Source organism: Salvelinus alpinus, chromosome 17 (assembly GCF_045679555.1).
Source record: "Salvelinus alpinus chromosome 17, SLU_Salpinus.1, whole genome shotgun sequence".
NCBI classification, from domain to species: domain Eukaryota; kingdom Metazoa; phylum Chordata; class Actinopteri; order Salmoniformes; family Salmonidae; genus Salvelinus; species Salvelinus alpinus.
The window spans coordinates 29,931,631-30,075,809 of NC_092102.1; the positions used below are offsets into that span (position 1 = coordinate 29,931,631).

Genomic DNA, 144,179 nt, shown 5'->3' on the forward strand with positions numbered 1-144,179 from the left:
TAACCAACAATGCAGTTCAAGGAATAGAGTTAAGAAAATATTTACTAAATAAACTAAAGTAAAAAATGAAACGTGGCACAATAAAATTACATAACAATAATGAGCCTATTTACAGGGGGTACCGGTACCGAGTCGATGTGCGGGGATACAGGTTAGTTGAGGTAATTTGTACACGTATGTAGGGCTAAAGTGACTATGCATAGATAATAAACAGCGAGTAGCGTCAGTGTAAAAACAAAGGGGGGGTTCAATGTAAATAGTCCGGGTGGCCATTTGATTAATTGTTCAGTAGTCTTATAGTTTGGGGGTAGAAGCTGTTAAGGAACCTTTTGGACCCAGACTTGGCGCTTCGGTACCGCTTGCCGTGCGGTAGCAGAAGGAACAGTCTATGACTTGGGTGACTGGAGTCGGACAATTTTTTGGGTCTTCCTCTGACACCGCCTAGTATATAGATCCTGGATGGCAGGAAGCTTGGCCTCAGTGATGTACTGGGTCGTACGCACTACCCTCTGTAGCGCCTTACGGTCGAATGCCGAGCAGTTGCCATACCAGGCGGTGATGCAACAAGTCAGGATGCTATCGAGGGTATAGCTGTATAACTTTTTGAGGATCTGGGGACCCAAGCCAAATCTTTTCAGTCTCCCGAGGTAGAAAAGCTGTTGTCGTTGCCCTCTTCATGACTGTCTTGGTGTGTTTGGACCATGATAGTTTGTTGGTGATAGGGACACCAAGGAACTTGAAGCTCTCGACTCTCTCCACTACAGCCCCGTCGATGTTAATGGGGGCCTGTTCGGCCCTCCTTTTCCTGTAGTCCACAATCATCTCCTTAGTCTTGATCACGTTGAGGGAGAGGTTGTTGCCCTGGCACCACACTGCCAGGTTTCTGACTTCCTCCCTGTAGGCTGTCTCATCGTTGTCGGTGATCAGGCCTACCACTGTTGTGTCGTCGGCAAACTTAATGATTGTGTTGGAGTCGTAGAATGGTAAATGCAGAATGGATGTCTGTGATGAACACAACATGTAATTCTTATCCAAACCCATCAGTAAGTCTGGCTGTGTCCCCATTATTCCACTGTTTGGTTCTCTTTCAATCAGAATATATCAAACAAACACAGTTCTGTAAAAGGCATCGTGAATAGGCCATACAGTCACTAGAGATCACTGCCAAAATAAAGGAAACACCAACATCTTAGTAGGGCGTTGGGCCACCGCGAGCCAGAACAGCTTCAATGCACCTCGGCATAGATTATATATGTGTTTGGAACTCTATTGGAGGGATGATACACCATTCTTCCACATGGAATTCCACCATTTGGTGTTTTGTTGATGGTGGTGGAAAACACTGTCTCAGGCACCGCTTCAGAATCTCCCATAACTTTTCAATTGGGTTGAGATCTGGTGACCATGGCCATGGCATATGGTTTACATAATTGTCATGCTCCACAAACCATTGAAAAATAGCCTTCCCAGCATTTTCATACATGACCCTAAGGATGATGGAATGTTAATTGTTTAATTAAACTCAGGAACCACACCTGTGTGGAAGCACCTTTCAATATACTTTGTATCCCTCATTTACTCAAGTGTTTCCATTATTTTGGCAGTGACCCATATACACAGACTGATGGAAGGCCTTGTTAAAATGTATTTTATTTTTTTAAGGAGCCAATGGGAGGCGTTCAAAACATCTGGATCTCCCATCGGTCACTGTAAATCTTTCTCAGGCCTGCATCATTTACCCAGTGAAACAAACAGTGTCTCTACCAAGAGATTAACCTCCCCAAGGAGTCAATCATTGTTTTACCATAGAGATGAACCACTAGTTTTATGTAGCTCGTTTTACAGGCCCTGGGGAATATAGTTCAGAACTGGCACTGTTGTAGCATAATCGTATACTCTTCGCTGTGGTACTGTCCACCAGAGGCAGACCCAAGACAAGACTCTCTAGAGATGTTCTTAACACAGTTCTTGCGAGAATGGCCACAAAGAGTCCGTTTGATTTGGCCCATATATATATATGGTGTAAATACCTGTTGGAGCCTTATAAATCAGATAGAGGTAATACAAATACACTGCATTCTTATTGAAATGCATTGACCAAATGTATATTGATCATAATAAAAGTGTGATTCCAATCTGCAATTTGCTTGGTGCTCCACTCATTCAGACAGATGTCACTGATTAACTCAAACTCTATCAAGTTTGCACACGACAACAGGGGTAGGCCTGATCACCAACAACGATGAGACAGCCTACAGAAAATATGTTAGTGCCCCCAGGAGCCTGAAGAAATTAATCAGGGCCCATAAGATCCTCACAAACATCTACAGATGCACCATCGAGAGCATTCTGTCAGGCTGCATCACAGCCTGGTATGGCAACTGCACCGCCCGCAACCACATGGCTTTCCAGAGGGTGGTGCGGTCAGCCCAACGCATTACCAGAGGCACACTGCCTGCCCCCCAGGACATCTACAGTACCCGGTGTCATAGGAAGGCCAAGAAGATCACCAAGAACTTCATCCACTTGAGCCACAGCCTGTTCACCCTGCTGCCAACTAGCAGACCAAGAGCCTGAAAAACAGCTTCTGGGTCATTCCGTGAAATGAGTTCCTTTTGCATGACATATATAGAGAAGGTAACCAGGGAGGTGATGGAGTCCAGGTGAGTCTGATGACGTGCAGGTGCGCATAATGATGGTGACAGGTGTGCGCCATAACAACCAGCCTGGTGACCTAGAGGCCGGAGAGGGAGCACACGTGACAGTACCCCCTCACCGAAGCGCGGCTCCGGCCGCAGGACACCGACCAAAATGACGATCCGGGGGATCAGGAGCGGACACCTCTGCAGAGGCGCGGGAAACCTGTCAATCTGGCTGAGACGCAGGAGCATGGCGACCTAGAGCGCATACCTGACGGTACCCCCTCCCTGGAGCGTCCGGCACCAGCCACAGGACACCAACCCAAGGGACGATCTCGGGGATCAGGAGCGGACCGGTCACCCCTGCTGATGCAGGGTAACCTGTCGCCGTCTGGGACGCGGGAACCCGACGATCCGATGGAGGCAGGGGAGCCGGCTGTACATATTACCTCGACTAACCGGTGCTCCCCCACATTGACTCTGTACCGGTACACCCTTTGTATAGCCTTGCTATTGTCATTTTACTGCTGCTCTTTAATTTCTTTTTGTTGTTGTATTTTTTTTTAAACTGCATTGTTGGTTAGGGCTTGTAAGTAAGCATTTCACTGTAAGGTCTACTACACCTGTTTTATTCGGCGCATGTGACAAATAAGATTTGATTTGATCACAATTTAGTAGCCATATCTAGGAAAATCAAAGTTCCAAAGGCTGGGCCTAATATAGTGTAATGTACATCCCTAGCTAACGTACATCCCTCCTCCCTACTTTACACTCCCTGCTATATTGTGGATAAAGTTATCTGTCTAACAGAACACAGAGGGTGTTATTTAATGGAAGCCTCTCCAACATAATCCAGGTAAAATCAGGAATTACCCAGGGCAGCTGTCTAGGCCCCTTACTTTTTTCAATCTTAACTAATGACATGCCACTGGCATTGAGTAAAGCCAGTGTGTCTATGTATGCGGATGCCTCAATACCATACATGTCAGCTACTACAGCGAGTGAAATCACTGCAACACTTAACAAAAACCTGCAGTTAATTTCAGAATGGGTGGCAAGGAAGAACTTAGACCTAAATATTTCAAAAACTAAAAGCATTGTATTTGGGACAAATCATTCACTAAACCCTAAATCTTGTAATAAATAATGTGTTAATTGAGAAAGTTGAGGTGACTAAACTGCTTGGAGTAACCCTGGATTGTAAACTGTCATGGTCAAAACATGCTGATAAAACAGTAGCTGAGATGGGGAGAAGTCTGTCCATAATAAAGAGCACTCTGCCTTTTTAACAACACTATGAACTAGGCAGGACCTACAGGCCCTAGTTTTGTCGCACCTGGACTACTGTTCAGTTGTGTGTCACAAAGAGGGACCTCGGAAAATTTCAATTGGCTCAGAACAGGTCAGCACAACTGGCCCTTAAATGTACACTGAGAGCTAACATTAATAATATGCATGTAAATCTAAATGGCTCAAAGTGGAGGAGAGATTGACTTCATCACGACTTGTTTTTGTAAGAAGTGTTGACATGCTGAAAGCACCAAGGTGTCTGTTTAAACTACTAGCAGACACCTCGGACACCCATGCATACCCCACAAGACATGCCACCAGAGGTCTCTTCACAATGCCCAAGTCCAGAACAGACTATGGGAGGCACACAGTACTACATAGAGCCATGACTACATGGAACTCTATTCCACATCAGGTAACTGATGCAAGCAGCAGAATTTGATTTTAAAAAATGGAACAGGGAGGACTGTGTAGAGACACACACACCAGGCACAGACACACATACACATGATAAGACACACACTCTAAACACACACACACATACACATGGATTTTCTATTGTAGATATGTGATAGTAGAGTAGTGGCCTGAGGAAACACACTTAATGTGTTGTGAAAGGTGTTATGAAATGTAATGTCATGTAATATTTTCAATTGTATATCACTGCCTTAATGTTTATGGACCCCAGGAAGAGTAGCTGCTGCCGTGGCACCAGCTAATGGGGATCCTTAATAAATACAAATACAAATGAAGCTGCCACGGTTTGAACCAGGCCATTTCCGGTCACGTGACCGGATGAAGCCGTGAGGGAAGCATGGCCTGCTCAAAACAAACAGTAATCTGCAGCACTCGGTCATATTGTCATCCAGGGCCGGTGCTAGCCTTTTGGAGACCCTAAGCGAAAGATAATATGTTTGCAGTGTTACAGCTAATTTCCTGCAATTCCCATTTTGCAATGGGGTAGAGAGACATTATTTCAGTTTTAAACCTAATTTCTGGCAATTCTACACATTTTGCCTAGACGTATGCCATGTTAATGATATCAGAGTGAGCGTGACTAACAAAAAATCAATGTGGGCCCCCTGGAGGTCAGGGCCCCTGGACATGTGCTCTGCATGCCGCCTGGTTGGTATTTAATGATGTCTGAGTGAGTGTGACTAACAAAAAAATCCACGTGGGCCCCGGCATGTGCCCTGCATGCCTATTTGGTATTCGGACATGATTACTACAAGTTTAGATAGCTGGCTAGACTAATTTACCAATCAAAAAATTGTTAGCTGACATGGCTAATTGAGTGACTGTCAGTGACTGACATAACAAGAGAAAAAATGCTGATGCACAACCATGTGCAACCACTTATGCCTGGAGCAGGCCCTGTTGTCAACAATACAGCATGGTGCATCGTTCAGAAACATGCATCTATTTTCATTGGGAAGGCAGATAAAGATGTTTTATTTAAAGCAATCACTTTATCGAAATAATCAAACTCATTACTCCAAGTACTTAATGGTGCAATATGCAGAAATCGCTCAGCCATTTCCTGGATGCAAAAATTCGAATAGTTCGACTAATTTCATTTTGTGACAAAAAAAGCAATGCATAATGTAGAGAATCATGGTACCATCTAAACCGCTGTGAAATATATTTTCAATAACCAAAAATGCTGTCTTTTCAGCTAGTTGAAGATGGTGTACAAATCCGAAAGTAAAAGATGCAAAAACGAAACTTAAGATCTGGAAATTGCACACATAGAACAGATCTTCTTAGACTTGCTTTCAATGAGAATGACAGATCTATAACTCACATTTCTATGTAAATATTACATATTGCAGCTTTTACCTGTCACTTTTCTTTTGAGCCGACTTCCCCGTCTGCCAGAACGGGGCACCCGGCTCACGCCCGGAGGAAGCCCGGTTCAAAATCGAATGTATTCAATGTTAACCCGGTTCACCCGGGGAATTAATCGAATCCCCTAATTGATCCTTGCGTGTCATGAGTCTTAGATTGGATTGGTACATTGGCATGTCAATCAAACGTGTCTACCACTCACCCCGAAGTAACGAAAAGAAGAGCCTCATCTGGAGGTAGAAACAGATTTACCGAAAATCACGAGTAACGTCGTTACCAATATTTATGCCACACATTTTTATTTTAACGTTGTAGAAACACTGGGTAATTCGGATTCAAGGTAACGTTTGGGTTGTTCCTGTCGCTCCTTGTCTACAGGGGCTTGGAATAAGCCGGGCTCGGATTGTCTGCTGCAACTGAACTGTCTGCCTGGACTCAGCAATAAGAAGTCAGCTGTTAGTTATAGCTACCGGCATTTAGCTTAAGGAACGTTATTGGTAGATTTTAGCCGCCATTACTTTATCCGTCTAATACGAAGGCGAAATACTTCGGATATTTAATTAGATGTTTCTTCTTTCCTCGAAACCAACTGGCTAGTTCGGTAGTTAGCTAATCTAGCTAGCTAGCGTAACAAGTCCCAGACCACCCATTAATTATATGCTAACGTTTGCTGGCTGGTGGTGTACTATACATCGCCTGTTCGCTGATCAGCTAAGTTTTTGATCGGATATTGATTGGATATACCACTAGCTGGCGGGGTTTGGTCGCTACCCTGGCAAAGAAACGAGCGAAAAGGAGGAGGCGAAATAAAGAGAACAGGGGGAGGACAGCGAGGGAACAAACTATAGTAACATTACTGTAGCTAACTACTAACGTTATCATTTGTGGCATCCATTTATTAGCCATCGAGCTAATTTGTCAGCTTGGTATAGCAGCAGTTAGCTATCTAGTTACCCAACTTGACAGCTCAGATATCATAAACGAACGTTAACGTCACTGGGGTTATATTGCTTTCTTTACACAACAAGACCGGCCTTCCATCGACAGTGTCACTACGTTACTTGCTTGAACATTTGTGTTAGCTAGCTAAGCAAATTTGCAACCTCCCGCTAACTGTTTATCAATGTCAGCAAGCTAACCCAGTTTTGTGAAGCTGTTGTAAGTGTCAGCTATCTCCCCCCAGTAGGAGCTGTAGCGTGCAACACATGGACGGCTATTGAATTCATATATTTTTTTGTACGAAAAACACAGTATACCTGAACATCTTTCTAGTTAGATAGCACCATCGAAAAACAGTCATGAGTATCGAGATACCGGTGGGATTGACGGAATTGCTGCAAGGCTACACTGTGGAGGTGCTTCGACAAAGGCCAACAGACCTAGTGGAATTCGCCGTGCAATATTTCACGCGCTTGCGGGACACCAGAAGCCAAGATGGGGGCGGTGCTGCTGTCAAGCTCGGGAAGGGAGTGGTGTTCGATGGGGAGCCGATGCAAACAGAGTCAAATGGCGACGATGAAGACGGGTCCGATGAGTCTGATTTCGAGCGTAAGTTGCAGCCTGATGAGGCCGATTCACTTAATCATTCCCCAAACTGAATACAATCATGCGTAGTTGGTTATTTGAAACTGATTTGATAGGGTTGAGTACAGATGGATTGGACTGTCTGCACACCCAGTAGCACTCCAGGACAGGAGTTGGTGAACCCTAACTAAACTAGTAAGACTTATGGCTGCAATCCTGTCTGTGACGTTATATAGGTTAGACATGTTATATCAGATGCCTGCTGATCTTACTGTTTAATGTCCTCAATGATGACATAAGTGCATTCACCACATACCCAAGCCATGAAAACCCTATTTACAGAAACAAGATGTGACCAGCATAACATCTGCCAGCCCAGGCTGTTCCCGGACATAAGATGCCAGGAAGTCCGCTGCTCTCTGCAGGCTGAGAGAGCAACGTGACCCAGATCGCATTGCTTTTCAGGGGCTGTTTTGTTATGAATGGACGTTCTGTTTTTGTCAATGAGCTCCGGTCTGTGATCACAGCAATTCCTAAATGTGTTTTCATTGGCTGGGGAATGACTTGGAATTCAGTTTAATCTCTGGCTGTATTTGGCGGTTGTGAGATTGCAATTACCTCATTGGTTTTATGTGTGGGGTGTGTGCAAACAGATCTGTAATGACAATCACATCTATTTGAATTCCGCTCTTAGTGGGGAAACCATCTCATGCATAACACAACTCCTCTCATACCCCCGAGAGGCAGACACTGACCCACTAGGACATTTCTTAATGTTATTGGTGTATTATAGCAGACTGTTTGTCCTCATGATAGGGTTCCCATCGTCGAACTTGATGTACTGAGGATAATCAAGTTTTGTAGCATGTTTGTGCAAGTGACCGTAGCTGAAGTAATATTCAGCTCCATAGTTGAAAGGGGCTATTCTGCGATTGCTACATAAATTTTCTGACTTAAATTCATACATTCTTGAAGACTAAAACATATAAATGCCTCATTAGATTAGTTAAATTGTGTAACCCCGTCAGAACCCCAAATATAAGCTTGTTTTACTCCTTCGTGAACAAAGTAATTGTAATTAAACATTGTATACTGTAGCCTCAGCACATGGTTAAAACTGTCATTTTGATCTCATGGATGGTCAGTCCTTGTGTTCATAGCTATGTCTGTGCTTACATTTCTCCAGCCCTGTCCCTTAGCTATTTACCAAATCAGTGGAGGTGTGACCGCTTTGTTATTCTTTGAACTGTAGATTTCCCCTTTTAAGCTACTTAAATTAATTAAGGTATAGTTTTGAAAACAAACTGTTGCATCAATCCTATTTCCCTTGAAGTAGAAGTGCCATTAGGGCTCATTTGAACCAATTGCCTATCTTTTGCACATTTCATTTTTTCCTCAGTGACCTTGGACTGGGAGATGAAGAGGAATAGATGAGCTCTAAAGAGGGGGAGGATAGAACTGGGGGGTGTATTGAGAGTAGACGCCGACCAATTATGATTTTTCAACGCCGATACCGATTATTGGAGCACCCAAAAAAGCCGATACCGATTAATCGGCCGATTTTTATATATATTTGTAATAATGACAATTACAACAATACTGAATTAACTTAATTTAACTTAATATAATACATAAATAAAATCAATTTAGTCTCGAATAAATAATGGAACATGTTCAATTTGGTTTAAATAATGCAAAAACAAAGTGTTGGAGAAGAAAGTAAAAGTGCAATATGTGCCATGTAAAAAAGCTAACGTTTAAGTTCCTTGCTCAGAACATATTTATTTCACCTTTATTTAACCAGGTAGGCAAATTGAGAACACGTTCTCATTTACAATTGCGACCTGGCCAAGATAAAGCAAAGCAGTTCGACACATACAACAACACATAGTTACACATGGAGTAAAACAAACATACAGTCAATAATACAGTGAAAAATAAGTCTATATACAATGTGAGCAAGTGAGGTGAGATAAGGGAGGTGAAGGCAAACAAAATATATATATATATATATATAAATAAAAATATAAAAAAGGCCATGGTGGCGAAGTAAATACAATATAGCAAGTAAAAAAAACACTGGAATGGTTGGTTTGCAGTGGAAGAAAGTGTAAAGTAGAGATAGAAATAATGGGGTGCAAAGGAGCAAAATAAATAAATAAATACAGGAGGTAAAGAGGTAGTTGTTTGGGCTAAATTATAGATGGGCTATGTACAGGTGCAGTAATCTATGAGCTGCTCTGACAGCTGGTGCTTAAAGCTAGTGAGGGAGATAAGTGTTTCCAGTTTCAGAGATTTTTGTAGTTCGTTCCAGTCATTGGCAGCAGAGAACTGGAAGGAGAGGCGGCCAAAGGAAGAATTGGTTTTGGGGGTGACCAGAGAGATATACCTGCTGGAGCGCGTGCTACAGGTATGTGCTGCTATGGTGACCAGCGAGCTGAGATAAGGGGGGACTTTACCTAGCAGGGTCTTGTAGATGACCTGGAGCCAGTGGGTTTGGCGACGAGTATGAAGCGAGGGCCAGCCAACGAGAGTGTACAGGTCGCAGTGGTGGGTAGTATATGGGGCTTTGGTGACAAAACGGATGGCACTGTGATAGACTGCATCCAATTTATTGAGTAGGGTTTTGGAGGCTATTTTGTAAATGACATCACCGAAGTCGAGGATTGGTAGGATGGTCAGTTTTACAAGGGTATGTTTGGCAGCATGAGTGAAGGATGCTTTGTTGCGGAATAGGAAGCCAATTCTAGATTTAACTTTGGATTGGAGATGTTTGATGTGAGTCTGGAAGGAGAGTTTACAGTCTAACCAGACACCTAGGTATTTGTAGTTGTCCACATATTCTAAGTCAGAGCCGTCCAGAATAGTGATGTTGGACAGGCGTGCAGGTGCAGGCAGCGATCGGTTGAAGAGCATGCATTTAGTTTTACTTGTATTTAAGAGCAATTGGAGGCCACGGAAGGAGAGTTGTACGGCATTGAAGCTCGCCTGGAGGATTGTTAACACAGTGTCCAAAGAAGGGCCAGAAGTATACAGAATAGTGTCGTCTGCGTAGAGGTGGATCAGAGAATCACCAGCAGCAAGAGCGACATCATTGATGTATACAGAGAAGAGAGTCGGTCCAAGAATTGAACCCTGTGGCACCCCCATAGAGACTGCCAGAGGCCCGGACAACAGACCCTCCGATTTGACACACTGAACTCGATCAGAGAAGTAGTTGGTGAACCAGGCGAGGCAATCATTAGAGAAACCAAGGCTGTCGAGTCTGCCGATGAGGATGTGGTGATTGACAGAGTCAAAAGCCTTGGCCAGGTCAATGAATACGGCTGCACAGTACTGTTTCATATCGATGGCGGTTAAGATATCATTTATGACCTTGAGCGTGGCTGAGGTGCACCCATGACCAGCTCTGAAACCAGATTGCATAGCGGAGAAGGTATGGTGGGATTCGAAATGGTCGGTAATCTGTTTGTTGACTTGGCTTTCGAAGACCTTAGAAAGGCAGGGTAGGATAGATATAGGTCTGTAGCTGTTAGGGTCAAGAGTGTCCCCCCCTTTGAAGAGGGGGATAACCGCAGCTGCTTTCCAATCTTTGGGAATCTCAGACGACACGAAAGAGAGGTTGAAAAGGCTAGTAATAGGGGTGGCAACAATTTCAGCAGATAGTTTTAGAAAGAAAGGGTCCAGATTATCTAGCCCGGCTGATTTGTAAGGGTCCAGATTTTGCAGCTCTTTCAGAACATCAGCTGACTGTATTTGGGAGAAAGAGAAATGGGGAAGGCTTGGGCGAGTAGCAGAGGGGAGGGCAGTGCTGTTGACCGGGGTAGGGGTAGCCAGGTGGAAAGCATGGCCAGCCGTAGAAAAATGCTTATTGAAATTCTCAATTATAGTGGATTTGTCGGTGGTGACAGTGTTTCCTATCTTCAGTGCAGTTGGAAGCTGGGAGGAGGTGTTCTTATTCTCCATGGACTTTACAGTGTCCCAGAACTTTTTTGAATTTGTGTTGCAGGAAGCAAATTTCTGCTTGAAAAAGTTAGAAAAGCTACATATGAAAGCTGGTGGTTCCTTTTAACATGAGCCTTCAATATTCCCAGGTAAGAAGTTTTAGGTTGTAGTTATTATAGGACTATTTCTCTCTATACCATTTGTATTTCATATACCTTTGACTATTGGATGTTCTAATTGGTACTTAGTATTGCCAGCCTAATCTCGGGAGTTGATAGGCTTGAAGTCATAAACAGCGCATTGCTTGAAGCACAAATGCAGGAAAGTGCTGTTTGAATGAATGCTTACGAGCCTGCTGGTGCCTACCACCGCTCAGTCAGACTGCTCTATCAAATCATAGACTTAATTATAACATAATAACACACAGAAATACGAGCCTTAGGTCATTAATATGGTCAAATCCGGAAACTATCATCTCGAAAACAAAACGTTTATACTTTCAGTGAAATACGGAACCGTTCCGTATTTTATCTAACGGGTGGCATCCCTAAGTCTAAATATTGCTGTTATTTTGCACAACCATCAATGTTATGTCACAATTATGTATCATTCTGGCAAATTAATTACGGTCTTTGTTAGGAAGAAATGGTCTTCACCCAGTTCGCAACGAGCCAGGTGGCCCAAACTGCTGCATATACCCTGACTCTGCTTGCACAGAACGCAAGAGAAGTGACACAATTTCCCTAGTTAAAATAAATTAATGTTAGCAGGCAATATTAAGTAAATATGCAGGTTTAAAAATATATACTTGTGTATTGATTTTAAGACAGGCATTGATGTTTATGGTTAGGTACACATTGGTGCAACGACAGTGCTTTTTTCGCGAATGCGCTTGTTAAATCACCCGTTTGGCGAAGTAGGCTGTGATTCAATGGTAAATTAACAGGCACCGCATCGATTATATGCAACGCAGGACAAGTTAGATAAACTAGTAATATCATCAACCATGTGTAGTTAACTAGTGATTATGTTAAGGTTGATTGTTTTTTATAAGATATGTTTAATGCTAGCTAGCACCTTACTGTGGCTCCTTGCTGCACTCGCATAACAGGTAGTCAGCCTGCCACGCAGTCTCCTCGTGGAGTGCAATGTAATCGGCCATAATCGGTGTCCAAAAATGCCGATTACCGATTTGTTATGAAAACTTAATCGGCCCTAATTAATCGGGCCGATTAATTATCGGTCGATCGGTCGACCTCTAATTAAGAGAGGGAGTTTGTATAGGCAGAGAAGGAATGGTTTATACTGGCACTTCATAGCTTGTCTGATAGGGCATTATAAGGCCCTGTGAATAGATGAGTCACCTGAATGAAGACATGACAGACAGCAGACCATTGTGAGGTCACTTTGCTTCAGGTTTGCTGTAAACAGATTTTGGATCCCATGAACAGGCCATACAACTCCCAGCTGCATGATTGCCAGGAACATGCCAAAACATTACATTTTCTTTCTGTCACAGAAGTTTGAAAATACACTCTTGGAAATATCCTAGTATTTCTGCATTACATACAAACTTTGAAAAACCCATTCGGGTGCCATTGAGAAGAGAAATGAACAAATGTCAGGTAGTCTTATGTGGCATGGACAGAGATTGGGCCCATATTGTGATACTTTACTATAGCAATCCCCCCCCCCCCCCCCCCCCCCCCCGGCCATCACTAGGGAAAATGTGGTCCCTGTCAGTTGTGCAACAGGTGACCTAATTACCAGTCCAGACTGTGCATTTAGGCTAATCTAATGGATAGCATCCCTTGAGCCACACTCCATACTGGCTTTAAAGCCGCTCCCCGTCTCTCCCTGTGAGTGTGAATGGGGAGGCAAACTAGGCATGCATGCAGTTTACTGCTTCATTTATTAGTCACGTTTTGAAAAGCATCTGAACTTTGGCACTTCCTCATTCCCTGCCCATTTCCTGTGGCAGAAAAATAAGGAAAATTACATCCTCGCTTTTATATGCATTTCACACGGCCCGCTCTCCCATATGCCATTTTTGCCATATGAAGTCACCACGTTGAAAGACGGGCAGTCACCGTGTTTAGTCACTTGGTCGTGGACCTTATGCGGCTTCCCTACACTGCAGGATGTGGAAACCATCCTTTTGGATCATTCTAATAACATATTGTCATGGAATGCATAATAACCTCAGTCTGATATGGCTAACAGTAAGACTGCAAACATTTTCTCTTGTTGCATGCTTTTCTTAACTATCTCACTTAGATAGTTAATAATCTGTCTTTGTGCATCAATTAACCTTTCAGTTGAGGATGCTACCGGTCCACAGTAATATCAACATTGAAATTGAAATCAAATTGAAAACAGACCGTCATGGCTGTCCGTCCCTGACTGTCTTCCATTTTCTCTCTCTCTCCCCTCTCGAACAGGATAGCTTCTCAATCTGATTAGACAAGGTGGTTTAGGGAGAAGATGTCATTTGTACGATTTAACGGGACAAAGGGGCTGTGAGGGTGGGATCACCAGACAGTCGCTGTAAAGATGCTGGGGGGGCCTTCAGGGCCTGGCTCTCTAACAAATAGATTTGTTGGTATTTATTATAGCATTTTATATATGACATATATTTAAAAACAATTTTATTTTTTATGTATGACCTTCTACTAGCAGACGCCTTTATCCCAAGCAACTACATTTTTGACGTATAGGCTACAATACATAAAAATGGTCATGGAAGATGTCTGACACCCCCCACAGAACAAACATAGAACAAATTTGTTGGCTTGTGGTGACCTTGTCCTGTCAGTGCAGAGGGAATACAGACTGGGCCGGCAACCTTGGCGCTGTCCTCACAAACACATTGGAGTGTGAATAAAGTGGACAGGCAGCGACCTTGCCTAATCACACAGTAGATAAAGCGCAGGGGTTCAGTAATAGTTCAGTCCTCAGCCATCCACAAGTGGCTTTGATACAGGCATCTTTGCATAGCTTCAATAATTTATTATCTGAAAGGGCACCAGGGTGGGAAATTAACACACACCAAATGCTGGTAGATTTTGGCGTTGGCTGGTAGAATGTCTATTGCTACCAGCTACATTGGCAGGTGGTCACACAGAGCATTTGCAAGCATTTATTTTTTCTCTCAATCCAAAACCCATATGCAAAAATCAACATTTGTGTGTGTCAGCTCTGGAAGAGAGAATCTCAACAGTACTGTGGTGAAGCGGGTGGCTGGTAAAATTAGACATCCACCAGCCTGGCACCAGCACCACACTCTGATTTTTCAGGAGCAAGTCTAGTCTACACAGCTCTGTAAAGGCCAATATGTTCATATTTGGTTGCTAGGCATTCTGCCCAATCCCATTACCCATCTAGTATTTATTTGATAGTTTACATGCTTTCAATTGTTACACTTTAAACATATGCCTGATAATGTGGGTTCAGGAAGCCTTTGTTACTTTAAATGGGCACAGATAGTGAGTCAGTGCTCTTTGTTACCACCACTACTGTCTCTCTGACCACACACCCTTCCACTGCTCTTCCTCCTAAAGTCTTTCTCTTGCCTTAGGCTATAGCCTTCCATTGGGGAGTTGTTACGTCTTTGGCCAAGGTCCTAGCTAGCGTGTCCGCCATTAAATTGGCACCCAGACAGCTCTGACATATAGGGGCTAACCCATCACTGACAGTCCAGAAGGGGTTAACAACGCAAGCTCTAAACAGGACAAGGCCACTTCTCCTTTTAAGGACTAGTCTGGAGAATGAGAGGGGGGGAAACGTGGAGAGAGGGGACAAGTGAGTGTTGGGTGTAGTAAAGGAGGCAGATTGACAGGGGAGAGGGAAAGCTGGAAAAGACATGGGGAGAAAATATAGTTAATTTCCATGAGTACGACAGTTGAAAGTCAAGCTGAAAATTCAGAGTAATCTCTTGTACCTCAGCACCTCCTCTTGCAAAGAGCAGAAACACAATGTGTGTGTGTAATGTTAATGTTCTCCATCACACAGTGGTAAACTTGTGGTGGGTGTGGGAAAATTAGACCCGTAAGTACATGTTTTTCCCAGTGTTTGGCCTGCCCTAGCAATTTCACTGACATACAATAAGACAAATTATTTTCAGCGGTCCTTGCTAAGCATGTCTCGTTGTACTGTGTGGCTGGGGCCTCTACAATCTGCTACCAAAACATGACAAAGTTATTAAGTCTCTAAAGCAGAACACTGCATGAACACTTGTATATGCTACCTTGCCACACCATCATCCTCATGTTCAGGGAAAATGGTGGACTGCACTGTGTGTGTGTGTGTGGATTTACTCATTACACAAGCCTAGTGACTAGTCCATACAGTGCTGTCGAAGAGTGCTGAGCACTGCATTTTGGGATGTGCCACATTGACTGGTGACGTCTAGCAATATAAATGCACATTGTTGATTGCATGGCGGTCTAGGAGTGAATGCAGACCATGGCAATGCTCCTTGACCCATCATCAGGGCTTTTTGGAACATGTTTGCATTAACATACGTGTGTGTGAGCAAGACCAGGGCTGAAATTGAACAGGTCTCCCTGGAAAACATTTTCAATTGTTAGACTATCCTGGTGAAATAATTTAAAAAATGAAAGGCCTAGCCTATAATCATACAGGGGAAAAACACACACACCCACACACAGATGGGCCCTCTTGAGACAAGCAGTGAGTAGGCTACATCCATGTGTTTAAATAAAAAATAAAGATGGAACATAGACAAGATTAGCCTTAGTTCATACTTCACTGTCTGTGGTTTGGGCACAGAGTTACTTGAATAAGGTAGTCTGTTACTGATGACAGTTGCTTGAAAAATAAAGTAATCAGTAACGTAATCCTTTTCAATTACTCAGAATGAGTAATGTAATCCTATTACATTTGGAATACTTTTGAATTACTTTCACTTTTAACACCCAGACATACTTAAAACATGAATCTAACAACATTTTAAAAATGCTTAGTAACATGAGCATTTCCAAATGGGGACTAGCGTGAGAGTATATCCTATAATTCACACATTCTATTTGATGTGTAAGAGCATAGTCACAGGGCTCCAAACTAACATTTTAAATTGGTGGCACCAGCCCATGACTTGGTTGCGCCACAATTGCAGTGGGGTCACGCAATTGAACACATTTGTAGTCTTTCAAAGTGTTTCATTCACATGTGTACTAGACTACGAAAACGTAATGTTTTAAGAAATAAAGTTGATTCTAACAACATGTTCAGGCACGAATGCATGACACCAGATATCTTGATGTGCAACCTGAACCAGCGTTTGTCATGAATTCGGTGTATGATAACTAGGCAATAAAGGTTCCAGAATTTTTAGATATATTTTTGGGTTCAATAGACATGAATTATTCTACATCTTTTTGGGCACTAATATCACACAGGCTAATTCATTTGGGGTTAATTCACCAGTTGAGGAAGTAGTTAGCTAGATGGCCAACTCAAAATATAGCCTATTACCATAAGAGGCCATCCACACCTGATGGGCGATCAGCAGAACAATAGAATCTTTGAGAGCATGTGATAAGTCTTGATGGTGTGCAAAATGACAGGAATGACAATTTCCTCTTGTCATGAGATGAAGTAATCCCGACACTAATAAGCTGTTTTTAATAATGTAACTGTAATCAGATTTTAGATTTAGTTAATTTTTGTAATCAGATGATGTAATCCCAGTTACATGTAATCCGTTACTACCCAACCCTGCTTGGGCCTCACTGATTATTGGTTAGGAGGCTGTGTCAAAACAATTAGATTAGCAGAAGAGATGTCCTGTATCAGCACAGAGGAGCATCAACAACAAGCTAGCAGACACTATGGCTGCGTCTGAGTTGGCACCCTGTCCACTATGGCTGCGTCAAGGAATTAGTAGCCAATGGCTCGCCAATAATTAAAATGAATAGAACGGGTGTCCCCATTCAAGTCAATGATGGCATAATGGGTGGACCTTGTTCTATTCATTCCATTTCTATGGACTCGCCTTCCAGCTCATCTCTTGCCGCTGTGCCATCTCATATCTCAGACTATATATTTATTAATGTGGTTCCTGAGTTATGATGATACACTTTTCCAGACATTGTGAGATCTGAGCAGTGTGACAGCCTTGACTGCAATAAAGATTGTTTTCATGGGGAGTCAGGTGTATACAGCTGTGGCAGTATCTAAAAGAGAGAGCTCCCTGCCAGGCTAGCCGCCTCTGTTGTTCTTGCTGCTTCCATGGCTGGCTCTGCCCCGGAGGCAAAGTCAGTCATGTTGGTTTGGAGACACAGACGCCCCTGTCCTGTCCCTGCGGTGCTCTAACCATAACAGTATGCCAACACTGAGCACGTGCTGATTTAACCCCCAGTCTCCCCCTACTCCCCCACCCTCCAGCCACACAACTACACTTCCCTTCTCAATGTCCTTGTGTGTTCCTGCTCTGCCCAAATGGCCATTGACACTGGTTGCTGCTTCACAGCCCTGTCTTTATAAACAGTCACTCTGTCTGTGCATATGAGATGATGCTCTGTCATGTTCATGTGGGGCCAAGAGAAACTCTTCTCCAGGCGTTGAGGTCTGATCAACTGCACGGGGGGCTGTCGAAGGCTGCAAGAACGTAACCAGCGAGCACAAACACTTCATTCCTTTTTGCATTTGTTTCCTTTTCCACTTTATCATGGTTTCTTTCTTTTTTTTACAGGGGTGGGCATGAACAAGGAGGGAAAAAGGGAGGGAATAAGAGAGAGTGAGAGACTGACAGACAATGAGTGAGTGGGGATTGAGAGGAGAGAAAGCCGGAGAGAGCAATAGGCGGAAGGGTGAGGGAAGTCTGTTCAACGAACAAGTACCACTTTGATTGTCTTTAGCTCTAGCTGCAATTAGTAAGGCCAGCAGACAGTGATAACGTCTCGTCGTTATGGGAGTGGGTGTTTGGGTAGAGGGGGGACCTATTACTTAGGAAGAAGTGGTTTCAGGAGGGAGAGGTTGTTATGGCAATGAGGTCTTCTTTGTATTTTGTTGTCATGGCAACTTCAGGCACTTGCTATCCCCCACACGTGATGACGGGCAAGAGCACTTCATACACTCTCCTTACACAGCACATGCAAACACGCATGTCCTTGCACAATGACACACTTAGTCTACACTCATCCCCTGGTTCCCACAAATGCACTTTAGTATAATGACACTGAAACAACCATTATGTTAATGTGACTATAGTGTTTCCCCTAGGATTTGTTTGAGCAGCGGTGGCAAAGGTTGGGGGGGGTTCTCTTTGCTGCGGGGGTCCGTGCACATGCCCCCTGGGAAATGTTTATTTGTAGAACGACTGAGGTGACTTTAAAAAAATATATTCTACTCTAAAAATCCATGAAAATGTAATTATGTTAACACCATCTGAAACGTGACACATGCTTGCCACTGCACTGTAGGGAGATGAGGAGCAAGCGGTGGCTGTGCGCTCGAGGCTCTCATTTGCACCAATGCTCGCTCTGTTGGCTAGAAATATGTTGTAACTTGTCACTGATCTTAAAGCGATAGTGCAAGAGTTTGACAATGATGCACTTTTTCTATACTGAACAAAAATATAAATGCAACATGCAACAATTTCAGCGTTTTGACTGAGTTACAATTCATATAAGGAAATCCGTCAATTCAAATAATTTCGTTAGGCCTTAATCTATGTTTTTCACAACTGGGCAGGGGCGTAGCCACTGGGGAGCCATGACCAGCCAATCAGAATTAGTTTTTCCCCACAAAAGGGCTTTATTACAGACAGAAATACTCCTCAGTTTCATCAGCTGTCCATGTGGCTGGTCTCAGACAACCCCGTAGGTGACGAAGACTCATTTTGGAGGTCCTAGGCTGGCGTGGTTACACGTGGTCTGCGGTTGTGAAGCCGGTTGGACGTACTGCCAAATTCTCTAAAACAACATGGTATATGGAGGTGGTATATGGTACAGAAATTAACTTTTAATTCCCTGGCCCACAGCTCTGGTGGACATTCCCGCAGTCAGCATGCCAATTGCACGCTCCCTCAACTTGAGGTATCTTTGGCATTGTGGTGTTTGACAAAACTGCACATCTTAGTGGCCTTTTATTTTCCCCTGCACAAGGTGCACCTGTGTAATGGTCATGCCATTTTTAATCAGCTTCAAAATCCATAAAAGAGCTGTTAAATTCAACTTTTGTGTATTATTTTGTCTGGCTTTATTGCAGTGTAGAAGATGTGTTTGAGTTGTTTTTCTCTGCCGTTTCAAGAGTGCTAGCGATGTCAGAGGTCGTAACCACAGGCTCTACAGTTGCAGCGAAGTGTGAACTGTGAACAGGAGAGAGTGTTAACCAACTCTCTCCCTCCCTTTCTCCCTCCCTCTCTCCAGCCCCTCCTCCCAGCAGATATAACCGGAGAGTGTCAGGTAAGTCCTGTTTGATGTCACTACTCACTAATGCACTGTTATTCAAACTTTTTCAGCAGGGACCCAGTTTTTTTTTTTTTCGTCCAATTTTCTTGGTACCCCATTTTTCTCGCCAGTATAGCTGGCGTCTCCACCTCAATTCTAATGGCACAACCTTAAAATCTGTAAATTGTTGTTTTCACATCAACAAATAAACTTCAGTTCATTAGGCTACACTTTAATCTCTCTAGAACCAAAACATACATTTACTCAATATTTTTATTTTTCAAATGATCTTTCTCAGGAAAAATGATTCACACCCCTTTACGTTTTCCACATTTTTGTAACTGATCTACACGCAATACCCCATAATGTCAAAGTGGAATTTTGTTTGTAGAAATGTTTTTTAAATTAATAATACATTTTAAAAATCAAATGTTTTGTCAATAAGTATTCAACCCATTTTTTTTTAATGGCAAGCAAGCCTAAATAAATTCACGAGTAGAAATGTTCTTAACAAATCACATAAGTTGCATGTACTCATTCCATCTTTCAATAATAGTTAACATGATTAATCATTAATCATGGCTGTCAAGCTATGATCAACAATCAACTTGACAGCTTGAATTTTTTTAAAGAATAATGGGCAAATATTGTTCAATTCAGGTGTGCAAAGCCCTTAGACTTTCCCAAGAACACTCACAGCTCTAATCGCAGCCAAAGGTGGCGCTTCAAAGTATTGACTCAGGTGTGAATGCTTATGTAAATGAGATGTTTCTGCATTTTCATGTTCAAGAAATTTGACATTTCTACAAATGTGTTTTCACTTTGTCATTATAGGGTATAGTGTGTAGATAGGTGAGAACAAACATCTATTTAATCCATTTTGAATTCCGGCTGTAACAGTGGAATAAGTCAAGGGGTATGAATACTTTCTGAAGGCACTGTATAACTTTTTTTGCCTACCCCACTGCAATTCCGGGGGTCACCCACCCGACTTTGAATAGTACTGCCCCAATATAATCTGCAGCCGCGATGTTTGTTTGCATATTAAGTGTTTGTGCTTTGATCTGGTGTCATCTTACCTGCCCTCTTTATAACTGCTTGGTGTTGACACTAAGTTACTGGTTGTCTTAATGTATCACTGAACACTGATAACTAGTAGGTGTGTGTCACACTGATATTAGTCCCCTGGAGCGTGGTTTACAATGTTTTCCCTCAGTGTCCAGCACACCGAGTAATCCCTTACTATGAGTCTTTAGGTGTGTTGATTCTGGTCCTAATATTGTGCCCCCAGGCCCGTATGTGTTACAGTATAAGTTAGAACTCTTTGCCCCACCATGTTCAAATTTAAGTGTTACGGTAATATTGTTCCCCCAGTATGTGTTAAAGATTACCCCCCAAGCATCTGTTAGTCTAAGTGGTAATAGATGGCAATAGTAATGGCATATTTTTGTAGGCACTAACTCCGCCATGGCTCGTTGGCCAAAGCCTATTGGGAAATGAATGGCGTTTTTGTATGAACGCCGGAAATAAGGTCTCTGTGGTAACACAGGCTTAGGAGATCTTACTTTTTGTACATTTTGAATAATTGATGTAATCAAAACTTTAAGCACATGCAGCACATAAAGGTCATGTTAACTGACTGATATTATCTCATAAAACAAAACATATAACATCTAAGCTTGTGTTAACCTCAGACTTTATTTTCAGCATTTATCCCAAAATCCCATTCTGTCACCATTCATTTCCACCATAGGAATGGCTGAACAAACCAGAGGTAACTCAGTTTTTTAGGACTACAAGCTGGCTATCTCTGTTTACCCCCCAAGTGTTTGTTACAATCTAAGTGTTCTCACGCCAGTGTGCGCGGAGGCCTTTAACCCAGACGACGATGACGAGGTGGAGGAGCCGAGGGTGGTGCATCCTAAAACAGACGTGCAGCGCTGTCGACTGCAGGACGCCTGCAAAGATATTCTACTGTTCAAGACCCTGGAACAGGTAGAAAAGATGAGACAGAAGTTTTAACCACACAGTGACAGGAAACCCCAACAGGCTATTAGAGTGTAACGGGCCACACCGTCGTATGCACTTCTGTTCTAATGGGTTGTAGATCACATTGACTCATAAAAGGTTAAGGTTTCCTGGTCTTTACTGACTGGTACACTCAGTAATACACAAGCTGCCAGACAGGCACAACTCACTCTGTCCATTATTAAGTTGAGTAGTTTTTTCTGTCTTTGTTCTCAATCATCCTCGTTCCCTCCTCCTGCTGCCCTCTCCTCCCTCACAGGAACAGATCTCAGAAGTCCTGGACGCCATGTTTGAACTGCGCGTCCAGCCCCAGGAGCATGTCATCGACCAGGGAGACGATGGAGACAACTTCTACGTGATCGAGAGGTGTGTGTGCGTGCACGGTTTCGTCAGAATCGTTACAATCAAGGCATTCACTAGAAAGCAGCGTTCATACCAAACATACCACAATACAATTGGCCGTCTCACAACAAGTCCCCCCTGAGCCTTATTTTACTAGTTGTTGTTTCCGCCATGTGTCCTGGGCCTAGGCTTCATGGGTGTTTCCCAAATGGCACCCTATTCCCTATATAGTGAACAACTTTTGACCAGAGCCCTGTGGGCCCTGATCAAAAAAAGTGGACTACATGGGGAATAGGGTGCCATTTTGACACAGCGTATCAGTGGGCTTATTCTCTGCACCTTAAGCTCCCTCCTCAGTCATGCTAGTGCCTCACCCTGAGAGGCTTAGGGCTAGATGCACGTCATAAGCATGTTAAAACCTATTCCCTCCCTGTGTGTTGCCTTGCAAAGCCTCATGGGAAACCCCCTGGTCACCTACATAGCCAAGTGATCATCATACTAATCCCCCCAAACAAAGTTAATGCTCACTGGCAACCACAGCACAATGCAACCCAGGCAGCCAATCAGATGGTGTATCATCCAAAAATACCAAATAAATTCCCAGATCTGAGCTCCTCGTGCTGTTAGTCCCTCTCCCCCTGGTTGGTTAATCCCAAGAGTAGAGCCCAATACTCCAATTATTTTTTACAAAGAAATCACTAACTGCAGCAGATTTAGATCAGTGATCAACTTTATTATAGATGAAGATTAGTCTGCAAATATCTCCTATGTTATTACTATACACAATACATTTTGTAGAGCTCAAATATTATTAGAGCATTCTTCATTTCTCTCCCTCCCCCTCTTCTTCTTCTTCCAGAGGAATCTATGACATAGTGGTACTGATTGATGGCGTAGGAAAGTGTGTGGGCCAGTATGACAACAAGGGCAGCTTCGGGGAGTTGGCACTGATGTACAACACCCCCCGTGCTGCCACCATCATTGCCACCCAGGAGGGGGCGCTCTGGGGCCTGGTGAGACTCATGCACACACACACTGGCCTGACCCTCTGACCTCTAGTTCACTGCTGTGCTCTGCCACAGCACCTCCCTGTGGACACTAGGGAGAATGGTAAACATAATGGCATTACAGATACAAGATTTACCACAGAGTTTCTAAACCCAGACATCGCAAGATTTCCGTGAACGCTTGCCAAACAAACCGGGACAGTTTTTGGGGTTTGAAAAGTCAATGAGAGAAGTGAAAAATAGTTCCTTATTTGTACATTTTCTCAATCTAAAGGCACAACCTAGATTTGAGCCAATGTCTTAAGTAGTTGAATATGTTAGTACTCCAACCTCGTGAGAGTGACAAACTGACACCTATTTTTCATTTTTGTCAAACTACTTCATATCGATATAAAAATAGTTTTACTGCTTGCACATGCTCAGTTCAGCGCGAGACGACCGTTAGACCCGATGCCGTGTTTCTACTCATAAGCTTAGCTAGCCAATGTCGCCATGACATCGCCGACAAGTCTGATTGCGATTTCTGTTGGAGAAGCAGTTTTAGCCCATCTTGATTCTGTACTGTCTTTGGATTTCCTGTTTTGTTCTGTGTTTTTAAAGACCCACTCCAGCTATTTCTTTACTTTTCCCATTCAGGTGATACATTGGGTGCCAGGGAGGCTGTTGTGGGTCTTTAATGTGTAGGAGATAGATCTTAGATTTTGTGCTTTGAGATTCTTTGGTCTTTAAGACTCTTTATGTAATGAAAAGTGCTATAAAAGTTTAATAAATGATTTATTATTAAAATTATTAATCATGATGGTAAATATTATAGAAGATTAGTACATCTATCCATACCTTTCGTCTGTTAGATATGTAACCTATAGCAGGAGAATGAAACAGTTTGTTTCGGTGTGATTGTGTTATCCTGTCTGTGTGCACTACCAGGACCGGGCTACGTTCCGTAGGCTCATTGTGAAGAACAACGCCAAAAAGAGGAGGCTGTACGAGCAATTTGTCGAGTCTGTTCCCCTACTGAAGTCTCTGGAGGTGAGGGGGGAGGGGAAAGGGAGGAAGTTGAGGAAGCTCGACAGTGAAAAATGTAGGACTGATATTAATATCTCCCTTTGCTTTTCCTTATCAAACTTCTCTCTCAGTTATCTGAGAGGATGAAGATTGTGGATGTATTAGGAATGAAGACGTTTTCTGATGAAGAACGCATCATCATGCAGGTAGGATGTTCTCCAAGATTCTCTTGGTATTACTGTAAAGCTTACTAGTAATGATGACCATGGACAATTGTAAACGGTTTGTGTTGCTGTGTAGGGGGACAGGGCAGATTGTTTCTACATTGTGGAGTCCGGAGACGTGAAGATAATGATGAAGAGCAAAGTAAGAGTAATTGTTTTCTCCTGTCATTTCTGCCTCATCACCAGAGAATGTGGAAAAAGTGGCTTTATTTTATGTTCATGTCACCCTGTGTTTTTCTCTTTTTCCTCATATGTACTGCTTAACCCTGCACCCAAACACAAAGATGGTATGACTAATAATCTGAATTATAATCATATTATTAATATGAATAGTAATAATAAAAGTTGAGCATGGCGTACCTTAAAAAAAATCTGCAACATTTAGTGATTCGAATCAGAATATTTGTAAAATCTACAATCCACAAAATGTTGTGTCCCCCCCCCCCCCAAAAATCGTATTTAAGCTAGCTAACAAACTATGGTTCCTAACGTTAGCTAGCACTAGACGGCTGTACCTGCATCAGAACTCCTTCTCATCCTAATAGTTTCTCCATCTGATTTCTTAGTAAATGGTGTGGCAGCACTTTGTTTATAAAACCGAACAGTGTAAGACAAAGTTTTACACTGAGGCTTTTTCATTTTTAGAATGCATTGATGTGCTGCTTTAAGTCTGTATTTCCATTCTTGTGCGTTTGTTATTTTTTGCTGTCTTGTGTATTAGCTGGTGCAATTAAATTGATTTAAAAAAGTACTATCTTATATCCATGACAAAGCAAAACTAATTTTCTCATGGCTCTATCCAGACCTGGGTTCAAATAATATTTAGGTTATTTCAATTACTTTCAAATACATTTTGAAGTAGTTTGGATATTTTTTCTCAGAAAATACAAGTAGTTGAATATTGGGATGTATTTTCAAATATTTAATACTCCATGTATTTGAACCCAGGTCTGTTTGTTCCTAGGGGTATTTGAAAAAATGTATTTGGAGAAAAGTATTTGAAAATAGTTTTAGGATAGTTATTTGAAAATACTTCAAATAGAAGTAGCTGATCTGGCCACATTTATTTATTTGAAAATACACCAAGTATTTAAATAACATACTTAAATACGCATGTATTAGTGAACAACATGTTTGGGCTTCCTTGGCACTTCGTGGCTCGTGTGCCATGATAAAACATTTTGTGAATTTTGAAATCAGCAACCAGTCATTTGAATCGGCGGCAAATTATTAAAATCATCGTAAACAAAATCAGCCCCAACCCATCCTGTCCTCTCCTTTTTCTGTACCCTGCTCTCACTCCCCCTCTCTCCCCCAGACAAAGGTGAACCAGGAGGATAATGTGGAGGTGGAGATCACCCGCTGTAGCAGGGGTCAGTACTTTGGGGAGCTGGCACTGGTCACCAACAAGCCCCGCGCTGCATCAGCGTATGCTGTGGGAGAGGTCAAGTGCTTGGGTAAGGCCACTTAAACTGACACACATATGTGTAGATGTATTATTTTAAAGGCCCTGGGCTCTGAGTGGGTGTTCATCAGTGTGACAGAGTGGTATTTTCCCTGAATCTCTTAACTGCAGATTACTGGCTTGTAAGTGTTCTAGATGAGTATCTCTCCTTCACTGTCTCTCAGTACCTAATGCAGAGATGTTTCCCTCAGACAAACAGGTGTTAGTGTGATGCTCTCATAGTGATAGATAGTCATCTCTCTTATGACTTCAAAGTGTACACACATCTAACAATTCTACAGGTGTAGAGTGCAAAAATGTTAATTTGAAAGTAGTGTGCTCTACTGTAGTTTTATCTCAGTGTTTTGACTGGAAGGTCTAAATCCGGCTCAACCCATGTGGTGGTTAAAAGCTAAGCATGGCAAAGAACTTTTGGAAATAAACTATACAGGAGCATAGGCTACAACAGTGCATTTCTATTTCTTTACCAGTACACACTATTCATAAAGCATCTCAGAGTAGGAGTGTCAATCTAGAATCAGTGTTGCTTTTTACATCCTAATGAATAAGATGACATGGACAGGGGGCACCTGATCCTAGATCAGCGCTGTTTCTCCGAGACACCTTATGATTACGGGCCCATCTATCTGTTGTGCAGCTGTGTGAGTGATTCTGTCTGTGTTTTTCAGTAATAGACATTCAGGCGTTTGAGCGTCTGCTGGGTTCCTGTAAGGAGATCATGAAGAGGAACATCACCCACTACGAGGAACAGCTGGTGGCTCTGTTCGGCTCCAGCATGGACCTGAAATGACCACCCTTCTCCGTGCCTTACACACACGCTCACATATGCGCAAATTTACATTGATGAACAGATACATAGACATTGAGACACGCCCACTTACACCCTGACACATTTTCTAGCTTAACACACTCCTTTGTAATCTCACGCATAGGTACACACACTTTCTACTCACCCCTAAATATCACACACACACAGACATTCTCAGTTGCTTGAACCTGCTCCAGCCAATTGAAAAAGCAACGTCCCTGCTGTTACCACTCTAACGCCACCACAGCTCAGCAAGGGCATCACACACACATACAGGCTTGCCCTTTTCTCACACACACACACACAAACCTCAGCCAAGGACACATGCACACACAGACACCTGGTGAAAAAGAAACAAATTAAAAAGTTTAAAATGCCCCCAAAAATGAAAAGGTTTAAAGAGAAGTTTTAGAAACATTTTATGAAGATGAACAGAAGCTTTGATAAAATATTATTTCAATAAAAAGTGTTTCCTCTTTGGGGTTGAGTCCTTTCTGAAAGCTCTCCTACTGTTGATTGATTCAGTGCCGGTGATTACCACAGAATACCCTATGTTTCAGGGCTATTGTTGTTATCATTAACTCCACACATGTATTGATTCATGTATTATTATATATTCATTTTGTTTTACTTTGACCTATTCAGATAAAGTACCATCTCTGACAATGTAAAAGAAAAATATAGTGCTTATTTCTCCTTGATCATTCTGAATGAGTTGTCCTGGATAAGAATAAAGCAAACATTTTGTTAAACTGCCCTGTCTTTATTATATTGCTGTTTATCAGTGTGTTGGTGGTTTTAAGGGATAGTTTGAGGCTGCAGGCAGTTTTCTCACTGGCTTTCCAGTTCTCATTCTCTATCCCTGACTAAAGTTGGGGTGAAAATATACATTTAATTAATGTTATGGTTTCCTGGCTATGGAAGAGTTATTGTTCAATGCAGGGGGGGCATCAACCCCTATTTAACCCTGAATAAGTGAAAGTCATATCCATGAAATACATCCTCCAATGATTTCTGAACGTTTCCTTTTGAAAAACGATATTCCAAGCATGTGTACACACTAAAGGGTAAAAAACGTTGAGCAAAATATATATATATATTTTTTTAGACACAACGGCAAACTTCAAGGAGTTGGTCTGATACTATGTCATCAGTCTCCCCACAGAGCAATAGAGAACAACCCCGTCCCCACAGAGCCGTGGGTGTTGCTGCGATTTTAGCCCGCACTACAGAAGGCTTTATCGGACCGCTAATATAGGATATTTTTGGGGGTATGCTGATTTTTCAGGGTGTGCTGCAGCACCTCAGTATCCCTACTTCCTGCTGCTATGCCCCCCTCCCTCCCCCAATTTGGGACTCGTTACATACCTGGACCACCTATTGAGATGTGCCTTTTAAGTAAATCGTGTTTAAATAAGGAGAAAAGGAGACACGAGTTGGTCTTCAATACCACTGACATATCCATTGAATTAAACATCGTTTTTTAAAAGATGCTATGATACCTCCCATACGCTGGGTGGACGCATTACGTTTCTTGTCCACATAGATCCAGTGATCACAGCCAAAGATTAACCAAGTATATTTCCTGACCAAGTGCGGTAAATCCTGATCGCAGACCAGTGAAGGCTACTGAACCATTACCCTGATTAGTTTGGTTAAGGAAACCAAAACCGATCCAGGAACAGCGCGTGTCTCAGATTCGAGCCAACTTTCGGTGGAAGAAGCGTGAAACCATGAACATGTAGGTATTAGCTGTGGTATTAGGCTTTAACAGCATACATTTGTCACAATTGCTTTCCACTTTAACAAAATACAAATTTAGGCTATTAGGTCTTGGATATTTGGAATATGATATTTAAAGAATGGTTTCTGGAAGTGCTCGAAGTCGAGGCGTCATTTGGATTACTCAATGCACTTCCCGAGCCAGCACGATTTATGTTGCATATTATGTCGTTCACAGTGATTATTTGTTGCATTCTGTACTGTAAACGCAATGCTTTTACGACAAAATGGTTAGGGCGCATTCTGATGTGCTGTCACTCATTTTTGGACCTGCCCTTATTTGGCAGTGGAAGTGAAAAGCCTATCCTGTAATTTTTCAGTAGCTGAGATGTTTGACAGTGTTTCTTATTATTTCACTCAGTATTATGTTGTATTTTTATTTAACCAACACCTAGTTTTAAAGACAATAATTCCATACCTGCAGCTTAAAGGGGCAATTTGCAGTTCAAACATTAACAAAGTCGTGACCCCGCCACTATTTTGGTAAAAGATTGGGGGCGGGAGAAAGACTTTCAAATGAATAGACAGAGCTATGGATGCAAGGACTGACCATCCATTTTTTTAAAAAGTAGTTTTAACCATGTTTTGAGGCTATACAGTGTTTGTTTACAAATGCATTGTTTACAAACAATGGAGAAAAACAAGCTTATATTTGAGTTTGAAAGTTAAACTAAGCTCATGAGGCATTCATTAGTTATATTCTTCAGGAATCAATGGGTTTATATCATTAATTTAAAGTCCAAAAATGGATGTAGCAATTGCAGATTGCCTGTTTAAAAAACACAAAATATTTGAATCAATTGAGAAAGATGGGCTTTAAAATCACTTGACCTGGTGGTTATATAAAAAAGAAAATTGTTGAAAAGATTATTTTTTATTTTAACCTTTATTTAACAAGGCAAGTCAGTTAAGAACAAATTCTTATTTACAATGTTGGCATACCCTGGCCAAACCCGGACGATGCTGGGCCAATTGTGCGCCGCCCTATGGGACTCCCAATCACGGCCAGATGTGATACAGCCTGTATGTGAACCAAGGACTGTAGTTACGCCTCTTACACTGAGATGCAGTGCCTTAGACCGCTGTGCCACTCGGGTTCCCGAGTGTCTTATAAGGCTCTGGTGGTGGTGAGATCCTTTACATAAGAGGAACCAGTGAGTGATATCTTGAGATAAGAACAGTGTTCCTAAGAAAGTACTATTTTACAACTCATGTGTCATACAGAAGATCAATGACAAGCTCCCCTTCATAATGCTGTTATTCAGTAATCTAGGGGCTCTATACTTAATCAATTTGTATCCACATACTGTACGTTTTAGATAGCTGCAGCAGTGGCTGTATTGTAAAATACCATATAGTCTACAAATCATAATGACATCTCCCCACTAAATTCCACGTTATTTGGAAAAGTATAGGCCTACGACCAATGCTTGCATATGCAGTACATCTAATGTGTAACTAAATGATGTATGTATCAGCTAACATTAACACACTTACAATTTAATTTACTGGAATAAACAGCCCTTGCCATGTTTGTCACATCGGAAGTGTGTTATTTAACACTAGATGAGATAATGATTTTGTGGTTGAGTTGCTGTCACAACTGTCATGTAAGTTATTTCCTGGTTTTTGATGTCTATTAGCATTTTCAGTGTCATGTCATTAGACTATTGGCATACTCTCTCCTCTCTGCCTGCCAGTCACTAGTCCACTCTGCAGTAGAACTAGGTAAGATGTCTGCAATTGCAAGGACATTTTGTTTCTTTTGTATTTTGCTTGGTATAGGCCTAGTATCGTACTCTTATCATATGTGTTTCTCTACTGGTTTTAGGAGGCTGTTCTATGTGTAAGCAAATAGAACATTTTACAGTGCAGCAGCATGAGTTTTCTCTGCCTGTGTTGTCTTTATTATACAAAATAATGCTCAGCAAATATTTTCTGCATTTAAGGAATGGTGGCTCTTGTTCACTGCTACCCAGTGTTGTGCGAGGTGCCCCAGATTTTGATAACATACCAGATCATAGATTTAGATCAATTCATGAGTTTGTCTGAGAGTCATTTGCAAAGTTGTAAAGGATGCTGCTCTAATAAATTATAAAACTCTTGTAGAAAATTCTGACAATGATATTAAGATGTAGATCAGGGATTCTTGAAAGTCGGGACAAACCTTGTCCAGCAGGGAAACTTTATTTATAGTAAAAAAAAACATTTTAATGCATTATTTGAGCTTAAATAATGCAACATTTCCATGTCGGCTCTATGCTCGGAAATGCCACCAAAAAAGGTTGAAAATGTTACAAAAACAGGCAATGATTAATATCAACCGAAAAATGATATTTTGCAGTGTCTTGCAATAGCCCTCTTTGAATATTTCTCTCAAAACTGTAATTGCTAAAAAAAAATGTGTCCAGAGATTTGGTCAACTCCGTCAAATTTGTCTGAAATTCTAAATGAGTGAGGAATGAGCAGGGTCAACTACTCCATAAGGATCCCTTCTTCTTGTCTTCATTACCTGTAGTGCAACAAGACTGTTCATGGTCTGGAAAGTTCTCTACTTTTGATAGATTTAAACAAACAATATTGAAATCACCATGGTCACAACCATAAACTGTCAACTCCATTTCCCTGATAGATTAAGATAGGATATACATTTTGGTTCAAATATGTTTATTTTAAGGTGTCTGACATACATCCAGTTAGTTGCATTTTATGAACAAATTGAAGAATTAGGAGAGGTTGTTCCTTTACATGGTGTGATGATAGCTGATACTTTGGTCTATGAAAATATATATTTCAAATGTTGTTAATATTAAGACAAATATTTGTGGGAAAATAATACATACATTAAGAAGTAGGCCACATTATGAGCTTTCTATAATGACAATTATTTTATCTATTTAAGTTGATGTATTGTACCAAAAGAAGTATTACAAACTGAATGAATATATAACCATGAAACCAATTTTTCTCACTTTTATTTGTGTATCTGTATTGGTTTTGGCCATACAACACGACACAGTTAATGTTTGGGGAGAGGGGCAACCGCAGGTCTTGTTGTGTCAGATATTCTCAACTAGTCCAGTCAGCTTATTTCTTCCAATCACCAGGGGGAGGAGAAGAAACATGTTTTCCTCAGTGGTAAATAAGAATAGTAATGATGCAAGACCTTTTTTTTAAACGGTACATTTTCTGTGGAGAACATTATGTACATTACATGTATCCCAAGAATGAGTGGGTTCAGTGTGTCTCTTCCTTGAAGCTGATATTATCAAGAAACGCTGTGAAGTAATTACTTCCCCATTTATGCCTGAGGGAGATAGTGTGTAAACTGGTGTTATAGACGCTCAGCACATCTCAGCACATCTCTTGATCATCTTAAGCCTGTCAGCTTTGACCACACTCTGTGACACAGACTATCTGGAACACTGTACTAAACTTGAGGCCTGCTTTGTATAGCATCTGAGAAATGGAAATGATGATGCTTGATGTACTGTAATACCTTTTGACAAATGTACTGTTGAAATGTTTACAGCTTCTCTCCTGTCCAGGGGCTGCATGTTAATAACTGAGTCTCATCAATGCACTTGGGCATGCATCCTACTTTAGCTGTACAGTAGGTGCAGTGAAACAAGGTATCATTTTACCCTCGGTGTCCCAGACAAGGGTCCAGCAGCGAAGGTCACAGGGGAGGGAGGGGAGGAAGAGAACGAGATTAAAAGTCTCTACTGTTATCCTGGCTGGTGTGGGTCTTATTTCAACCCCCGATGAGCCCATGGATTGTCAGTAAAAACCATGATCATTGCAAGACTGCTTGAATTACACTGAGGTTGCGTCTATAATCTATGTCTATGATGCCTATCTACTGTTTGTTGTCAAATTTGGTGCCTATCTATTAAATGCTGTGTCATAACTATACTTGTGACACACTGGGGAATTTAGTAGTTCCCAGTGCAGTTGTCTGATGATGTGACCAGGGGCATGTGCATGAAGATGGAATCCCCTCCCTCTGTGTGTTCTGACCCTGGCTGTCCCGTGTTGTCTGGGGGGGTCACAGGTTTGACAGTGGGGGAGTGTGGGCAATCCCCCTGCACCAGCGTCCGGACCTGCTGGAGCCTTGCGCCGACTTGGTGAACAGCGAGTGGCAGCGGAGCCACGGTGCCCGGGTTCACGCCCTCCAGAAATCCTGCCAGGAGTTCCCCGTAGCCCTGGTGCTGCTGCAGGGCTCTGGGAACAGGGACGGTGGGGATGGAGAGACGCTCCTGGGGCACGTCCGGCTGTCCCGCGTGGTGTCCCGCCCTGGGAGCCTCTTTGTGGAGTCGGTGGTGGTGTCCAAGGCCCAGAGGGGGAAGGGCTACGGTCGTACACTGATGCAGGAGACGGAGCGCTACTCTAAGGCCCGAGGGTTCCTGAGGCTGTGTCTGACCACCCACGACAAGCAGCACTTCTATGCCCACCTGGGCTACGTTCTGTCCATGCCGGTACAGAATGCTGGTGTCATGGCCTCCTTCATGCCCATGGAGGTGCTGGAGAGGTTCTCCAAGCTCCCAGGGACAGACGACACCCAGGGTGAGGTACAGGGAGGCCCACCACCACCATCACCACCCCAGATCCCTCCTTCCTTTATAGGGCCGGCTCCATCACCTCTGCCTCCTCCTCCACCACCCACTCATCCTTCTAGTCTTCCTACTCCCCCACCTCTTCTCCTTCCTCCCTCTGCTCTATCTCGTCATCCACCTCCCTCTCCTCCCTCTGGTCTTCCACCTCCTCCCTCTATTCCTCCTCCTCCTCCTCCTCCTCCTCCTCCTCCTCCTCCTCCTCCTCCTCCTCCTCCTCCTCCTCCTCCTCAGTGTCCGGACCGACTGGTGTTTCAGACTCTTGAGGAGACGCCCTACAGAGATGCTAAAGGAGTTCCTATCTTCTGGATGCACAAGGACATCTGAGTCTGAGGGCCTGGATGACCACAGACCATGTCACCCATGTCACTCAGCCTCACACACACACATGCTCAGGACATTGAGGAAAAGGACACTGCCTTTGGCCTATTTAGTACCACAGCCTGTAGGGTTTGACAAGAGGTTGACAGACTGAGAAGGAAGGATATTTTTGGGGTCTGGCTGGCGCTCCTTGAGTTCTTGTCAGAGATACTTGGTGCTTTAGACTGAGATAACACTTGAACCAAGAATACCAAATGTTTGTTCTCATGTGCCTTAAGTAAGTTGTTTTTTCTTGTCCTAAAATAAAACATGTATTAAATGAATGGTTAACTTTACCTGATCAAACTAAATAATTATCACTGGGGCTATATTTTGGGCCTAATGTTTCAATCATTTTGATGTTGAAATAAAGGACTGTGTACTAAAGTGTATTGTTATGTGTTTTCTATGGGTCACCGTTTAAGATTGCACATTTCTAAATACCTTTTCATCCAAGCATCTTGTAGACAATCTCCAATGGTCTTGTCTTGAAAGGGATGCAACAGAGGTTTTGTATCATTTCAGCCAGTAGTTTTGAAAGTAGTGCTCGCGAGCTAAAAGGGTTCCCTGAAAATTGCACAGTTGAGTACATGTCATCCATTTCGTGTGATATGTTACATCCTGCAAAAAAATATTCTTTATGTTACGAATTCCAATTTATACAATATGTTAAGAATTTGTAAGTCCTTAAGATCCTGTTTAATCTCTTGAAATATTAACATCAGTCAAAATGAATTTAGTTTGAACAGATATGTGTCTGTCTGTGTGTTCTCTTTAGGCACGACAACACATTAACCAGTGAACAGCCATGCTGCTACAGAGCTTCCCTCTCACCATCCTCCTCCTCTCCACCATCCCTGTCACTCCCCAGTGGGGGGCAGTGGGTGATGAGTCTGGAGGGTCTGTGGCTGCTGCAAGGCCAGTGGTCCAGGGCAGGCCCTTCACCATGGTCTGGAACATGCCCACAGCGAGCTGCCAGGAACACTATGGCATCCACCTGGACCTGGGGGCCTTCGACATCGTGGAGAACCACCACCAGCGCTTCCAGGGCCAGAACATGAGCATCTTCTACCACAATCAGCTAGGCCTCTACCCTTACATCTCCCAGGAAGGTCTGCAGGTTAATGGAGGGGTTCCCCAGAGGGGAGACCTGGAGGCCCACCTGGCCCTGGCCCAGACCCAGATCTCAGCCCTGCTCAGGACAGGGTTCAGCGGCCTGGCCGTCATCGACTGGGAGGAGTGGCGCCCCTTGTGGGTGAGAGACTTCGGCATTAAGCTGGAGTACCGCCGGCTGTCTAAAAAACTAGTGAGAGGGGAGCATCCAGAGCTAACCAAACAGGAAGTGAACTCCCTGGCCCGTAAGGAGTTTGAGAGGGGTGCCAGGGCCTTCATGTCTGAGACACTGCAGTTAGGAGTGTGTCTGCGACCGAGGGGACTCTGGGGCTTCTACAGCTTCCCTGAATGCTTCAACTACCACAGGAAGCAGAAAGGCCACAGCTACACGGGCCACTGCCACTCCAAGACCAGGCAGAAGAATGACCAGCTAGCCTGGCTGTGGCGCCAGTCCACTGCCCTCTACCCTAGCATCTACCTACCCCAACGTCTGGCAGGGTCCTCTGATGCCACCCTCCTGGTCAGACATAGGCTTCTGGAGGCCCTGAGGGTGGCTAATCAGTACCCCACTAGCACCCATGCCACTCCTGTACTGCCCTATGCCAGAGTGGCATTCGCCCACACCCTCCACTTCCTCAACAAGGTAAAATATAACAGTAAAGTTGGAAAATGTTTCCTATCCCATGACTGTGTTATTACAGAGTTATAATCAATTCTTCAAAACATACACTAACAGTGATGCACTTATGTTATGAATATTATAAACTCTTTGATATCATATTTGGCAGGATTTACTATTATTTGGGCTGATATCACATACAAGTAATCAAACTAGTCTCCCATTGACCTTGCCATACAGACAGTGACATATGAGCACACCTGGCAGGAGATGCCAGCAAGCAATGGAAAGATATTCTATCCCTGCATTATTTGTATTTATTTATTTTACCTTTATTTAACTATGCAAGTCAGTTAAGAACAAATTCTTATTTACAATGACGGCCTACCAGAAGGCAAAAGACCTGCGGGGACGGGGTCTGGGATTAAAAATAAAAAATAAAATAAAAATATAGGACAAAACACACATCACGACAAGAGAGACACCACAACACTACATAAAGAGACCTAAGACAACAACATAGCATGGAAACAACACATGAAAACACAGCATGTAGCAACACAACATGACAACAACATGGTAGCAACACAACATGGTAGCAGCACAAAACATGGTACAAACGTTATTGGGCACAGACAACAGCACAAAGGGCAAGAAGGTAGAGACAACAATACATAACGCGAAGCAGACACAACTGTCAGTAAGAGTGTCCATGATTGAGTCTTTGAATGAAGAGATTGAGATAAAATGGGTCCAGTTTGGGTGTTTGTTGCAGCTCGTTCCAGTCTCTTGCTGCAGCGAACTGAAAAGAGGAGTGACCCAGGGATGTGTGTGCTTTGAGGACCTTTAACAGAATGTGAGTGGCAGAACGGGTGTTGTGTGTGGAGGATTAGGGCTGCAGTAGGTATCTCAGATGGGGGGGAGTGAGGCCTAAGAGGGTTTTATAAATAAGAATCAACCAGTGGGTCTTGCGACAGGTATACAGAGATGACCAGTTTACAGAAGAGTATAGAGTGCAGTGATGTGTCCTATAAGGAGCATTGGTGGCAAATCTGATGGCCGAATGGTAAAGAACACCTAGCCGCTCGAGAGCACCCTTACCTGCCAATCTATAAATTATGTCTCTATAATCTAGCATGGGTAGGATGGTCATCTGAATCGGGGTTAGTTTGGCAGCTGTGGTGAAAGAGCGATAGAGGAAACCAAGTCTAGATTTAACCTTAGCCTGCAGCTTTGACATGTGCTGAGAGAAGGACAGTGTACCGTCTAGCCAAACTCCCAAGTACTTGTATGAGGTGACTACCTCAAGCTTTAAACCCTCAGAGGTAGTAATAGCACCGGCGGGAAGAGGGGCATTCTTCTTACCAAACCACATGACCTTTGTTTTGGAGGTGTTCAGAACAAGGTTAAGGGAGAACGCTTGTTGGACACTAAGAAAGCTTTGTTGTAGAGCATTTAACACAAAATCCGGGGAGGGGCCAGCTGAGTATAAGACTGTATCATCTGCATATAAATGGATGAGAGAGCATCCTACTACCTGAGCTATGCTGTTGATATAAATTCGAAGAGCGTGGGGCCTAGGATCGAGCCTTGCTGTACTCCCTTGGTGACAGGCAGTGGCTGAGACAGCAGATTTTCTGACTTTATACACTGCACTCTTTGAGAGAGGTAGTTAGCAAACCAGGCCAAAGACCCCTCAGAGACACCAATACTCCTTAGCCGGCACACAAGAATGGAATGGTCTATCGTATCAAAAGCTTTGGCCAAGTCAATAAAAATAGCAGCACAATATTGCTTAGAATCAAGGGCAATGGTGACATCATTAAGGACCTTTAAGGTTGCAGTGACACATCCATAACCTGAGCGGAAACCAGATTGCATACAGAGAGAATACTATAGACATTAAGAAAGCCAGTCAGTTGATTATTGACAAGATTTTCCAACACTTTTGATAAACAAAGGATCAGCTTGATCTCCCCTTTAAATAAAGGACGGACCGTGGCTGCCTTCTAAGCCATGGGAACCTCCCCAGAGAGGAGAGACATGTTAAAAGGTCAGAGATAGGCTTGGCGATGATAGGGTCAGCAACCTTAAAGAAGAAAGGGTCTAAACCATCTGAACCAGATGTATTTGTTGGGGTCAAGTTTAAGGAGCTCCTTCAGCAGCTCGGACTCAGTGACCGCCTGGAGGGAGAAACTTTGTAGCGGGGCAGGGAAAAAAGAGGGAACAGCATCGGGGATAGTCACATTAGAAGGGGTGGGAGAGCAGGAAATGGATGGGCAAGGCGGCATGGCTGAGTCAAATAAGAATCCTGACCTAATGAAGTGGTGATTAAAGAGCTCAGCCATGTGCTCCTTGTCAGTAACAACCACATCATCAACATTAAGGGACATGGGCGGCTGTGAGGAGCAGGGTTTATTCTCCAGGTGTTTAACCATTAGACTCAATCATCTCACCTCAAGTGTATGCATTTTTGTAGGTGGTTGATACCTGTCTGTTTTTGTGTGTGTGTGTGTTTTCAGACGGATCTGGAGCACACACTGGGAGAGAGTGCAGCGCTGGGGATGGCAGGAGTGGTGCTGTGGGGGGAGCAGGCGTTCGCTAAGTCAAAGGTCAGATCCTGGAGACCTCACAGTTTGTGCATGTACATCCACTATAATATACATACAGTGCCTTCGGAAAGTATTCAAACCACTTGACTTTCTCCACATTTTGTTATGTTAAAGCCTTGTTCTAAAATTGATTAAAGTGTTTTTTCCCCCCTCATCAATCTACACAAAATACCCCATAATGACAAAGCAAAAATAGGTTTTTAGACATTTTTGCTAATGATTTTTTTTAAATTACTGAAAGATTACATTTACATAAGTATTCAGACCCTTTGCTCAGTACTTTGTTGAAGCACCTCCGGCAGCAATTACAGCATTGAGTCTTCTTGGGTATGACGTACATGCTTGCCACACCTGTATTTGGGGAGTTTCTGCCATTCTTCTCTGCAGATCCTCTAAAGCTCTGTCAGGTTGGATGGGGAGCGTTTCAAGTCTCTCCAGAGATATTCGATCGGGTTCAAGTCCGGGCTCTGGCTGGGCCACTCAAGGACATTCAGAGACTTGTCCCGAAGCCACTCCTGCGTTGTTTTGACTGTGTGCTTAGGGACGTTGTCCTGTTGGAAGGTGAACCTTCTCCCCAGTCTGAGGTTCCTGAGCGCTCTGGAGCAGGTTTTCATCAAGGAACTCTCTGTACTTTGCTCCATTTATCTTTACCTAGATCCTGACTAGTCTCCCAGTCCCTGCTGCTGAAAAACATCCCCACAGCATGATGCTGCCACCACCATGCTTCACCGTAGGGATGGTGCCAGGTTTACTCCAGACGTGACGCTTGGCATTCAGGCCAGAGAGTTCAGTCTTGATTTCATCAGTCCAGACAATGTTGTTTCTCATGGTCTGAGAGTCCTTTAGGTGCATTTTGTCAAAGGCACCTTTTGTCATGTGCCTTTTACTGAGGAGTGGCTTCCGTCTGGCCACTCTACCACAAAGACCTGATTGATGGAGTGCTGCAGTGATGGTTGTCCTTCTGGAAGGTTCTCCCATCTCCACAGAGGAACTATAGAGCTCTGTCAGAGTGACCATCAGGTTCTTGGTCACTTCCCTGACCAAGCCCTTCTCCCCTGATTGCTCAGTTTGGCCAGGCGGACAGCTCTAGGAAGAGTCTTGGTGGTTCCAAACATCTTCCATTTAAGAATGATGAAGGCCTTGTGTTGATGTGTTCTTGGGGACCTTCAATGCTGCAGAGATTTTTTGGTACCCTTCCCCAGATCTGTGCCTCGACACAATCCTGTCTCGGAGCTCTACGGACAATGTCAACTGTGGGACCTTATATAGACAGGTGTGTGCCTTTCCAAATCATGTCCAATCATTTGAATTTACCACAGGTGGACTCCATTCAAGTTGTAGAAACATCTCAAGGATGATCAATGGAAACAGGATGCACCTGAGCTCAATTTCGAGTCTCATTGCAAAGGGGCTAAATACTTATGTGAAGAAGGTATTTCTGTTTGTCATTTTTTATACATTTTCAAAAATGTCTAAAACCTGTTTTCACTTGTCATTATGGGGTATTGTGTGTAGATTGCTGAGGATATTTATTTAATACATTTTAGAATAAGGCTGTAATGTAACAAAAGGTGGAAAAAGTCAAGGGGTCTGAATACTTTCCGAATGCACTGTACTTCTACAACCTTGAGTGTGTATGCAGTTTGTTTTTGTTCTGTATTTGTATATGAATATCTCTTTCCCTTCCTCTCTTGGCAGCGTCAGTGTGAGATACTGAGGGACTACATTAATTCTGAACTGGGAGAGTACATCAGCACCCTGAAGAGAGGGGTGCAGCGTTGCAGCGAGGAGCGATGTCAAGGCAACGGTCGCTGTGCCAGAAGGGACCCCTACTCTGACCACATGATCCCACTCTCTGACTCCTTCTCCAACTTCCTCCCTGACCCCTCTCATGACCTCAGCCACCTCCGCACTAACTTCCTGTGCCAGTGCTATCAGGGCTGGGCGGGTGAGAAGTGTCAGGAAAGGATAGCTTCAATCACTAACACTTAGTGTCAGGAAAATATATAGTCTCTATCACCAATATATAATATCACCTCTTTTGTTTATTTGGTTGATGCGCAGCATACAGTAGCATCATTGCAATTCCACCAAGTGTATCAAAGTGAAAACTGTGGCAGTTGCAATGCTAAGGCACGTTCTCAGCGTATTCATTCTATACAATTCAGTTCCACTTGTGACATGTTTAAGTTGTGATAGTCAGAACAAATTTGCACTGTGTTTTGTCAGTAACAAAATGGGTGTGACATTTCATCATACATCGCCTGTCTCATGCATACATGTAAAAGAGTACCGCTTCTAAAAGTTACAGCTGTAACTTGTATGTACAGTATATTTAAGTCACAGATCACATGGACGTCTCGAACCTGAATCATTTCTGTCATCATGCAGTTGTTCAAATACATGAATTGTCAGTTGAAGAGTGTGGTCCTTTATGCTGTGATGTCACTAAAGATGCTATAAAGTGTTCAGTACCCTGCAATCTTACTGAATGAGTCTCTTTCTTTCTCCTTTTTGTCTTGCAAATCAAACAACTCATAAATATACAGTATAGTATATGGAAACATTCTCTGTGGGTTCCAACTCCCGGGCTCTGTTGTGCACACCCGGGCTCTGTTGTGCATATGGCAGTAGGGGTTGTTTCTGGATGGGCCCAAGTTCCAATACCATGTGCAGGGCAGGGATTTGACTTGAGTGGAGATGTTGGGGCAGGTAGTTAACAGTTGGTGTTACATTAGTGTCCAGGGGCCACTAGGACGGGGCTTTCAGGGTCCAGGGGTGAAGGGTGTTCCTCTCTGTGACCTCTGCTCCTCAGGATCCTCCCGTGATGGCTGTGAGGTTGTGGCGCAGCGCCTGCAGCTCCTGGATGAGCTGGGAGACCTCTAGGGCCGCAGCCTGTCTCTCCCTCACTGCTTCAGTTAAGGACCGGAGAGCGCTACCCTGCTGCACTGGAGGGGGAACGCAGAAACACAGTCATAGAAAGGGATGGGCAAAATGTTGAGGCCTGGTTGGATTTCAGATCAAGATTGAGAAAGAGTAAGTGAATATCGTTACCTAAGAAACAGAAGATAAGAAGTAGCGTCAACAGCGTCAATGATGTCACTGCACACCCCATGGTGTATCGGAACGAGGTGGGCATCAACAGGTCTCGGAGCGTGCTCTGCCATCGGCTTCTCATTGGATGCCCTGTCTGATAGACAACTGGTCTGTCCCGGAGATGGAGGTTCCCATTGGTGGAGGGAGCAGGAGGAAGGGGAGGTCGTCTGCTGCCTATAGAGACCATAGAGACAGTGGAGATTCTAGTGACTAAAGGTAATGGAGAGTAATGAGAGTCACATTTCAATGGTGGTTTTGGATGCAATCACTATACACAATACAGCCTGGAAATATCTGGTACCTTTGTGGTTGTGCTCTGGGTGGGTGCGGTGCAGGTCGTTGATGGACTCCACGGAATGTAGCTCGATCTCAGTCAGATCCCGATCACTGATCCGGGTAAAAAATACTGGAGTGGTAGGGGATGGAGGTTGTTTCGCCATAATCCCTGGAGGGAAGGAGGGAGAGAGAAGAGGACACCAGGTCTCTAAATCGTATCACTGATAATCAAAATAAAACTGTTATCAGGAAGTTGGAATTTGGACTCAGGGCCAGGGCCAGGGGAGAGGTGATTGAGAACAGGCCCTTTGTCTGACTGGGAATGTTTCCACAAGTCTAGCCAAAATGTGAAGCCATTTCAGCCATGCAGCCTAGTTTATATAATGTACAAGAATGCTTTAAGCACACTAAGTTGTATATTGGCATATTGGTATGGTGGCATTGACAGGCAAGCACTATTATTTCAATGATATAAGGGAGACATGATATAGTCCTACTCTCTCACACACAAAAACACACGCATGATTCATCAAACCAGACACTCCCACCCCATTTTCTATTCAGGTATCCGGGCTTCACCCAAAAACTTTAGGGACACAATATCCATGAATTTTCTCCTCACAATCAATCAAGTGTCCAGATAGTGCCATTCCACCAAATCAGCCACCTTGAATTCTCCCCTCTCTCTGCTCTTACCTTCTGTTAACATTAAATAGGGGAGAAAGATACACGTATAGTATGTGTATCTGAGGAGAATTCACATACAGTATGTCTCCGTGTGCGTCTCCTCAAGAAAAGAAAGCCGCTGTCAATACGTTCCCAATACGTGTCAACAACAAATGATGGAAAAGGTTATCCAGTGTCATAGGATCAAACAAAATATACATCCACAACTGTATTAATTAGCCTTCTGAATATAGTCCAGGTTGAATAATTGCCTTATCACACGGAAGCGAGTCCAGACCCAGTGTTTTGTGTCTGTGTCTCTGTGCCCCCGATCCCTGCCTTGCTCCCTGCTGCTTGCCCCTACCCTAACAGCCCCCACCCTAACAGCCCCTACCCTAAAATAGAAGCTGGGACGAGGATGGTATTAATAGCTGCTACTGGGCCACAGGATCATTCAATTATCCAACAGAGGCAGAGGAGGTACAGTAAGCAACAGGACCCAGAGCAATGTGAAACGTCCCCGAATATAAAAAAGGCCTGCTTTTTAGTGTGTTCATATTTGATTAATTTACAACAAGTGATCTAATGACAATGTAAAGATAAGAGTTACTGGTTAACTGTTAGTGTAACGTCATTACTGGTGCAGTGTAACACATCGTTAGTGGTTTTCTGAGATGTAGCCACTGTCATCCCAGATCCAGAAATTCCTTGTATATTGACATTTCTTCTTGAGTATAGGATACGTTATGTTATGGTGCTGAGTGTTGTGAATTTCCCCTCAGTCAGACTGTCACATAGCGAGACTTCAGTGTACTATCTGTGCCATGACAGATATTGTTGTGTTTTGAAAGTGTACTCTGACAGTAGGCCTATGGACATTTTCAAATATAGGTAATGACAATAATACATGTTACAGAGCATTGGTGTGAACATTTTGCTTATGTTATTACATCATAAACACTTGCAATAGGCTATGCATAATACACTTGCAATAGGCTATGCATAATATGTATTGTAACGACCCAGGGTCGTTACAGTATGTATAGAAAGAAAGAAAAAATTAAGAATGAAAGAAAGACCGAAAGAAAAAATGTAGAAAAGTGTAGAAACAAATAGTTGAGAATATATTTATTTGTTCATATGACAGCAACATTTAGTATTGACACAGAACATGTGCAACAAACAGGCCTGCCTGTGTAGTGAGTTTTCCTCCAAATGTTTGAAGAATGTGTAATTTCATCAACTACATTTCCCGAAATACATTGCTCTGGCTAGGGTCGCTGTTTTGTAGAGAAAGCACAATTCTGAGTGCGGAGTCCAAACTGTTGACGACAGCGAGGTGTTTATGTTACGTGAACTTTTGGATCTCGTCTGCAAGGAATATACGATGTGGGCTCGGATTCTATCTGGCGGCCGCGGGTTCGGATTCGGTTTCCGAGTTCCGAGGGAGTGTCTACGTGGCGTTGGACTCGGAATCGCGGGGAGGCAGGAGAGGCATGCTTCAAGTTCAGAGGTACTGTTCCATCAACCTCGAGGACAAATGCTGCTCACTAAAACCGACCCAAAATGTAGCAATTCTAAGGGATTTGTCCATGCAGTTGGCCTAGTGCTGAGAAATATCTTTCAGATCTTTCAGAACGTAATTTCTTTATTTTTTCATATGTTTTAGATGTATTTAGTCGTCAAACCTTGATTTTGTTCTTATTTTGATGCATAAGTTATTGCAATATGACCGAACAGCGATCATGTTGCGCTTGCCCATTTGCTCCATGTTTTTTCCCTCTTATTTGTGGCACGCTTGGTCATGCAAATCAAATCTCCATCTGTCCCTGCAGAATGCCCCGAGCCCGCACAGATCACTTCGCTTGACTGGCTGCTGCAGACTATGGTTTTATTAAAAGCATGATAGTGGCTTGTCAGGGTATAGATAGGTCTGCCTCAGATCCCCCATCTCTAGAACTAGTCTATTGAATGAACACTATCTTCCATTCAACTCTTCTCAGTTCTAGTGAGATTTCATTGAATAGTTTAGGCTGCTGAAGCCTGATTTACTGTCAAATGTGAATGTAGTGTAGTGTAATGTCTTGGCCCACTGCAGGTCAGGATTCTTTACAGGAATGGACCATGGATTGTTACTATCCATTTCAAACAGTTCGGGGTTGATGCTAATCAGTTCTGAGAGTGGGATATAGTATTTTATTAAGACCTTGTTTACGCCTCGCGCTGCCATTTACCGTAGGAAAGAATGTACAGTGCCTTCAGGAATTATTCATATCCTTTGACTTTTTCTACATTTTGGTAGGTTACAGCCTTGTTCTAAAATTGATTAAATCACCGTAGTCGTACAGGTGTGCCAATACAAGCTTGACACACCTGTATTTGGGGAGTTTCTCCCATTCTTCTCTGCAGATCCACTCAAGCTCTGTCAGGTTGGATGGGGAGTGTTGCTGCACAGCTATTTTCAAGTCTCTCCAGAGATATTAGATCGGTTTTAAGTCTGGGCTCTGGTTGGCCCACTCAAGGACATTCAGAGACTTGTCCCGAAGCCACTCCTGCGTTGTCTTGTCTGTGTGCTTAGGGTTGTTGTCCTTCGCCCCAGTCTGAGGTCCTGAGCGCTCTGGAGCAGGTTTTCATCAAGGATCTCTCTGTACTTTGCACTGTTCATCTCCCTGACCAAGGCCCTTCTCCCCTGATTGTTCAGTTTGGCCGGGCAGCCAGCTCTAGGAAGAGTCTTGGTGGTTCCAAACTTCTTCCATTTAAGAATGATGGATGCCACTGTGTTCTTGCTGACCTTCAATGCTGCAGACATTTTTTAGTACCCTTCCCCAGATCTGTGCCTCGACTCAATCCTGTCTCGGAGCTCTACGGACAATTCCTTCGACCTCATGGCTTGGTTTTTGTTCTGACATGCACTGTCAACTGTGGGACCTTATATAGACAGGTGTGTGCCCTTTCCAACTCATGTCCAATCGATATAATTTACCACAGGTGGACTTGAATCAGGTTGTAGAAACATTTCAAGGATGATCAATGAAATCATGATGCACCTGAGCTCAATTTCAAGTCTCATAGCAATGGGGCTGAATATTTCTGTAAATAAGGTATTAATCCTGTTTTTGGTTTGTCATTATTTTGTGTAGATTGCAGAGATTTATTAGAATTTTAATCCATTTTAATCCATTTTACATGCTTTCTGGTAAGTTTTGAGTACAATACTGGGTGGGGTGAATATATTTTATATGACACATGATTTTTTGTTAACTAGTAAATAGTAGCCTACAGCAAGGTGTGTTTAAATCATTTCTAACTTGTTAACAATTTCTGCTGGTTAGGTTTTGCTACCATGTGGGTTTGAGCATGCTTGAGCCTGCTAACTGAGGAGTGTTAATTCACCTGTTGCCATACATGTTTTATTTTAAAACATTTATCTTACAAAGGAGTTGTTTAATCTAACTGCTTAACTATTTATCTGTACATAGAATTGTATTTCTTTTTTTACTATTTTTTTCTAGTCTTTCACTGCAGCTAATGTAGAAGGAAAAGCTGTGTACATTTGTGAATACTGTGCCAAATCATATGTGAAGAATGCAACAAAGATGCAGAATCATCTGGGCAAGTGCATAAAGTTCCCTCAGCGCTCACAACAAGCAACCTCTGACAAAAGTCCCTCTACATCTATTCGAGGTGAAAATTATGAATCAGACACCTTATCGATAGCAACAGCTCATGGTCCTCCTGGAATCAGAAGTTTTTTTGACTCACTGGAGGAACGTAGTCAGAGAAATGCTGATGAATGTCTTGCACAAGCTTTGTATGCAACTGGTTCACCTCATACTCACAGGCAATGTGTATTGGAAGAGATTTCTGAATGTTCTTCGCCCAGCATACACCGCTCCAACCAGACATGCTTTATCTACTCATTTGCTGGATGCAGAGTTCAACAGAGTTCAAGTGAATGTCAAGCAAATCATAGAGAAAGCAGACTGTATTGCTGTCATCTCTGATGGGTAGTCGAATGTTTGTGGGCAAGGAATAATTAACTACATCATATCCACCCCTCAACCAGTATTCTACAAGAGCACAGACACAAGGGACAACAGACCCACCGGTCTCTACATTTCAGATGAGCTGAAGGCAGTCATCAATTACCTTGGACCACAGAAGGTATTTGCACCGCACAATGCTGCGAACATGAAGGCTGCTTGGTCTAAAGTGGAGGATTCCTACCCTCACATAACACCCATTGGCTGTGTTGCTCATGCGTTGAATCTGCTCCTTGCTCATGCATTGAATCTGCTCCTCAAGGACATCATGGTACTGAAAACAATGGATACACTCTACAAGAGAGCCAATGAAATGGTTAGGTATGTGAAGGGTCATCAAGTTATAGCCGTAATCTACCTCACCATGCAAAGTGAGAAGAATAAGAGCACCACATTGAAACTGCCCAGCAACACCCGTTGGGGTGGTGTTGTCATGTTTGACAATCTCCTGGAGGGGAAGTAGTCTCTCCAAGAAATGGCCATATCACAGTCTGCCGATATGGACAGCCCCATCAAGAGGATCCTCCTGGATGATGTATTTTGGGAGAGAGTGGTAAGCAGCCTGAAACTCCTGAAACCTGTAGCAGTAGCCATTGCACGGATTGAGGGAGACAATGCAATCCTGTCTGATGTTCAGTCACCTAGTGGAAGGGACTTTGTGGATCTGAGGCTCTTTCCCCTGTTGCCTCCATCATCCTCCAAATCCCACCAACATCAGCCACCTCGGAGCGCAACTGGTCCTTGTTTGGGAACAGACACACCAAAGCACGCAACAGGCTGACCAATACAAGGGTTGAAAAATTGGTGGCTATCCGGGCAAATGTGAGGCTTTTTGAGCCTGACAACGAGCCATCCTCAACAAGGTTGGAAAGTGACAGTGAAGGTGAGGTCTCAGAGTCTGATGTTCAAGAGGTGGACATTGAGGAGGTCCAGGGAGAAGACATGGAAGCCCGAAAGGAAGACAGTCTAGAAACTAAAGCTTTGATTATCATTTTACAGATGTATGTTGAAAACGTTTTTGGGAGATGCAATGGATCATTGGGGATCATTCAGTATTCACTTTCTTTTGTTGTTCAGTGAAATCATCCCATGTGAAGAGTCAACTCATTTAATTAAAGTTCAATTTGTAACTAAATAGTTAAAAAAAAATTATATTGGAAGGATTTAATCATTTGCAATTATGTCTACTTATGATAAGGTAAAAGGTTTATGTTTCTGTCTCTATATGATATGGTAAATATATCCAATGCAAAAACATCTACATTTAAATGGTATTAATATTAATTTGCATATACACTGCTCAAAAAAATAAAGGAACACTTAAACAACACAATGTAACTCCAAGTCAATCACACTTATATGAAATCAAACTGTCCACTTAGGAAGCAACATTGATTGACAATAAATTTCACATGCTGTTGTGCAAATGGAATAGACAAAAGGTGGAAATTATAGGCAATTAGCAAGACACCCCCAAAAAAGGAGTGATTCTGCAGGTGGTGACCACAGCCCACTTCTCAGTTCCTATGCTTCCTGGCTGATGTTTTGGTCACTTTTGAATGCTGGCGGTGCTCTCACTCTAGTGGTAGCATGAGACGGAGTCTACAACCCACACAAGTGGCTCAGGTAGTGCAGTTCATCCAGGATGGCACATCAATGCGAGCTGTGGCAAAAAGGTTTGCTGTGTCTGTCAGCGTAGTGTCCATGCATGGAGGCGCTACCAGGAGACAGGCCAGTACATCAGGAGACGTGGAGGAGGCCGTAGGAGGGCAACAACCCAGCAGCAGGACCGCTACCTCCGCCTTTCTGCAAGGAGGTGCACTGCCAGAGCCCTGCAAAATGACCTCCAGCAGGCCACAAATGTGCATGTGTCAGCATATGGTCTCACAAGGGGTCTGAGGATCTCATCTCAGTACCTAATGGCAGTCAGGCTACCTCTGGCGAGCACATGGAGGGCTGTGCGGCCCCACAAAGAAATGCCACCCCACACCATGACTGACCCACCGCCAAACCGGTCATGCTGGAGGATGTTGCAGGCAGCAGAACGTTCTCCACGGCGTCTCCAGACTCTGTCACGTCTGTCACATGTGCTCATGTGCTCAGTGTGAACCTGCTTTCATCTGTGAAGAGCACAGGGCGCCAGTGGCGAATTTGCCAATCTTGGTGTTCTCTGGCAAATGCCAAACGTCCTGCACGGTACTGGGCTGTAAGCACAACCCCCACCTGTGGACGTCGGGCCCTCATACCACCCTCATGGAGTCTGTTTCTGACCGTTTGAGCAGACACATGCACATTTGTGGCCTGCTGGAGGTCATTTTGCAGGGCTCTGGCAGTGCACCTCCTTGCACAAAGGCGGAGGTAGCGGTCCTGCTGCTGGGTTGTTGCCCTCCTACGGCCTCCTCCACGTCTCCTGATGTACTGGCCTGTCTCCTGGTAGCGCCTCCATGCTCTGGACACTACGCTGACAGACACAGCAAACCTTTTTGCCACAACTCGCATTGATGTGCCATCCTGGATGAACTGCACTACCTGAGCCACTTGTATGGGTTGTAGACTCCGTCTCATGCTACCACTAGAGTGAGAGCACCGCCAGCATTCAAAAGTGACCAAAACATCAGCCAGGAAGCATAGGAACTGAGAAGTTGTCTGTGGTCACCACCTGCAGAATCACTCCTTTTTTGGGGGTGTCTTGCTAATTGCCTATAATTTCCACCTTTTGTCTATTACATTTGCACAACAGCATGTGAAATTTATTGTCAATCAGTGTTGCTTCCTAAGTGGACAGTTTGATTTCACAGAAGTGTGATTGACTTGGAGTTACATTGTGTTGTTTAAGTGTTCCCTTTATTTTTTTGAGCAGTGTATTTACGTTAATTCCCACTGAAAGTTTCCACCTCTGAATATTCCCCAAAATGTGCAACCCTAGCTGTAAACGTAACAAAATGTGCAACCCTAGCTGTAACGTAACAAAATGTGGAAAAGTCAAGGGGTCTGAATACTTTCTGAAGGCACTGTATGTATGCCTATTGTTCACTCTTTACAGTAGATGAATAAGAACAAGTAGGCACCCTGAACACATAGCACATCGTACCCATCAAGCAGTAGAGATTAGTTAGCAGTGTTCGTTTAGACTACACAGAGAGAGAGAGAGAGAGAGATGACTTTGGACTTGTTTCACAAAATACTTGACCTGTAAGCAGGCCAACATCAGCCCCCAAAGTGCATGGCTCACTGATAAGAGCAAGCAGTGGCTGGGTTAAAGGTTAAAAGTGACAATGGTTGAAGTAGAAGAAGTCTGCATAATAACTTGGGTGCATTTTATTAATATCGCGCACCAGACTTATACTGTACACTGCAGCTGTTGAAAGAGGCAAATTTATCACCAACATTAATACTGGTATCTATTATAGGACCTGCATTTGTTATGGTTATGATGAAAACATTAATCTTTCAAGTCAGACCTGCTGTTGCCCTCTTCACACTAATGAGTTCTCATCTACAATGATAGGACAATCAGTTGTATGAATCAGTTACATGAACTTCCATGACTTTACTAGCCTGGTCCCAGGTCTGTTTGTGCTTTTGTCTACTCCATTGTCATTGGCATGACAATACCATAAGAAGTTGGCAGGAGGGCAGAAACAGACTGGCGTCCAGGCTATGACTTTTACATCACTGATACCATTACAGTAATGACGGTACAGCAGTGTGGCAGCATATGTTACAACAATAATGAAAGAGTGTTTTCCAGGCCTGTACGAGGAAGACAGCTCTGTTTGACTTCCATCGGGACCAGGGGGGTAAGATGGTGGAGTTTGCTGGCTGGAGCATGCCTGTCCAATACAAAGACAGCCACATCCACTCCCACATGCACACTCGCCAGCACTGCTCCATCTTTGACGTCAGCCACATGCTACAGGTGAGAGGGATTTCATTTAGCAAATTTGCATGGGTAGATATTGTGTGCTCATTGTATTGGCTATACCATCCATTGTGTGTCTCTCAAACAGAGCAAAGTCCACGGAAGAGACAGAGTCAAGTTTATAGAGTCTATGATCGTTGGAGACATAGCAGAGCTGACGGACAACCAGGTGAGACAAATGCCTGCAAGCAAAGACACACGGACATACACTTAATTTTCCCACACACTCTTCTCACACTTTTATCTCCAGGGCACGCTCACCCTCTTCACCAATGACAAGGGAGGAATAAATGATGATCTTATCGTCACCAAGACAGACCAAGGCTACCTCTACGTGGTGTCCAATGCTGGCTGTGCAGACAAGGACTCTGCCAACATGAAGGTCAGTAGTCCACAAACCTCATGTGTTTGACGACCATCACTCAAAGTTTTGGATGGATTTGTAATGCTTTTATGAAGTGTCATGTCTGTTTGTGTTTCATATATCTGATCCTTTCTGTGTTAATGTAGGCTAGACTAGCCAAGTTCAAAGCAGAAGGTCACGATGTGGAGCTGGAGTTTCTGGAGGAATGTTTGATTGCCGTTCAAGGTAAGTTCTCTTATGGCAACGTCAGTTCTACTCGATATACAGTACCAGTCAAAAGTTTGGACACACCTACTCTTTCAAAAGTTTTCTTTATTTTTACTATTTTCTACATTGTAGAATAATAGTGAAGACATCAAAACTATGAAATAACACATATGGAATCATGTAGTAACCAAAATAGTGTTAAAAAAATGAAAATATATTTTATATTTGAGATCCTTCAAAGTAGCCACCCTTTGCCTTGATGCCTTGATGAAAGTACCCCCGCCTTTTTGTTTTTACACTGCTGCTACTCGCTGTTTATTATCTATGCATGGTCACTTTTAGAGGTCGACCGATTATGATTTTTCAACGCCGACACCGATTATTGGAGGACCAAAAAAAGCCGATACCGATTAATCGGCTGATTTTTAAAAATATATATATATATATATATGTATTTGTAATAATGACAATTACAACAATACTGAATGAACAATTTTATTTTAACTTAATATAATACATTAATAAAATCTATTTAGTCTCAAATAAATAATGAAACATGCTCAATTTGGTTTAAACAATGCAAGAACACAGTGTTGGAGAAGAAAGTAAAAGTGCAATATGTGCCATGTAAAAAAGCTAACGTTTCAGTTCCTTGCTCAGAACATATGAAAGCTGGTGGTTCAATATTCCCAGTTTTTCAATATTCCCAGTTCAGAAGTTTTAGGTTGTAGTTATTATAGGAATTATTACACGTCGACTATTTCTCTCTATACCATTTGTATTTCATATACCTTTGACTATTGGATGTTCTAATAGGCACTTTAGTATTGCCAGCCTAATCTCAGGAGTTGATAGGCTTGAAGTCATAAACAGCGCTGTGGCTCAAGCATTGCTAAGAGCTGCTGGCAAATGCAGTAAAGTTTGAATGAGTGTTTACGAGCCTGCTGCTGCCTACCACAGCTCAGTCAGACTGCTCTATCAAATATCAAATCATAGACTTAATTATAATATAATAACACACAGAAATATGAGCCTTTGGTCATTAATATGGTCAAATCCGTAAACTATAATTTAAAAAACAAATTGTTTATTCTTTCAGTGAAATATGGAACCGTTCCGTATTTTATCAAACGGGTGGCAACCCTAAGTCTAAATATTGCTGTTACATTGCACAACCTTCAATGTTATGTCATAATTATGTAAAATTCGGGCAAATTAGTTCGCAACGAGCCAGGTGGCCCAAACTGTTGCGTATACCCTGACTCTGCGTGCAATGAACGCAAGAGAAGTGACACAATTTCCCTAGTTAATATTGCCTGCTAACATGATTTATTTTTATTTTTTGTGTTTCTTTTTTTCTTTTTAAATTTTTTATCCCCTTTTCTCCCCAATTTTCGTGGTATCCAATCGCTAGTAATTACTATCTTGTCTCATCGCTACAACTCCCGTACGGGCTCGGGAGAGACGAAGGTCGAAAGCCATGCGTCCTCCGAAGCACAACCCAACCAAGCCGCACTGCTTCTTAACACAGCGCGCCTCCAACCCGGAAGCCAGCCGCACCAATGTGTCGGAGGAAACACCGTGCAGCTGGCCCCCTTGGTTAGCGCGCACTGCGCCCGGCCCGCCACAGGAGTCGCTGGAACGCGATGAGACAAGGATATCCCTACCGGCCAAACCCTCCCTAACCCGGACGACGCTAGGCCAATTGTGCGTCGCCCCACGGACCTCCCGGTCGCGGCCGGCTGCGACAGAGCCTGGTCGCGAACCCAGAGACTCTGGTGGCACAGCTAGCACTGCGATGCAGTGCCCTAGACCACTGCGCCACCCGGGAGGCCCATGAATTTCTTTTAACTAAATATGCAGGTTTAAAAAAAATATACTTCTGTGTATTGATTTTAAGAAAGGCATTGATGTTTATGGTTAGGTACATTCGTGCAACGATTGTGCTTTTTTCGCGAATGCGCTTTTGTTAAATCATCCCCCGTTTGGCGAAGTAGGCTGTGATTCGATGATAAATTAACAGGCACCGCATTGATTATATGCAACGCAGGACAAGCTATATAACCTAGTAATATCATCAACTATGTGTAGTTGACTAGTGATTATGTGAAGATTGATTGTTTTTTATAAGATAAGTTTAATGCTAGCCAGCAATTTACCTTGGCTCATTGCTGCACTCGCGTAACAGTTGGTCAGCCTGCTACACAGTTTCCTCGTGGAATGCAATGTAATCAGCCATAATCGGAGTCCAAAAATGCCGATTACCGAATGTTATGAAAACTTGAAATTGGCCCTAATTAATCGGCCGGTCGACCTCTAGTCACTTTACAAATTACCTTGACTAACCTGTACCTCCGCACATTGACTCGGTACCGGTAACCCCTGTATAAAGCCTTGTTATTGTTATGTAATTTTCTTGTTACTATTTGATTATTTGATTTGAGTTTTTTTCCCCTTTAGTTTATTTCATAAATATTTTCTTAACTCTATTTCTTCAACGGCATTGTTGGTTAAGGGCTTGTAAGTATTCGGCGCATGTGACAAATAAATGTTGATTTGACCTTGGTCGTATTCATTAGATACCCAACAGAAACAGGGAGGAACTACCTGAACTTGTCCCATAAGATATTTTTGTTTTCCGTTGCAAATCATTTTGCTACTATGTGTACTAAAGAATATGACCCTGCACATGTCCTCCTCAGGTCCCTCCATGGCCAAGGTGCTCCAGCCGGGATTGACAGATGACCTCAGCAAGTTGGCCTTCATGACCAGCACTCTGGCCACTGTGTTTGGGATCCAGGGCTGCAGGGTGACCCGCTGTGGCTACACTGGAGAAGACGGAGTGGAGGTAGGCCTCTCACTCTCTTTTTCTTTGTACTTCAGTAGAGATGGATATTTTTCTGTGCTCTGTGCATTTCTTTCAAGAATCCTTTGTCTGAAAGCAATTGGCATTTGTAAAAAAAGAATGTGTTTCTTTCGTTGTGTTGCAAAATTGTGTTAGTAATTTCCTCCTCATCCTCCTGTTCAGATCTCAGTGCCTAAATCTGGTGTGGTGGCCCTGACGGAGCGCCTGTTGGCCAACAGTGAGGTCAAGCTGGCCGGACTGGGGGCGCGAGACAGTCTGAGGCTGGAGGCAGGCCTCTGTCTCTATGGTAACGACATCGATGAGACCACCACCCCCGTGGAGGCGACACTGGTGTGGACCATAGGTGACTCCTCATTATTATACACTCCCTTATAGTCTGTCTGTCCTGTCTGTCCTGTCTGTCTGTCTGTCTGTCTGTCTGTCTGTCTGTCTGTCTCTCTGTCTCTCTGTCTGTCTGTCTCTCTGTCTCTCTGTCTCTCTGTCTGTCTGTCTGTCTGTCTGTCTGTCTGTCTGTCTGTCTGTCTGTCTGTCTGTCTGTCTGTCTGTCTGTCTGTCTGTCTGTCTGTCTGTCTGTCAATTGGGTTGTTTGATGGACTTGCAGGAAAGCGGCGGCGTCAGGCAAAGGATTTCCCTGGTGCTGAGATAATTGTCCCCCAGATAAAGGCAAAGACGACGAGGAAGCGTGTGGGCTTGGTGTCCACGGGACCCCCTGTCAGACAGCACACCCCCATTCTCAGCCCAGAGGGAAAGGTCATAGGTCAGTTAGAGGATCTCTACTAGCTATTACAAGATACAAGATCTGAATAATCATACGTAAAAGTTTGATTATGCCTACTTAGGATCAGGACACCAGGCCTGATGATTTTCTGTTATTGTTTGTCATTGTTAGTAGGCCTACACTGTAGTGTTATTTAGGCCCAAATGTGACACTGTTCCATATAAATTTAGCTGTGTGTGGATTGCTGTTGAGATTAGATTCAGCTTTCTTTTTATCAGTTATCATTTTTTTTTTAGGTGAGGTCACCAGTGGTTGCCCCTCCCCCTGCCTGAAGCAGAACGTTGCCATGGGTTACGTGGATGTGGCTTACGCCAAGAATGGAACTCCCATTCAGGTGGAAGTGAGGAAGAAGGCAGTGAAGGCAGTGGTCACCAAGATGCCCTTTGTGCCTACAAACTACTACTCTGGCCATTAGATCTGTCCCTCAATGGACACCTGGCTTATGAGATCAGCCTGCAAACAGTGCCCTGATCGGACAGACTGCCTCCTAATGACAACAAGATATCAGTCTATTAGAACAAATGCTGCCCCCTTGTGTTTACCTTGAGCAGTGACACTCAAACCTGAAGGACTGTAAGGCTTTCTTTAGCAATAGAGAATGGGTTATGAGAGTGTGTGGCCTTGCCTACACCCAAATCTCCACTCAACTACACAAATACAGCTACACTCTTGAGGATGAGGCTTTTCACTCCTGTTATCTGAAGCTTGTTGATGGTATTTAGACCACAGTGAGTTGTGTGAATGAGCCATATGGTTTGAAGGACACTGACTCACTGACCAGTCAGCAAAAGCAGCAACACGTGCTATGTAAACCAAGAGACACAGGAGCAAGTCACGTTTACAGGACTGCTGAGCAAAACATTTTCTCCTGTTTAATAGTATGAATCTAAACTTGCATTTTACAGGCTAAGTGGCACAATGACGTGTTAATGTTTACTAATTGCTAACTTAATACTAAATGTCAGCAGGAACAAACAACTCTTCATATGATTCCAAATTGCTTTTGTGATACTTTGTCTTTAGGCTTGTACCACAATCCTAGTTGTCACATTCCCAACAAACTAAAACTAAACAATATATGCAGTAATGTGTGGCAAAACTCCAATACCTTGCTTGTAACTACTGTGAAGTATCTTATAGATGTGTTCATGGTGTTGCATCTCCCCTCTACTATTGAAATATTGTCTCAATGTTTTTGATATTCACTTTTGTTCATGTGAATGCCTTGTATAGCAAGGTAATGATGTAGTTTGTATCTAAAACCCTAATTTACCTTGTAATATAGGTTATAATTCACATATAATTAAATATTAGAATTCAGGGTAATTCATTATATATTATACATTTCTCTTTGTTGGGGAAAGCCATCTTTGGAGAATTGTCATTGCACATGACTCCACTAGATGCTAGTTAAACATCTGTCACTAATGTTGTTTGACAATTGCCAAAATGTATAGACTACTGTATTTACTGCTGATTAATGCCCTGTGTATTGTCTTTCTAACATTCAAGATTTTGTTGTTTGCAAATTATTAAACACGATTTTCCCATTATTTGGTTATTTTATCATGTATCTTATTTGTGTACTGTGTGGATAATTAACTGGAAACCTAAAATCATTAAAAGCTTAAGTATTGCTACTTTAAAACTGCTATCATTGTTAGTCCCATTCCTCAGCACAACTCCAGACAGACCAGTTAAGATGGGAGATGACCGATATCTTACGTGCTCCAACCCGACTTTGCCATTTTGTAACTTTATTAGTGTTTATCCTTACTTATTTGGAACAGAAAGCTCACATCATGACCGGCAAGTAGGAGGAGGGCTGGAGTCCTTGTTAGATATGGAGAAAATTGTCTGCTCTCTGTTTTATTGGCAAAAGTCCAGTTACTTGACAACAAAATGGGACGTGAAAAACAAATATTTTATGCTTTTCAGTAACTTGGTTGATAAGCGATATGGACATAAAACTGGAGTGTTTCGCCATGCTTCGTAGCGACCGTACAGTGGACTCCGTGCTTCAAGTGTGAAGGAAGTCTCAAGCTTTTGCTCACCTGAATTAGAATACCTCATGTTAAATTGCAGACCTTTTTATCTACCAAGAGAGTGTATCTGTAATAATCATTACTGTCTACATCCCACCACAAAATGAGAATGGCACTAAGCAGGCACTCAACGAGCTGTACAGGGCCATAAACAAACAAGAAAACTCTCACCCAGACAACGTTTCTAGTGGACGGAGACTTTAATGCTGAGAGACTGAAATGTGTTTTTCCCCACTTTTACCAACACGTCTACCCACAAGTGCATACAAGGGCCTCCATCGCCCTCCCTTCGGCAAATCAGACCATGACCTCATCCTCCTGCTTCCTGTTTACAAGCAAAAACTCAAACAGTACCAGTGACGAGCTCAGTACAGAAGTGGTCCAACGAAGCGGATGCTAAACTACAAGACTGCTTCACCAGCACAGACTAGAATATGTTCAAGGATTCATCCGATAACATTAAGGAGTTTACCACATCAGTCACAGGCTTCATCAATTAGTGCATTGACGACGTTGTCACCACAGTGACCGTACATACGCTAGCCAAAATCCATGGATTACAGGCAATATGAGTGCCGGGCTAAAGGCTAGTGCTTCTACACCTGCATTGCTTGCTGTTTGGGGTTTTAGGCTGGGTTTCTGTACAGCACTTCGAGATATTAGCTGATGTACGAAGGGCTATATAAAATAAACTTGATTGAAAACTTGATTGCTACCGCTTTCAAGGAACGGGACACGGACAAAGCCCGCTGGGAACTCTGACGAGCCATCAAACATGGAAAAGATCAATATAGGACTAGATGGCATCGGCAGATAGGGCAGCTCTGCTTCTAGCTCCTAAGCAACTTTCCAGTATTTCGTTTTTTTGTGTGGTATTTCTTAGATTATTAAACCATGAATTTGTTTGTGTAATTACATACAGCCGGAAATAACTTTTGGATATCAGAGCGTCGGTAACTCACCAGCATTACGATCGGGAATAAGACTTTCCTGAATTGGATTCTTTGTTCGTACCCCCCCAGGACAATTGAACTGTTTCCAGTGGCCGATCCAAAACACAACTGGCGGAGAAGAGGTATTCAATGAGGTATTCGGAGTGGACTTCTAGTCCGGCTTAGGAGGCGCGCACACCATCCATCGCTTCCATCGCTTCCGAGTATATTAATCGCTAATGTTCAGTCTCTGGATAATAAGGTAGACGAGCTCAGGGCGTGAATCTCCTTCCAGAGAGACATCAGGGATTGTAACATACTTTGTTACATGAAAACATGGCTCTCTCGGGATATACTGTCTGGCTTTGTCAATACAGCCAGCTGGGTTCTCAGTATATCGTGAAGACAGAAATAAAGAACTCTCCGGGAAGAAGAAAGGCGGGGGTGTATGTTTCATGATTAACCATTCATGGTGTGATTGTGATAACACACAGAAACTGAAGTGCTTTTCTTCACCCGACCAACTCACAATCAAATGCAGACAGTATGACCTCCCAAGAGAATTATCTTCGGTTATAGTCACAGCTGTGTATATTCCGCCTCAAGCCAATACCACGACGGCCCTCAAAGAACTTCACTGGACATTATGCAAACTGGAAACCACATATCCTGAGGCCGCATTTATTGTAGCTGGGGATTTTAATAAAGCAAATTTGAGGAAAACGCAACCAAAGTTCTACCAACACATTGACTGTAGCACTTGCTCTGAGAAAACATTAGACCACTGCTTCTCAGCTTTTCAAAATGCCTACAAGGCTCTCCTCTGCCCTCCCTTCGGCAAATCTGATCACGACTCCATTTTGCTCCTCCCTTCCTATAGGCAGAAACTCAAACAGAAAGTGCCCGTGCTAAGGACTATTCAACACTGGTCTGACCAATCGGAATCCACGCTTCAACATTGTTTTGATCACACGAACTGGGATATGTTCCAGGTAACCTCTAAGAATAACATCAACGAATACATGGATAAAGTGACTGAGTTTATCAGGAAGTGTATAGGAGATGTTGTATCCACTGTGACTATTAAAACCTACCCTAACCAGAAAACGTAGATAGATGGCAGCATTCGCCCAAAACTAAAAGCGCAAACCACTGCATTTAACCATGGCAAGGTGACAGGGAATATGGCCGAATACAAACAGTGGAGTTATTCCCTCCGTAAGGCAATCAAACACGCAAAACGTCAGTATAGAGACAAAGTGGAGTCGCAATTCAACGGCTCAGACACAAAACGTATGTGGCAGGGTCTACAGAGGGAAAACCAGTCACGGAGCTTACACCGACGTCTTGCTTCCGAACAATCGAAACACCTTATTCGCCCGCTTTGAGGATAACACAGTGCCAACGACGCGCCCTGCTCCCAAGGACTGTGGGCTCTCCTTCTCCGTGGCCGATGTGAGTAAGAGTTTTAAGTTCCTCGATGTACACATCACGGACAAACTGAATTGGTCCACCCACACAGACAGCGTTGTGAAGAAGGCGCAGCAGCGTCTCTTCAACCTCAGGAGGCTGAAGAAATTCGGCTTGTCACCAAAAGCACTCACAAACTTCTACAGATGCACAATCGAGAGCATCCTGTCGGGCTGTATCACCGCCTGGTACGGCAACTGCTCCGCCCACAACCGTAAGGCTCTCCAGAGGGTGGTGCGGTCTGCACAACGCATCACCGACTACCTGCCCTCCAGGACACCTACACCACCCGATGTCACAGGAAGGCCATAAAGATCATCAAGGACAACAACCACCCGAGCCACTGCCTGTTCACCCCGCTATCATCCAGAAGGCGAGGTCAGTACAGGTGCATCAAAGCAGGGACCGAGAGACTGAAAAACAGCTTCTATCTCAAGGCCATCCGACTGTTAAACAGCCACCACTAACATTTAGTGGCCGCTGCCAACATACTGACTCAACTCCAGCCACTTTAATAATGGGAATTGATGGAAATTATGTAAAAATGTATCACTAGCCACTTTAAACAATGCCACTTAATATAATGTTTACATACCCTACATTACTCATCTCATATGTATATGTATATACTGTACTCTATATCATCTACTGCATCTTGCCATCTTTATGTAATACATGTATCACTAGCCACTTTAAACTATGCCACTTTATGTTTATATACCCTACATTACTCATCTCATATGTATATAATGTACTCTATACCATCTACTGCATCTTGCCTATGCCATTCTGTACCATCACTCATTCATATATCTTTATGTACATATTCTTTATCCCTTTACACTTGTGTGTATAAGGTAGTAGTTGTGGAATTGTTAGGTTAGATTACTTGTTGGTTATTACTGCATTGTCGGAACTAGAAGCACAAGCATTTTGCTACACTCGCATTAACATCTGCTAACCATGTGTATGTGACAAATAACATTTGATTTGATTTGATTTGATAAGACATTTAAGCGTGTTAACCCTCGCAATGTTCCGGCCCAGATGACATCCCTAGCCGCGTCCTCAGAGCATGTGCAGACCAACTGGCTGGAGTGTTTACGGACATATTCAATTAATTCCTGAACCCAGTATTCTGTCCCCACTTGCTTCCACCATTGCTCCTGTACCCTAGAAAGCAAAGGTAACTGAACCTAATGACTATAGCTCAGCATTCAACACCATAGTACCCTACAAGCTCATCATTAAGCTTGGGGCCCTGGGTCTGAACCACACCCTGTGCAATTGGGTCCTGGACTTCCTGACGGGCCGCCCCCAGGTGGTGAAGGTAGGAAACAACACCTCCACGTCAATGATCCTCAAAACAGGGGTCCCAAAAGGGTGCGTGCTCAACCCCTCCTGTACTCCCTGTTCATCCATGACTGCATGGCCACGCACGCCTCCAACTCAATCATCAAGTTTGACCCTGGGAGTGTGGTGCCAGGAAAATAACCTCTCACTCAATGTCGACAAAACAAAATAGTTGATCGTGGACTTCAAGAAACAGCAGAGGGAGCACGCCCCTATCCTCATCCACCGGACCACAGTGGAGCAGGTGGAAAGCTTGAGGTTCCTTGGCTTACACATCACGGACAATCTGAAATGGTCCACCTACACAGACAGTGAGGTGAAGAAGGCACAACAACACCTCTTCAACCTCAGGAGGCTGAAAAAATGTGGCTTGGCACCTAAAACCCTCACAAACTTTTACAGATGCACAATTGAGAGCATCCTGTTGGGCTCTTTCACCGTTTGGTACGGCAACTGCACCACCTGCAACCGCAGGGCTTGAAATCACTGGCCACTTTAATAATGGAACACTAGTCACTTTAATAATGTTGACATATTTTTGCTTTATTCATCTCATATGTATATACTGTATTCTATTCTACTGTATTTAGTCTATGCCTCTCCGACATTGCTCATCCTAATATTTATATATTCCTTAATTAAATTATTTTACTTTTAGGTTGTGTGTATTGTGTGTATTGTTGTGAATTGTTAGATATTACTGCACTGTTGGAGCTAGAAACACAAGCATTTCGCTACACCCGCAATAACATCTGCTAAACATGTGTCTGTGACAAATAACATTTGATTTGATTGATTTGAGATAGAATCCTACCACACCGGCTCAGACTCTCGTCGGATGTGGCAGGATTTGCAGGCTATTACAGATTACAAAGGGAAACCCAGCTGTGAGTTGTCCAGTGACGCAAACCTCCCAGATGAGCTGATTGCCTTCTATTCTCCCTTCGAGGCAAACAACACTGAACCAGGCATGAGAGCCCCTGCTGTCCCGTATGACTGTGTGATCTCGCTCTCCGTGGCCAACGTGAGTAACAGGTTAACACTTGCATACCAGAGCGTGTTCTCAGAGCATGCGTAGACCAGCTGGTAAGCGTCTTCATTTTCAACATCTCCTTGTCCCATTCTGTTTCAAACAGACCACCTGTTTCTAAGAACTCAAAGGTAACCTGCCTAAATAACTATCGCCCTGTAGCACTCACATCTGTAACCATGAAATGCTTTGAAAGCCTGGTCACGGCACATATCAACACTATCATCCCAGACACCCTGGACCCACTCCAATTCCCATGCCGCCCCAACAGATCCACAGATGACGCAATCTCTATTGCACTCCACACTGCTCTCTCCCACCTGGACAAGAGGAATACCTATGTGAGAATGCTGTTCATTGACTACAGGTCAGCGTTCAACGCCATAGTCCCTCCAAGCTAATCACCAAGCTCTGGACCCTGGGACTGAACACCTCCCTCTGCAACTGGGTCCTGGACTTTCTGATGGGCCAGCCCTCAGCACATCTGCCACACTGACCCTCAACATAGTGCCCCTTCAGGCACTTGGCATGGGCCCTCAGATCCTCAAAACATTCTACAGTTGCACCATTAAGAGCATCTTGACTGGCTGCATCATTGCTTGGTACGGCAACAGCAAGGCACCTGACCGCAAGGAGCTACAGAGGGTGGTGAGCACTGCGGCCCAGCTCCCTGCCATCCATCCATCCATCCATCCTCTGACACTGCACAGCTACCTGGCAGTGTCAGAGGAAGCCCCTCCAAATTTTTGAAGACTCCAGCCACCCAAGCCATAGACTGTTCTACTTACACTGACACCCCAACACACACATAACATGCACACACATGCATACTGACACCACACTCACATTTTCACACTCACCACATGCGCTACTGCGAAATCTCAGTCTATTATCTATCTTATTGCCAAGTTACTTTACCCCTAGCTATATGTACATAGCTAACTCAATTACCTCATACCCGAGCAAGTCGACTTGGTATGGTACTCCCTATATTTAGCCATGTTATTTTTTACTTGTTATTGTTATTCGTTATTCACTGTGTATTTATTCCTCATGTCACTATTTCTATTTTTATTTTATCTTTGTATCTTTATCTTGAACTCTGCATTGTTGGAAAAGAATCCGTAAGTAAGCATTTCACTGTTAGATTACACCTACTGTTTACAAAGCATGTGAAAAATACAATTTGATTTGACAATTTTTTTACTCTGCATCGTTGCGAAAGGGCTCATAAGTAAGCGTTTCACCGTAAAGTTCACACCGGTTGTATTTGGCTCGTTTGACAACAAAAATTGTCGGACGACCCCAACAGCTGATTTGTTTTGGGGTGTTATGGATACTGTAGTTTAGTTGAAGACGAATTCATGCTTTGGGCACTTGAATGAGAATTATCATATGACTACAAAACCCAGCTTTGCCTAATATATCTAATAAGAGGTGGGTCTGAAAGCAGTTACCACTTACCCAGGAGAAGATGGTGGATTTGTTAGAACTGGTGGTTTTACTATTCCCGACCTTCTTATTATAGCCCAGTGTTCCTGATATGGTTTCGAGGCTTTTTTAGAATTCTTGCTCTCATAAATGTGCTGTGTCAAAGGACACTTTGTTGGTAAATAAAATTGACTTCATAGCTTCTTTGGGAAGGTTATCAACACGACTTGGATTGTGAAAAGCAGAAATGTCAGGTTGAAAATTATTGTGGATACGGCAACAGTTATTAGGGATAACAGTAGATGTTACTGTTGACATGATTTTTAAATGCTGCTTAATCCTATTGCTAGATTGTCTGAGCATGATAGAGAAAGTTTGAAGAGGGATGGGGTTTTTGGGGAGGGTTTGATAGAGGTTAATGGGATATGTTTTTTCTTAGTACAGAATTAGGCAAACCATAATTGAACGCACACTCCAGCGCAATAGGTGGCCGCATGCACCTTAAGCGTTTGTGGAACGCCATTATACCAAAGAAGATGTGTGAATGTGGAACAGCAACGTGCTCGATACTCCATTCTAAACACTTTAAAAAAACATGTTATATCTCAATCTGGCATTGGATATCGGTTACCCGGGGACAATCACAGATAATGTATTCTGAAATCTTGAAGAAAACGAAATTCCTCGACTTGTAAAGCCAACTCCACATCATCTGCGGTGGTGAAACGTGGTGCCACTAAAAACAAGTGGGGGATCGAGTCTAGCTAACGTTAATTATTTTTGATATTTGGTGTCATCACACTAATTAAGATCTTGAATACATCGTGACCTCCGGGGTTGTATTCAAAAGACTGTCAAGGCCTTGAATATTAATTGTTCAGTTTCGACTCCGGGGGTGCCCTGTTGAGACTTGGAAGTGAATTTGTGAAGAAACCTGATTGGCGACATGCCAAGGAGTAAAAAAGGGAAACGTAGTTCAAACAAGGGTAAGTTGGCTAACTGCTGTCTTATTTGTTAACATATGATTATGTGTAGCAAAGGGCTAATATATATTATTTGCAGCACAATCTAAGCTGGCATAAATGCTGTGCAACTGCCTGAATTGATCGGTTCCATATGGAACAAAGTTGCTACACTACAGTAGTTAGCTACTTTCTCATAGAATGTCCATTATTTGTAGCAATGCATTGACAAACTGGTGTTTGATAATAGCTAACTATCTAACACCTTATATAACTGCTATAACACACTATATATCTGTACAGTATGCAGTGTTTGCATTCTGAGCTAGATTTGTTTATATTTGTTTATCTTGCTCAGTACTACGTTAGCTAGCTAGCTAGATTTATTTGCAAGCAATTTTATCTTAGCTAGCTAACGTTAGCTAACTTTACTTGTTATAATTGACCACTTGATCATTTTATTTCATCTTTATTTATGCAGTTAAATCGATTGAGAACACATTCTTATTTACAGTGACCTGTCAAACATCAATAAGCAACAATTGCAGTATACATAACTATCTGTATACACATCAATTACACAATACATGAAAAGCAAACGCATTAAAAGGGACATTACCACATAGCTCTAACATACTACGCTTGTGCACTGGGAGTATTCCTAGCAAGGCTGGTGTTAGTCTGAAAAAGAGACCTAATGGCATTTGCCTGTGATTTGTGGTGGGGAGTTGACTCTTTGCCCTTCGACCCGAGCTTCGATTCCTACTACCACTAAGATTAAGTATTTTGCAATGGAGGAGATGAGTAGTTGAAAGAGCAAGAAAAGGGAGGGTCACTGGTAGAGGTCGACTGATTACGATTTTTCAACCCCGACACCGATTATTGGAGGACCAAAAAAAGCTGTTACTGAATAATCGGCCGATTCTTTTTATTTATTTGTAATAATGACAATTACAACAATACTGAATGAACACTTATTTTAACTTAATATAATACATCAATAAAATCAATTTAGCCCCAAATAAATAATGAAACATGTTCAATTTGGTTTAAATAATGCAAAAACAAAGTGTTGGAGAAGAAAGTAAAAGTGCAATATGTGCCATGTAAAAAAGCTAACGTTTAAGTTCCTTGCTCAGAATATGAGAACATATGAAAGCTGGTGGTTCCTTTTAACATTACATTTACATTTAAGTCATTTAGCAGACGCTCTTATCCAGAGCGACTTACAAATTGGTGCATTCACCTTATGATATCCAGTGGAACAACCACTTTACAATAGTGCATCTAACTCTTTTAAGGGGGGGGGGGTTAGAAGGATTACTTTATCCTATCCTAGGTATTCCTTAAAGAGGTGGGGTTTCAGGTGTCTCCGGAAGGTGGTGATTGACTCCGCTGACCTGGCGTCGTAACATGAGTCTTCAATATTCCCAGGTAAGAAGTTTTAGGTTGTAGTTATTATAGGAATTATAGGACTATTTCTCTCTATACCATTTGTATTTCATATACCTTTGACTATTGGATGTTCTTATAGGCACTTTAGTATTGCCAGTGTAATAGTATAGCTTCCGTCCCTCTCCTCGCCCCTACCTGGCTCGAACCAGGAACACATCGACAACAGCCACCCTCGAAGCAGCGGTACCCATGCAGAGCAAGGGGAACAACCACTCCAAGTCTCCGAGCGAGTGACGTTTGAAACGCTATTAGCGCGCACCCCGCTAACTAGCTAGCCATTTCACATCGGTTACACCAGCCTAATCTCGGGAGTTGATAGGCTTGAAGTCATAAACAGCGCAATGCTTGAAGCATTGCTGAAGAGCTGCTGGCATAACGCACGAAAGTGCTGTTTGAATGAATGCTTACGAGCCTGCTGGTGCCTACCATCGCTCAGTCAGACTGCTCTATCAAATCATAGACTTAATTATAACATAATAACACACAGAAATACGAGCCTTAGGTCATTAATATGGTTCAATCCGGAAACTATCATCTCGAAAACAAAACGTTTATTCTTTCAGTGAAATACGGAAACCGTTCCGTATTTTATCTAATGGGTGGCATCCTTAAGTCTAAATATTCCTGTTACATTGCACAACCTTCAATGTTATGTCATAATTACGTAAAATTCGGGCAAATTAGTTTGCAACGAGCCAGGCGGCCAAACTGTTGCATATACCGTGACTCTGCGTGCAATGAATGCAAGAGAAGTGACACAATTTCACCTGGTTAATATTGCCTGCTAACCTGGATTTCTTTTAGCTAAATATGCAGGTTTAAAAAATATATACTTCTGTGTATTGATTTTAAGAAAGGCATTGATGTCTATGGTTAGGTACACGTTGGAGCAACGACAGTCCTTTTTCGCGAATGCGCATCGCATCGATTATATGCAACGCAGAACACGCTAGATAAACTAGTAATATCATCAACCATGTGTAGTTAACTAGTGATTATGATTGATTGTTTTTTATAAGATAAGTTTAATGCTAGCTAGCAACTTACCTTGGCTTCTTTCTGCATTCGTGTAACAGGCAGGCTCCTCGTGGAGTGCAATGTAACGCAGGTGGTTAGAGCGTTGGACTAGTTAACCGTAAGGTTGCAAGATTGAATCCTCAAGCTGACAAGGTAAAAATCTGTCATTCTGCCCCTGAACAAGGCAGTTAACCCCCCCGTTCCTAGGCCGTCATTGTAAATAAGAAAGTGTTCTTAACTGACTTGCCTAGTTAAATAAAGGTGTAAAAGAAATACAGATTTCCGATTGTTATAAAAACTTGAAATCGGCCCTAATTAATCGGCCATTCCGATTAATAGGTCGACCTCTAGTCACTGGTAGGCAGGTGGGCCACCAGGCAGTACAGAGTCAGAACCATGTATAGGTAAACAAAAGATGTAGGCCTATATCGCAATACTGTATCTCTCAGTTTCTTGGTTTGCAATGGCTCGCAAATTCACTAAAATAGAGGCTATCAATGAGTAGGCTGATCAGGGCATGGTTTCTACGAGGTGTTGAAAGCATTCCACAGGGATGCTCCAATGCTTCCCACAGTTGTCAAGTTGGCTGGGTGTCCTTTGGGTCTTGATATACACAGGAAACTGTTGAACGTGAAAAACCCCAGTAGTGTTGCAGTTCTTGACACAAACCGGTGCGCCTGGCACCTATTATCATACCCCGTTCAAAGGCACTTAAATCTTTTGTCTTGCCCATTCACCCTCTGAATGGCACACATGCACAATCCATGTCTCAATTGTCTCAAGGCTTAACAATCCTTTAACCTGTCTCCTCCCCTTCATCTAAACTTATTATAGAAGTGGCATCAATAAGGGATCATAGCATTCACCTGGTCAGTCTGTCATGGGAAGAGCAGGTGTTTTTAATGTTTTGTATTTCAATGTAGATTATGCCATCGATGAGTATGGATAAGCTATTTTACATAGTGCCAGTGAATTAAAATTGATCATTGTCAAATATGGCGTTTTAATTAGGCCTAAATGTCCAATAAAAAGTAGGCCTATTGTGCCTATAGCTTATTTAATGAAACCCTGGCTGGCTGTTGATATCCTAGGCCAGGGGTATTCAACTCTTACCCTACGAGGTCCAAATTCTGCTGGTTTTCTGTTCTACCTGATAATGAATTGCGCGCACACACCTGGTATCCCAGGTCTAAATCAGTCCCTGATTTAGAAGGGAACAATGAAAAAACACAGTGGAATTGGCTTCGAGGTTCAGAGTTGAGTGTGAGGGTCATAGGACAATCAATTGCAAAGCAGGGCATCACCGCTAAACTCTTTGTAAATGGGAAGTTCATCTTTTTCCATGTAGAATGACGTCTACGATGGCTCGCTAAAATAATGACACTTCCTCAATTTAAATATTATGGGGATACCTATACATTTGGCAGCCAAGCACAAGTTATGTGTAGCCTATTATCGTCTAGACATGACGTTGAAATATCTTCACCCCTAGAATAAAAACCTCCAGGTTTCTGTCATGAGTCAATTAAATGGAAAAAATAAAGAATTAGGGGGCAGTTTGGAAAAACTAATCCTGTGTGAATCGTCCTCTGGAGTAACGTGCATGCATGGATAATAATTACATAACCAACATCTCTAGTAATACTAGACCCACCCAAAAGAGAGATATAACGTGGCAAAGAATAGGCTTATCAGCGTAGAGTGATCATCATCCCATGGGATCTGTCAAGGTGGCGCACAGTAGAAATAACACTGAAATATTCTAGTTCCTACACATCACCTCTTATATTCAAACAAAATAGGCATTTTATAGGCTAAGTTGATGAGCAAATGTGAAGCTTTATGTTCATGCCAGTCCTCTAGAACGCGATATTAGTCATCATAGTTGGACACTGCAATAATGAGGTGGCGTGTATGTGTGCACACCAGTTTCATCTTGCATTGGGAGTCGAGCAAGAGTTTACTATTTTGACTCAGGGCATAAAATAAACATTTCGCTCCACCAGCCACTGTGGCAGGTAGATTTAAAAATCTACCAGCCACTCAGATTTTTTACCAGGAAAAATATTTTATCTCCTGCTAAAATTATTAGGGATGCACGATATATCAGTGAGCATATTGGAATCGGACGATATTAGCTAAAAATGCCAACATCGGCATCGGCCTGATGTCTAGTTTAACGCCGATGTACAAAACCGATGTCAAAGCTGACGTGCATACCTATATAACGTAGGTAGATGACATAATGACCCCACAAAAAATACAGCGCTACACAGAACAAAAGAAGAAAAATACTAAGCGCAATGTCGGAGTGGCATTGACTAAAATACAGTAGAATAGAATATAGTGTTAGGGTTCGTTCCTTTCGTCCTTGTCAATCATTGGTGAAATTAGCATTATGACAATATATTTAATTAAATCATTCAGAAACCTTTATTAATGCAATTGCAGACAGAAGTTGACAATCAGGAACATAGCACGCATGTTTCAGAGTAAGTTCTGCAACAAAAAAAGTCTCAAGTTGTTTTGTTACACCCTCAGTCTAGCCTGGTGATGTCACTACCTACGTCATTACCTTTTTACTCCTGAGACCAAAAACCTACCTACCAAGCTATATAAACAATGGCTTTTAGTGTTATCTAAAACTTAGCAGTAAACGTCCACTCCCCAAATTTGATTTATTGTGGAATGTTTGACTAGTCTTATCTCCTCCACTCCCCTGCAGAGCTCCTTCTTCACAGTCACACATTACTCAGAGGGGCCTCTTTTTAATGAGGCAGAGAGAGAGAATTAGAAAACAACTGTGGAACAATATTAAAACCTCATATGTATATATATTGTTAATCTGTAGTCTAGGACCTTATTCATCTTATAACCCCTCCCCTTCTATTAATACAACATAAGAATAATCAATTATTCTAATACATCAAACATTTTGGTACAACCCTTTTCATGACCCCTAGGTCAACCCGACATTAGTAAATACAGTTGAAGTCGGAAGTTTACATACATTTAGGTTGGAGTTATTAAAACTCATTTTTCAACCACCACAAATTTCTTGTTAACAAACTATAGTTTTGGCAAGTCGGTTAGGACATCTACTTTGTGCATGACACAAGTCATTTTTCCAACAATTGTTTACAGACAGATTATTTCACTTATAATTCACTGTATCACAATTCCAGTGGGTCAGAAGTTTACATATGCTAAATTGACTGTGCCTTTAAAACCTGTTATGGACAGGGGGCAGTGTTTCCACTTTGAACGAATTGCGTACCCAAACGGAATTTCCTCCTACTCTGCCCCAGAAGGTAATACATGCATATTATTATTACTATTGTATAGAAAACACTCTGAAGTTTCTAAAACTGTTTGAATTATGTCTGTAAGTATAACAGAACTCATTTGGCAGACAAAAACCTGAGAAGACTTCCAAACAGGAAGTGAGAACTCGATTTTCAAAACAGTGCCAAATGATACCCCATATAGTTATGGATAAGCAAACACTTCCTAGGGCTTCCACTAGATGTCACCGTCTTTAGATTTTGGTTATATGATTCTACTATAAAGGAGGGGCTCATAGGAGCTATTTTACTGAGTGGTCTTCAGAAATTCTCAGTCTCATTTTGCGCGCGAGCGAGAGGGAGTGCTCTCGTTCCAATGCTCTTTCTTCAGACAATGAAATTCTCCGGTTGGATCCTTATTGATGATTAATGTTAAACACATCCTAAATATGGATTGCATACATCATTTGACTTGTTTCTACGACCTGTAACAGAACTTTTTGAGTTTTTGTCTGGAGGGATTGCTCGTGCGTCATGAAAATGGATTCGTGGGCTGAACATGCTAACAACAAGTGGCTAAATGATGGGCTTTATGGAAATTTTCAGTCATTTATTGTCAAACTGGGAATCCTGGGAGTGCCTTCTGATGAAGTTATTCGAAGGTAAGTGCATATTTATAGTGTTTTTCTTTGGCTGGATTGTGCTCTGAGCACCGTTCTCAGATTATTCTTTTTCTGTAAAGTTTATTTTGAAATCTGACACAGCGGTTGCATAGAGGATAAGTTTATCTTTAATTTTGTGAATAACACTTGCATCTTTCATCAATGTTTATTATGAGTATTTCTGCAAAATCACCTGATGTTTTGGAATCAAAACATTACTGCACGTAACGTGCCAATGTAAACTGAGATTTTTTTAATATATATACAGTGGGGCAAAAAAGTATTTAGTCAGCCACCAATTGTGCAAGTTCTCCCACTTAAAAAGATGAGAGAGGCCTGTAATTTTCATCATAGGTACACTTCAACTATGACAGACAAAATGAGAAAAAGAAATCCAGAAAGTCACATTGTAGGATTTTTAATGAATTTATTTGCAAATGATGGTGGAAAATAAGTATTTGGTCAATAACAAAAGTTTATCTCAATACTTTGTTATATACCCTTTGTTGGCAATGACAGAGGTCAAACGTTTTCTGTAAGTCTTCACAAGGTTTTCACACACTGTTGCTGGTATTTTGGCCCATTCCTCCATGCAGATCTCCTCTAGAGCAGTGATGTTTTGGGGCTGTTGCTGGGCAACACGGACTTTCAACTCCCTCCAAAGATTTTCTATGGGGTTGAGATCTGGAGACTGGCTAGGCCACTGTATTGGCACATTATCGAACAAAACATAAATGTATTGTGTAACATGATGTCATATGACTCATCTGATGAAGATGTTCAAAGGTTAGTGATTCATTTTATCCCTATTTGTGGGTTTTGTGAAAGCTATATTTGCTGTGAAAAAACATCTGTGCTTTTTTGGATTTGGTGGTGAGCTAACATAAATATATGTTGTGTTTTCGCTGTAAAACATTTAAAAATCGGACACGTTGGCTGGATTCACAAGATGTTTATCTTTCATTTGCTGTATTGGACTTGTTAATGTGTGAAAGTTAAATATTTCAAAAAAATATTTTTGAATTTCGCGCGCTGCCCTTTCAGCGGAATGTTGTGGGTGTTCCGCTAGCGGAACCCCTGGGCGAGAAAGCTTAACCTCTCTGGGATATGTGGGACGGTAGCGTCGTACTTGGCTAAAAGCCAGAAAAAATGTAGCGCGCCAAATACAAATATATTACTATAAAAATCTATCTGATTTCAAAAATGAGTTACGGGGAAAGCACAACAAACTATTATGTTAGCTCAGTACATAGCCACAGAAAAACACAGCCATTTTCCCAGCAAAAGATAGTAGTCACAAAAAGCAGAAATAGAGATAAAATGTATCACTAACCTTTGATGATCTTCATCAGATGACACTCATAGGACATCATGTTACACAATACATTTATGTTTTGTGCATATTTATATCCACAATTCTTCTCGGTTTACATTGGCGCCATGTTCAGAAATGCCTCCAAAATATCCGGAGAAATTGCAGAGAGCCACATCAAATAACAGAAATACTCATCATAAACGTTGATGAAAGATGCATGTTTACATATAATTAAAGATACACTTGTTCTTAATGCAACCGCGGTGTCAGCTTTCAAAAAAACTTTACGTAAAAAGCACACCATGCAATAATCTGAGACGGCACTCAGATTGAACAACATTTCTCCGCCATGTTGTAGTCAACAGAAATACGAAATTACATCATAAATATTCCCTTACTTTTGATCATCTTCATCAGAATGCACTCCAAGGAATCCTAGTTCCACAATAAATCGTTATTTTGTTCAATAATGTCCATTACTTATGTCCATGTAGCTACTTTTGCTAGCATGTGTAGTACACGTGTCCAAACGCTCGCGCAGATGCAGGCAAAAGTCGGACGAAAACTTAAAAAAGTTATATTACAAGTCGAATAAACTGGTCAAAGTAAGTAGAGAATCAATCTTCAGGATGTTGTTATCATATATATCCAATAACGTTCCAACCGGAGCATTCCTTCATGTCTGTAGAAGTTATGGAACGCAAGGCGATATCATGAGGAAAGCGCGTGACCAGGAACTGGCAATCTGCCAGACCACTGACTCATTCCCCTCTCATCCGGTCCCACAACACAGTATAAACTTCATTCAACGTTCTACCGACTGTTGACATCTAGTGGAAGGCGTAGCAAGTGCAAACAGATCCATATATTACAGGGAATTGAATAGGCGATGAGTTTAACATCGACCAGCCTCAGACTTCTCACTTCCTGTTTGGATTTTTTCTCAGGTTTTTGCCTGCCATATGAGTTCTGTTATACTCACAGACATCATTCAAACAGTTTTAGAAACTTCAGAGTGTTTTCCATCCAATAGTAATAATAATATGCATATATTAGCATCTGGGACAGAGTAGGAGGCAGTTCACTATGGGCACGCAATTCATCCAAAAGTGAAAATGCTGCCCCCTATATCAAAGAAGTTAAACAGCTTGGAAAATTCCAGAAAATGATGTCATGGCTTTAGAAGCTTCTGATAGGGTAATTGACATCATTGTGTCTCTTTGCTTGACATCATGGAAAAATCAAAAGAAATCAGCCAAGACCTCAGGAAAAAAATTGTTGACGAAAAGTGCAAATCAATCCCAGAACAACAGCAAAGGACCTTGTGAAGATGCTGGAGGAAACAGGTACAAAAGTATCTATATCCACAGTAAAACGAATCCTATATCGACATCTCAGCAAGGAAGAAGCCACTGCTTCAAAACCGCCATAAAAAATCCAGACTACGGTTTGCCACTGCACATGGGGACAAAGATTGTACTTTTTGATGAAACAAAAGTAGAACTGTTTGGCCATAATGACCATCGTTATGTTTAGAGGAGAAAGGGGGAGGGTTGCAAGCCGAAGAACACCATCCCAACCGTGAAGCACGGGGGTGGCAGCATCATGTTGTGGGGGTGCTTTGCTGCAGGAGGGACTGGTCCACTTCACAAAATAGATGGCATCATGAGGAGGTAGGAAAATGATGTGGATATATTGATGCGACATCAGTCAGGAAGTTAAAGCTTGGTCGCAAATGGATCTTCCAAATGGACAATGACCCCAAGCATACTTCCAAAGTTGTGGCAAACTGGCTTAAGGACAACAAAGTCAAGGTATTGGAGTGGCCATCACAAAGCCCTGACCTCAATCCTATAGACAATTTGTGGGAAGATCTGAAAAAGCGTGTGCGAGCAAGGAGGCCTACAAACCTGACTCAGTTACACCAGCTCTGTCAGGAGGACAGGGCCAAAATACTTATTGTGGGAAGGACAGGGACAGGGCCAAAAAACTTATTGTGGGATGTTTGTGGATGGCTACCCAAACGTTTGACCCAAGTTAAACAATTTAAAGGCAATGCTACCAAATACTAATTGAGTGTATGTAAACTTCTGACCCACTGGGAATGTGATGAAAGAAATAAAAGCTGAAATAAATCATTCTCTCTACTATTATTCTGACATTTCACATTCTTAAAATAAAGTGGTGATCCTAACTGACCTAAAACAGGGAATTTTACTTGGATTAAATGTCAGGAATTGTGAAACTGAGTTTAAATGCATTTGGCTAAGGTGTATGTAAACTTCCGACTTCAACTGTATATAGGGCAGCAGCCTCTAAGGTGCAGGCTTGAGTAACCGGGTGGTAGCCGACTAGTGATGTTTTTTTTTAAGTCGGATGACCTTGAGTTAGAAGCTTTTTTTCAGTCTCTCGGTCCCAGCTTTGATGCACCTGTACTGACCTCTCCTTCTGGATAATAGCGGGGTGAACAGGCAGTGGCTCGGGTGGTTGTTGTCCTTGATAATCTTTTTGGCCTTCCTGTGACATCGGGTGCTGTAGGTGTCCTGGAGGTCAGGCAGTGTACCCCCGGTGATACGTTGGGCAGACCGCACCACCTTCTGGAGAGCCCTACGGTTGCGGGTGGTGCAGTTGCATACCAAGCGGTGCTACAGCCCGACAGGATGCTCTCAATTGTGCATCTTTAAAAGTTTGATGGTTTTAGGTGCCAAGCCAAACTTCTTCAGCCTCCTGAGGTCGAAGAGGCGTTGTTGCGCCTTCTTCACCACACTGTCTGTGTGGGTGGACCATTTCAGATTGTCAGTGATGTGTACGCCGAGGAACTTGAAGCTTTCACCTTCACTGCGGTCCCGTCGATGTGGATATGGGCGTGCTCCCTTTGCTGTTTTTCCTGAAGTCCACAATCAGCTCTTTTTGTTGAGGCAGAGGTTATTTTCCTGGCACCACTTCGCCAGGGCCCTCACCTCCTTCCGGTAGGCTCTCTCGTCATTGTTGGTAATCAGGCCTGTTACTGTTGTGTCGTCTGCAAACTTGATTGAGTTGGAGGTGTGTGTGGTCTCGCAGTCATGGGTGAACAGGGAGTGTAGGAGGGGGCTGAGCACGCACCCTTGTGGGGCCCCTGTGTTGAGGTGTTGTTTCCTGCCTTTACCACCTGGGGGCGGTCTGTCAGGAAGTTGAGGACCAAGTTGCACAGGGTGGGGTTCAGGGCCCGAGCTTAATCATGAGCTTGGTGTTGAAGGCTAAGCTATAGTCAGTGAGCAGCATTCTTGCGTAGGTATTCCTATTGTCCAGATGGAATAGGGTAGTGTGCAGTGCGATGGCGATTGCATCATCTGTGGATCTATTGGGGCGGTAAGAAAATTGAAGTGGGTCTAGGGTGTCAGGTAAGCTCAAGGTGATATGATCCTTAACTAGCATCTCAAAGCACTTCATGATGACAGAAGTGAGTGTTACGGGGCGATAGTCATTTAGTTCACTACCCTATTCCTTTGCTTTCTTGGGTAAACAAGAAAAACAACCTAGCTTGTGAACAAAATGTAAATGGCCAAGAAACACAAGGAGAAAGTCTCACTAGAGTAGACTTTTGTTTCAAGTAAATGAGACCAATTGATATGCCTGTGCAGAGCACTTCTAAAAATTAATATTTCACTCAGCTCTTCACGTGCCCCCAGCCAGGCAGTGTTGCAGCTCAAGGTGGAATAGGCTATATAGGATTTGTAGTAGTTTTGACTTAGCGATTAATTTATCAGGTATGAAGCAAAATGGCAGAAAGTGGCACTGACCACCTGCCAACGTGGCTGGTGAAATAGACATCTTACCCGCCAATGCCAAAATCGACCCGCAGGTCGACTATAAAAATGGACGTATAAAAATGGACGTAAACTATAAAAATGGACGTATCACATTTAACAAACCAAATACAGTGGGGAGAACAAGTATTTGATACACTGCCGATTTTGCAGGTTTTCCTACTTACAAAGCATGTAGAGGTCTGTAATTTTTATCATAGGTACACTTCAACTATGAGAGACGGAATCTAAAACAAAAATCCAGAAAATCACATTGTATGATTTTTAAGTAATTAATTTGCATTTTATTGCATGACATAAGTATTTGATACATCAGAAAAGCAGAACTTAATATTTGGTACAGAAACCTTTGTTTGCAATTACAGAGATCATACGTTTCCTGTAGTTCTTGACTAGGTTTGCACACACTGCAGCAGGGATTTTGGCCCACTCCTCCCTACAGATCTTCTCCAGATCCTTCAGGTTTCGGGGCTGTCGCTGGGCAATACGGACTTTCAGCTCCCTCCAAAGATTTTCTATTGGGTTCAGGTCTGGAGACTGGCTAGGCCACTCCAGGACCTTGAGATGCTTCTTACGGAGCCACTCCTTAGTTGCCCTGGCTGTGTGTTTCGGGTCGTTGTCATGCTGGAAGACCCAGCCACGACCCATCTTCAATGCTCTTACTGAGGGAAGGAGGTTGTTGGCCAAGATCTCGCGATACATGGCCCCATCCATCCTCCCCTCAATACGGTGCAGTCGTCCTGTCCCCTTTGCAGAAAAGCATCCCCAAAGAATGATGTTTCCACCTCCATGCTTCACGGTTGGGATGGTGTTCTTGGGGTTGTACTCATCCTTCTATTCCTCCAAACACGGCGAGTGGAGTTTAGAGCAAAAAGCTCTATTTTTGTCTCATCAGACCACATGACCTTCTCCCATTCCTCCTCTGGATCATCCAGATGGTCATTGGCAAACTTCAGACGGGCCTGGACATGCGCTGGCTTGAGCAGGGGGACCTTGCGTGCGCTGCAGGATTTTAATCCATGACGGCGTAGTGTGTTACTAATGGTTTTCTTTGAGACTGTGGTCCCAGCTCTCTTCAGGTCATTGACCAGGTCCTGCCGTGTAGTTCTGGGCTGATCTCTCACCTTCCTCATGATCATTGATGCCCCACGAGGTGAAATCTTGCATGGAGCCCCAGACCGAGGGTGATTGACCGTCATCTTGAACTTCTTCCATTTTCTAATAATTGCGCCAACAGTTGTTTCCTTCTCACCAAGCTGCTTGCCTATTGTCCTGTAGCCCATCCCAGCCTTGTGCAGGTCTACAATTTTATCCCTGATGTCCTTACACAGCTCTCTGGTCTTGGCCATTGTGGAGAGGTTGGAATCTGTTTGATTGAGTGTGTGGACAGGTGTCTTTTATACAGGTAACGAGTTCAAACAGGTGCAGTTAATACAGGTAATGAGTGGAGAACAGGAGGGCTTCTTAAAGAAAAACTAACAAGTCTGTGAGAGCCGGAATTCTTACTGGTTGGTAGGTGATCAAATACTTATGTCATGCAATAAAATGCAAATTAATTATTTAAAAATCATACAATGTGATTTTCTGGATTTTTGTTTTAGATTCCGTCTCTCACAGTTGAAGTGTACCTATGATAAAAATTACAGACCTCTACATGCTTTGTAAGTAGGAAAACCTGCAAAATCGGCAGTGTATCAAATACTTGTTCTCCCCACTGTATTAAAATACCGTTATAGAAGGTAAAGTAAAAACCCAAACTGGTCCGTGCATAAATACCGGTGTATATAGTAAAATACGGTATACCACCCAGCCCTAACGTAAACCCTGTTTCTTGTGTGCATCGAAGTAGCGGTCCTTGTACCTAGCATCGAGCATGGTAAAGAGGCTCAGATAGAATGCCACCGAATCGCTTGTTCACAGCCTCGAGTACTTTTGTAAGTTTTAACCCCACCGTCTGTGTGGGCAGTTTTGTTGAGCAGGCGTTTCAATGCCATGACAGGGTATCATGTCTGCTGCAGCTTATTTCTCGAGTCAGTTGTTTGAATGGAGCTATGAGTGTGTTCATGTTCTCAAATGCCATTGAAATGGCAGCAGCGGTATGAGACCAGCGCATTCTTGAGCATGCAGTATGGCTTTCCTCAGTACAAAATCCTCGTCGAACCACTGTGCTGTCAGACTCAGCATGCTCATGGGGCTGACATCGCTGGTCCAAATGTCAGTCGTGAAGCTAATATCAGTGACGCCCATAGCAAGTAGCTCATTAATGTGAGTTTCAACAATACTGTGTAACTCCGGTAGGGCAACATCTGGAAAAATAGTGTGTCCTGGGGCTCGATCAGTCGGCGAAAGCCAACATCATCCACGACCAAGAAAGGTTGATTGTCAATTATCTTGGCGTTAATGTATTCCGCTTTTGAGTTGTCTCGCTGAAATGTTCTTACTCTTTCAAATAACTGCTCGACTTGAACTTGTTTATTTGTTGGAAATGTGCGCTTAGTATTTTTCTGCTTTTGTTCTGTGTAGCGCTGTATTTTTCGTGGCGTCATTACGTCATCTACCTACGTTATATAGGTATGCACGTCAGCTATGACATTGGTTTTGCACATCGGTGTTAAACTAGACATCGGGCCGATGTTGGCATTTTTAGTTAATATCGGCCGATTCCGATATGCTCACTGATTTTCAAAAAAAAAAGGTTTTATAAATATTTTTTTATGTTATGCATCCCTAGTTTTTACACTGCCTCTACTCACTGTTTATTATCTATGCATAGTTACTTTACCCCTACCTACATGTACAAATTACCTCGACTAACCTCTACCCCCGCACGTTGACTCGGTACCGGTACCCCTTGTATATAGCCTCATTATTGTTATTTTGTGTTTTTTACTGTAGTTTATTTGGCAAATATATTCTTAACTCTTTCTTGAACTGCATTGTTGGTTAAGGGCTTGTAAGTAAGCATTTCATGGTAAAGTCTACACTTGTGTTCGGCGCAGGTGACAAAGTTTGATTTGATGTCTTTGAGATGATTGTGTCTTTTGTTAGGCAATCCATCAAGTAAAGCCTGTGAACTACTGAGGAAATCTTCCTTGACATATTCCCCCATCAGTAAATGGGTTTCCATGTTTAGCAATGCACTGAGCAAACTTTGTAGCTTGATTTGACTGCATGTAGATTTGTAAACACACTGCTTTGCTTTTGGACAGGGCCCTCTTGATTCCTAAAGCCTTGTCCGCCTCATCCTTGAAGTTTTTTTCATGTCTCGTTTCAAAGTGACGCTGTACACTTGATGTCCGATAAACAACAGTTTTACAACAGAGCGCAAACAGCTCGACTCTTAGTTAAACAAATCCATATTCCTTTGTCCAAGAGGCAATAGATGAGCGGACATCTGCCTTATTTTTCTTTGCTGATGATATTTTGCGCCCTTAACTTTTTAAATAACAAAAGAAAGCTTGCTAGCTGCTAGCCATGTGAAAACGAATCTCATCTTCAGTGCCGCCTTGGTTTTGAATTTGGAGCAGAGGGGAGGCGGGTTGTCATGCGCTGAACTAATAATGATTTTCCTGCAAAATCATGAAAGCCCATTGGCTAATCAGGTTGGACATACCTTGGGAACTACAACATTTCCTTGAATACTGTTGGAATTGGGATCCGCACCGCCTCCATCTTCGGGCTTGGCCTCTGAGAGGTGTTAGTGGACCAGTCTAGGCCTTTAGGACAATGTGGTGAACACAGTGCGGAGCGCCATGGTTTCTTCCACCAACGCGTCATGTCAAATGTGGTGGGGCATATTCTGTACCTGGTGTGAGAGCCATATGTGCAAACGGTTTTAGTCACTCCTCAATGCGGGCCGAGCGGCATTCCACATTGAGAGTGTAGCCGTTATTTCGGCCTGCCATGACGAAGTTCATTGCTCTCCAAATTTATGGAGTTCGACGTCTATGTCCAGCAATGGCCCTCTCTGTGCCAAACTGGAACGTTAACGTGGTGCTGTCAGTGCTTGCTGAGCCCCTAGAGTCGAGGACTTTGAAGCATCTATCCATGAAGGTGGCATTCCTGTTGGCTATTACCTCAAGAGGGTGAGCGAACTTCATGCTTTTTCAGTGTGCACCTAATGTTTTTACGAATGGGTCCAGACGAGGAGTGTCACCCTCCGTCTTAACCTCTCATTCTTGCCGAAGGTCCTGTTTGACAGATGTGAACTGGCCCTTACGTTTGTCCGCGTATGCTCCTCCTGCGGATGAGCTGGGTGTTATTCCCCCACCCCCCCCCATGTGTGCTGTGCCCGGTCAGGGCCTTAGACACTTACATTACACAGACGCAGGCAATACGACAGTCTGATCGCCTATTAGTTTGTTATGGTGAGAGTTCTAGGCCAGAGCCTATCGATACAAAGACTCACATTGGATTGTGGACACTTACGCATATAGGCTGCCCAGCCGGCCATTCTACTAGAGCAGTAGGTATATCGTGGGCACTGCTTTGAGGAGTTCCCCTCAATGACATTTACGCCTCGGCCAGTTGAGCATCGTCTAGCACCTTTTTTCTAGGTACATCGAGTCATTGTTGCCCCGGCCAATGAGGTCGGAACTGCTGTGGTGGGTGTTGCCCAAACCCTGAGTGGGAACGGAGGGACATAGCCCTGAGCTCAGTCCTACGGGACTTTGCTCTCTGTCTGGCCCTTACCTAGTTCACCGATTTGAATCTGGTATTGTGATACTATATTGGAGTGATCCAATAGCTAACGTTTAAGTTCCTTGCTCAGAATATGAGAACATATGAAAGCTGGTGGTTCCTTTTAACATGAGGCTTCAATATTCCCATGTAAGAAGTTTTAGGTTGTAGTTGTTATAGGACTATTTCTCTCTATACCATTTGTATTTCATATACCTTTGACTATTGGATGTTCTTATAGGCACTTTAGTATTGCCAGTGTAATAGTATAGCTTCCGTCCCTCTCCTCGCCCCTACCTGGGCTCGAACCAGGAACACATCGACAACAGCCACCCTCGAAGCAGCGTTACCCATGCAGAGCAAGGGGAACAACCACTCCAAGTCTCAGAGCGAGTGACGTTTGAAACGCTATTAGCGCGCACCCCGCTAACTAGCTAGTCATTTCACATCGGTTACACCAGCCTAATCTCAAGAGTTGATGGGCTTGAAGTCATAAACAGCTCAATGCTTGAAGCACAGCGAAGAGCTGCTGGCAAAACGCACGAAAGTGCTGTTTGAATGAGTGCTTACGAGCGTGCTGGTGCCTACCATCGCTCAGTCAGACTGCTCTATCAAATCATAGACTTAATTATAACATAATAACACACAGAAATACGAGCCTTAGGTCATTAATATGGTCCAATCCGGAAACTATCATCTCGAAAACAAGACGTTTATTCTTTCAGTGAAATACGAAACCGTTCCGTATTTTATCTAACGGGTGGCATCCCTAAGTCTAAATATTCCTGTTACATCGCACAACAAATATATACTTGAGTATTGATTTTAAGAAAGGCATTGATGTTTATGGTTAGGTACACATTGGAGACAGTTAGTACACACACAACAGTCCTTTTTTGCGAATACGCACCGCATCGATTATATGCAACGCGGGACACGCTAGATAAACTAGTAATATCATCAACCATGTGTAGTTAACTAGTGATTATGATTGATTGTTTTTTATAAGATAAGTTTAATGCTAGCTAGCAACTTACCTTGGCTTCTTTCTGCATTCGCGTAACAGGCAGGCTCCTCGTGGAGTGCAATGTAACGCAGGTGGTTAGAGCGTTGGACTAGTTAACCGTAAGGTTGCAAGATTGAATCCCCGAGCTGACAAGGTAAAAATCAGTTAAGGCAGTTAACCCACCGTTCCTAGGCCGTCATTGAAAATAAGAATGTGTTCTTAACTGACTTGCCTAGTTAAATAAAGGATAAATAAAGGTGTAAAAAAAAAAATACGGTGTCCAAAAATACCGATTTCCGATTGTTATGAAAACTTGAAATCGGCCCTAATTAATCGGCCATTCCGATTAATCGGTCGACCTCTATCATTGATATTCCCTATTTTAGTAGGGTCAGTTGGTACAGATGGTGTGGATAGAAAGGTTACGGCCTTTAGGACAATGTCTCAATGTGTTTCTGCGTCCATATGACCGATTCTGTTGGACCAAACCTCAAATGCAAATAGCGAGTTGAAACTGCTTTCTGTCAGAGAGGAAGAAGTGATCTTCCATCTTTGTTGTGAGTGGCAGGGAGAGGGTGTCTGTGACTGGGAAGTTGCACACAGCACAGAAGGAGCAAAAGAGACAAGACCAAAAAGACAAATGCTCAAATAAACAAACAAATTAAACCTTGATTCTTGCAGTACTGGCATTTGGAACATTTCGTTCAAACAAAGTAGAATTTATTTGATCTATTGCACAGCCCTAGTCCCTAGGCTGGCAGGGAGCTCTGACCCCGGTCAATTGTGGTCTGATGTGGGTAGTGCACATAACGTGAGGACTCAACACGTCTCCCGAGGATAGTGGACTCAGACTGGGGGTCAGATTACTGAATGCTCAAACTCCTTTTTGTCACATGTACAGGTGGCCAAATGTCAGCATAGTGGTAGAAACGGTAAAATTACAGATTCTAATGAACGTTTGCTCAAATGGAATACTTTAGCTAGCTATCTCCAAGTAAAATCCAAGTTTATAACAACCACTGAGTAATCTATATTAGATCTCTCCATGTGACCAGTAGTAAAGATGGTAGAATTCATCTTATTGCTGTTCAATTGATGAGAATGATCAAACAGGACAGGTTACATAGAGAAGGTCTGAACAGGCTTACAGAGAAGTGTCTGGGGAAAGCAAGAGCTGCACTGCTGAGAGCAACATGAAGAAGGAGAGGAGGTTTAGTGTCTAATAGTCTCTTCTTCCATCCATGGCCAACCTGCCATCCCTTCTCCCTGCACCTGAACCCCTTAACAGGCTCTCTCAGACAGGAGGTTATACAGTTGTAGCTGTCGGCCAAGGGCCCCGTCTCTAAAAGGTAACACAGCAGAACTCCAACCCCTGGCCTGCTTCAAATCTTATTCATCGTTCATGTAACCTGGACCCACGTACTAATGTGTCCCTACATCACCTGGACTAATTTGACGCCCATGGCCATCTGTCAACTATTCCCGCTTGACCATCACATCCCAGTACTTCTCCACCCACTTGACTAACTCATCTTTACCATTCGTCATTGTTACAGTTCATATGATATTGCATGGCTCATGACTTTACAGGTGTAGTAGCTAGGTTTGAATATTCCAAACAATGTCCTCAGTTCATTGCCATATGTTTTACCCTGCCTCATGTCACTCCGGCTGGTCCCAGGATTCCCAGCCTTCTCTCTCCCTCTCTGTCCTACTAACACTGTATCCACATCTTGGATACCCCCCAGCTCCACCGTCCCCTCTGCACATGTTGGCCAACTCACTGACCTAACTCCTCATAGAGGCTTCATTCAGAATGCTGCATAAACCATAGCATTACCATTCGTCAGCTTTCCCATCTCTTACACCCTCTGTTTGTTTTTTCTTATCTGTGGTTTTGAGCTTAAGCAGCAGGGAAGTTGCTTATGTTTTGAAAAGCTCAGTTAAAGACCCAATTGGCCAAGACTAAGTTTTGAGACTTGTGTGGACAGGAAGCACGTTCATCTCACTGGCTGTGTCTGGAAAAGAAAAGCCCTGGCACTCTCTCAAGCGCCTCCCCTTGGCATGACTGAGGTGCAGACAGTTATGGAAAGCTTGTGTGATTGCCATAGGCTGACACGTGCATACTGTTGGTTGTGAACACTGTCTGGGGTTCAAGGTTAAGTACCAGTAAGTCACGTGACTGATAAAGGCCCACTCGGTACAGTATGATCACTAGGGACAGAGAAGGTGAGTTATGGGAATGAATTACAGTACCAGTCAAAAGTTTGTACACACCTACTCATTCAAGGGTTTTTCTTTATTTTTACTATTTTCTACATTGTAGAATAATAGTGAAGACATCAAAACTATGAAATAACACATGGAATCATGTAGTAACCAATTTTTTTTTAAACAAATCAAAATATATGTTATATTTGAGGTTCTTCAAAGTAGCCACCCTTTGCCTTGATGGCACTAAATTAATGGACATGCTTCCTGGAGGCCATTGTTGATACAGTACTTTTGGTCATGTGGTGTATTCTAGGACGTCATAGTAAATGACAATGTGGCTTCCCCCAGCCCTAGAGACATTCAACAGGGAGGTGATTTTACAGCTTGATTCCCTGCATCAGGTCTGTCATCCCGGTGAACTTTCCCCCAGTAAAGCTCTCTCTGCTGGGGCTGGGCAGGCTGATTTTTGGGGTTCAACCTGGGGAGCCAACTTCACTGATAAACTAAGGTCTGTCTTGAAGGATGAATTCCTTTGAGCCTAGGTATGCTAGGTCTTGATCCGAGTAAGGCAGTGTGGCCGTGTGTGACTATATCCTCACTGTCTCTGCCATCTGTTAGGATAGGGCCACAGTCCGGTAGCTGTACTAGGGGCAGTGCCAGTCAGTTGGCTCGGCTGTGTCTGAGGGATTAACACTTCGGGCAGCGGCCGCCCGCAACCAGCCTTCCCAGTTTAGCTGCATGTGACGTGCCCGTGTGTGTCAGCACTGGGGAGAGAATAGACTTTGGTCTCTACAAGGGTCCTGGAATATCATTACTGACAGAGACTGACAGCTGAGTGAGCCACTGACAGAGACAAAGTTGACCTCAACACTCCTATCTCTCTGCATCTCTTTCCCTTTCTCCTGCTCTCATCTACTATCCTCCACTCTCCTCGTTCTTTCTATCCTCCGTTCTCTCTCTCATAGGGGGGAGGAATGGGGTGAAGGGTGGGTCTGGTGCCAGTGATGATGACCTGGCATCTGATGTGCTCAGTCACTACAGCAGTGCCAGCGAGAGCGCCTCGGTGCTGGACGACAGCACAGGTGGGTACACACACACACACACACACACACACACACACACACACACACACACACACACACACACACGCTAAGTCAACATTCATGTGCTCTCACACTACTTAACACAGGTGCATCATCCAAAGAAGTGTCATGCAGTTGATATAAGCTCTTTGTTTTGGTGCTTACCTGTCGTTTCCTTTGTGTCCACCACAGGAGCAGGTGAGCGACTAGATGAACAGACTGCCCAGGAGGAGACCGAGGACAAGCTGAAACAATGCATAGACAACCTGATGGACAAGAGGTGGGTCTCGCAGGATTTAAAATGTTTTTTACAGAGGGACTTACTGTACACCAAACTTCCCAGAAAACTAAAGCCACCAACGTTGCTAGTACTTGGGTAAATGGACATGAGGAACATCAGATCAGCTTCAACATAATGGTGTAGTGTAAGACGTGTCCTCTCATAACTACAACGTTAGGCAGAGCTGTGTGGAGACATACTGACGTGCCCCTCCCTCCTGTCCCTCGCAGTGCAAAGACACGCCTGGCAGCCCTGGAGTCTCTGAGAGGGGCCTTCTCATCCAGGCTGCTCTGTGATTTCCTGACAGAGAGACGCCTCACCATCAGCGACTGCCTGGAGAGGAGCCTGCGCAAGGGTGAGACTGACACCATGCGACTGTCTGTGATGATGGTGGAGGGAAGGAGCTAGAGGCTGAATTTACCTGCTCAATCTAGTCAAACGCAGGTTACTTTAGGTGGTGCTAGGCCAAGGAGATGAATCGGACCTGCACACACTTTTTGGTCTACCGTGCCTTTATTTGGCTGGAAAATAAACATTGCTGATCCAGTGGATCGTCTTCAAGTATACCTGAATTTAGGCTCTATGAATTCAGAGTTTTTCTTGACAAAGTCCTACAATAGTGTGACTTCTCTTGTTGACCTTAAGGATTGTAAAAGGTATTTTACCCTCCACCCTTTTTTATCCCTCTGTTTCTGTCCATTATTCTCTCCATGCTCCTCTCAGGTGGTGGAGAGGAGCAGGCTGCAGCGGCCACAGTGTGTGCCCAGCTGTGTGTGCAGCTGGGCGGGGGGGACGAGAGCGAGGAGGGCTTCAAGATCCTTCGACCCGTCCTCAGCGCCATCATGATTGACGGCTGTGCCAGTGTGGCCGCCCGCCAGAGCGTGAGTATCACCATTGGCTTTCATCACAGTCCTGTTGTCGACTGCAGTTTTCCACTGAAAGTTCATGTATTCTTGTAAGCCCACTCACAGTTGAAGTGTTTCATCTTTGTTTTCCCTGTCAGTGTGCCAGTGCTCTGGGTATGTGCTGCTATGTTTCTGCTGCGGAAGATGGAGAGGTGAGAATCTCTAGAAATCCTTTTCATTCTATTTCTCTGTAGCTGGAATAGAAACGTAGTATGGCAATGTTTCTCCTTCACTGTCTGTCTAAATCGCTTGCTCTCGCTCGCTCTCGCTCTGGCAGGACTTGGTAAAATCCATGAGTCATCTGGAAAGTGTGTTCACCACGTCGTACCCCAGCTGTGAGGGCACCCTGCCCACCCCCAAGGCCGGTGCCCCTGGGCTCCACAGCGCTGCCCTGCACGCTTGGGCTCTACTCGTCACCCTCTGCCCCGCCTCCCGCCTCACTGTGCTGCTAGACCTGTGAGTGAAACACACAGAACAGGTGCAGCGTCTTAAATGACACCCATTCCCCATTTACTACAGTAGTGCAGTATATTTGGCCAAATTAGTGGAATAAATGGGGAATAGGCTGCTATTTCAGATACAGACAGGATCTTGCCAATGAGGGGAAAAACAGCAAGATGGCACCTTCAATAAAAAGTTGGTTTGCTCATCTCAGTTCCTCTGTCTCCTATTGTGCTCAGACATCTACTCAAGCTACAGGCCTGCCTCGAGAGCAGCGATGTGAATTACAGGATTGCTGTGGGGGAAACCATCGCCCTGCTGGTTGAACTGGGAAGAGATATAGAGAGGGTATGTTCTGCCTAGTGACCAACCAGGGGCTGTAAGTTTAGCCTTTTTGATCACAATGAATATCAAATCAAATTTATTTATATAGCCCTTCTTACATCAGCTGATATCTCAAAGTGCTGTACAGAAAACCCAGCCTAAAATCCCAAACAGCAAGCAATGCAGGTGTAGAAGCAATAAGATTAGACATTGAGGACCTGATCCTAGATCAGCAGTCTTATTCTGAGACACTTTGTGAATAAAGTCCCTGGTCTTACTCACACAGGCTCAAACACAATGTAGATCCCATGGAGAGGAAGTGAGGAAATATCCCTCCTTATCCTTGAGTGTTTTTCTATGTAGGAATTTGAAGACAGCGACATGCTGTGTGAGTGCCTGAAAGGTCTTGCCACTGACGGGAACAAACACCGTGCCAAGAACGACAGGAGGAAACAGCGCTCCATATTCAGAGAGGTGCTGCACTACATAGAGGTGAGGAACCACCCGTCCCTCCACATACACTTCTAACGTTGCTTAATGGGTTTAAAATTCACACCAGACCAGTCTCTCTAACTGGAGACCATAGGTCAGTGTGAGGAGTATATATATATAATGTTGATTTTAATATGAAAATATTCTCTCCCCCTCCTGTGCAGAATGAGGACTTCACAGAGGAGAAGATCTGCTTTGGTGTGGAGGGCATCTACATCGACAGCTGGATGCGCAGGAGGGTCTACGATGCCTTCAAAGAGGTGCTGGAGTCTGGAGTGAGACACCACCTTCAGGTTAGGACAAACTCTAGGTCTAGAAGTGTTTGTGAGATAAATATACTTTTTACAGCAGAGATATCAAGTATCTCTGCAACCAACATTGTTCTAATCAAATTTCTCAAAGGTTTTTGATGCTTGTTTACCTATGCTTTCTCATGTATCATTTAGTAATTGCTAATAGTCAGCTTGTCATTCTATGATATTTAAGGGTGTGCCTGGTCTTGCCTATGTAGTTTAATCCATTGCTGAGGGATATCTTTGGCCTGGGACCCCCTCTGATTCTGGACTCCTCTGTCAAAGCCAGCAAGATCTCCCGTTTCGAGAAGGTGACCCCATGTCCTATGAACTTTAAAATGTCTGCAAACCCACCAGCACATAACCACTGCCCTAAAACCCATTACCACTGCCCTAAAACCCATTACCACTGCCCTAAAACCCATTACCACTGCCCTAAAACCATTACCACTGCCCTAACACCATTACCACTGCCCTAACACCATTACCACTGCCCTAACACCATTACCACTGCCCTAACACCATTACCACTGCCCTAACACCATTACCACTGCCCTATCACCATTACCACTGCCCTATCACCATTACCACTGCCCTAAAACCATTACCATTGCCCTAACACCATTACCACTGCCCTAACACCATTACCACTGCCCTAACACCATTACCACTGCCCTAACACCATTACCACTGCCCTAACACCATTACCACTGCCCTAACACCATTGCCACTGCCCTAACACCATTACCACTGCCCTAACACCATTACCACTGCCCTAACACCATTACCACTGCCCTAACACCATTACCACTGCCCTAACACCATTACATTGCCCTAAAACCATAACCACTGCCCTAAAACCCATTACCACTGCCCTAAAACCCATTACCACTGCCCTAAACCCATTACCACTGCCCTAAATCCATTACCACTGCCCTAACACCATTACCACTGCCCTAACACCATTACCACTGCCCTAACATCATTACCACTGCCCTAACACCATTACCACTGCCCTAAAACCCATTACCACTGCCCTAAAACCATTACCATTGCCCTAAAACCATAACCACTGCCCTAAAACCCATTACCACTGCCCTATTACCATTGCCCTATCACCATTACCACTGCCCTAACACCAGAAAATACTGTTCAACAACCACACAGTGCATATCATGTGAGATCTCCACTGTCTAATTAAATATATGTCGGTTAAACAAAATGTTTATGGGTTTGCCTAGTCTTCACAGGACCCAATAGAAACCTGCCCTCCATATTGGTATTCTTCATTTTGAATGGTGTAAATCGAACCTGTTGATTTATTTCTCTCACAGCATCTGTTCAACTCAGCGGCCTTCAAAGCCAGGACTAAACTAAGGAACAAAGTGAGGGACAAGAGAACAGATGTGATGTGAGGAATGAAAGAGAGGAATGGAGGAGAGGAATTGATGGAACGTGCCTTGGCCCCATAGGATGGAGACTCTGAGTAGAAGAATACTGGGGTATATTTATTGAAGCGAAACATTTGTAACGTTGCAGATAGAAATGTAATGAATAGAGCTGACATGATTTCCTTTTCCAAATGACAGACAATCCTATCTGTTCTACACAGTACTTTTCTATAGGAATGTTCTGTAACGTTACACCCTCCTGAACAGGCCCCTTGCCCAAACTCATCTCACAGGACACAATGGCTGCTGCCAAACCAGGGACTTTGCAGACAATGCAAACGCGTGTGCGTGCATGTTTTTTTATTTGTAATTTAACACTACATAATAAAATCATGACACCTACGGGACGCCTGAAAATCAAACAAAGGTGGTTTATTGTATCTTTATTAATATTTTCGGAAGAATATCTTAACCATTTCTGGTCATGTACAGTATTTTATTTTCTAATTTATTGAAAGTGGGAGAACAGTACATTGATTTTTAAAATAAGTTTTGTTTACAGACTTCAGATATGGGAAGAGTACAAAGAAAATGTAAGTTTGGGTGTTTTCATGTATATTTCTATGCTGGTTGGTTGTGCATATAATCTATACATGTAAACTGAACAGAAATAGAAATGCAACATGTAGTGTTGGTCCTGTGTTCATTGAGATGAAATAAAAGATCAGAGAAAAAGATCATTTCTCAAATTTTGGGCACAATTTTTTTTATATCCCTGTTAGTGAGCATTTCTCCTTTGCCAAGATAAGGAGGATGGATTATCAAAAAACGGATTAAACAGTATGATCATTAAACAGGTGCACCTTGTGTTGTGGACAATAAAAGGCCACTAAAATGTGCAGTTTTGTCACACAACAATGCCACAGGTGTCAAGTTTTGAGGGAGTGTGCAATATCCACCAGAGCTGTTGCCAGAAAATGTAATGTTCATTTCTCTACCATAAGCCACCTCCAATGTCGATTTAGAGAATTTGGCAGTACGTCCAACCGGCCTCACAACCGCAGACCACGTGTAACCATGCCAGCCCAGGACCTCCACATCCGGCTTCACCTGCGGGATCGTCTGAGACCAGCCACCTGGACAGGTGATGAAACTGGGTTTGCACAACCGAAGAATTTCTGCTCAAACTTTCAGAAACTGTCTCGGAATCTCATCCGCATGCTTGTCGTCCTCACCAAGGTCTTGACCTGACTGCAGTTCAGCATTGTAACCAACTTCAGTAGGTAAATGCTCACCTTTGATAGCCACTGGCAAGCTGGAGAAGTTTGTTCTTCACGGGTCAATCCTGGTTTCAACTGTACTGGGCAGATGGCAGACAGCATGTATGACCTTGTGTGGGCGAGTGGTTTGCTCATGTTAACGTTGTGAACAGAGTGCCCCATGGGGGTGTTGGGGTTATGGTATGGACAGGCATAAGCTATGGACAATGAACACAATTGCATTTTATTGATGGCAATTTGAATGCACAGAGATACCGTGACGAGGTCCTAAGGCCCATTGTCACACTATTCATCTGCCTCCATCACCTCATGTTTCAGCATGATAATGCACAGCCCCATGTCGCAAGGATCTGTACACAATTCCTGCAAGCTGAAAATGTCCCAGTTCTTCCACAGCCTGCATACTCACCAGACATGTCACCCATTGAGCATGTTTGAGATGCTCTGGATCGACATGTACAACAGCGTGTTTCAGTTCCCTCCAATATCCAGCAACTTCACACAGCTATTGAAGAGGAGTGGGACAACATTCCACAGGCCACAATCAACAGCCTGATCAACTCTATGCGAAGGAGACATCGTGCTGGATGAGGCAAATGGGGGTCACCAGATACGGACTCTTTTTATTTTTTTCTGATCCATGCCCCTACTTTTTTTTAAAGGTATTTGTGACCAACAGATGATTTTCTGTATTACCAGTCATGTGACATCCATAGATTAAGGCCTTATGAATTTATTTCAATTGACTGATTTCCTTATATGAACTGATACTCAGTAAAATCTTTGAAATTGTTATATGTTGGGTTTATATTTTTGTTCATTGTCTATACAAATACATATGTATTCTAGGAGTGGACTCGAACAACAAAAGTGCCATATACCTGATCATGTTTTCCAAGATTGCCATGTATTTTGATGAACAATGCTATGTAACCCAAAGGATGAGGCAAATAAATTGATTATGGATAAAAGTAATAACACAGTAAGGCTGTTGTATCTATATAAGCATTCATTATTTTCACTGAGTGTTTATTTTAAATGTTTTAATGTTGACATTGTAATGCACAGATCAAAGGCAAGGGATGAAAAGTAACCATTTATGGATCGCTGCGGCCCACGGTATTAATATATCTAGTTGGATTTGATAGGGAAGGAGAACGTTTTCATTTTGTGAATCCACACTGGACAACAATTCAGTGACTGCAAGGTCATGTGTTGCTGCTGCCCCCTTGCGTTTGGTCTCTTCCATCACCCCTGTTCTGCTAAATCTCATTCTGCACAAAATGGTATCATCTGCCGTGTCAACATGGAGCCCCTGGTAAAAGATGAGAAATTATTCTTGCATTTTTTTGCAGATTTAGAAGTAATAATTTCAAACAAAATTTGACAATTTTGTTCCATCTTTATTGATTTTAAGTCAGCTCTCTAAACGTTATACATTTAAGCAGATAATTAATGTTCGTTGCATGCACGAGTTGCTTCATATCACCTGTGTTCAAACGAATCGATAAATGTGATTAGTTTGCTAATTGCATGCAGTGTAAAAGTGTTTCCAAAACCAGTCGACAGCTGCAGGTCTCTGTTAACTAACTCTACTGCCCCTCCCACCTAGGCACGAATGGAACCCGATGCTGTCATTACTTTGTACAAGGAATATAGTGGGTATCCCATTCCTATTATGCCTTCGTGACTGCGACTGAACCAGAAGGATGCATACTAAGCTGCATTACTAGTTTTTAATTTGTCGACAGGTGAGCTCTCTCACACACACTGATTAAACTATACAAAAGCGATATGCGCACAAGCTGATGTGTAATCAGTTTTTTTTGTGCATGCTTTTTGCTTTAAAATGTACCTTATATACATCTTTCAAACTTCTCCACACACTGCACTCAGAGTGGAGCCAAAGTGAGACAGTGGAAACGGACTGCACAATACCCAGCAGTGGACACTGATTCAAGAAGAGGACAGTGAAGAGCTTACCACCCTGCAGTCTCTTACACCGAGAGTGAGTAGCAGACAGACACAGACAAGCCCCCACCTCACACTTTCCTGGTGCTGTCATGCCTTTGGACGATGTTACATAGTATGTGTGTAAAAATACTTTAAAGTACTACTTAAGTAGTTTTTTTGGGGTATACGTACTTTAGTTTACTATTGATATTTTTGACAACTTTTACTTACCTACATTCCTAAAGAAAATAATGTACTTTTTACTCCATACATTTTCCCTCACACCCAAAAGTACTTGTTATATTTTGACAGGAAAATGGTCTAATTCACGCACTTATCAAGAGAAACATCCATGTTCATCTCTACTGCATCTGATCTGGCGGACACACTAAACACAAATGTTCTGTTTGTAAATTAATGTCAGTGTTGTAGTGTGCCTGGCTCTGGCTATCTGTAAAAATATCTATATATTTTAAATTGTGCTGTCTGGTTTGCATATTATAAGGCATTTGATACATAAGTACATTTTAGCAATTCCATTTACTTTTGATACTTAAGTATATTTAAAACCAAATACTTTTTTATTTTTACTCAAGTAGTGTTTTACTGGCTGACTTTCACTTTTACTTGTCATTTTCTATTAAGATATCTTTACTTTTACTACAGTGTGACTTTTGGGTACTTTTTCCATCACTGGTCTTGAGGGATGAATAAAGATGTTGTAGGCTCTCCCTGCTGTAAATGTAAAAGCTGCCTTCCTTTTCCCTGCTCAACTAGGTTGCTGAGTTCCTACTCTGGAGGTCTGAAGGCAGTTGTCAGGGGAGCCAGCAATCAGGGTGGGACAATAATTTCTAGAGGTAAGGATGGAGTGGTCTAGCCTCGTACGAACCATCCTGATAGCCGTGTAGCGAAACAAAATGTAAGCTCGTGAGATCAGGATGGTTCGTACGCGGCTTGGAGTGTCTTGGGTGTGTCAGTCACATTTTGCCTCAATTCATTCACCTATTCTGATACAATACGTAAAGGTTTGCTTTTACTTTTATATTGTCTGTTCGTTTTCAGATATGGAGCAACTATGGCATGAGAAAAATTATCAATCTCACTGATCTTGAGTGATTTGAATGACTACCCCACAAAGTGCAAAGAACCTTGGGGTGACCCTGGACAACACCCTGTTGTTCTCTGCAAACATCAAAGCAGTGACTCGTTCCTGCAGGTTTGTACTCTGCAACATCCATAGAGTACGACCCTACCTCACATAGGAAGTGGCGCAGGTCCTAATCCAGGAACTTGTCATCTCCTGTCTGGACTTCTGCAACTCGCTGTTGGCTGGGCTCCCTGCTTGAGCCATCAAACCCCTGCAACTTATCCAGAATGCTGCAGCCTGCCTGGTCGAAGCTCGCATCCGCTCCAAGACCATGGTGCTTGCCTTCGGAGCAGCAAGAGGAACTACCCCTCCCTACCTTCAGGCTATGCTCAAACCCCACACCCCAACCCAAGCACTCTGTTCTGCCACCTCAAATTGTATTGGTCACACACATGGTTAGCAGATGTTATTGCGAGTGTAGCGAAATGCTTATGCTTCTAGATCCGACAGTTCAGCAGTATCTACTGCAGTGGAAGTAGGAAGTTTACATACACTTAGGATGGAGTCATTAAAACTCGTTTTTCAACCACTCCACAAATTTCTTGTTAACAAACTATAGTTTTGGCAAGTCGGTTAGGGCATCTACTTTCTGCATGACACAAGTAATTTTTCCAACAATTGTTTACAGACAGATTAATTCCCTATCACAATTCCAGTGGGTCGGAAGCTGTGCCTTTAAACAGCTTGGAAAATTCCAGAAAATGATGTCATGGCTTTATAAGCTTCTGATAGGGTAATTGACATATTTTGAGTCAATTGGAGGTGTACCTGTGGATGTATTTCAAGGCCTACCTTCAAACTCGGTGCCTCTTTGCTTGACATCATGGGAAAATCAAAAGATATCAGCCAAGACCTCAGAAAAAAAAGACCTCCACAAGTCTGGTGGTCCTTGGGAGCAATTTTCAAAATCCGGAAGGTACCACGTTCATCTGTACAAACAATAGTACGCAAGTATAAACACCATGGGACCACGCAGCTGTCATACCGCTCAGGAAGGAGACGCGTTCTGTCTCCTAGAGATGAACGTACTTTGGTGCGAAAAGTGCAAATCAATCCCAGAACAACAGCAAAGGACCTTGTGAAGATGCTGGAGGAAACAGGTACAAAAGTATCTATATCCACAGTAAAACGAATCCTATATCGACACAACCTGAAAGGCTGCTCAGCATGGAAGAAGCCACTGCTCCAAAACCGCCATAAAAACGCCAGACTATGGTTTGCAACTGCACATGGGGACAAAGATCGTACGTTTTGGAGAAATGTCCTCTGGTCTGATGAAACAAAAATAGAACTGTGTGTCCATAATGACCATCATTATGTTTGAAGGAAAAAAGGGGAGGCTTGCAAGCCGTAGAACACCATCCCAACCGGGAAGCACGGGGTGGCAGCATCATGTTGTGGGGGTGCTTTGCTGCAGGAGGGACTGGTGCAAAATAGATGGCATCATGAGGAGGGAAATTATGTGGATATATTGAAGCAACGTCTCAAGACATCAGTCAGGAAGTTAAAGCTTGGTCGCAAATGGGTCTTCCAAATGGACAATGACCCGAAGCATACTTCCAAAGTTGTGGCAAAATGGCTTCAGGACAACAAAGTCAAGGTATTGGAGTGGCCATCACAAAGCCCTGACTTCAATCCTATTGAAAATTTATGGGCAGAACTGAAAAGGCGTGTGCGAGCAAGGAGGTCTACGAACCTGACTCAGTTCCACCAGCTCTGCCAGGAGGAATGGGCCAAAATTCACCCAACTTATTGTGGGTAGCTTGTGGAATGCTACATGAAATGTTTGACCCAATTTAAAGGCAATGCTACCAAATACTAATTGAGTGCATGTAAACTTCTGACCCACTGGGAATGTGATGAAAGAAATAAAAGCTGAAATAAATAATTCTCTACTATTATTCTGACATTGTATTTAAAATAAAGTGGTGATCCTAACAGACCTAAGACCGGGAATTTTTACTAGGATTAAATGTCCGGAATTGTGAAAAACTGAGTTTAAATGTATTTGGCTAACGTGTATGTAAACTTCCAATTTCAACTGAAGGTAATATCTAACAATTCCACAGCAAAACCTAAAACACACAATCTAGTAAAGGAATGGGATAAGAATATATAAAATATATGGAGGAGCAGTGACAGAGTGGCTAAGATGCAGTAGATACTATAGAATAGAAAGTGTAGGATACAGTATATACATATGAGATGAGTAAACATTTTTAAAGTGGCATCATTAAAGTGACTAGTGTTCCATTTATTAAAGTGATAAAATAATTTATATGCTTAAAGATAATGATTAAATAATTCTACCCAGAAACTTACCCATTAGGGATTATAGTTATGTAGCATGTATAAGGAATAATTAAAGTATTAAACATAAGTCCAACTAGGTTGGACTGGGAGGGAGATAAATGTGTGTGTGTGTGTGTGTGCCTAGGAAAGTACCGAGAACAATTAAACTGTGTTTGAACCGACCTGGCTAGAACTCTGAGAAACTTATGATAGGACAGGGAGTACTTCTCAAGGTTTCTCTAATCTCGGGGGAATGGAACTGTTGGTTGGGTAGTGATACACAGTGGTGAGAACTCTGGAGAAGGATACAACTCACCTACTGTTCGTGTCTATGAATGTGCGTAGGATATCTACTGTTTGTGTGAAAGTATGTGCGTAATTAAGGAGCATGGTATAAAATGGATGTCTTTGTATTCTTGACTTTAGAACGTTCTCTGAATAAACTGTACTAACCTTTTGCATAAGCTGAGTCTTTGCCTAATTATTATTATACCCATGGTCTTACAAACCTCGGGGATTGGTCAAAGCTATTGATTGATAGTTATTATCATTGGGATTGAAAATTCTCTTGACATAAAGTGACTAGTGTTCCATTTATTAAAGTGGCCAATGATATCAAGTCTGTAGGTAGGCAGCCGTCTCTCTGTGCTAGTGATGGCTGTTTAACAATCTGATGGCTAGGTCAGCAGAGTCGCTTCTCATCTTCTGAAAGCACCTGAAACCCTACCTCTTCAAAGTATCTTAAATAATACATCACCTCACCTCGACCCTCCAGACCCCTGTCAAGCCCCCAGTCCTTAGCATGACCCCCAGACCTCTGTCCAGCCCCTATCCCAGACCCTCAATTAAGGAGAAGTAGCCGGGATGGTCTGGACTACAGTGGGGAGTGCTGGTCTTCAGTAGCGCCCGGAGGAACTGGAGGGTAAATGCACAGACACATGAACACGCACACATTTGGAAAGACTGGCCCATTCCCTCTGTGCTCTCTCTGTGCTCCATTGTTGTAATTCTCCCTCTTTGCAGCAATTTGACCATGAAGGCATGATTCAAACTGTCTCCTATGAACAGTTGATGTTGAGATGTGTCTGTTACTTGAACTCTGAAGCATTTATTTGGGCTGCAATCTGAGTTGCAGTTAAATCTAATGAACTTATCCTCTGCAGCAGAGGTAACTCTGGGTCTTCCTTTCCTGTGGCGGTCCTCATGAGAGCCAGTTTCATCATAGCGCTTGATGGTTTTTGCGACTGCACTTGAAGAAACTTTCAAAGTTCTTGACATTTTCTGCATTGACTGACCTTTGTCTTAAAGTAATGATGGACTGTCGTTTCCTTTTGCTTATTTTAGCTGTTCTTGACATAATATGGACTTGGTCTTTTACCAAATAGGGCTGTCTTCTGTGTACCACCACTACCTTGTCACAACACAACTAATTGGCTCAAACACATTAAAAAGGAAATAAATTCCACAACATTTTTAACAAGGCACACCTGTTAATTGAAATGCATTCCAGGTGACTACCTCATGAAGCTGGTTGAGAGTGCCAAGAGTGTGCAAAGCTGTCAATCAAGACAAGTGGTGGCTACTTTGAAGAATCTCAAATATATAATATATTTTGATTTGTTTAACACTTTTTTGCTTACTACATGATTCCATATGTTGTTTCATAGTTTTGATGTCTTCACTATTATTCTACAATATAGAAAATAGTAAAAATAAAGAAACTCTTGAATGAGTTGGTGTGTCCAAACTTTTGACTAATACTTGCCTTCGGAAAGTATCCAGACCCCTTGACTTTTCTATATTTTGTTACCTTACAGCCTTATTCTAAAATTGATTAAATATAATTTTTTTCTCATTAATTTACACACAATCCCCCATAATGACAAAGCGAAAACAGTTTTTTTGAAATTTCTGCAAATGTATTAATATTTAAATCCTTACCAAATCATGTCCAATCAATTGACTTTACCACAGGGGGACTCCAAGTTTTAAAATCCTTTTGCAAAGGGTCTGAATACTTATGTAAATAAGGTATTTCTGTTTAAAAAATATATATAATAACAAAAATTTATGAAAATCTGTTTTTTCTTTGCCATTATGGGATATTATGTGTAGATTGCTGAGGATTTATTTATTTAGAATCCATTTTAGAATAAGGCTGTAACGTAACAAAATGTGGAAAAAGTCATGGGGTCTGAATACTTATTCATCCCTAACACACACAGAGACAGACAGCATATGTTTTACTATCCTGAAATTGACTTCTATTCAAAAGCCATGTTCTTAGATGGTTTGTGGACTTGTGTTAACTCTGGACCGTATTCATTTGGCACTAAATGGAAGCAAAACTAACAAACAGGGAGGAGGGACTACCTCATTTTTGTTTTCTGTTGCAAACGTTACGGTGTGCACTAATGAATACAACTGTGCTGCCCCCTTTGTGTGTGTGGTTTGCCGAGGACGGTCACTCTCTGGCCCGTGTTGACACTCAATGTGGTGCTGTGGTTCCAACAGCACCTGCACTGAGCCTCTACTGGTATGACTAGACACACACACACACAAAGAAGTGACCTGTGGAATTAAGACATGCACACTGTACTCCCGTTGTGCATTTCAGTTGTTCGTAGACTATTGTGTTCTACTGATTTATTAGTTATCGTTATCATTATTACCAGGTGTTCTTCTGGCGTGTCATTTTTCTGCGATTGCATCGTGTTATGTTAGCAATAAATGTTTTGTTGAATATATGACGACCTCTAGCGTTGATTATAAATCGTACGCTCTAGGAGCCTTTGTGAGCTCTAGGAGAGAGTGAGTGGATGATTTACTTACTGCAGATATTAAGTCGTATTCTGGAAAGCATTCAAGAAACTTGAGGTAATATCATTGATACAGTCGAACAACAACTGCAGTGAGAATATACTATAATATGCTGTTCAGACAACACTCACTCCCACAAGGGAACACTCGCACCTCTACATACACAGGTGACACAGCCAGTACACCTTCATAGATGCCATTCACACCCAGTACGAAGATAAAACTGTCACTCACTCTGCTTCAGGCAGCTACAGATGGTGTAGAATCCAATACTTCAGCCCTCCTGTTGGGACATTGAAAGACCCCAAAAACAATGTATGATAGAATCTCAGGGGAAAGTGCAGTTTAAAAAATGTGCTCCTGGTTAGAATTTTCTCATGACAATTGTATTTCAATATGACATTTACTGTTACTTTAGCTCTAAAACAGCAATACTTATAGATTATTATAATTTATGATGGGTTGAACCCGAGCCACCATCGCTTAACCATTTTTCCTGGTTGTCTGTAAATGTGGTTCTGGTTAATCATCTGAGCTAGGGAACCTGAGTTCAATTTACCACCCTGTGGTACAGTTCTGGTATCCACCACCAGAGACCACTAGTGGGTGGTGGGGCTGTTGGCCGATGCTGTCTTTGACCATGGCAGCAGCATGGCTAAGTCATCATCATGTCTGAACCTCTGCTGTTGACGTCATGCCCATGCTGAGAGAGGGGAGGCAGAAGTAGTACCCTGATGGTTAAAACATAAGATCAGAACCCAGTAGAGAGGAGGCAGACGGAAGGAAACACGAGCGCTGCAGGGGGACAGGACTGGACCCAGTGTCGCAGATCAAGAGAGGTGGGCTGATCTGGAGAAATATGGCCCTGTGTTTTTGTTCTGTGATGTGGACTGTGGGTGTTTGAGGGTTATGTATTCTTTGTGGTGGGTTTTGTGAGGGTTGTATCTGCTGTTGGTATTGTCTGCTGAGTGTCATGCACTTCCTTCTGTCTGTGGAGTGTGGGCTACTCCAAAGGGCCTTCTGACCATGAAGACCAGTGTGGTGGGAACTGGGCAGCAGCTACCTCCTCTGATTCAGGTTTACTACTCTGTGAAGACTGGACCTTTGACCAGCTCCCTGTAGCTCGTCCACACATCTGAGGCCCAACCCACTGTGAGGTCAGAGGTCATACATAATAGGATGCCTGTGAACCCACGCAGTCTTTGGTCCAGGAGAAAAAGAGAAATTCACAGCTTTGTGTTCAATAGGTCAGTAATGGTCCACAGACCGCTGTCTATCTGTCTCTCTCACTGGGGCCATTTAGAGTGTGTGCTAGCTGGGGTCAAGCAGCTAGGTCACTTCAGCCCTCTGTTGGGTTGTATGGCTGGGAGGGATGGCTCATGGAGGGAGTCAACCAAGGCTCTACTAGTAGCCAAGGGGAATGGATACATACAAGATGGATGGGGTTTTAAGAACGTGTGGGAGAGCTGCTTGCAGCTGTAGTTTGAGAGCAGTCCCTCTCCTCCTCTCCAGCTGTATTCTTCAGTCCTCTTCTTACCCTCTCCAGGTCCACATCAACAAGGCTGAGACATAAAGATTTTAAAGGACAGGCCTCCTGAGGAGGTGAACTTCCAGTGATGAACACACACACACGCTAACACTCATACCACACATATGTATGCTCAATACATTAACTTCATTGGTTCTCCGCCAACCTACGATTGTCAGATTAATGTCAGTAACGTCAGTAGTGTTCTGTAAGGAAGTGTTCAACACTTTGACCTGGAATGCACATATTGCCTGACTCTCTCTTCCTGTCAAATTATATGTACATTAAAACTTGTCCCACCAGTACAGCGGTAGGGCTGAGTACTCCATGAGCAGCAACATGTTTGGAAGTAGAAAAAGATGGGAATAAAGAACAGAGCTTCAACCTTGACCTGTCAAATGTGTTTATGTGGATGTGTTTATTAGTTTGAAAAGCTGTGGCAGACATTTGCATTACTTACACATGGAACGTTTACGTGTCTGTCGGTCACCAGACACACACATGCAAAAACACGCACACAAGTAAACCCACACACACTTGACTAGGCTCTTTGATTGGTAATGTCGCCACTTGAGAAGTGTTTTCACTGGACCATAATGGATGAGTCAATTAGCAGTATGAGGTGGGGGAGGCCATCGCTCACACCCACCCCTAGGTAAGGAGGGTTCCCCCCCCCCCTCATGGCTCTAAGAGCATCATCACTTCACGTGATGAATGTGCCGAGGCGCCCCACTACCCTCCAACCCATCTCTCTCTCTTTCTCTCTTTTCAGGGAAGTACTTACCAGAGAAAGAAAATAAGCTGGCATATTTTGTCAACACACATTTCCTTTCAGCAGCGAGGTGTTTGTAAAAGTAGTGCTGAGAGCGAGGCAGGTCTTGGGCATGTGGTGCCGTCTGGGAAGCTGAAAGGAAACCACAATAACAAACCTGGGTAATGCGATCACCCATCCGTACAGAGCCAGAACCTTAAATAGAACCCTGGGTGAAGCAGGTCTGGTTTGTTGTGTGTGTTCTCTCACCACCGCCAGTTCTCCAGGTCAGGGAATCAGGTTTGAGAAATTGACAGGTCCTGAGGTATCCCTGACAAGTTTAGACTCGGAGCTGCTCTCTCTCTGTGTGTGTGTGTGTGTGTGTGAGAGAGAGAGAGAAAATATGACGTGACGGAGAAGGGTGAAATCTTACTAGGTCCAACCCAACTTTGCTATATAATAACTTTTTTCGTGTGTATCTTTTTGTACAGAACGTTCATACTATTATCACATATGACCGCCAAGCACTCCTGGACATCAGATAAACAGTTACTAACCTCCATTTTGACTTCAAATACGACTTCAACTCCGATTCAGCTGTTCCACTGTTCATACCGGACCCAATTCCTTTGTTCCATTGGCTACCAAAACGCAGCGGTGTAGACGCTGAAGACGAGGTGGAGTCCTGGTGAAATTTAGGCGAAGAGAAAACTGAACATTGCTCCCCTCTGTTCTATTGGCAAATGTCTGGTCACTCGAAAATAAGATGGATGAGTTTCGTTCGAGAGTCTCCTATCAGAGAGACTTGAAAAACTGCAATATTATGTCTTACTAAAACGTGGCTGATTGAAGTGGATTTACCAAGAGGGATCATTGGATTCACCTTGTCGTCTATGTCATGTTTTGTACACTCAGTGTATATGCACAAAATGAAACCGTTTAAACGGGTGAATGAAACAATCTCAGCTCCTAATTGTCTCAAGCCTGACTGCCATCCTCCTCTCTCCAACCAAAACAACACATTCACTTCTATGAACCAGCTCAAATCAGTACTCAGCTGCGTGTTTCCATTGACTCAGTGAGTATGATTCAGTGTGGTTACTCATCGATCCAGGTTTTTCTGATGCGGTGTGGCTGAATGGATGTGTTTATTATGAATCTCTACAACAGTGACTGATTCTTCATATTCTTCATAACCACTGAGGCATAAACTACCAATCACAGGATGGATGCTGCAACGTTACTGGGGGGGGGGGGGGGGGGGGGTGCTTTCATTTATTTATCATATAGGGACCGAGGCGTTCTTAGACCCATAAACGTTCCCCATGATTCATGAGGAGATTCTGCTGATGACTCAATCATTTTCCAAAATGAACCCCTGACCTCTACAGTGGCAGGCAGTGTTTCAGTCTTCCCCAAGCAGTCACACCTCTGAGGAATGGTCCCCTATAAACTCCTCTATCCTCTTCTTCTTGGTTCTGTTTCTTTTGATTTTTCTCCTTCATCTCTTACCTCACTCTCACCCTTGCCATCTTTAAACCCTTCACTGTCTCGCTCTTCTTCCTAATATTTCCCTAATTTGTACGGTGATGGTATAGTAACAACCCTACCTTCTGTACAGACCCAATTCCTCCTGGCGATATACGTGCACAGGAAAATCCTCTCATCCCAAGCCAAACACATCTAATCCCAAATAACCATTAACAGCTGAAAAATGGTTAGGTACAGTAATTATGGAAAGAGAGAAAGTAATAAGAGAGAGAGACGAGAAAGCGGAGGGCGAGTAAGACGAGTGAGAAAGAAGGAAAGAGAGAATTCTGGGCACCAGGCCGTGGTTAGGGAGCCAGAGTAAAAACACAGCACATCTCACATCCAATCAAGCTGAGCCCTGCAGCCAGCCTGAATTAAAGTCCCTTAATGACATCAAGACAAATAATCAACTACTGCATATAATTAAACAGAGTCCTTTATTTGAAGCTCCTGAGGCTGTATAGGTTCATGTTTAAGTATGATGAGCTGAGCAGCAATCCGCTCCTCCTATCCTGTGTGGGATGTACCGGTCCCTGAAATTGGGCTTGTTTAACTGGCCTGGATTTACTCGGGTCCAGGGTGTCCGCATGCCAAAAAAGTTTGGAAGAGTTAATGTATATGACATTTTGGATTTCTGTTAGTTTTTTGGGGCTTGAGCCGAAGTCTACACCCCTTCGTCATTGATCAACAGAAGGGGTTTTTCAATAAAGTATTTGTTGTCATTCAACAAGAGACGACTTGTTTTCATGCACATTCTATTATTGAGAAATACAGCACCAAACATCTAGTAAAATGTAAAATTGCACGACTAATGTCTCTGCAAAAACATGAATTAATGACCGATTTCCTGAGTTCTTAGATTATGTCGGAACTATTTTGAGAAAAGGTATATTGGCTATGGCATCTCAAATGGACAAACAGTACTATTGATGCTTTTTTCTTGTTTTTCAAGCGAAGGTCTTTGAGTATGCGAGCACACTCGATCGGGTCGGCTACCCAACTTCAGCTAGGCACCAGCCGAACTGAAGCATGCTGACTCCTTTAGCGTTTAGAGAACTCTACCTCGACCTCTGGGCAGGGAACAATGGGGGGTTGATAGCCCAGAGCACACTCAAAGGGTGACATACCTGACGAGGCGTTGAAGAGGGTGTTGTGGGCATATTCCACCCAGGGTAACTTAGCACTCGAGGAGGAAGGGTTAGCCGAACGCTCCTGGTTGGCCCGGTCGGTCTGGGGGTGATATCCAGATGAAAGACTAACATTAATGCCAAGTGCTGAACAGAAGGAAGGATCTCCATACCTGGGATGTAAACTGTTCCCTGTCGGAAACGATGTCAGTGGGAATGCCATGCAGCCGAAACACATGGGATACCAGCAGGTCCACAGTGTCCCTGGAGGATGGAAGCTTGGAGAGGGGAATGAAGTGAGCCGCTTTGGAAAATCTGTCTAATGGTAAGGATGACTAAGTTACCGTTAGATGGGGGAAGGCCAGTGACGAAGTCCAGAGCTATGTGTGACCAGGGGCAACTGAGTATGGGAAGAGGGCGAAGCAGACCGGAAGTGGGTTTGGTGGAGGTTTTGAACAGTCTGGTTCATGCCAGGGTGACAGGTGAGTAGAATTGGCCCACTGAAGAACTTCAGAGTGAACTGAATCTGGAACAAACAGCTTTTCTAGGACCGTTACCTGGGTCAGGCTGGTTCTGCTGAGCCTGGCTAATACGGGACTCGATCTCCCAGGAGACAGCGAAGGATGCAGGTGGATGGCATAATGGCCTTTGGCTTGGAACCGGTGTTGTTGGCGGTGAACTGACGGGAGAAGGCGTCAGGCTTGGTATTCTTAGATCCAGGGCGATAAGTGAGTGTGTAGTTGAATCTTCCAAAGATTAATGCCCACCTGGCCTGCTGGGAGTTCAGATGTTTGGCGGTCTGGATGTAGGACCAATTTTTGTGGTCCACACAATGAAGGGGAAAACCGAGCCCTCCAACCAGTGACGCCACTCCTCAAGTGCCAGCTTCACAGCCAGAAGTTCACGGTTACCTCAATTTCTTTCTGCAGGTGAGAGCTTGCGGGACAAGAAAACACATGGGTGAAGCTTCTGATCAGAGGGGGGACGTTGAGACAGAACAGCACTTACACCGGTGTCAGATGGTTTCGGTGAGAGCGTTCTGGAATGCTCCCTGAAGGGCCTCATTCCAGCCGCTCTCAGCGTTGAGGGTGCGAAACTCGATCGCCATCTCAATGACACTATGGGAGCCTTGATGGAGGTACATGAGTCATTGGCTGCATCCTTACTGCAGACAGGGTAGTCAAAGACTCTCCTCGTCTTCTCCGTGAAGCTGGAGTAGGAGGAAAAGACAGGGGACTGTTTCTCCCCGGATTGCAGGCCCGGGTGGATTGCTGGAAGCCAGGTGCGTAGGCTGAGGCTGGAGCGAGAGGTGTGGGGACAGGGTAAGCAGGTCCGGAGGAGAATCCAAGGGAGCGTAGTGTGGGGAATCCAGGGCAGAGTAGCAGGACTGACGAGAAGTCGGACTGGAGACAGGGACCAGAGTCAGAGTGGGCAGAACTGTAGTGGAGAGGAAAACAGCGTCAGGCAAGAGAAAACGGGCACAACAGGAAGAAACGGCTAGAAACATGGACTGACTGGGCAGAGATTACGTTCTGGCAGTGTGGAAGTGGCAGGACTGAGTATTTGTAGAGGTCTTGATTATGGAACAGGTTGCAGCTGGTGGGGATATGCTCTGACTCCAGCACACCTGTCTCCGCCCACACAATCACACACACACAGAGGGAGAGGGAGAGAGCACTGGGGGAGTGGCGGCAGGTCAAGGAGACACCGGATGAGCATTAGAGGGTGTGGCAGGAGCAGATGTGACATGTTCCTCTGTTGCTCTGTGCTCAGGGTAAAAATTAATATTTTGAGCAAAATATATATATTTTTTTTTACACAACTGCAAACTTCAAACAGTATGGCAGTCAAGTAGTTGGTCTGGTGGGAATCTGTGATGTCATCGGCCTCCCCCTTGCTTGAGGAACAACAGCTTGAGGAACATACCTGGATCACCTATTGAGATGTAACTTTTCTTTAGTAAATCATATCAAATTGTATTTGTCACATGCGCTGAATACAACAAGAGTAGCCCTTACCTTGAAATGCTTACTTACAAGCCCTTAATAACCAACAATGCAGTTCAAGAAATAGAGTTAAGAAAATATTTGCAAAATATTTTTTTCATAAAAAAGTAACAAGGAAATTACATAACAATAATGAGGCTATATACAGGGGGTACCGGTACCAAGTCAATATGCGGGACTACAGGTTAGTCGAGGTAATTTGTAAAGTGACTAAGCATAGATAATAAACAGCGAGTAGCAGCAGTGTAAAAACAAAGGGGGGGTTCAATGTAAATAGTCCGGTCGGCCATTTGATTAATTGTTCAGCAACCTTATGGCTTTGGCGTAGAAGCTGTTAAGGAGCCTTTTGGTCCTAGACTTGGCGCTCCGGTACTGCTTGCCGTGCGTTAGCAGAGAGAACAGTGTATGACTTGGGTGACTGGGGTCTTTGACAATTTTTTGGGCCTTCCTCTGACACTGCCTAGAATATAGGTCCTGGATGTCAGGATGCTTGGCCCCAGTGATGTACTTGGCCATACGCACTACCCTCTGTAGTGCCTTACGGTCAGATGCTGAACAGTTGCCATACCAGGCGGTGATGCAACCGCTCAGGATGCTCTCGATGGTGCAGCTGTATAACCTTTTGAGGATCTGGGGACCCATGCCAAATCTTTTCAGTGTCTTGAGGGGTAAAAGGTGTTGTCGTGCCCTCTTCACAACTGTCTTGGTGTGTTTGGATCATGATAGTTCGTTGGTGATGTGGACACCAAAGAACTTGAAGCTCTCGACCCGCTCCACTTCAGCCCCGTCGATGTTAATGGCGGCCTCTTCGGCCCTCCTTTTCCTATAGTCCATGATAAGCTCCCTGGTCTTGCTCACGTTAAGGTAGAGTTTGTTGTCCTGGCACCACATTGCCAGGTCTCTGACCACCTCCCTATAGTCTCATCGTTGTCGGTGATCAGGCCTACCACTGTTGTGTCAGCGAACTTAATGATGATGTTGGAGTCGTGCTTGGCCACGCAGTCGTGGGTGAACAGCGAGCACAGGAAGGGACTAAGCACGCACCCCCTGAGGGGCCCCAGTGTTGAGGATCAGCGTGGCAGATGTGTTGTTGTCTACCCTTACCATCTGGGGGCGGCACGTCAGGAAGTCCAGGATCCAGTTGCAGAGGGAGGTGTTTAGTCCCAGGGTCCTTAGCTTAGTGATGAGCTTTGTGGGTACTATGGTGTTGAAAGCTGAGCTGTAGTCAATGAATAGCATTGTCACATAGGTGTTCCTTTTGTCCAGGTGGGAAAGGGCAGTGTGTGTGTATCTGGGGTGTTCTGGATAAGGCCTGAGGGGCCTGTAACTCCTGTCTATGTCAGACGAGGGATTAAGCATGATTAAATGCTCAATTAGCCCGCAGAGCGCTACACTTTTATCTCACCCACCCGCGGGACTTGACCAGAAAGGCCAGGGTGTTTGTTGGAGTGTGTGTGCTTGTGTGTGTGTGTATTTATGTGAGGCTTGACCCTCTCCTTTACATACCAGACTCTGTCCCCTCTGGGCACACACACTCCAACTTCTCTGTGGGGCTGGGACACGTTCTGGTTCAGGTCATCTGGTTAACCTCTCTAGGGTATGTGGGACGGTAGCTTCTCACCTCGTCAACAGCCAGTGAAACTGCAGGGCGCCAAATTCAAAACAACAGAAATCCCATAATAAAAATTCCTCAAACATACATGTATTTTACACAATTTTAAAGATACACTTGTTGTAAATCCAGCCACAGTGTCCGATTTCAAAAAGGCTTTACGACGAAAGCAAACCAAACGATTATGTTAGGTCAGAGCCAAGTCACAGAAAAACACAGCCATTTTTCCAGCCAAAGAGAGGAGTCACAAAAAGCAGAAATATAGATAAAATTAATAACTAACCTTTGATGATCTTCATCAGATGACACTCATAGGACTTCATGTTACACAATACATGTATGTTTTGTTCGGTAAAGTTCATATTTATATCCAAAAATCTGAGTTTACATTGACGCGTTATGTTCAGTAGTTCCAAAACATCCGGTGATTTTGCAGAGAGCCACATCAATTTACAGAAATAGTCATCATGAATGTTGATGAAAATACAAGTGTTATACATGGAATTCTAGATCCACTTCTCCTTCATGCAACCGCTGTGTCAGATTTCAAAATAACTTTACGGAAAAAGCAAACCATGCAATAATCTGAGTACGGCGCTCAGACAACAAATCAACCCAAAGAGGTATCCGCCATGTTGGAGTCAACAGTAGTCAGAAATAGCATTATAAATATTCACTTACCTTTGATGATCTTCATCAGAATGCACTCCCAGGAATCCCAGTTCCACAATAAATGTTTGTTTTGTTCGATAATGTCCATCATTTATGTCCAAATTCCTCCTTGTTGTTTGCGCGTTCAGTACACAATCTAAACTCACGACGCGCAGGCAAGTCCATGCAAAAGTTCAGACGAAAAGTCGTATTACAGTCCGTAGAAACATGTCAAACGAAGTATAGAATCAATCTTTAGAATGTTTTTAACATAAATCTTCAATAATGTTCCAACCGGAGAATTCCTTTGTCTTCAGAAATGCAATGGAACTCAAGCTAACTCGCACGTGAACGCGCATGGTCAGCTCATGGCAGACCTTACTCAATCCCCTCTCATTCGCCCCCACTTCACATTAGAAGCATCAAACAAGGTTCTAAAGACTGTTGACATCTAGTGGAAGCCTTAGGAAGTGCAACATGACCCCATTTCCACTGTATCTTGGATAAGAAAAGAGTTAAAAACCTACAAACCTCAGATTTCTCACTTCCTGGTTGGATTTTTTCTCAGGTTTTTGCCTGCCATATGAGTTCTGTTATACTCACAGACATCATTCAAACCGTTTTAGAAACTTCAGAGTGGTTTCTATCAAAATCTACTAATACTATGCATATCCTAGGATCTGGGCCTGAGTAGCAGACAGTTTACTCTGGGCACGCTGTTCATCCGGATGTGAAAATACTGCCCCCTACCCAAGAGAGGTTAAACCAGAACCACACAGGATGGCTGGGCCCCACCAGAGAGAGGGGGAGAGTTGAGGACTGCTGCCCAGGGGAGAGTGCCGTATGGGGAGCGGCAACAGGGGGGTTCAGTGGAGGAACGATTCAGAGGCCTCTATTACAAATCAGCCATCATCACCCCACTGTTCCCCTCATTCCCTCCATTCAGAAAGCTCTCACAAACACCCGCCAATACACTTAATGTCCCGACAAGGAACTCCTAATGAAAATAAATCTGTGGAGAGTAGAAAATAGCAAGAAGCTCTGAATGTGTTCTCAATTAGCAAGCGCCACCAGAAATAGAGGAGAGAAAGGAGAAAAGAAGGGAGGAGAGGAAGAAAAAAAGGGCTCATTTGTGTATAGCAGGTCTCCAGGGTTGTGATAAGCTTGGTCCCCAGGCCTGCATTTTCAAGCTGCTAATTGTTAAATTGACTTTTTTTCTTTCTAAAGCATCTTCTTTCTAAAGAGGCCTGCCATGCTTTCTCTTGAATACTCAAACAGCAGCAGTCTTCACAAGTGTGTGTGTGTGTTTGTGTGTTGACACACCGAGCAATCAGTTCAAATCAAATCAAATTTTATTTGTCACATACACATGGTACTCTGATACTCTGCTGGTTGCTACTTTGTCCTCATCAACTCCTTTCAATACCATGTCTGTTTCCCTCCACCCTTCTCTCCATCTTTCATTCACTGTTTTCATCATTGCCCACCCAGCCCCCATGCAGACACTTGCATGCCTCTCCTAGTCCTAGGCCTTTGACCATGAAAGAGAACCTGGAGGGTTGAGAGTTACCATTCAGTGGTGGTGTTCAAATGCAACATGTGAAATTCCGTTTTGTGTGTTGTCAGACTGCCAGAGCTTCACAGCCAAGACAAGACAAGTTTATCCCTGTAATGTTTTCTGTCTGTGAGAACCTTACTTCCACAGAACCCCCTTCCCAGGTGAGCAGGGGGAGACACAACATTAGATTGTGCTTATAATGCTGCTGTACAAAAGGAAAATGTAAATGTAATCTGTGTTCTTTTATCTTTCATGGAAGTCATTTAGCATATAGTGTGCATACACATTTCTAGCTTTGTTCACTCTTTCTCCCTCTTTCCTTCTTTCCCTCCCATCTATCTCATGCTGACATGTTGCTAATTGAGCTCGTCCCTGGTTTGTCTGTCAGTAGAGGTGAGCGCTGTGTTTAGAGAGGGCTCTTCAAGAGCTGCCTGAGAGTTGTCTCCTCTATGCCCTGACATCTGTGATGAGTGTCTTGTCCTTGCAGTAAAGTGTTGAGGCCACACGTGTGTGTGTGTGTGTGTGTGTGTGTGTGTGTGTGTGTGTGTGTGTGTGTGTGTGTGTGTGTGTGTGTGTGTGTGTGTGTGTGTGTGTGTGTGTGTGTGTGTGTGTGTGTGTGTGTGTGTGTGTGTGTGTGTGTGTGTGTGTGTGTGTGTGTGTGTGTGTGTGTGTGTGTGTGTGTGTGTGTGTGTGTGTGTGTGTGTGTGTGTGTGTGTGTGTGTGTGTGTGTGTGTGTGTGTGTGTGTGTGTGTGTGTGTGTGTGTGTGTGTGTGTGTGTGTGTGTGTGTGTGTGTGTGTGTGTGTGTGTGTGTGTGTGTGTGTGTGTGTGTGTGTGTGTGTGTGTGTGTGTGTGTGTGTGTGTGTGTGTGTGTGTGTGTGTGTGTGTGTGTGTGTGTGTGTGTGTGTGTGTGTGTGTGTGTGTGTGTGTGTGTGTGTGTGTGTGTGTGTGTGTGTGTGTGTGTGTGTGTGTGTGTGTGTGTGTGTGTGTGTGTGTGTGTGTGTGTGTGTGTGTGTGTGTGTGTGTGTGTGTGTGTGTGTGTGTGTGTGTGTGTGTGTGTGTGTGTGTGTGTGTGTGTGTGTGTGTGTGTGTGTGTGTGTGTGTGTGTGTGTGTGTGTGTGTGTGTGTGTGTGTGTGTGTGTGTGTGTGTGTGTGTGTGTGTGTGTGTGTGTGTGTGTGTGTGTGTGTGTGTGTGTGTGTGTGTGTGTGTGTGTGTGTGTGTGTGTGTGTGTGTGTGTGTGTGTGTGTGTGTGTGTGTGTGTGTGTGTGTGTGTGTGTGTGTGTGTGTGTGTGTGTGTGTGTGTGTGTGTGTGTGTGTGTGTGTGTGTGTGTGTGTGTGTGTGTGTGTGTGTGTGTGTGTGTGTGTGTGTGTGTGTGTGTGTGTGTGTGTGTGTGTGTGTGTGTGTGTGTGTGTGTGTGTGTGTGTGTGTGTGTGTGTGTGTGTGTGTGTGTGTGTGCTCCTGAACCGCTACTGAGGAAGGACAAACTGTCTCACCAAGTCACAGGAGATGCACACCTCACCAACACACCTCTGCTGAACAGCAGTAAACAGCAGTACTGACCTGAAGCTTTTAGTCAGGTACATTTGGAGTGCTTAAACGTCTTAGATTTTTACATGCATCATCTTTTTCTTGGTCTATAAGCAAAGACTTAATTACGTTAGATCGATATTCACAACCAAAGTGGTCTTCAAAGTCCCTTACAGTGCATTTCACATTACCTCCCACAAGCTGTCCTGTGGCTCTCAGGGATAAAATGTCTTACTCAGTGAAGACAATATTGATTGAAGAGCTCTCAGAATTTGCTTTATCCGGCAAACTTGCCTCTTCAGTCTCCAACAGATTTTTTAGGCTCTTTGTAACTTCCTAAATTCACACTTAGGCACATGGGTTGTGTGTGTGTAGCTTTTAAAATTAAGCAATGCAGCTGCATTCACTCACTCACTACTATTCTCTGATGGCCAAGTTTTCCCTGTTCCTTACAGTATGTAGAGTAGCATGGCCAACATACGTGTGTGTGTGTGTGTGTGTATATGTGTGTGTATATGTGTGTGTGTGTGTGTGTGTGGGGGGGGGGGGGGGGGGGGGGGTGACTCCCAGAAGCAGCCTCTTCCACTGCAGTCCAGATGGAGGAAAATAAACATACATCAGGCTTGACAGCTGCTAAATTGTAATTACGTGGTTCCGTAATCCTCCATACTGTATCGGGAACAGAAGGTAATTGGCCCGTGTGCTTCAGGGCTGCTATAGTGGACGGACTGATGAAGGACCTGTATGAATGTCATCCTCTGTCACAGAGCCAAGCAGGGAGGCAGGATACTGCTGTGATGACTCAGACCCAGGGTTGACTGTAGATTTCACTTGGTTTACAGTGATGAGTAAAGAGATGGGCAGACATTGGAATGAGAGTACATCATATTATTCTGCATGGGTCAGATAGGGGGGGTCTCTATTGATGTTTGTGTGGTTGTGTGTGTGTATGCGTATCATTGTGTACATGGGGCTCTATGGTGAAGACAGGCAGGCTTACCCATGAGTGGTTATTCCCCACCTGAAGATGAGTGTGTGTGAGTGCTTGTTGATCTGCCAGCCGTGTGTTTGGATGGGAGCTCTGTCTCTGATCTGCCAGCTGTGTGTTTGGATGGGAGCTCTGTTTCTGATCTGCCAGCTGTGTGTTTGGATGGGAGCTCTGTCTCTGATCTGCCAGCCGTGTGTTTGGATGGGAGCTCTGTTTCTGATCTGCCAGCTGTGTGTTTGGATGGGAGCTCTGTTTCTGATCTGCCAGCCGTGTGTTTGGATGGGAGCTCTGTCTCTGATCTGCCAGCCGTGTGTTTGGATGGGAGCTCTGTCTCTGATCTGGCAGCCGTGTGTTTGGATGGGAGCTCTGTCTCTGATCTGCCAGCCGTGTGTTTGGATGGGAGCTCTGTCTCTGATCTGCCAGCCGTGTGTAAGGGGCGACAGGCCCGAGGACCAGGCTTAAGGTATTGTAGGGGAGTTGTAACCTTTGACTCCACTGCTATCCAAGTTGTCTTCTCCTTGTTAGCATGGAGAGCATTAACCAGTGTTACACATTAACCAGTGTTACACACACACATTTTTATGTGACCATATGTTACACATATGTAAAATGTATGATAAAAGCATCTGCTAAATGGCATATATTATTATATAAAATGATTATCAAACCTCTGTAACATCCAGAAATGTTGTGACTGTGTGCAGGTTTAGACAAAGATGTTCTCCATCTGTATTTCTAAATATCCCATGACTGTGTGTACTGTAGCTGTAATCAGAGTACACAGTAAGATAAATGAATAATGATTAATGTTGTCTTCATCACTATAGAGTTGACATCTATAGTAGGCCAAAACAAGCTTAGTAGTGTCACCATTACAAAAAGGACTTTAATGGAAAAGCCATTTGTCCCATGATGTTGATGTATTCATTGATGAATGACCCTGTGAATGAAATAGAAGCCAGAAGGGAGGTTTCCTTAATGATTTTACACACGTTACCAATATTAGTCCATGTGAAACCTGATAGGACCTCTTCTGTGCAGACGAGCTTCATTAGATGTTGAATCAAGCCTCCAGTCATTCAGTTACTGTAAGTGTGCTCAGGACATTAGTGGCTGAATCAGATCAGCCCTGATTTGAAAGAGGCACTGATCACATCACAGGCCTCGTTTGAAGAGCCCGGTGGGGGAAAACCCCCGGAGACCGTTGCTCGGTAACCAGTCTGTGCACTTTGAACCTAATGCCAAATTCCATCTTTAGCCGGAGTCCCTGACAGTCAAAATGTACTTTCCCTGTTATTAAATGTGCTTCCTGCTTAGGTTTAACTGTTACAATAAAAACAATTAAAGGGACAGAAGCGTGGCTGCAGGAGGATGGAGAGAGGGAGGGGGGTGGGGGCTTTATGGGAAACAGGGAAATAAGAAGGAAACAAGGGACAGGTGAGGAGAAGTGTTAGAGAGATGAAAGCTCTCTACGGTATAATCTCTATTTGGTGTCCCTCTAACACACAGAGCCCCCCTCACAGGAAAAACAGACCATCACACAGGCCTCCCTCACAGGAAAAACAGACCATCACACAGGCCTCCCTCACAGGAAAAACAGTCCATCACACAGGCCCCTTCACAGGAAGAACAGACCATCACACAGTCCCACCTCACAAGAATAACAGACCATAGCTCAGCACCTGACTCACTACACACCCTCTTTCCTCTCATCACTCTCACTCATCCCCTTATCCACTTTCTATCCCTCTCCTCAGGTGTGTTGTAGTCTGGACTGTCCTGTCGGGATAGGGGGTTCTGTCCTGTCCTGTCGGGATAGGGGGTTCTGTCCTGTCCTGTCGGGATAGGGGGTTCTGTCCTGTCGTGTCGGGATAGGGGGTTCTGGACTGTCGTGTCGGGATAGGGGGTTCTGGACTGTCGTGTCGGGATAGGGGGTTCTGGACTGTCGTGTCGGGATAGGGGGTTCTGGACTGTCGTGTCGGGATAGGGGGTTCTGGACTGTCGTGTCGGGATAGGGGGTTCTGGACTGTCGTGTCGGGATAGGGGGTTCTGGACTGTCGTGTCGGGATAGGGGGTTCTGGACTGTCGTGTCGGGATAGGGGGTTCTGGACTGGCTTGTCGGGATAGGGGCTTCTGGACTGGCTTGTCGGGATAGGGGCGTCTGGACTGGCTTGTCGGGATGGGTTCTGGACTGGCCTGTCGGGATGGGTTCTGGACTGGCCTGTCGGGATGGGTTCTGGACTGGCCTGTTGGGATAGGGGGTTCTGGACTGGCCTGTCGGGATGGGTTCTGGACTGGCTTGTTGGGATAGGGGGTTCTGGACTGTCCTGGGGGTTGCAGTTTGGAACCATGATTTGGCTTTACAATCACACACTCACACAAACACTCAAGAAAGCTGTGTGCACTTGAGAGATTGAGTGAAGTCAATATCCGTTGATAGAATTGTCTAGGAGACAGAGGCGGGAGAGAAAGTGTTGGCTCTGGCTCCTAAACAATAACACAGCCGTAGAATAGAATAGTGTGATTCAGCACTGAAACCCAATCCTCCTGATTAAGACTTTACACTCACAATGACTCATACATTCTGGGTGCTTTTTCATTGTTCTCCTGGACTGTTAGGAGTTGCACGCTAGGAACTAGCAACAGAGCACGCTAACAAGACAAAGAACAGCACAAACACACTACACAGCCATAAGTCATGTTCCTCAACTTCAAGATATTTTTTATGTTTCGTATAGTGTTTTTCATAGTTGTTTCCCCTCCCTTGTAAATGATTGTATTCTACAAAGCATCTGTTGTGAGTGTGTTCCCCCTCCATGTCTTCTTCTAGCCCATATATGAGGAGAGCTCCGTATAGAGGAGAGGCTGGCTAGGTGGATATTAACCCCAGTATAGGGAGGTCTCTACATGGTTCAACTCTCAGTACATGGATGCAATTTAGGAGTAATCACTGAGGGAATGGAGGTAATGGGGAAGGCACAACCCAATAAAGAAATGAGAGGAGGATGAAGTGGGGCAGAATGCTGAATTGTGATTGGCTGGGGGAGCAGTTAAAGGGTGAGGGGTGGGGTCCTAGGGGTCAGAAGGAAGGGTGGGGGGTGGGGGGGTGGGTTGACAGAGAGCAGCGGCCCAGTGGAAATGGGGAGGCTGATGGCAATGAGGGTTCAATAGGCTAGGTAATAAAGAGGGAAGACCAGGGGGAGGAGAGGGTCAAACAGGTGCTGGCCATGTGTACACTGCAGAGAGGTACGGAAGTCACCAACAGAAACTGACAGACAGGGTGTAGAGTCCTCTGGTTGAGGAAACACGATAAAGTAAGCAAGCATACTACATACAGGGTCAGTTCCAAATCAAGTCAAAGTTTATTTGTCACGTGCGCCGAATACAACAGGTAGACCTTACATGCTTACTTACAGGCTCTAACCAATAGTGCAAAAAAAGTATTAGGTAGGTAAAGAAGTAAAACAACAGTAAAAAGACAGTCTATATACAGTAGCGAGGCTATAAAAGTAACGAGGCTACATACAGACACTGGTTAGTCAGGTTGATTGAGGTAGTATGTACATGTAGATATGGTTAAAGTGACTATGTATATATGATGAACAGAGAGTAGCAGTAGCATAAAAGAGGGGTTCGCGGGTGGGACACAATGCAGACAGCCCGGTTAGCCAATGTGTGGGAGCACTGGTTGGTCGGCCCAATTTTTTATTTTTATTTTACCTTTATTTAACTAGGCAAGTCAGTTAAGAACAAATTCTTATTTACAATGACGGCCTACCCCGGCCAAACCTGGACAACGCTGGGCCAACTGTGCGCCGCCCTATGAGACTCCCAATCACAGTCGGATGTGATGCAACCTGGATTCGAACCAGATACTGTAGTGACGCCTCTTGCACTGAGATGCAGTGCCTTAGACTGCTGCGCCACTCGGCGAAGTGCGTAGCGGGCCCTGTGAGTGTGCGTAGCGGGCCCTGTGAGTGTGCGTAGCGGGCCCTGTGAGTGTGCGTAGCGGGCCCTGTGAGTGTGCGTAGCGGGCCCTGTGAGTGTGCGTAGCGGGCCCTGTGAGTGTTCGTAGCGGGCCCTGTGAGTGTGCGTAGCGGGCCCTGTGAGTGTGTGTAGCGGGCCATGTGAGTGTGCGTAGCGGGCCCTGTGAGTGTGTGTAGTGTGTAGCGGGCCCTGTGAGTGTGTGTAGCGACACTGCAAAAATAAGAATAAAATACAAAGGTCAACTCAGATGGTCTGTGTAGCTATTTAGAAGTCTTATGATGAAGGATAAAGGCCTGGATCTACAGTCTCAGAGGCTTGCAGGGCCTTTCTATACAAACAGTACACAGTGTACACACATTTACACTGCAACGGGTTAAACATGTAATAAGGGTGTTAAAGGTGTGCGTGTGCATGCTGCTCCACCTAAGGAGGGGGTGAAAAGCATTGTGCCTGTCTGGTAGCTGTGGGTGGAGGGGGTGAAAAGCATTGTGCCTGTCTGGTAGCTGTGGGTGGAGGGGGTGAAAAGCATTGTGCCTGTCTGGCAGCTGTGGGTGGAGGGGGTGAAAAGCATTGTGCCTGTCTGGTAGCTGTGGGTGGAGGGGGTGAAAAGCATTGGGCCTGTCTGGTAGCTGTGGGTGGAGGGGGTGAAAAGCATTGTGCCTGTCTGGCAGCTGTGGGTGGAGGGGGTGAAAAGCATTGGGCCTGTCTGGCAGCTGTGGGTGGAGGGGGTGAAAAGCATTGGGCCTGTCTGGCAGCTGTGGGTGGAGGGGGTGAAAAGCATTGTGCCTGTCTGGCAGCTGTGGGTGGAGGGGGTGAAAAGCATTGGGCCTGTCTGGTAGCTGTGGGTGGAGGGGGTGAAAAGCATTGTGCCTGTCTGGCAGCTGTGGGTGGAGGGGGTGAAAAGCATTGGGCCTGTCTGGCAGCTGTAGGTGGAGGGGGTGAAAAGCATTGGGCCTGTCTGGCAGCTGTGGGTGGAGGGGGTGAAAAGCATTGTGCCTGTCTGGCAGCTGTGGGTGGAGGGGGTGAAAAGCATTGTGCCTGTCTGGCAGCTGTGGGTGGAGGGGGTGAAAAGCATTGTGCCTGTCTGGTAGCTGTGGGTGGAGGGGGTGAAAAGCATTGTGCCTGTCTGGTAGCTGTGGGTGGAGGGGGTGAAAAGCATTGTGCCTGTCTGGCAGCTGTGGGTGGAGGGGGTGAAAAGCATTGTGCCTGTCTGGTAGCTGTGGGTGGAGGGGGTGAAAAGCATTGGGCCTGTCTGGTAGCTGTGGGTGGAGGGGGTGAAAAGCATTGTGCCTGTCTGGCAGCTGTGGGTGGAGGGGGTGAAAAGCATTGGGCCTGTCTGGCAGCTGTGGGTGGAGGGGGTGAAAAGCATTGGGCCTGTCTGGCAGCTGTGGGTGGAGGGGGTGAAAAGCATTGTGCCTGTCTGGCAGCTGTGGGTGGAGGGGGTGAAAAGCATTGGGCCTGTCTGGTAGCTGTGGGTGGAGGGGGTGAAAAGCATTGTGCCTGTCTGGCAGCTGTGGGTGGAGGGGGTGAAAAGCATTGGGCCTGTCTGGCAGCTGTAGGTGGAGGGGGTGAAAAGCATTGGGCCTGTCTGGCAGCTGTGGGTGGAGGGGGTGAAAAGCATTGTGCCTGTCTGGCAGCTGTGGGTGGAGGGGGTGAAAAGCATTGTGCCTGTCTGGCAGCTGTGGGTGGAGGGGGTGAAAAGCATTGGGCCTGTCTGGCAGCTGTGGGTGGAGGGGGTGAAAAGCATTGGGCCTGTCTGGCAGCTGTGGGTGGAGGGGGTGAAAAGCATTGTGCCTGTCTGGCAGCTGTGGGTGGAGGGGGTGAAAAGCATTGGGCCTGTCTGGCAGCTGTGGGTGGAGGGGGTGAAAAGCATTGGGCCTGTCTGGCAGCTGTGGGTGGAGGGGGTGAAAAGCATTGTGCCTGTCTGGCAGCTGTGGGTGGAGGGGGTGAAAAGCATTGTGCCTGTCTGGCAGCTGTGGGTGGAGGGGGTGAAAAGCATTGTGCCTGTCTGGCAGCTGTGGGTGGAGGGGGTGAAAAGCATTGGGCCTGTCTGGCAGCTGTAGGTGGAGGGGGTGAAAAGCATTGGGCCTGTCTGGCAGCTGTGGGTGGAGGGGGTGAAAAGCATTGTGCCTGTCTGGCAGCTGTGGGTGGAGGGGGTGAAAAGCATTGTGCCTGTCTGGCAGCTGTGGGTGGAGGGGGTGAAAAGCATTGTGCCTGTCTGGCAGCTGTGGGTGGAGGGGGTGAAAAGCATTGTGCCTGTCTGGCAGCTGTGGGTGGAGGGGGTGAAAAGCATTGTGCCTGTCTGGCAGCTGTGGGTGGAGGGGGAGAAAAGCATTGGGCCTGTCTGGCAGCTGTAGGTGGAGGGGGTGAAAAGCATTGGGCCTGTCTGGCAGCTGTGGGTGGAGGGGGTGAAAAGCATTGGGCCTGTCTGGCAGCTGTGGGTGGAGGGGGTGAAAAGCATTGGGCCTGTCTGGCAGCTGTGGGTGGAGGGGGTGAAAAGCATTGGGCCTGTCTGGCAGCTTTGGGTGGAGGGGTGAAAAGCATTGGGCCTGTCTGGCAGCTGTGGGTGGAGGGGGTGAAAAGCATTGGGCCTGTCTGGCAGCTGTGGGTGGAGGGGGTGAAAAGCATTGGGCCTGTCTGGCAGCTGTGGATGGATGGGGTGAAAAGCATTGGGCCTGTCTGGCAGCTGTGGGTGGAGGGGGTGAAAAGCATTGGGCCTGTCTGGCAGCTGTGGGTGGAGGAGGTGAAAAGCATTGGGCCTGTCTGGCAGCTGTGGGTGGAGGAGGTGAAAAGCATTGGGCCTGTCTGGCAGCTGTGGGTGGAGGGTGAGGGTGGACCATAGACGGTAGACTCTGCACGCTCTAACTCGACATGGAGTAGCGGGGTGGGAGCTAAGTCAGCCAACACATTCCTCTCTGAGCTGCTAAGGGAAGCAGAGAAGATGTGGTCAGGCATGGTTAGACGTAGTCATTATGCAGAGTGACTGATCATTATAGAAATACACACAGGGGGTTCACATGCAGGCGCGTAAACGTGCACACACATACGTATGTATGCAAGCAAGCACAGACACACAAACAACACACACACACCTACCCTCTCTGACTGACGTGGTGTCAGGTTTTGGTTTGTGGAACAGCAGCTCTGAAGGGGAAGCGGTGAGGAGAGACTGAGGAAAGTAGACTGTAGAAGTATGTGCTGCGTTGCCAGTCAAAGTAGAGGTGTGTGGTCTCCCCAGCTCTTACTCTGAGGTATCTAGTCCTCAAAGGGAATAGTTTGACTCTTTTTCTTTTCTTCTACAGTTTATATCAGAGAGAGACAGTGAGAGAGAGAGAGACAGAGAGAGACGAAGGAGATTGCTAAGATAAAATAATAGAGAGCTCAGCTGTGTTCCCTCTGGTTGTGTCCTGAGTAACTCAACCTCTCACACAGAGGTGATCTGTGATTGGGAACAGCATATGTAATGGGATATATTTCTGAATTGATGTTTATCTCAAATCAGCTCATTACTGCGTTATACATTTTTTTCAGTTAGTCTGCCACTTTCCTCTCGTTCTGTAAGGGTGTTTAACTGGCGGCAGAGAAGTCAGACGCAGGAGAGAAATAACTGTGTTTCCAACAGCGCAGTTTATTTACAAAAAACCCCACCGGAAAACATAATAATACAAATCAATGGGTAACAACCCGACGCACACCAGTACAGACGTACACAAACAATCACCGACAAGGACATGAGGGGAAACAGAGGGTTAAATACACAACATGTAATTGATGGGATTGGAACCAGGTGTGATGGAAGACAAGACAAAACCAATGGAAAATGAAAAATGGATCAGTGATGGCTAGAAGGTTGGTGACGTCGACCGTCGAACACCGCCTGAACAAGGAGAGGGACCAACTTCGGCGGAAGTCGTGACACGTTCCCTCTTTCTCGCTCATTATCCAGTCTTTGCAAGCTATGTAAATGAAATGGAGAAAGGCCTTGCTCTCTTAATATGCAGAAAACATGCATGACTGTGATGGCTGAGCACAGTGACGATATGTGTTTTTTGTAATGAATGGAGTGAATGAATGGAGGATGGATGCCAGGGAGGAAGGATGCTAGGCAGGGAGGTAGGATGCTAGGCAGGGAGGAAGGATGCCAGGGAGGGAGGAAGGATGCCAGGGAGGGAGGAAGGAGAGGCAGAATAAAGGGATGCCTCTCCTCTGGTGAGGCTGATTCCCCAGGATTAAGATGGGACAAGAGGGGTCTCTGAGGTGAGGCCTGCACCCCATATTGGGGCACTGTGCCTGGGAGGTGGAGGAGACCTGATCTCCAGGACAGAGAATGGGACAAAGTACTCCAGCAGAGCATTACGAAAGGCAACCAGGCGTGGTGCCTGAAGTACTGCAAACCTCACCAAACAATGCCATGGGCAGTCCAGGGTCAGGGCCCTTTCTCTTAAGGGCATGTGGCATCTCGATCCCTCCGATGTCAACAACTACAGACCAGTATCCCTTCTTTCTTTTCTCTCCAAAACTCTTGAACGTGCCGTCCTTGGCCAGCTCTCCTGCTATCTCTCTCAGAATGACCTTCTTGATCCAAATCAGTCAGGTTTCAAGACTAGTCATTCAACTGAGACTGCTCTTCTCTGTGTCACGGAGGCGCTCCGCACTGCTAAAGCTAACTCTCTCTCCTCTGCTCTCATCCTTCTAGACCTATCGGCTGCCTTTGATACTGTGAACCATCAGATCCTCCTCTCCACCCTCTCCGAGCTGGGCATCTCCGGCGCGGCCCACGCTTGGATTGCGTCCTACCTGACAGGTCGCTCCTACCAGGTGGCGTGGCGAGAATCTGTCTCCGCACCACGTGCTCTCACCACTGGTGTCCCCCAGGGCTCTGTTCTAGGCCCTCTCCTATTCTCGCTATACACCAAGTCACTTGGCTCTGTCATATCCTCACATGGTCTCTCCTATCATTGCTATGCAGACGACACACAATTAATCTTCTCCTTTCCCCCCTCTGATAACCAGGTGGTGAATCGCATCTCTGCATGTCTGGCAGACATATCAGTGTGGATGACGGATCACCACCTCAAGCTGAACCTCGGCAAGACGGAGCTGCTCTTCCTCCCGGGGAAGGACTGCCCGTTCCATGATCTCGCCATCACGGTTGACAACTCCATTGTGTCCTCCTCCCAGAGTGCTAAGAACCTTGGCGTGATCCTGGACAACACCCTGTCGTTCTCAACTAACATCAAGGCGGTGACCCGTTCCTGTAGGTTCATGCTCTACAACATTCGCAGAGTACGACCCTGCCTCACGCAGGAAGCGGCGCAGGTCCTAATCCAGGCACTTGTCATCTCCCGTCTGGATTACTGCAACTCGCTGTTGGCTGGGCTCCCTGCCTGTGCCATTAAACCCCTACAACTCATCCAGAACGCCGCAGCCCGTCTGGTGTTCAACTTTCCCAAGTTCTCTCACGTCACCCCGCTCCTCCGCTCTCTCCACTGGCTTCCAGTTGAAGCTCGCATCCGCTACAAGACCATGGTGCTTGCCTACGGAGCTGTGAGGGGAACGGCACCTCCGTACCTTCAGGCTCTGATCAGGCCCTACACCCAAACAAGGGCACTGCGTTCATCCACCTCTGGCCTGCTCGCCTCCCTACCTCTGAGGAAGTACAGAGTCCGCTCAGCCCAATCAAAACTGTTCGCTGCTCTGGCACCCCAATGGTGGAACAAACTCCCTCACGACGCCAGGTCAGCGGAGTCAATCACCACCTTCCGGAGACACCTGAAACCCCACCTCTTTAAGGAATACCTAGGATAGGATAAAGTAATCCTTCTAACCCCCCCCCCTTAAAAGAGTTAGATGCACTATTGTAAAGTGGTTGTTCCACTGGATATCATAAGGTGAATGCACCAATTTGTAAGTCGCTCTGGATAAGAGCGTCTGCTAAATGACTTAAATGTAAAATGTAAAATGTGGAACTCAAGCTCCTTGCTCTGACCCTCTTCTCTGGGGCTAGGTAGGTCCTGGGAGTGGACAGGCTGTCCCTCTCAATAGACTCCCTTTCTCTCCTTCAATCAGAGGTCTTCATCTCTCCTTCGGGATTCAATCAGTGGTCTGCTATTGGATGGAATTCTCAGGACATCTGAAAGAGGGGCATTACCAGAATGAACAGATTTTCACATATGGGTGCTCTATATTGAGTCATAATGATCAATGAGTGCAAGTCATATGACAAGTCATGCTGAGATATCCACTACGTCATCATGCAATATTGCTCTCTACAGCACTTCATTACTACTACCATACTGAGAGTTCAGCTGTTGCCACTGGATGTTTGCCTGTGATCGTAAAACAGCTTTTGAGTAGGGAACCCATGGAATTAAGAAAAGGGACCGCACTGTATCCATGTTTTCTTTTCATCCGTGAGATCTCTGAGCGAGTGTTGAGTGGCATGTGAGTGCCAGGTACAGGGGACGGATATGAGAAAGGGCGCCCCTGTTATGAAAAATTGTGTTTTGGGGGTTGTTTCATTCTTAGATGACAATAGCCCCTTTGTAGTACATCAGGGGTGTTTGTGTGTATTTCATTGTTTGAGTGTGTGCGTGCAGAGAGGTGGGCCCTGATGACAAACAGATCTATATGAGAGAAGGCTGGCCGTTGGTTGGATCTGACCAATGACCAGCCAGAAGTTGACTCCTCAGGGCTTTCATCTTATAAACCTGTGTGTCCCCTCCAACCCCAACTCCAAAATTACAGCCTCGAGCCAAGTGAGCCAGAAATCTGTCTCCAGACAGAACAACCTCTACCTTCTGTCTCCAGACAGAACAACCTCTACCTTCTGTCTCCAGACAGAACAACCGCTACCTTCTGTCTCCAGACAGAATAACCTCTACCTTCTGTCTCCAGACAGAACAACCGCTACCTTCTGTCTCCAGACAGAACAACCGCTACCTTCTGTCTCCAGACAGAACAACCGCTACCTTCTGTCTCCAGACAGAACAACCTCTACCTTCTGTCTCCAGACAGAACAACCGCTACCTTCTGTCTCCAGACAGAACAACCTCTACCTTCTGTCTCCAGACAGAACAACCTCTACCTTCTGTCTCCAGACAGAACAACCTCTACCTTCTGTCTCCAGACAGAACAACCTCTACCTTCTGTCTCCAGACAGAACAACCTCTACCTTCTGTCTCCAGACAGAACAACCTCTACCTTCTGTCTCCAGACAGAACAACCTCTACCTTCTGTCTCCAGACAGAACAACCTCTACCTTCTGTCTCCAGACAGAACAACCTCTACCTTCTGTCTCCAGACAGAACAACCTCTACCTTCTGTCTCCAGACAGAACAACCTCTACCTTCTGTCTCCAGACATAACAACCTCTAACTTCTGTCTCCAGACATAACAACCTCTAACTTCTGTCTCCAGCGGTCTCTATGGAGAAACTGGAAGGTATTGTGGGCCTGGGTCATTATCATAATGATCATATACAGTGCCTTGCAAAAGTATTTACCCCCTTGTATTTCTTCACATTTTATTGTGTTATAAAGTGGGCTTCAAATGTATTGAATTGTCTTTTTTTCAACAATCTACTCAAAATATTCTGTCAAAGTGGACATTTCTTTAAGAAAAAAATGTAATAACTAAAATATACTTTCCACCAGACACAGGGAGATGAATTCACCATTCAGCAGGACAGTAACCTACAACACAAGGCCAAATCTACACTAGATTTGCTTGCCAAAAAGACAGTTAATTTCCGTGAGTGGCCAAGTTATTGTTTGTACTTAAATCTGCTTGAAAATCTATGGCAAGACTTGAAAACTGCTGTCTCCCCAACATCTTGACAGAGTTTAAATAATTATGAAAAGAATAATGGGATAATATTTCACAATCCAGGTGTGTACCCAAGAAGACTCACGGCTGTAATTGCTGCAAAAGGTGTTTCTAACATGTATTGACTCAGGGAACTGAATACAAACGCAACAACTTTATTAATTAATTTAAATAATTAAATAATTATTAATTATATCATTTTTATCAATCTTTAAAAATATGTTTCTTCCACTTTGACATTAGAGTATTTTGTGTAGATTGTACTTTAAAACATTTTTTTTAAATAAATTTGAATCCCACTTTGTAACACAATAAAATGTGAAGAAATCCAAGGAGTGAAGAAATCCAAGGAGTATGAATACTTTTGCAAGGCACTGTAAATACTAGTTCTGAGCCATGTGGTTATGTGGTGAACATTCATTCAGAGAGGGAGCTGGATACTGTTATATAGTATGACCCTGGCTGGACACTGGACAGCTTTTCAGGCAATAAGGCAGGCTAAGGTTAAAAAGATTGAACGGGATTAAGCATTTACAAATTCGTAACACATACAAATTGCAAAACGTAACATGACATACAAAATGGATGACGTTGTACAGAATTGTGCAAACCTACTGGCCGAAATTATACAAAACCTTTATACACTAAACTCAGAATTAGCTTTTGAATGGAGGGATGGTTGGGAGAGGAGGGGGAGGCGTAAAACATCTTAAACACTAAAGCATGATAGATGTCGGGATTTCATTTGGAGGGAAGTCACGGTGGCTTGTGTTTACTGTGGGGTTTGGTGTCAGGGAGAAAGTGGGGGAGAGAGAAAGATATGTGTTTGATAGAGGGCAAGATGGGAGGGGGACGGGGCGAGATGGGGGGAGACAGGGGGGGGGGGGGTGGAGATGTGACTGACACGACTACTTTATCATCGTCAGCATTTTAATTACACCCTGTCTCTCGCCATCATCCCTCTCTCTTTCTCTCTGATAATCCATCTGTCTCATCCCTCTCTCCCCTGAAGAGGAGGAGAGGCATGACAGGCAGGCTGACACACCCGTTATGTCCTCACAGACGTCTGCTGGAATGAAGGGAGGAGGGGGGCAGGGTGGGTGGGGTCGGCAGCTGGGGGGGTAAGGTAGATTTGAAGGGATGGAGAGATAGAAACAAAGGAAGACTTCTCCTCAGAATCAGACAACACAGGATAGGCTCTCGTTAGGATGAACATTACACAGATTGGGGTTGGGGGGTTGTGTATGTGTGTGTAATTCAAATCAAAGTTTATTTGTCACGTGCGCCGAATACAACAGGTGTAGCCCTTACAGTGAAATGCTTACTTACAGGCTCTAACCAACAATGCAATTTCTAAAAAAAGGTATTAGGTGAACAATAGGTAAGTAAGGAAATAAAAACAACATTAAAAAGACAGTGAAAAATAACAGTAGTGAGGCTATATAAAGTAGCGAGGCTATAACAGTAGCGAGGCTATATAGAGTAGCGAGGCTATAACAGTAGCGAGGCTATATAGAGTAGCGAGGCTATAACAGTAGCGAGGCTATATAGAGTAGCGAGGCTATAACAGTAGCGAGGCTATATAGAGTAGCGAGGGTATAACAGTAGCGAGGCTACATACAGGCACCGGTTAGTCGGGCTGATTGAGGTAGTATGTACATGTAGATATGGTTAAAGTGACTATGCATATATGATGGAACAGAGAGTAGCAGTAGCGTAAAAGAGGGGGTGGTGGGTGGTGGGACACAACACAGATAGCTCGGTTAGCCAATGTGCGGGGGCACTGGTTGGTCCGGCTAATTGAGGTAGTATGTACATGAATGTATAGTTAAAGTGACTATGCATATATGATAAACAGAGAGTAGCAGCAGCGTAAAAGAGGGGTTGGGGGGGGACACACAATGCAAATAGTCCGGGTAGCCATTTGATTACCTGTTCAGGAGTCTTGTGTGTGTGCGCGTGCGTGCGGATGTGTGCACATTGTGTTATGCATGTCTGTATGCAGTAATTGGAATCCAAGATGGCGTAGCAGTCGGACGTGTCTTTGTTTGTCCTGTCCCGTGTAAATAGCCTTCGTATTTTTCGTATACATTTCGTATATATTTTAATTTCACTTTCCATCTAGGAACTGAATATACATTCCGCCTCACCCAATGTGGTACGGACCTGCTATTTTTTTATACTTTAGAACCGTAACCCCAATCAGAAGCTAGCCAGATAACTAGCTACTAGCTAGTAGTCAGTTAGCCACTGCTGCGGTCTTCACCCTCAACTCGGACACAGCCAGCTTCAATACCGGGCCAATACCTGCCAGTCTGCAAGCGCGATATCAACCCAGAGCATATAGGACTGCTTTTTCTCTACCACATCACCGGATTCCTGACGCAAGCTCTGGACAATTACACCGTATCATCACAGCTAGCTAGCTGCAACCGAGTGGCTACTACTGGCTAACACCTCTGTCCCGAAGCAAGCACCAGTTAGCCTTGAGCTAGCCTCGAGCTAGGCCCATCTGCCGACTAGCTGAAGAGGTCTACCAGCGAATTCTTGGGCTACAATACCAGCTACAAGCTAATTTAGCCATTTTTTTGCCGCTGCTAGTAGCTTTTACCTTCTGCACAGACACCAGCCCTGTTATTAGCCTGGATATTACTCACCAATTTACCAGCATCGGACTGTCTCTCGACAACAACGCCGGATTCCTGCCGTAATCCCTGAGCCACTGCTTCTGATCCTCACAGCTAGCTTGCGGCTAGCGCAGCTAGCGCCACTGCCACGAAGCTAGCACCAGTTAGCAAACACAATTCTACAATTCACAACCTCTCTTTCGCCATCGCCATCTGGCTTGGATTCTCTGTCGACACGACCACGTCTGAGCAGACCCCCTCCGTCTGAGCAGACCACCCCCCGGGCTACTAACTTTAAACGCCGCGTGCTAGCTTAGTGGAGGCCTCCCTGCTCCATCTACGGCTGCCCCCTGGACACTATGATCACTTGGCTACATAGCTGATGCATGCTTGACTGTCCATTAATTCACGGTACTCCATTCTGTTTATTTGTGTTTTATCTGTCGGCTCTGTGCTTTAACTCAGGATCTGTGTGTAGTTAATCCGACCCTCTCTGCCTAGTCGTCGCCATTTTTACCTGTTGTTGCTGTGTTAGACTAGCACCCTGTTATTGCTGCTGTTATCTTACCTGTTGTTTTAGCTAGCTCTCCCAATCAAGACCTGCAATCACTTTATGCCTTATTGTATGTCTCTCTCAAATATCAATATGCCTTGCATACTGTTGTTCAGGCTAGCTATCATTGTTTTGGTTTGCAATGGACCCTGTAGTTCCACTCTCCGTACCTCTGATACCTCCTTGGTCCCACCCCCCACACATGCGGTGACCTCACCCATTGAGACCAGCATGTCCAGAGATACAACCTCTCTTATCATCACCCAGTGCCTGGGCTTGCCTCCGCTGTACCCACGCCCCACCATACCCCTGTCTGCACATTATGCCCAGAATCTATTCTACCACGCCCATAAATCTGCTCCTTTTATTCTTTGTCCCCAACGCTCTAGGCGACCAGTTTTGATAGCCTTTAGCCGCACCCTCATCCTACTACTCCTCTGTTCCTCGGGTGATGTGGAGGTAAACCCAGGCCCTGCATGTCCCCAGTCACCCTCATTTGTTGACTTCTGTGATCGAAAAAGCCTTGGCCTCATGCATGTCAACATCAGAAGCCTCCTCCCTAAGTTTGCCTTACTCACCGCTTTAGCACACTCTGCCAACCCTGATGTCCTTGCCGTGTCCGAATCCTGGCTTAGGAAGGCCACCAAAAATTCTGAGATTTCCATACCCAACTATAACACTTTCCGTCAAGATAGAACTGCCAAAGGGGGAGGAGTTGCAATCTACTGCAGAGATAGCCTGCAAAGTTCTGTCATACTTTCCAGGTCTATGCCCAAACAGTTCGAACTTCTAATTTTAAAAATTAATCTCTCCAGAAATAAGTCTCTCACTGTTGCCGCCTGCTACCGACCCCCCTCAGCTCCCAGCTGTGCCCTGGACACCATCTGTGAATTGATCGCTCCCCATCTAGCTTCAGAGTTTGTTCTGTTAGGTGACCTAAACTGGGATATGCTTAACACCCCGGCAGTCCTACAATCCAAGCTTGATGCCCTCAATCTCACACAAATCATCAAGGAACCCACCAGGTACAACCCTAAATCCGTAAACATGGGCACCCTAATAGACATTATCCTGACCAACCTGCCCTCCAAATACACCTCTGCTGTCTTCAATCAAGATCTCAGCAATCACTGCCTCATTGCCTGTATCCGCCACGGGTCCGCGGTCAAACGACCACCCCTCATCACTGTCAAACGCTCCCTAAAACACTTCTGCGAGCAGGCCTTTCTAATCGACCTGGCCCGGGTACCCTGGAAGGATATTGACCTCATCCCGTCAGTTGAGGATGCCTGGTCATTCTTTAAATGTTACTTCCTCACCATATTAGACAAGCACGCTCCGTTCAAAAAATGCAGAACCAAGAACAGATATAGCCCTTGGTTCACTCCAGACCTGACTGCCCTCGACCAGCACAAAAACATCCTGTGGCGAACTGCAATAGCATCGAAGAGCCCCCGCGATATGCAACTGTTCAGGGAAGTCAGGAACCAATACACGCAGTCAGTCAGGAAAGCAAAGGCCAGCTTTTTCAAGCAGAAATTTGCATCCTGTAGCTCTAACTCCAAAAAGTTCTGGGATACTGTAAAGTCCATGGAGAACAAGAGCACCTCCTCCCAGCTGCCCACTGCACTGAGGCTAGGTAACACGGTCACCACCGATAAATCCGTGATAATCGAAGACTTCAACAAGCATTTCTCAATGGCTGGCCATGCCTTCCTCCTGGCGACTCCAACCTTGGCCAACAGCCCCGCCCCCCCCGCTGCTACTCGCCCAAGCCTCCCCAGCTTCTCCTTTACCCTAATCCAGATAGCAGATGTTCTGAAAGAGCTGGAAAACCTGGACCCATACAAATCAGCTGGGCTTGACAATCTGGACCCCCTATTTCTGAAACTGTCCGCCGCCATTGTCGCACCCCCTATCACCAGCCTGTTCAACCTCTCCTTCGTATCATCTGAGATCCCCAAGGATTGGAAAGCTGCCGCGGTCATCCCCCTCTTCAAAGGGGGAGACACCCTGGACCCAAACTGTTACAGACCTATATCCATCCTGCCCTGCCTATCTAAGGTCTTCGAAAGCCAAGTCAACAAACAGATCACTGACCATCTCGAATCCCACCGTACCTTCTCCGCTGTGCAATCCGGTTTCCGAGCCGGTCATGGGTGCACCTCAGCCACGCTCAAGGTACTAAACGATATCATAACCGCCATCGATAAAAGACATTACTGTGCAGCCGTCTTCATCGACCTGGCCAAGGCTTTCGACTCTGTCAATCACCATATTCTTATCGGCAGACTCAGTAGCCTCGGTTTTTCTAATGACTGCCTTGCCTGGTTCACCAACTACTTTGCAGACAGAGTTCAGTGTGTCAAATCGGAGGGCATGTTGTCCGGTCCTCTGGCAGTTTCTATGGGGGTACCACAGGGTTCAATTCTCGGGCCGACTCTTTTCTCTGTATACATCAATGATGTTGCTCTTGCTGCGGGCGATTCCCTGATCCACCTCTACGCAGACGACACCATTCTATATACTTCCGGCCCTTCCTTGGACACTGTGCTATCTAACCTCCAAACGAGCTTCAATGCCATACAACACTCCTTCCGTGGCCTCCAACTGCTCTTAAACGCTAGTAAAACCAAATGCATGCTTTTCAACCGTTCGCTGCCTGCACCCGCACGCCCGACTAGCATCACCACCCTGGACGGTTCCGACCTAGAATATGTGGACATCTATAAGTACCTAGGTGTCTGGCTAGACTGCAAACTCTCCTTCCAGACTCATATCAAACATCTCCAATCCAAAATCAAAGCAAGAATCGGCTTTCTATTCCGCAACAAAGCCTCCTTCACTCACGCCGCCAAACTTACCCTAGTAAAACTGACTATCCTACCGATCCTCGACTTCGGCGATGTCATCTATAAAATAGCTTCCAATACTCTACTCAGCAAACTGGATGCAGTTTATCACAGTGCCATTCGTTTTGTTACTAAAGCACCTTATACGACCCACTACTGCGACCTGTATGCCCTAGTCGGCTGGCCCTCGCTACATGTTCGTCGTCAGACCCACTGGCTCCAGCTCATCTACAAGGCTATGCTAGGTAAAGTGCCGCCTTATCTCAGTTCACTGGTCACGATGGCTACACCCACCCGCAACACGCGCTCCAGCAGGTGTATCTCACTGATCATCCCTAAAGCCAAAACCTCATTTGGACGCCTTTCCTTCCAGTTCTCTGCTGCCTGCGACTGGAACGAATTGCAAAAATCTCTGAAGTTGGAGACTTTTATCTCCCTCAACAACTTTAAAAATCTGCTATCCGAGCAGCTAACCGATCGCTGCAGCTGTACATAGTCCATCTGTAAACTACCCACCCAATTTACCTACCTCACCCCCCATACTGCTTTTATTTATTTACTTTTCTGCTCTTTTGCACACCAGTATCTCTTCTTGCACATGATCATCTGATGATTTATCACTCCAGTGTTAATCTGCTAAATTGTAATTATTCGATGTATTGCCTACCTCATGCCTTTTGCACACATTGTATATAGATTCTCTTTTTTTCTACCATGTTATTGACTTGTTTATTGTTTACTCCATGTGTAACTCTGTGTTGTCTGTTCACACTGCTATGCTTTATCTTGGCCAGGTCGCAGTTGCAAATGAGAACTTGTTCTCAACTAGCCTACCTGGTTAAATAAAGGTGAAAAAAAAAAAAAAAAAAAAAAAAAAAAAAATGCATGGGGAATTGCTGGCCAAGCCCCAATATTGTTATAGTGTTCAAAACTTGGATCGTAAATGATTACCTAAGACGCAGAGTGTGGAAGTCCTCCTCTCTGAATCTGTGACAGGCAGACAGGCTGTTTTTCCATTACCCAGCTCCACCGATAAGGATTTATAGACCCACTGCTGATCTGTCTCTTAGAACCCATCCTCCTCCTCCTCCCTAGCGTCCAGCAGCCCAAATAGGCACTGGACATATTTAATACCACAGTCAACTGGCATGGGACATCCATAGGCCATCTGTTGGATAAGTTTCCCATACACTGGAACCATAAGCAGAATGTGTTTGCTTTATGGCACATAAATCTACAGAATCTGTGTAAACACTCAAGCGAAGATTCCGTTTCCATCAGATCCTGTAAATTGATATGACACGGACATCTGTGCTTTCAATTTTTTTGTTCCCTCCAGCAGCTTGACATACAGTGGGGAGAACAAGTATTTGATACACTGCCGATTTTGCAGGTTTTCCTACTTACAAAGCATGTAGAGGTCTGTAATTTTTATCATAGGTACACTTCAACTATGAGAGACGGAATCTAAAACAAAAATCCAGAAAATCACATTGTATGATTTTTAAGTAATTAATTTGCATTTTATTGCATGACATAAGTATTTGATACATCAGAAAAGCAGAACTTAATATTTGGTACAGAAACCTTTGTTTGCAATTACAGAGATCATACGTTTCCTGTAGTTCTTGACTAGGTTTGCACACACTGCAGCAGGGATTTTGGCCCACTCCTCCTTACAGATCTTCTCCAGATCCTTCAGGTTTCGGGGCTGTCGCTGGGCAATACGGACTTTCAGCTCCCTCCAAAGATTTTCTATTGGGTTCAGGTCTGGAGACTGGCTAGGCCACTCCAGGACCTTGAGATGCTTCTTACGGAGCCACTCCTTAGTTGCCATGGCTGTGTGCTTTGTGTCGTTGTCATGCTGGAAGACCCAGCCACGACCCATCTTCAATGCTCTTACTGAGGGAAGGAGGTTGTTGGCCAAGATCTCGCGATACATGGCCCCATCCATCCTCCCCTCAATACGGTGCAGTCGTCCTGTCCCCTTTGCAGAAAAGCATCCCCAAAGAATGATGTTTCCACCTCCATGCTTCACGGTTGGGATGGTGTTCTTGGGGTTGTACTCATACTTCTTCTTCCTCCAAACACGGCGAGTGGAGTTAGACCAAAAAGCTCTATTTTTGTCTCATCAGACCACATGACCTTCTCCCATTCCTCCTCTGGATCATCCAGATGGTCATTGGCAAACTTCAGACAGGCCTGGACATGCACTGGCTTAAGCAGGGGGACCTTGCGTGCGCTGCAGGATTTTAATCCATGACGGCGTAGTGTGTTACTAATGGTTTTCTTTGAGACTGTGGTCCCAGCTCTCTTCAGGTCATTGACCAGGTCCTGCCGTGTAGTTCTGGGCTGATCCCTCACCTTCCTCATGATCATTGATGCCCCACGAGGTGAAATCTTGCATGGAGCCCCAGACCGAGGGTGATTGACCGTCATCTTGAACTTCTTCCATTTTCTAATAATTGCGCCAACAGTTGTTTCCTTCTCACCAAGCTGCTTGCCTATTGTCCTGTAGCCCATCCCAGCCTTGTGCAGGTCTACAATTTTATCCCTGATGTCCTTACACAGCTCTCTGGTCTTGGCCATTGTGGAGAGGTTGGAATCTGTTTGATTGTGTGTGGACAGGTGTCTTTTATACAGGTAACGAGTTCAAACAGGTGCAGTTAATACAGGTAATGAGTGGAGAACAGGAGGGCTTCTTAAAGAAAAACTAACAGGTCTGTGAGAGCCGGAATTCTTACTGGTTGGTAGGTGATCAAATACTTATGTCATGCAATAAAATGCAAATAAATTATTTAAAAATCATACAATGGGATTTTCTGGATTTTTGTTTTAGATTCCGTCTCTCACAGTTGAAGTGTACCTATGATAAATATTACAGACCTCTACATGCTTTGTAAGTAGGAAAACCTGCAAAATCGGCAGTGTATCAAATACTTGTTCTCCCCACTGTATAGGAATGCCAGTGTGAAGATAAACCCTATACATTATAGATGTTGAATCGGTTCTCTAAGGATTTCTCTCAGCTTAGACACTCTCTCAGTTTGTGTTGCTGTCAGGTGAGGTGAATTTCCGATTAGTCCTGGGGTTGACGCTGGGACAACTGAAGGTCCCATGGGGACTGGAGCTGGGGGGTTGGCCCAGTGGCCTGTCACAATGACAGGGAAGAGAAGACAGCTCTCAGCTCCAACCTGATAGACGGCACACTGACAAGGTCATCCTTTATGCACAGATCAATAAGTATTGCAGATGTTCTGCCTCTCTTTATTCCTTATCTGTCTTGTGCAGTTCTGTGTGCTGGGTCCCTTGCGTGTTGTGACCTGGATTTGTGTGTTGCTACTGCCTAGATATCCCTTATAGCTGCAAAGAACTGGGATTTGACAAACAATACTATGTCACACCATGGTCTGTGGAGAACTACACCTAATACACAACGTCAGATTTTAGTATACATTTCAAACAAAACAGTGTATTACAGACTGTTCAAAGGGTTGGATGCTTTATCACTAGAGGAAGGTCAGTGATCTCCTGTGAAGGCACCCCTCTCTCCTTAGTGGTCATTGGAATGACAGCTGTGCCACTGGCCACTTCTGAGACTGAATTCAAAAGGTTCATAAAAAGCCAACATGCTTTCGGAGGTGTTTTTTACTTACCTCTGTACAGTGTTCAGCTCAAACATGACCCTGTGGGACCATTGCACTTGGCATGGCACCTCCACCTTCACAGCCCTATCCCTAGGTTGTGTCCATGGTCCATGGGATGACAGGGTGTGTATCAGATGGATGGTTCTGGGGCTTAGAGCGGAACTGGGTTTGCTTAGTGGACATGTGGTGCGGGGTGCAAGGTCCAGCCTGCAGCTACCTCTCCGTGAGGCAGATAATCAGACACCGCATTCCTCCAGCTCCCTTCCCAGGATTCCTGGGACCCAGGGAGCATGGCTGCAGGCGTTGCCATGGCGCTGAGGTGACCCCTCTCTTTGATTTAAGGAGAGGACAGAGAGAGGCAGAGGTCAGGCTTTACAACTCTCCTGGACCAGGCAGACTTAGGGTGAGAGAAAGATAATCCATTTATAGTGTGTGTGTGCATGTGTGTTTTGGTTGCAATATTTTAGGTTTCAGTGCATGTGTACAACCTGTGTCTATATGTGTGTAATGAAAGTGTTTTGTTTTCTCTGTGTGTGTGAGTTTAACCGTTGTGTGTCTGCCCTTAAGGCTACACTAACTCACAGGCTGCCAATCACAGCTGTCAATCAGCTCTGACAAGCAGGGAGAACATTAGTGATGGTGTGATGCTATCAATACACTCCATATCACATAAAACACACACACACACACTCTCTCTATTACCCCATAACTGACCATACAGTATCCACTCACAAGTTTTTATGTGGGGAGGTCCTTGTTGAATGGAGAGATCTACTAGATATCCCCAGGAGCAGTCTTCTGAGTTACAGTACGTGCTCGACAGATTTCGGTAGTAGACCCGTTCTGGGTGTTTTTATCTTGTTAATGATTCTCAGGCCAGGATGACTATTAGCCAGTGAAGTTAGAACACCCACTACGAATTCCTCCCAGGCAGATAGATATTACAGCACATCCCAACTCAGACAGGCAGGCAGATTGAGACGCGACCAGCCACTGATCCAGTGCAGATAGACAGGATTTAGCTGGGTTTAGTCCAGGGAAGATTTTAAAGGGTCAGAGCAGAGCAGCTGTAACAGCACTAATAAAGGTGTACTGTAGCATCATAAAGGGCTTTTATGGAGATAATCTGAAAGTGGATGGCCTCCTTTGACTCTCTGCCTCCTTTTTGTGCTTTTTATGATGAAAGAGATTTTTGTATAAGTTATCATTTATTTTGTGAGCTTTGATGTCTCTTCTGGCCTCTGGCCCAGATAATTGTTTTTCGCTCACGGTTGACCCCTCGCCACTGACCTACTATATGAGACAGAATATCCCTGACAGTACTGGCTCCCACTTGGCCCAGATGGATGAGTTTGCTTTCTGGTCAGAGGTGCATCCCATACTCCCTCTGTAGAACAATAAGAGAAGAGGTTTTTCAGGAAGTAAGACAAAACGTGACATTTAACCTGAGGGCAATCCACTGGCCCAAAGAAAGAGCTTCACACTGCAGAGTGCAAAGTGGATGTCCTGAGCACGAGCATTTTAGACCTGTCCATAGTTTCAGTATTTATTTCACATTTCATGTTTGTTTTACTCTAGAGACCAGCTTATTTATCTGTGGACAGACATGAGAAACTGATCTTTCTACTTAGTTGTGTAGTTTTATGATCCCTCCAAGCCCAGATTCATATATTTTCCAAGATGTTTCAACTTGAAACATTCAAGTTTAGATTTTCACAAAGCACCAAAGCTTGTTCTGCTTTTATGTGAAACAAAATCCAAATTTAAATGAGCTTTTATCTACAACCAATGAAGACTTCACACAGCGGGCAGGTTGCAGACAGACAGTATGCAGAGAGGAGGGGTGCTGATATATACACAGTGTGAAGTGTCATAGCCAGTGCACAGACAACACAGCCAGTGGAGAGGTGTTGAAGGATACATAGTTGACTTTGTCATAAAGATTGCTCCACACTTGAACCCTTTCCACAGAATCTATACCGTCTAATTTATACTGAAAAAAACGAAGTGAGTTGAAATGAATGGTCTTGTGAGATGTTTTAGTATATTGATAGACTAAACTCTGGAACCTTTTAGAGTAACTTTACTCTATCCCCTATCCTAGTGTTTCCCAACTCTGGACCTCGGGTACCCCCAACAGTACATATTTTTGTTGTGGCTCCGGACTAGCACACATGACTCTAGTTGTCAACTAATCACCAAGCCGTTGACAAGTTGTGATAAAAATACAAAATGGTTGCCATTCTGGGTAGGAATGTTTTGCATACCCGGAGGGCTATAACCATGTGCATGCTGATTCTCAGGTTTACAGAGAAAGAGAGGTTCTACTGTCCTACACCCTCATACACAAACAAACACACAGGGAACGGTCTGAAACGTTCTGGCCTCCTGCACTTATGGATAAACATGCAGTGGAAAAAAGCTGTACTGTCCTCCTGCAACGTAAAGAACAAATAAACTTATAGAAACATTGTTGCTCAGGCGCGCACTAATGCTCAGAGCACCCCCAGGTAAGGCCTATTGCTGTCCTGCAGTCATATAAAAACACACGCTCTGTTTGGAACACTTGAGGTCCTCTGTAGCAATGGGAAACCTGTGATAACATGTGCCCCGCTGAGCAGGCCTAATCGGATTGTGAATCTGGCCTGTTTCATTTTAGCATGCATTCCTATGGAGGGATTATGTATTTGCTGTAAGAATGTATGTTGTAAATGCATTTGGATCTCTGTGTTATTGGGGCCGTTTGGAAAAAAGGAGTCCAAAGCAAATGTTGTCCTGATCGTGGCGGGGTCTGGTCTGACAGATTTGTCATCGCAGTGGGGCAACCTGGTTAAAGGTTACAGTAGGTTCTAAAGGTGATGAGTGAGAGGGAGTGTGGGTAAAGCGGCTCATCTATGGCACCATTGTGTATGCTGGTGTCTGCTCCGGCTCTAATGTGTTCTTGAGGAATCAGGGCTTTATGGTGGTTGTTACACTGCTGGATGTGTGAAGAATGCATTCCCTGGGAAAAATCAGTGGCTTTGGACAGAGTATTGAGAAATGACTCTTCACTGAGGAGTTTAATGTGTGTATATGTATTAAAGGGGGTTTAGGGGGAGTTTGATTTCTGTATAGACGTTAAAGTGGGTTTGATGTGTGTATATGTGCTAAAGGGGGTTTTGGGGAGCGTGTCAGGGGGAATTGAGACCACAGCGGGAGGCTTAGCAATTAAGGCCTTATGGAAGATTGTGGCTGGCCTCAACGATGGATGGTAGGCTCTGTGACGCTGAGGAGGAGGCTGCTGAGGTGAGAGAAGGCCGGCCCCAGGTGTTACTATGGCGAGGATTACCCTCTGACCCCTTGGTGAAGACACATCCATTATGAACCCCAACCCCCATCCCAGATCACACACACCCCCGGGGTCGCTGAGCTCTGGAAAGTTTACGTTGGGATTACTGGTGGTCCGACTCTGAGGCTCTGAAGTCAGCTTGATGGTATAAACACTCTTAAATCATCACATGATCTCACCACCAGCCCTCATCTCCAACTCCGATGAGAGAGTGCTTATGTTCAAATCAAATCAAATTGTATTGGTCACATACACATGGTTAGCAGATGTTATTGTGAGTGTAGCGAAATACTTGTACTTCCAGTGCAGTAATATCTAACATGTAATCTAACAATTCCACAACAACTACCTAATACACACAAATCTAAGTAAGGGAATGAAATAAGAATATATACATATAAATATGGATGAGCAATGACAGAGTGGCATAGGCAAGATGCAATAGATGGTATAAAATACAGTATATACATTTGAGATGAGTAATGCAAGATATTCAAAACATTATTAAAGTGGCATTTTTAAAGTGACTAGTGATCCATTTATTAAAGTGGATAATTTTTTAAAGTCTGTATGTAGGCAGCAGCTTCTCTGTGTTAGTGATGGCTGTTTAACAGTCCGATGGCCTTGAGATAGAAGCTGTTTTTCAGTCTCGCGGTCCCAGCTTAGATGTACCTGTACTGACCTCACCTTCTGGATTTTAGAGGGCAGTTCAGGCAGTGGCTTGGGTGGTTGTTGTCCTTGATTATCTTTTTGGCCTTCCTGTGACATCGGGTGCTGTAGGTGTCCTGGAGGGCAGGCAGTTTGCCCCTGTGATGCGTTGTATAGACCGCACCACCCTCTGGAGAGCCTTGTGGTTGTGGGTGGTGCAGTTGCCATACCAAGTGGTGATACAGCCTGACAGGATGCTCTCAATTGTGCATCTGTAAAAGTGTGTGAGGGTTTCAGGTGACAGGCCACATTTCTTCAAACTCCTGAGGCTGTTGCGCCTTCACCACACTGTGTGGGTGGACTATTTCAGTTTGTCCGTGAAGTGTACGTCGAGTAACTTAAAACTTTCCACCTTCTCCACTGCTGTCCTGTCAATGTGGATAGGGGGGTGCTCCCTCTGCTGTTTCCTGAATTCCACGATCATCTCCTTTGTTGACATTGAGTGAGAGGTTGTTTTCCTGACAGCACACTCCGATTGCCCTCACCTGCTCCCTGTAGGCTGTCTAGTCGTTGTTGGCAATCAAGCCTACAACTGTTGTGCCATCTGCAAACTTAATGATTGATTTGGAGGCGTGCATGTCCACGCAGTCATGGGTGAACAGGGAATACAGGAGGGGGCTGAGCACACACCCTTGTGGGGCCCCAGTGTTGAGGATCAGCAAAGTGGAGATATTGTTTCCTACCTTCACCACTTGGGGGCGGCCTGTCAGGAAGTCTAGGACCCAATTGCACAGGGCAGGGTTGAGACCCAGCCCCCCAAGCTTAATGATGAGCTTGGAGGGTACAATGGTGTTGAATGCTGAGCTATAGTCAATGAACAGCATTCTTACATAGGTATTCCTCTTGTCCAGATGGGATAGGGCAGTGTGTAGTGTGATGGCGATTGCATCATCTGTGGACCTATTGGGGAAGTAAGCAAATTTAATTGGGTCTAGGGTGACAGGTAAGGTGGAGGTGATATGATCCTTGACTAGTCTCTCAAAGCACTTCACGATGACAGAAGTGAGTGCTACGGGGCGATAGTCATTTAGTTCAGTTACCTTTGCCTTCTTGGGTACATGAACAATGGTGGCCATCTTGAAGCATTTGGGGACAGCAGGCTGGGATAGGGAGAGATTGAATATGTCCATAAACACACCAGCCAGCTGGTCTGCGCATACCATGAGGACGAGGCTAGGTATGCCGTCTGGGCTGGCAGCCTTGCGAGGATTAACATGTTTAAATGTCTTACTCACGTCAGCCATGGAGAAGGAGAGCCCACAGTCTTTGGTAGTGGGCCGCGTCGGTGGCACTATTATCCTCAAAGCGGGCAAAGATGGTGCTTAGTTTGTCTGGAAGCAAGACGTCGGTGTCCGCGACGTGGCTGGTTTTCCTTTTTGTAGTCCGTGATTGTCTGACGACCGTGCCAAATACGTCTCGTGTCTGAGACGTTGAATTGCGACTCCACTTTGTCTCTATACTGACATCTCGCTTGTTTGATTGCCTTGCGGAGGGAATGACTACACTGTTTGTATTCGGCCATATTCCCAGTCACCTTTCCATGGTTAAATGCGGTGGTTCGCACGTTCAGTTTTGTGCGAATTCCACCATCCATCCACGGATTCTGGTTAGGGTAGGTTTTAATAGTCACAGTAGGTACAACATCTCCTATACACTTCCTTATAAACTCACTCACCGAATCAGTGTATACGGCGATATTATTCTCTGAGGCTACCCGGAACATGTCCCAGTCCGCGTGATCAAAACAATGTTGAAGCCTGGATTCTGATTGGTCAGACCAGTGTTGAATAGTCCTTAGCACAGGTACATCCTGTTTGAGTTTCTGCCTACAGGAAGGGAGGAGCAAAACAGAGTCGTGGTCAGATTTGCCGAAAGGAGGGCAGGGAAGGGCCTTGTATGCGTTGCGGAAGTTAGAGTAGCAGTGATCCAGTGTATTTCCAGCTCTAGTGCTACAGTCAATATCCTGGTAGAGTTTAGGTAGCCTTGTTCTCAAATTTGCTTTGTTAAAATCCCCAGCTACAATAAATGCAGCCTCAGGATACATGGTTTCCAGTTTGCATAGAGTCCAGTGAAGTTCCTTGAGGGCCGTCGTGGTATCGGCTTGAGGGGGGATATACACGGCTGTGACAATAATCGAGGAGAATTCCCTTGGGAGATAATACGGTTGGCATCTGATTGTAAGGAATTTTAGATCAGGTAAACAAAATGACTTGAGTTCCTGCATGTTGTTACAATTACACCATGAGTTGTTAATCATGAAAAATACATCCCGCCCTTCTTCTTCCCAGAGAGATGTTTATTTCTGTCGGCGAGACGCACATAGAATCCAAGGGGCGGTACCGACTCTGACAGCATATCCCGAGAAAGCCATGTTTCTGCGAAACAGAGTATGTTACAATCCCTGTTGTCTCTCTGGAAAGCAACCCTTGCCATAATTTCATCTACCTTCTTATCTATGGGTGGTGTGCGCGCCTTCGAAGTCTGACCAGAAGACCGCTCCGTCTACCTCTTCTCCAGCAGCGTTGTTTGGGTCAGCCTCAGGAATCAGTTCAAATGCCCTGGGTGTATCAGACAAAGGATCCACTTCGGGAAAGTCATATTCCTGGTCGTAGAGCTGGTCAGTTGACGTCGCTCTGATATCCAATTGTTTTTCCCAGATGTATGTAATAATACTTAAGATTTTCTGGGCTAACAATGTAAGAAATAATACATAAAAAAACAATACTGCAAAGGACTAGAATCGAGGCAGCCCTCTCTGTCAGTGCCATCTTCACTAAGAGAGAGAGAGAGAGAGAATAACATTTCAAAGCCTTAGCATCTCCTAAGCAGCCCAGAGGAATGGAGGGTAAGAGAGCGATAGAGTGGTATTCTGCATGGGTGTAGGTGGTGAATTTGGATAGAGGGGTTGGTGAGTATGGGCATTGCAGACAGATGTGTTCAGTAGCCATTGTGCTAGACATGAGTGACAGAGTTGTGAGGTTGTCTGGCTTGGCAGATGCTGGATCAAAAGCTGTCCATGTGAAGGTATGCTACTACTGATGGGCCTAGGGCCAAATATTACTGATGGGCCTAGGGAAAACTATACTACTGCCTTCCGGGCAACGAGAGGTGGGAGTTTTGGGATGTGAAGGGCAGAGGTGGGAGAGTGAATGGGGGGGAAGACAGAGTTGGGATTCTTCACTGGCGGCCCTTTCTCATCATTGGGTTTGAATTATTTCCCTCCGACCCTCCATTCAGAAAACTAAATTAACTCTTCACTCGGCTTGAGGATGAGGTAATCCAAATAAAGAAGGACTCCCCAGAATTGTCAGCATGGTGCGGAATTGTAATCACTTAGAGCAGAATAGTCCCCCTACATAGTCTATTTTAACGTTGTTACGAATCCCTTTGGCCCGACAATCTAGGGGGGGATGGTAATGGGACCCGTAACACAACTCACGCAAATTATAACAGTGACAAAGTAACGGTGAGAACGAAATAACACAGACAACTTAATTACCGTCAAACACTGTTTATTTCTAAACACACGGTAAAGGGGGGCAGGAAAACGGGGCTGAGCTGGACCCAAGGAAAGAAATAATAAGTATTCAAAAATACCCCTAAGTTAGACTAGCGTACTTCACCAACAGCTAACTAACCAAAAATACAGTGGGTGGTCCGCCCAGTTCTAACTAGTGTTTTTAACAAAGTTTACCTACGGGTAGTGTATGCCCATGGGCGAACTGTCTGGTTACCCCCTTTTCCCACTATCAAAGAAACACCATAACAAAACCAATACTCACAGGTGGGGACAAAGTGACATGTAGTTGCAAACCACACAATGGATCTACAGACATATGGCATTGACAGAGAGATTGAGCTCTAGAGAACACAACTGACAGGGTTTTTAAACCAAGGGAAAGGGAATGTGATTGGGTAGGAGAAAAGGAGCAGGTGTCTTCTGATTAGTGACTGATTGATGACTGATTGGGGAATGATGATTGTCACCTGTGAGTAGGGGAGAAGGAGAGAAAAGAAATACACAGGATACACACAGAATACTTGTATCCGTAACAAACGTGGTATTATAATCCTGAAGCAAGATGGTAAACCCTGTGTGTGAAATGTTTCTGTCCTGGTTTTAAAGGGAGACTTCGGATTTTGGCAATGAAACCCTTTATCTACCTCCCCAGAGTCAGATGAACTCGTGGATACCATGTTTATGTCTCTGCATGTATTGGTTGAAGATCAATGTTAAATTCAAATCTCCCTACCATCATATCTAAGCCAATATGACACCAATGTCGATGAAAATTTGCAACACTCCCCGCTTCTTGTCATGAGCCATCCTGCCTTTACAGAGAACCACCGAGCAGATTTTTAACAGAGTCTGTAGCATTATGATCCTATCTTTCCACACCTATTTCAGACCTGCTCTTATTTTGACATAGAGGTTATGGGGCGGGCCGGCGATGTAAGTTACTGATCTTGAAACAGGTCTTGCAGTGATGTTGAGCTAGTGAAGAGATTCATACTGTATGTAATCGCATCAAGTAGCCTAGGCTAGTCGTCAGAGGCAGTGCACAAAGTACCCAGAGCAGGTGCAGTTTGGATGGAGGCTCAGTTCAAGAACAATCAAACGTATAACTCCTGGTTTGTCATGGAAAATTCAAAGCTGGACCGTACAACATGCAAAAAGGTAGGGAGCTTTGGTCCGGAAAAAACTGGAGGGATGAAACTAACAAAAGAGTGGGTGGAATGTACAGTAATGTCCTCTGCCTCCAACGTAAAAAAAAAACTAAACAAAGAGCCCTCAGCAAAAAGGTTTTTGAACATGCCCACACCAAGCTCCATTTAGCAGCAGCAAGCACTGTAGAAAAGGCTTAAGAAGACACCTTAACACAGGTTATAGTCAAAATAAAAACTACAGCGAGAGTCTTCCGAACAGCTTACAATGAGGCTAAACGTCACAGGCCCGCTCATGGTTTTGAGCAAGAAATTGACATGGGGAGAATTCTCCATTCCAATATTGCTTGCTCCAACATACAGCAACATATTTCATCTGAAATTGAAGTGAAAACTATTTGAAAGAATAGTACAGTGCTCTCCCAAAATTAACCTAATGCTCGATGAGGCTTCAAGTTTGATTAAAAAGAGTGCCTTGATTGTATACATCAAACTTCAGCTGCAAAATGTTTAGCTGATCTTGTGGAGCCCGGTACGTCCAGTGCCAGCTCCCCGCACCCGCCCTGAAGTGCGTGTCACCAGTCCAGTGCCACCTGTGCCGGCTCCACGTACCAGGCCTCCAGTGCGCCTCCCCAGTCCCGCTCCAAGGCAAGAACCTTCCTCTGCGCCGGTGCCCAATCCAGGCACGGCGTCCCGCTCCAAGGCCGGAGCCTTCCTCTGCGCCGGTGCCCAGTCCAGGCACGGCGTCCCGCTCCAAGGCCGGAGCCTTCCTCTGCGCCGGTGCCCAGTCCAGGCACGGCGTCCAACCCAGCTCCAGGGCCGGAGGCCTCCTCTGCGCCGGTGCCCAGTCCAGGCACTGCGTTCAGCCCGGCGCCATGGCCGGATCCGGGGTCTGGGCGGGGGCTACGACCTGCACCGGAGCCGCCACCGACACTAGTCACCCCCCTACCCTCCCCATTTGGTTTCAGGTTTTGCGGCGGGAGTCCGCACATTTGGGGGGGGGGGGGGGTACTGTCACGCCCTGACAATAGAGAGCCCTTGGTTCTCTATGGAGTTGTAGGTCAGGGCGTGACTAGGGGGTGTTCTAGTTCATTATTTCTATGTTGGTGTTTTGTATGGTTCCCAATTAGAGGCAGCTGGTAATCGTTGCCTCTAATTGGGGATCATATTTAGGTAGCCATTTTTCCCACCTGTGTTTGTGGGATATTGTTTGTTTGTGCTTGTTGCACCACTGAGGTTACGTTTCATTGTTGGTTTATTGTTTTTTTTCTGGAAGTTTCACTGCAAATAAAGATGTGGAACTCAACACACGCTGCGCCTTGGTCCCGTCCTTATTACGAACGTGACATTTCTCTTCATGTATAGTTTTGACACGCCCCTCCCACACACACACATCGACCCACACATCTGCCACACCAGCGCCATCCCCTTTGTGTATTCCAAGTTGTTTCCACTAAGGTGGATGACTGGGATGTCTGGGGGAGAAGTAGCACAGGCCTCTGCTGGCGCAAAACACCAAGCAGTTTGTGCCATGCTTTGCTCTCCGAGAGAGGTCTATTTTCTGGGTTATAGGTATATAGACTGGTTTTCATGAAGCTGTCCTCTCAAGAGGAAGCTGCTCACTGTAACCAGTGCCTGTAATCTGGTTCAGGTTATTAATAAACCTACCAGGGTGTTTACAAACAGTATAGGAACTATATAATTCACGTGTATCGATCACATTTTCACCAATGTTGCAGAACTCCGCTCTAAAGCTGTACCCATTGGATGTAATGACCATAATATAGTGGCCGTATCTAGAAAAGTCAAAGTTCCAAAGGCTGGGCCTAAAATAGTGTATAAGAGATCATACAATAAGTTTTGTACTGTATGTTGAATTCTGATGTGTGTAATGAGGAGTATCCAGAAGCTGCACTTGATGCAATTTATGAAATTGTTTATTCTAGTTATTGATAAGCATGCACCTATTAAGAAACTGACTGTTAGAACTGTTAAGAACCTGTGGATTGATGAGGAATTGAAAAGTTGCAGGGTTGAAAGAGATGGGGCAAAAGGAGTGGCTAATAAGTCTGGCTGCCCTTCTGATTGGGAAACTAACTGTAAATTAAGAAATAATGTCACTAAACTCAACAAAAATAAAAATAAACTCTATTATGAAACCATGATAAATCACAAAGTAGATTGGAAAAAAGCTTTGGAATACTTTAAATTAAATTATGGGCAGAAAGACTAATTCAACTCCATCTTTCATTGAATCAGATGGCTCATGTATTGCAACCTTTAGATGTTGCAAAATACTTGAATGAATTAAGCAAAATTAGGCATTAAATGCCAACAACAAACTTTGAGACATCATATTCATGCATAAAATACAAAATAATGAAGGTGTAACGGTTGTCGTTGGTGGAAGGAGAAGAGGACCAAGGTGCAGCGTGGTACGTATTCATAATAATTGAATAAAGAACGAATACTGAACAAAAACAACAAACCGACAAACTAACAGTTCTGTAAGGTGCGAACAAAAACACTAAACAGAAAATAACTACCCACAACCCATAGTGGGAAAACAGGCTACCTAAGTATGATTCTCAATCAGAGACACCGATCGACACCTGCCTCTGATTGAGAACCATACTAGGCCAAACACATAGAAATATAACGACTAGAACAAAACATAGAAAAACAATATAGAATGCCCACCCCAACTCACGCCCTGACCAACTAAAATAAAGACATAAAAAAGGAACTAAGGTCAGAACGTGACAGAAGGGAAATCATTGCATTTTGAATTTTGTAAAGTTAGTGTGGGTGAGGTGGAAAAATTATTGTTGACCATCAATTATGAGAAAACACCTTGTATTGATAACTTAGATGGAAATATGCTAATATGCTATATTGCCACTCCTATTTGTCATATTTTAATCTAAGTGTGAAAATATTTGTCAACAGACCTGGAGGGAAGCCAAAGTCATTCTGCTACCCAAGAACGTTAAAGCACCCTTCTTTACTGGTTCAACCAATTATTTATACGTACACTAGATGACTGACAAGGGGTGCTCCTTCATCTTGGCACTTCCCCACCATTATAAAACATATTTTGTTTTATTCATGTTTTATTATTAATGTCTACATTTGTTTTTGCCACATTTATTTACAGACACCTTAACGCATACTTTAAATGATATTATGTGAGCTAAACAATCAAATACAAAATGATAAAATATATAAAACATTTTCCATAAAGTCTTATTTTTTGAAAGTTCTAAGATTACTGTCACCACTACAACAACAAAAAACTTCAATACATTAGGCTGTTTGAGAAGGTTTGATTTGTTTGAAGTAATATAAATCAAATCAAATGTATTGGTCACATACACATGGTTAGCAGATGTTATTGCGAGTGTAGCGAAATGCTTGTGCTTCTAGTTTCAACAGTGCAGCAATATCTAACAAGTAATATCTAACAATTCCACAACAAATACTTAATAC

The 144,179-nt window shown here is 44.2% G+C and overlaps 6 protein-coding genes and 1 long non-coding RNA gene across 11 annotated transcripts; 6 read left to right on the forward strand and 1 right to left on the reverse strand.

Annotated features, from left to right (window-relative positions):
* Positions 1–5,990: 5,990 nt before the first annotated feature.
* On the forward strand, positions 5,991–27,291 carry LOC139542716 (cAMP-dependent protein kinase type II-alpha regulatory subunit-like). Its single transcript, XM_071348488.1, has 10 exons — positions 5,991–7,325; positions 19,640–19,675; positions 21,519–21,655; positions 21,948–22,054; positions 22,890–23,043; positions 23,965–24,066; positions 24,174–24,248; positions 24,343–24,408; positions 25,585–25,723; positions 26,400–27,291. The coding sequence occupies exons 1-10, from the start codon at positions 7,076–7,078 to the stop codon at positions 26,519–26,521; spliced, it is 1,188 nt and encodes a 395-aa protein (XP_071204589.1). The 5' UTR covers positions 5,991–7,075; the 3' UTR covers positions 26,522–27,291.
* Positions 27,292–28,134: 843 nt separating this feature from the next.
* LOC139542718 (N-alpha-acetyltransferase 80) lies at positions 28,135–33,681 on the forward strand. Its single transcript, XM_071348491.1, has 2 exons — positions 28,135–28,280; positions 32,376–33,681. Exons 1-2 carry the CDS (start codon positions 28,273–28,275, stop codon positions 33,259–33,261), a joined length of 894 nt encoding a protein of 297 aa, XP_071204592.1. The 5' UTR covers positions 28,135–28,272; the 3' UTR covers positions 33,262–33,681.
* Positions 29,937–40,120, forward strand: hyal3 (hyaluronidase 3). 2 transcript variants are annotated; one of them, XM_071348490.1, is made up of 4 exons: positions 29,937–30,049; positions 34,073–35,050; positions 37,549–37,670; positions 39,337–40,120. In XM_071348490.1, exons 2-4 carry the CDS (start codon positions 34,103–34,105, stop codon positions 39,353–39,355), a joined length of 1,089 nt encoding a protein of 362 aa, XP_071204591.1. In that variant the 5' UTR covers positions 29,937–30,049; positions 34,073–34,102; the 3' UTR covers positions 39,356–40,120. The 2 variants fall into 2 exon arrangements, with proteins under 2 accessions (XP_071204591.1, XP_071204590.1); XM_071348489.1 differs by having other exon boundaries at positions 29,938–30,049; positions 37,549–37,638.
* Positions 39,664–42,052, reverse strand: LOC139542719 (uncharacterized). Its single transcript, XM_071348492.1, has 4 exons — positions 41,707–42,052; positions 41,036–41,179; positions 40,693–40,908; positions 39,664–40,586 (listed from the first exon to the last, which is right to left on the reverse strand). Exons 1-4 carry the CDS (start codon positions 41,717–41,719, stop codon positions 40,450–40,452), a joined length of 510 nt encoding a protein of 169 aa, XP_071204593.1. The 5' UTR covers positions 41,720–42,052; the 3' UTR covers positions 39,664–40,449.
* An 875-nt stretch (positions 42,053–42,927) lies between these two features.
* Positions 42,928–55,409, forward strand: amt (aminomethyltransferase). Of its 2 annotated transcripts, XM_071348493.1 has the most exons (9): positions 42,928–43,189; positions 49,471–49,638; positions 49,730–49,810; positions 49,892–50,023; positions 50,152–50,230; positions 52,915–53,060; positions 53,241–53,421; positions 53,680–53,835; positions 54,093–55,409. In XM_071348493.1, exons 1-9 carry the CDS (start codon positions 43,022–43,024, stop codon positions 54,269–54,271), a joined length of 1,290 nt encoding a protein of 429 aa, XP_071204594.1. In that variant the 5' UTR covers positions 42,928–43,021; the 3' UTR covers positions 54,272–55,409. The 2 variants fall into 2 exon arrangements, with proteins under 2 accessions (XP_071204594.1, XP_071204595.1); XM_071348494.1 differs by lacking the exon at positions 53,680–53,835 and having other exon boundaries at positions 42,940–43,189.
* Positions 55,410–62,154: 6,745 nt separating this feature from the next.
* On the forward strand, positions 62,155–88,461 carry LOC139542724 (interferon-related developmental regulator 2-like). Of its 3 annotated transcripts, XM_071348502.1 has the most exons (13): positions 62,529–63,103; positions 64,446–64,513; positions 83,484–83,600; positions 83,793–83,880; positions 84,111–84,235; positions 84,604–84,761; positions 84,884–84,937; positions 85,063–85,241; positions 85,466–85,574; positions 85,914–86,042; positions 86,207–86,335; positions 86,554–86,646; positions 87,670–88,461. In XM_071348502.1, exons 4-13 carry the CDS (start codon positions 83,870–83,872, stop codon positions 87,748–87,750), a joined length of 1,068 nt encoding a protein of 355 aa, XP_071204603.1. In that variant the 5' UTR covers positions 62,529–63,103; positions 64,446–64,513; positions 83,484–83,600; positions 83,793–83,869; the 3' UTR covers positions 87,751–88,461. The 3 variants fall into 3 exon arrangements, 2 of the variants coding, with proteins under 2 accessions (XP_071204601.1, XP_071204603.1); XR_011668542.1 differs by lacking the exon at positions 64,446–64,513 and having other exon boundaries at positions 62,155–63,103; positions 86,529–86,646; XM_071348500.1 differs by lacking the exon at positions 64,446–64,513 and having other exon boundaries at positions 62,155–63,103.
* A 2,426-nt stretch (positions 88,462–90,887) lies between these two features.
* Positions 90,888–94,836, forward strand: LOC139542721 (uncharacterized). Its single transcript, XR_011668541.1, has 3 exons — positions 90,888–91,014; positions 91,737–91,816; positions 92,022–94,836. It is a non-coding gene; the product is annotated as an uncharacterized lncRNA (long non-coding RNA).
* The last annotated feature ends 49,343 nt before the right edge of the window (positions 94,837–144,179 follow it).

Bases quoted from the DNA above. Each gene is read 5' to 3' on its own strand.
- LOC139542716 (XM_071348488.1), top strand. From the start codon at position 7,076: ATGAGTATCGAGATACCGGTGGGATTGACGGAATTGCTGCAAGGCTAC. The intron at 7,326-19,639 runs GTAAGTTGCAGC...CCCTCTCTCCAG, and splicing joins CGATGAGTCTGATTTCGAGC to CCCCTCCTCCCAGCAGATAT. The intron at 25,724-26,399 runs GTAAGGCCACTT...TGTGTTTTTCAG, and splicing joins GGGAGAGGTCAAGTGCTTGG to TAATAGACATTCAGGCGTTT.
- hyal3 (XM_071348489.1), top strand. From the start codon at position 34,103: ATGCTGCTACAGAGCTTCCCTCTCACCATCCTCCTCCTCTCCACCATC. The intron at 35,051-37,548 runs GTAAAATATAAC...GTGTGTTTTCAG, and splicing joins CCCTCCACTTCCTCAACAAG to ACGGATCTGGAGCACACACT. The intron at 37,639-39,336 runs GTCAGATCCTGG...CTCTCTTGGCAG, and splicing joins AGGCGTTCGCTAAGTCAAAG to CGTCAGTGTGAGATACTGAG.
- LOC139542719 (XM_071348492.1), bottom strand. The intron at 40,909-41,035 runs GTACCAGATATT...TGGTCTCTATAG, and splicing joins CCCAGAGCACAACCACAAAG to GCAGCAGACGACCTCCCCTT. The intron at 40,587-40,692 runs GTAACGATATTC...TTCCCCCTCCAG, and splicing joins TCTTATCTTCTGTTTCTTAG to TGCAGCAGGGTAGCGCTCTC.
- amt (XM_071348493.1), top strand. From the start codon at position 43,022: ATGTTACGTGAACTTTTGGATCTCGTCTGCAAGGAATATACGATGTGG. The intron at 50,024-50,151 runs GTCAGTAGTCCA...GTGTTAATGTAG, and splicing joins AGGACTCTGCCAACATGAAG to GCTAGACTAGCCAAGTTCAA. The intron at 53,836-54,092 runs GTCAGTTAGAGG...TTTTTTTTTTAG, and splicing joins CCCAGAGGGAAAGGTCATAG to GTGAGGTCACCAGTGGTTGC.
- LOC139542724 (XM_071348500.1), top strand. From the start codon at position 63,064: ATGCCAAGGAGTAAAAAAGGGAAACGTAGTTCAAACAAGG. The intron at 84,762-84,883 runs GTGAGTATCACC...TTTCCCTGTCAG, and splicing joins GTGTGGCCGCCCGCCAGAGC to TGTGCCAGTGCTCTGGGTAT. The intron at 86,647-87,669 runs GTGACCCCATGT...TTTCTCTCACAG, and splicing joins AGATCTCCCGTTTCGAGAAG to CATCTGTTCAACTCAGCGGC.